This window comes from Phaseolus vulgaris, chromosome 8 (assembly GCF_051622355.1).
Source record: "Phaseolus vulgaris cultivar YP4 chromosome 8, ASM5162235v1, whole genome shotgun sequence".
Classification (NCBI taxonomy): Eukaryota; Viridiplantae; Streptophyta; class Magnoliopsida; order Fabales; family Fabaceae; genus Phaseolus; species Phaseolus vulgaris.
Window position 1 is genome coordinate 57,939,083 of NC_143505.1, and position 144,179 is coordinate 58,083,261.

Here is a 144,179-nt window from a genome sequence, read left to right on the forward strand (position 1 = left end):
CTTAAAAATCTCCACCAAGTTCATTACAAAAAAATTATTAAAAAATAACTAATTTTAAAAAAAAATTAATCATTATTTGATTAAATTATATATTATTTTATAAACTAAAAGATAATATTCCTCCTAATAAAAACATGTGACAATTACTTTTAAAGATAATTTTTTACCTTTTAAGGATAAAATTGTGACGAGTTCCCAGTTTCAAAACAAACAATACTTCAAATGTGGTGATTGACTATAACAATATCAATATATCAACTAATTATTTTTTATTTTTAAAAATAATTTTCATTTAATATTTTTTATAGTAATTTCGGAGACAAATTCTCATTCCTCTTAAATCTCTCGATTTTAGGACTTGTTTTGATACGTCTAACAATTTCACATCGTCTAGATTTTTTATAAAAAATATTTTAAAACAAAGTAATTAAATATTCGTTAAACAATTTATTTGAACTTCAGTTAAAATTTATATTAAAATTTCTTTGAATCATGAGATAAAAACATTAAAAAATGTAAATATAAAATATTTTAAAAAACTGATAAAATATACAAGAGTAAGAGTTGAAATTTGTGTATTAATTATTTTTTATAGATGGTGAGAATAGCCTTACATAAGTCATCCAAATAAAGATGATTATTTTTAAACTTCACATAATCATATGAGTAATGTTGTTATATTAAAATTTAATAAATAAGTCTTGAAGATTAATAAATGCTACAAAGTAAATGCAATAAATAAATAAAAATAGGACATTAAATACTATACAATAAAACTATAAATTAATTACTATGTAATAAATACTGCAATAAATATATTTCTTAGTTTCTGCATAAGAAACTTAAAATGAAAAAAAATTAGTTTAATAACAATATATGTTGCAGGTGAACCTATGTAGCACATGTTGAAGATGGTTGCTGCCCCTTCAAGATTGTGTTTGATGAAGACTTATATGTACATTTCATTTGTATTTTGCTTTGCTTTAAGTATGTCTTAAGTAGTGGTTAGAGGTTGTCTAAGAGTGGGCTTTTTGCTGAGTAACTCACCTCATAACCTTGGCCATGTGATAAGAACAAGCATAAGTTTTCTTAAACTGTTTTTCACATGTTTTACAAAAAAACACGTTTACTGCATAAAAATAGATATGTTCTTTTCTAAATAAACAGATTCTTTTTTTACACTGATGCCTTGGCTAAGTCTTGTAAAAATTAGATTTGTTTGTAATAATGTCTGAGTTTAATGTGCTTTTTGCTGAGGGTTCTGCTGTTAATAGACCACCTATGTTCAATGGAATGAATTATGCATTTTGGAAAGTTAGAATGAGAATTTTCATGGAATCCATTGATGCATTAATTTGGGAAGCTGTGGTCAATGGACCTTATGTGCCAATGCAGGTTGTCAAGGATGAAGAAAAGGTAAAGCCAAGATCAGAATGGAATGAGACCGAAAGGAGGAAGGCTCAACATGATCTTGTGGCCAAGAACATCATAACCTCTGCATTGACAATGGATGAGTTCTTCAGGATATCTCAATGTAAGTCAGCTAAGGAGATGTGGGAAGTCTTAGAAGTGACTCATGAAGGTACTGAAGATGTGAAGAGGTCAAGGAAACATGCTCTCATCCAAGAATATGAACTGTTCAGAATGCAACCCGAGGAGAGCATTGCTGATGTGCAGAAAAGATTCACCCATATTGTGAATCACCTCACTGGCTTGGGAAAAGAATTTGACAGAGAGGAACTCAACATAAAGATATTGAAGTGCCTCGACAGAAGCTGGCAACCAAAGGTGACAGCTATCTCTGAAAGCCGTGATCTGTCAAAGTTGGGAACTGCTGCACTGTTTGGAAAGCTGATGGAGCATGAGCTAGAGCTTAAAAGACTTAAAGAGCAGGAAACAACAGAGAGAAAACCCAAAGGTCTTGCACTGAAAGCAACTGAACTAAATGAGATCAAGGAAGAAAAAGAAGATGCTGAAGATGATGATACAATCAGCCTTCTTACAAAAAGATTCAGCAAATTCCTGAGAAAGAAAAGCAAAAATAGGAACCAACAGAAAAGAAGGTATCTTAAACCCAATGATTCAAATTCCTCTAAATATACTTGCTTTGGATGTGGCAAAACATGGCATATCAAAACAGATTGTCCAGACAATCAAACAAAGGACAAATCTGCCAGTAAGAAATTTGAAAGGAACAAGGGAAGAAGAGCCTACATCTCATGGGAGGAAAATGAAGCATCCTCAACCAGCAGTTCTTCAACAGAAGATGAGGAGAACAATTTGTGCTTCATGATGAAGGATGAGGAGTCAAGCTCTGATTCAGTAAGTAATTTTTCTGCTGATTCTGATAACTATGATGATTTGCTTGCTGCCTTCAAGGAAACACATGATGAAGCCAATAGGCTAGCTGTAATATGCAATAAGCTGCAAAAGGTAAATAATGTGCTTGCACCTAAAGTAAAAACACTTGAGGAAGAATTGCATAAAGCCAAAACAGATTTGGTAAGCCTTGAACTAACTTGCTTGCATGCCTCTATTAAATCCTGTGAAAATTGCAAAAAATTGGAAAAACAAGTGGAGTATTTGCTGAAAACCCTTTCCAATTTCACCAAGGGAAGAGAAAACCTTGAGTCTCTCCTTGGATCACAGAATGCTGTTTTCAATAAGAATGGACTTGGTTATACCCCTGGAAATGTAACCAATGTCAAAAAGCTTTCAAGTTTTTTTGTTCCAGCAAAATCAGTTTTTTCAGCTTTTAACAGTGGCAAAAAGGCATCTCATGTAACCTGTTTTTACTGCATGAAGTCTGGTCATACATCTAGATCTTGCATTGCTAAAAAGCATCTTGTGCCTAAGAACTTAGCAAAATGGCTGCCAAAGAGAAGGTTTTAATCTGTGCTGGACCCTATACTGAAAAGGGTACCATTTGTATCATTTTTATTCTATTTTGCATATTGGCAGCAAGAAAAATTAGTGGTACTTGGACAGTGGCTGTTCCAAGCATATGACTGGAGATCTTACAAAGTTTACCAGCTTGAAGCTCAAAGCAGAAGGACATGTAACCTATGGTGATAATAACCGAGGGAGGATTTTGGGCAGAGGAACTGTTGGAACAGGGAATTCAACAACCATTGAGAACGTGCTGTATGTAGAAGGACTCAAGCATAGTCTTCTCAGCATAAGTCAGCTTTGTGACAAAGGATACAAAGTGAATTTTGAGTCAACTGGCTGCACAATCTCAAGTAATTCATCTAGTAAGGTACTGTTTACTGGTAAGAGAGTGAATAACATTTATCTGTTGAATATCATGGAAACTAACTCTTCAAATGAGTGCTTGCTGTCCAGAAGTGATGAGTCTTGGTTGTGGCACATGAGGTTAGCTCACATACACACAAATCACTTGAATAAATTGAAATCTAAAGATTTAGTTTCTGGTTTGCCTAACATTAAATTTCAGAACAATAGGCTTTGTGATGCTTGTGTTAAAGGTAAACAAATCAAATCCTCTTTCAAGTTAAAGGATATTGTCTCTACAAAAAATCCATTGGATGTGTTACATATGGACTTATTTGGTCCATCTAGAGTTGCTAGCTTGGCTAGAAATTTGTATGCTTTAGTTGTTGTGGATGATTACTCTAGATTTACATGGACTTTATTTCTTGCACATAAACATGATGCTTACACTGCCTTTAAGAAATTAGCAAAAATTCTGCAAAATGAAAATGATTGCTGCATTAAATCAATTCGAAGTGATCATGGGGGAGAGTTTCAAAATGCTAAGTTTGAGAGGTTCTGTGAGAAGCATGGGATAGCACATACCTTTTCAGCCCCTAGGACACCCCAACAAAATGGTGTAGTTGAAAGGAAAAATAGATCATTAGAGGAACTAGCTAGAACTATGTTAAATGAATCTAAGCTTCCTAAGTATTTTTGGGCTGATGCTGTTTATACTGCAAGTTATGTCTTAAATAGGACCTTAATAAGACCAATTCTTAAGAAAACCCCATATGAATTGTATAAGGGCAGAAAACCTAGTGTGAGCCACCTTAGAGTATTTGGGTGTAAATGCTTTGTATTGAATAATGGCAAAGAAAATCTTGGTAAGTTGATGCTAAATCTGATGAAGGTGTGCACATTGGTTATGCTTTGAATGGTCATGCATATAGAGTCTTCAATAAAAGGTTGCTTATAGTAGAAGAATCAATGCATGTTGTTTTTGATGAAACTGATCATAGTATATCTAAAACTGCTGATGACCTTGACAGTAATGAATTTAAATCTGTTTTAAATCAAAATGAATCGATTCATTTTGATACTGCTGATACACATGCTATACAAGAATCTACTGCAGCTGCAGGTTTGCCAAAAGAGTGGAAAACCCCAAGAGATTTAACACTTGATAATGTCATTGGGAACATTGAGAAAGGAGTGTCAACTAGAAAATCCTTGAACAATTTCTGTGAAGCAATGACCTTTGTACCTCAAGTTGAACCCAAGAATTTGAATGAAGCTCTCAAGGACAGCAACTGGATTTTAGCTATGCAAGAGGAACTAAATCAGTTTGCTCTTAATGAGGTATGGACTCTTGTTCCTAGAATACCTGAGATGAATGTAATTGGAACAAAATGGGTATTTAGAAACAAGATGGATGAGCATGGAGTGATCACCAGAAACAAGGCTAGGCTTGTAGCTAAAGGGTACAATCAAGAAGAAGGAATAGACTATGATGAGACATATGCACCAGTGGCTCGATTAGAAGCTGTTAGACTGCTGCTTGCCTTGTCCTGCATCAAAGGGTTCAAGCTATTTCAAATGGATGTGAAAAGTGCCTTTCTAAATGGCTATATAAATGAAGAGGTATTTGTATCACAACCACCAGGTTTTGAAGACCATCAACATCCAGAACATATGTTCAAACTCCAAAAGGCTCTCTATGGACTCAATCAAGCTCCTAGGCAATGGTATGAGAGGCTAAGTGATTTTCTCACCTCACAAGGCTATGACAGAGGCACATCAGATAAGACCTTGTTCATTAAGAAGAAAGGAGATGACTCAATTCTAGTCCAAGTATATGTGGATGACATCATTTTTGGATTAAATAATGGAGAATTGTGTGAAGCTTTCGTGAAAGTCATGAAGAGTGAGTTTGAAATGTCAATGATGGGTGAGTTGAACTATTTTCTAGGCTTGCAGGTCAAACAACTCAAGGATGGCATTTTCCTAAGTCAAGCTAAGTATTGCAAGGATTTTCTGAAGAAATTTGAAATGGACAAGTGTAAACCAATCAGCACACCCTTCTCAACAAGCTATCATTTGGATCATGATGAAGCTGGAATTTCTGTTGATGAAACCAAATACAGAGGACTCATAGGATCACTACTGTATCTCACTGCCAGCAAGCCAGATATAATGTTTGCAGTGTGCATGTGTGCAAGGTTTCAATCTGCTCCTAAAGAATCACACTACAATGCTGTCAAAAGGATTTTGAAGTATTTGCAAGGAACTAAAGAAGTTGGCTTGTGGTATCCAGATAATATTTCATTAAGCTTAACTGGTTATTCTGATTCAGATTTTGCAGGTTGCAAAATTGACAGGAAGAGCACAAGTGGAACCTGTCATTTGCTTGGATCAAGCTTGATCTCATGGCAATGCAAAAAGCAGGCTTGTGTAGCTCTTTCCACTGCTGAAGCAGAATACATTGCAGCAGGGAGTTGCTGTGCTCAAACTATATGGCTAAGACAACAATTGAACGATTTTGGTATCTTACTTAACCATATACCTCTGCTGTGTGATAATACAAGTGCAATCAACTTAACCAAAAATCCTGTCATGCATTCAATAACCAAACACATTGAAATTAGACATCATTTTCTAAGGGAACACATATCTAATGGAACATGTGATATTAAGTTCATTGGTACTGATTTACAACTTGCTGATTTGTTCACAAAACCATTAGCCAAAGATAGGTTTAATTTTCTGCTTAATGAATTGGGTATTATAAATGTCAATTGTGCCTAGCAGTGAAAAATTAAATCTGTTTATTCGCAATTGAATGTGTTTATTTTCTGCACTGATATGCATTGATGACTAGGAAAGAGAAATTTTGATCTTTGACTGCTTGACTGACCTAGTGGGCATTAACCTCTGTACCTTTGATAGTTTTGGTCATGGTTATGTAACCGATTTGATGGTTTGGGTGCTCAATAAAGGCACGAGTATATGCATCGTGACCCTAAATATTTGTTGCACATTTTCAAAGATTCTCTGCACAAATTCATAGCATAAAATCTTCATGCATATCCACTCATAACTGCCATATCAACCCATTCATTTCTATATAAATCTGTGTGAATACTTGCTACCCACATTGGCTATTCGTTTTCTGTTCTCACCATTTGAAACCAAGAAAAGAATTCAGGTTCAACCATGGCTTCTTCTTCCAAGAAACAGAAAAATAAGGGGAAGCAAACCATCTTTCAAGGTGTGTTAGAAGGATGGTTCGCTGGAAATGAAGAAGGCATCAATGCCTACATTCATGAGACAAGCAGGAAGCAGATCAACATACCCAAAGTGCTGGATTTCAACTGGCTGAAATCTGAAAAACTGGTAGAAACAAGGACTGTGTTGAAGCACCAGAAACTGAAAAAGCTGCTAGAATTAACGGGTAATGTATATCCTGACTTGGTAAAGGTGTTTTACACTAACCTCACATTGGATGGGAAGAATGTTGTCTCTTATGTGAAAGGAATTAAGATGAAGATCACAAGTGAGGTGTGAAATTCTGTGGCTGGAATAAAATACGCTGGATTGAAAGTAGGAAAGGGAAATACCAGTGGAATTTCAGAATTCAACAAGCTGCAATATTATAAGAGTTGCATGAGGAATCCTACAGAGAGTATAAACAGGTTCCATGCAAGGCATTTGAACCTCACTCCACGCCTAGTTGCATACATCATAGCATGGCAACTAATTCCAAGAGGGACAAACCATGCTGTCTTACATGAAGAGGATCTCATTCTCCTATATTGCATCATGAACCAGATTAAGGTAAACTGGGTGTTCACTGTCAATGAACACATGCTCAAGTCAAAAAGGTTGGTCGATTACCGCTTTCCCTATGCTATTCTTGTTTCCAAATTAATTGACTACTTTGGTGTTGATGTTACAAATGAGAGAAACGACCCTATTAAAGCTGTAAGTGAAATTGATAATTCAACTCTCACCAAAATGGGTTTTCACAAAATTGAGGACAAGTGGGTGGTTCTCAAGGAGAAGGACCCTCAAGCAAAACATGAGGATGAGGATGAAGCTATTCCTATGGATGATGACTCACCTGCTACCCAATCTGTACATGAGGAAGTTGCTGCAAATGCCATAGTTGCCTATCAAGCTCCAGAATACCGAGGAGAACCAATGTCTATGTTTGAAAGGAAAGTGTTGTATCATCTTGATGTAATGTCTGCAGAACAAAGGGCATACTTTGAGACTACTCATGCAAGGTTTCAACACCTTGATGATCAGATTGAAGGGGTTCAGACACAGCTTGCAGAGCTTTACTACAAGGATCAGTAGTCTTCTGTTTTTAATGCTGTTTTTATCATTTTTCAAATGTCTGTAATGCTGAACAATATGGTTTTATTTTTTTGGACTATTATGGTTATGGTTTCTGTTTCATATTTGTTTTCCCTATGCTTATATGCTGTTTGATGAATCCAAAGGGGAAGAAAAATAGTTGCTGAAAACTGAAACAGGGAGTTAATTCTGCACCTTAAAACCATGTCTTATGCTATGCAATACTGCTGTTTTTTTCTGGTTTAAAATCTGGTGCAGTGCAGGTGCTTAAAGCAACAAAGCTATGAGGTTAGCTATGGGGATTTGTCTCCATCAAACAGGGGGAGATTGTTGAAGATGGTTGTTGCCCCTTCAAGATTGTGTTTGATGAAGACTTATATGTACATTTCATTTGTATTTTGCTTTGCTTTAAGTATGTCTTAAGTAGTGCTTAGAGGTTGTCTAAGAGTGGGCTTTTTGCTGAGTAACTCACCTCATAACCACTGGCCATGTGATAAGAACAAGCATAAGTTTTCTTAAACTGTTTTTCACATGCTTTACAAAAAAACACGTTTACTGCATAAAAATAAATTTGTTCTTTTCTAAATAAACAGATTCTTTTTTACACTGATGCCTTGGCTAAGTCTTGTAAAAATTAGATTTTGTGCATCATGTATTTTGACTAAGTCTTCTACCTTTCAAAACGACTGAGTTTTAAATAGTTAAACTTTCTCTGTTTTCGTTTTGAAAAATAAATCTGTTCATCTGTAAATGAATAGATTCTTTTTGTCTCTGGTGCCATGTCAAGCTTAAACGTTTTTCAGTTTTATCTCTGCACCAGAATGGTTGACTAAGTCTCCTCACTTAACAAATTCTCTAACTGTTTTTTGAAAATAAATCTGTTCATTTTCTTTTCAATCTGTTCATTTTATAACAGCTTTAACTGTTTTTCAAAAATCTGTTATAAGTTGGTTTTCTATAAAATGAAAACTTGTTTTCTGAGTTTAATAACCGTTCATACATTTGCAAAAACAAGTTTTGACAGCAGAGAATCAAAAGTTTACAAAGGATTAGCATTTGTTCTTCAAAGATTTCGAAAATCACAAAGTGCTTGTTCTTGGTTTGGTTCCAAAAGCTTGGTGTGAGGTGCTGCTACTGTTCTAGCAATCTTGCCTACTGGTTTAAGGCAGATCTTTGTATCCTCAATCAGGTGTAGTCGTTTCACTTCTCATTTCTTGTAATAGTTTGGTTGAACACTCTTCTTGATAGGTGTTCTTGAAGAGTGGGTGTGTGTGTGTGCTGAAATAGGTTTTTTCAGCAAGAGTACCTAAGTTCTTGTAGGTTTCAAGAACAGTGGGAATTGTACTTGGTTGTACTGTGGTTTAGTGATTTCCACCTGGTTTTGGTGAAGACTGGATGTAGCTCAGTTGAGTGAACCAGTATAACTGCTTGTGTTCATTCTCTCTCACTCTCTGCAATTTCGTTTCTGCATAATTGATAAAACAGCAAAGAAATAAATTTGTTCAATTGAAAATAAATCTGTTCTTTCTGGGCACTGTGCATACTGTTCTTAATTTCTGAAAAAGTTGTTTGAATCTGATAAGAACATATATAATCTGCTAAAAGCCACTGGAATAGATTAACTGTGATAGGTTGCTCAAGAAATTGTCAAAGCTATTAATTGAACCTTAAACAATTGCTTAGAGTTGAAGCTTGCTGTTCTGTAATTCATTGTTCTTAATTTCTAGAAAATTGCTTGACATCAAGAAGAACACTCATAGTTTGTTAAAAGCCACTGGAACAGGTTGTTTGTAAAGGTTACTCAATTAATTGGCATGCTATCAATTGAACCTTAATCACTTGCTTGAAATTGAAGTTTGCTGTTTTGTATTTCACTGTTTTTCAATCTGATATCTGTGTGTGTGCATCTGGAAAATCTATCTGCATAATCTTGTGATTAACCTTGCTGTATTAAAAGCTTTTCAAACAAAAACAGTGCTGAAATAAATCTGTTCATTTTCACATAAATCGATTTATTTTCTGCAAAACTGTGTTAAACACTGTTTCTGCGAGAAAGTTTTAAAAGGTCAATTCACCCCCCCTCTTGAACTTTGGCACTATTAAACCCAACAGCACAGACACTAACACTAACACTGACACTGATACGACACGAACACGGATACGGAGATACGTAAAATCTTTAAAATGTAGGACATGAGGACACAAATCTATATATTATATAATTATGAATTATGAATTATATAAATTGACAATAAATATTTATGTACACAAGTATGTTCCAGATTATTTTTTGGAGCAAAAAGATGTTTTTCATGACTGGTTCACAAAGATTTGTTTCTTATTTTTATAATCATAATAACAATTTATACAATAAAGTTTGAATTTTGAGAAAATTAATGTATTTTTCCTTTTTAAAATTGTGTTAGAACCGTATTAGAATTGTCCGAAATCTAACAAATACTTTTTGAATTAGACACTTCACGGATACGTGTCCTACAAGTGTCATACGAGTGTCAGTGTCCGATACGAGTGTTGTATCTGCCATCGACACACCATTTAAGAAAAGTGTCTGAACTTCATAGCTGTAAACCAATTAAACATCATGCTCATCTTACTCTTACATTTTAATTAATTTATTTTTTTGTGTTAATATATTTCACTATCAATTTTAAAATACATTAATTATTTGTAAAGTATTTTTTTAACATTTCTAGTCACCTATATATATAGAAAGAGAGAGTTGAGATGGTAGAGTTGAGAAAAGGATGATGAATATGTTGTTCTTTATCTTATAATTGGGTATTAGTCATATTAGCTATAATGTTGATGCTATTCAAGATACATTCAAGAAAGATTTGGAGTTGGAGACAAAACCAAACCTCACACATAAGTCTCCAATCAAGACTATTCATGTATGTCATAATTCTTATATTTTTTCATATACTTTTTCTTTTTCTTTTATTGAAATTGATATATATCACACAAATGGATTACTGATTTTTTGTTTGTTTGGATTTTACAGACCAAATTTGGAGACATTGTTGATTGCATTGACATTTATAAACAACCAGCTTTCGACCATCCTTTATTAAAAGATCATAAATTGCAGGTATATAATAAAATATCTAATTATATAGAATAAGTAAACTTTAAAACCTTTCAATGTTTCAATATTTATTTGATTATATTTTTTTCTCTAAACTTTAATTTTTTGGTTATTTATTTACAGATAAAACCCAACTTTCAGATTGAAAAAACAAGTATGAATAATTCACCAATTGAATCCGTGTTTGGGTTTGATAAAGATATATGTCCACCAGGAACGATTCCTATCCAGAGAACAACAAATGTTGAAGAAAAATCATTATTAAATGATCATATATTCCTTGAAGATATACCCGGTGTTCATGTAAGATATGTTATACAATATTGATTCTTTATTCCTATAAATTATATCACATTTAATTTTTGAAGAGCATTAGTTATTTGAATATATTGAATTTTGTAGGTTGCAGAAGTATCTCTTCGAAAACATTTTGGTCCTTTTTATAAAGTTAGCGGGATAACTAGCGTTTATAATCCTCGAATTGAAAGGAAGGGTCAAATCACTCTGTCTCATGTATGGGTTGAAAATGGACAATTTTCTGTCAACAAAATCTCGGTTGGATGGCATGTGAGTTATAATTATTGTATTTATGATTTTCCTAAACAAAAATCAAGTCATTTAATTTATGTCTTAAATCTGAAAAAAAAATTGAGTATTGTTAACGGTTGTTTTTTCAGTTAAAAATATTTCTTTTTATAAAGTATTTTTTTTTTCTAATTATTTGATTTTTTTTCTATCTAATCTTCTATTCTCCAACTTACCAATTAACTTATTTTTTTCTCCAATCTCCTTCAACTTTTTCTTTTCCTTTTTAGAATTAATTAACTGAGAAGTTTTAAAGAAAATGACTAAAAGTATAAGCAAGTTAATTGACGAGTTAGAGATAAAAACAAAATTAACTTGGATTATTTCATTGACAACAAAATCAAACGGAAGAAAAGAAAATGAAACATAAAAAAATTCTAATTAATTTCACTTTTTTATTTCAGGTGCATCCACACTTATATGGTGACAATGAAACCCATTTTTATTCAACATGGACGGTAAGAAGAAATATCATTGCATTTTATTTAATCTTAATTTATACAAATGAAACATGGAGAAAATATACTCTAAAAACTTTTTAGAGTATATATTTCTCTTAGTATGGTATATCACAATTTGCATGCTATATGCATTTTATATATATAAAAAACGGAATGTACATGCAAACCTTTTTCATAACTACTAGAAATTTATTACATAATAACTAAATTTAGAAATTAAAAATAATTAGTCAATATATTAATTAAATTATATACTATATACTATTTTACAGACTTAAAAAATTATTTATATTTTATTATTAATAAAAATTTATAAAATATTTTTTAAATTGATATTTAAATTAGTTATCAAAGATTTTAGTTACTAAAATTTTAGATTCTAAATCGGTCTCAATAAAATATTAGTAGCTAAAACTTTGATAAATAATGATTAAATATCAATTTAAAAATTATTTTATAAATTTTTATTAATAATAAAAACTGTTTTAGATATCAATAATTTTTTTAGTCTCTAAAATAATTTATATAATTTAATTCAATAATAACTAATTATTTTAATCTTTAAAATTAGTTACAAAATTTGATGTCTCATCCATTTCAAATTGATGGCGAAACATTTTCAACCTCAACCACAAGAAATTTTCATGCTTTCGTTTTCTTCTCTCACATTTTCACAACTCCCATCCATATATCATTATTTAATTTTTTTTATGCTACACACTCCATTATTATTTAAAGTTCAACTTATTAAATGTTAAAAAAAATTACAGTCAGATAATTTCTCAAGAAAACAGGATGCTACAATGCTCGATGTCCAGGTTTTGTTCATATTGACAGACGTAATTTCCTTGGTGGACGTTTCCCCCACAAGTCTATCTATGGTGGACCAACTTATGAGATTAAAATTTCTATTAATCAGGTAAATAATTATCCTATTAAATTTCACTTTAATAAGAACTAAATATGACTCTTAAATATAAATTTTTAAATACAGCATGTAGATATAATATATTATTAACAAAAGTTGAGATCGATGTGTTTTCAGGATCCAGTAACAAAAAATTGGTGGGTACGTTTGCAAAATATAAACATTGGTTATTTTCCAGCAGCATTGTTCTCCGACTTGAAATCAGCAGATATAGTAGGGTGGGGTGGGAGAACAAGAACAAGTGCTGGTAACCCTAGTCCTCAAATGGGTTATGGGTATTTTCCTGATGGAAACAGTGTTCATGCATGCTATTTTAGATATACATTGATTCAAGATGAATCAAGAAAAACTTATGCACCCAGTTTTTATCAAATCACATCCTTCACTGATAAACCTAAATGTTTTGGAGTTAAATCCTATGGATATCAAGGAGTGTCTGTTGGAAATTTTCTCCAATTTGGAGGACCTGGAGGTAATTGTGATAAATAATTTTCTTTATGATTATGTTAAGTTAATAAATAATCATCTTTATTTGGAGGACCTCTATGTAAGGCTGTTCTAGCCATCTATAAAAAATAATTAATGCACATTTCAACTCTTACTTCTTTTATATTTTATATTTACGTCTCTTTTACTTGTTTTACATATCATTTCGTTAATTATGTCAATCAAAGAAATTCTAAACTAAATTTTATGTTAAAGTTAAAATAATTTTTTCAACAAATATTTTATTGCTTTATTTCAAAATAAATTTTACGAAGAATCAATAACAAATATGAAAATAAATTATGTGTTAGAAGTTAAAATAGATTGTTCAATAAATATTTAATTATTTTGTTTCAAAATAATATCTTTAGAAAAAAATCAATGACAAATTTTAAAATAAATATGTTGACATTAAAAAAAATTGTATAAAAATGTTATCCATCAAAGAGAGTTGCTTCCTCAGTTGACCTCAGAATATCAGTTCTTATACTATAAACTTAAAAAAAATTATTAAATAAAAATTAATTTTAGAGATAAAAATAGTTAATTATTATATTAACTGAATTAATTACTATTTTAAAAACTAAAAAAATTATTAATATCTAAATTAATTTCTAATAAATAATTTCTAAATTATATCTAATTAATTATTAAAGTTATAAATACTCACTTTGAAAAAAGATAATAATAATTTTTCATAAATTAATAAATGCTACAATGAAAGTAATAAATGCTACACAATAAAACAATGAATGCTATAAATAAATAAAAATAGGACATTAAATACTATACGACAAAACTATAAAATAGTTACTATGTAATAAGTACCATACAATAAATATATTTCTTAGTTTTTGCATACGAAACTTAAAATGAAAAAAATGAGTTTAATAACAATATATGTAACGGGTTTCAGACTGTGAACCAATTAAACATCATTCCTCACCTTACTCTTACATTTTAATTAATTTATTATTTTTATGTAAATATATTTCACTATCGATTTTAAAATACATATTATACATTAATTATTTGTAAACTATTTTTTTATAACATTTCTAGTCACCTCTTATATATAGATAGAGTTAGATGGTAGAGTTGAGAAAAGGATGATGAATATATTGTTCTTTATCTTGTATGTGGGGATTAGTCATATTACCCATAATGTTGATGGTATTCAAGTTACATTCACCAAAAATTTGGAGTTGGAGAAAAAACCAAACCTCACAGATAAGTCTCTAGTCAAGACTATTTATGTATGTCATAAATCTTATATTTTTTTTCATATATTTTTTTCTTTTATTAAAATTGATATCACACAAATGGATTACTAATTTTATTCTTATTTTAAATATTATAGACAAAATTTGGAGACATGGTTGATTGCATTGATATCGACCATCCTTTATTAAAAGCAGGTATATAAAAAAATTCTTTAATTATATAAAATAAGTTTAAGTTTAAAATCTTTTAATGTTATGGTTTTAATTTTTAAGTTTTCTTTGATTATATTTTTCTTTTTTATTTTATTTTTTTATTGTATTTTTTTCTAAATTTAAATTTTTTGGATCTTCATTTACAGATGAAACCCAACTTTCAAATTGAAACAACAACTCTAAATAACTCGCGAAGTGAATTCATATTTGGACTAGGTAAGGATAAATGTCCGGTAGGAACGGTTCCTATTCAAAGAACAACAAAAGATGATCTGATGGAAGAAAATTCATTATTAAATGATTCTATACTGTTTTCAGACAATCCTGGTGTTCATGTAAGATATGTTATACAATGTTGATTGTTTATTCCTATAAATTATATGACATTTAATTTTTGAAGTTGATTGGTTATTTAAATATATTGAATTTTGTAGCTTGCAGAAATATCTCTACAACCAAGTTATGGTCCTTATTATCAAATTAGCGGAACAAATAGCATTTATAATCCACGAGTTGATACGAGTAAGAGTCAAATCTCTATGTCTCATATATGGGTTCAAAACGGACCAATTCAATCTTCCAACAAAATCTCTGTTGGATGGCATGTGAGTTATAATTAATGCTTGTATTTATGATTTTTTTTTCAAAACAAAATCAAGTTATCTAATTTGTGCATTAAATATGAACAAATATTTGAGTATTTTAACTATTTTTCTACTAATTTTTTTCATAGAATATTTATAATATTTGTTATTTTTGTTTAAGTATATTGTTATTTGATTTTTTTCTCAATAAAAAGATGTAAATGTAATTTTTATTTTTTAACTTATTATTTTCCAATTCAAAAATGAGTTGACCGTCAAATTTAAAAAAAAAACTAAAAATATATAAACAAGTTAATTAATAAATTAAAGATAAAAGTAACTATTATATTATTTCATTGACAACAGAATCAAACAAATAAATAATAAATGAAAAATATAAGAAGGTTTTTTTAATTAACTTCACTTTTGATTTTCAGGTGCTTCCAAACTTTTATGGTGATACTCAAACCCATTTTTATGCATCATGGACGGTAAGAAAATATATCATTACATTTTATTTAATCTTAATTTATAGAAACAAAACACGAATTGAAAATACTCTAAGAAGTCTTAGGTTTTGGTGGTGGTTATGCTCTTTAAATTTTCTCTTTTTTCTATTAGCTTTTCTCATTTTTTTTTCTATAAGGAGAATGGATGTTTTGCCTTTGCATTAATGCTTGATTAAAGATTATAATTAAACATACTAAAGAGAATTTAATTTTATTTATTTATTTATTTATTACAGATCTTATTCAATTTTTTTATGCTACACATTCCATTATTTTTTAAAACTTTAAATGATGAATGTTAAAAAAATAGTCAGATAATTTCAAGAAGACAGGATGCTACAATGTTCGATGTCCAGGTTTTGTTCATACTGATAGAAACACTTTCCTTGGTGCACGTTTTCCCCATACATCTGTCTATGGTGGACCAACTTATGAGACTGACATTTCTATTACTCAGGTAAATAATTATTCTATTAAATTTCACTTTAATTAGAATTTAAAATGACTTTTAAATACATGATTAATATTCATTTTAAACTTCTGAATAGAGCATGTAGATATAATATATATTATTAAGAAAAGTTTAGATGTGTGTTTTCAGGATCCAGTGACAAAAAATTGGTGGGTAGGTTTACAAAAGAAAAATATTGGTTATTTTCCAGCAGCATTGTTCTCGAACATGAAATCAGGAGATATAGTAGGGTGGGGTGGGAGAACAAGAACAAATGTTGGTAGCCCTAGTCCTGAAATGGGATCTGGGTATTTTCCTGATGGAAACAGTGCTCATTCATGCTATTTTAGATCTGGATTGATTCAAGATGCATCAAGAAAAGTTTATGGACCTAAACCTTATCAACTCACAGCTTTCACTGATAAACCTACTTGTTTTGGTGTTAAATCCTATGGAGATCAAGGAGGGATTTTTGGATATGTTATGCAGTTTGGAGGACCTGGAGGTAATTGTGGAAATTAATTTATGATTATGTGAAGTTTAAAAATAATCATCTTTATTTGGATGACTTATGTAAGGCTATTCTCACCATCTATAAAAAATAATTAATACACAAATTTCAACTCTTACTCTTGTATATTTTATCAGTTTTTTAAAATATTTTATATTTACATTTTTTAATGTTTTTATCTCATGATTCAAAGAAATTTTAATATAAATTTTAACTGAAGTTCAAATAAATTGTTTAACGAATATTTAATTACTTTGTTTTAAAATATTTTTTATAAAAAATCTAGACGATGTGAAATTGTTAGACGTATCAAAACAAGTCCTAAAATCGAGAGATTTAAGAGGAATGAGAATTTGTCTCCGAAATTACTATAAAAAATATTAAATGAAAATTATTTTTAAAAATAAAAAATAATTAGTTGATATATTGATATTGTTATAGTCAATCACCACATTTGAAGTATTGTTTGTTTTGAAACTGGGAACTCGTCACAATTTTATCCTTAAAAGGTAAAAAATTATCTTTAAAAGTAATTGTCACATGTTTTTATTAGGAGGAATATTATCTTTTAGTTTATAAAATAATATATAATTTAATCAAATAATGATTAATTTTTTTTTAAAATTAGTTATTTTTTAATAATTTTTTTGTAATGAACTTGGTGGAGATTTTTAAGAATTTAAGTATAAGATGAATGATGAAAAGATAAAATTGTGTAACATAAAAGAAAGAATGGAAGACCTAGAGATAACTTTAATGTTTTTGAATTAGATATAATCACCGTAAGAAAAACATTAAATATAAAAATTAATTTTAAAACAAAACTTTAATTTTATTAGCTTTTGTTTAAATTGGATTAATATTTAAAATAATTAATCACACATTTGATCTTTATTAAGAGGAAGATTGACTTTAACATACAATTAATTGAGTCTTTTACCTTTGTTTTGTGTTTTGTAAAATTAAAATCTTTATTACTTCTCTTCAAGATTAATTCCATATTAACTTTAATTTTTCCTTAATAAACAACCATTCTTATAATTTTTTTTAGTAAGAATTACTTTTTACTCATGAATATCACTTAAATTATTATTTTATATAATTTTAATCGTGGTCTTTATAATTTTTTACTTTTAATTTATATATCCCATTAGAGATTACGATAAAACATACAACTTAATATGATGACTTTATAAAATGAGAAGATAGCATACAACATTCATTGATAAATTAAGAATTAAAATATTACTAATGTATTAAAAAAATAAATCATAATAAAAATATTATAAGGTACAAAGCAAAAATTAATAATTAATTAGATTTTATTAGTTTTTAATATAACAATAATGATTAACAATAACGAATCATTAATATTATAATTTTTTTATTTTGAATTAAAAATAATTTTAATTATATTTTAAGCTATAACGTAATAATAATTTAGATTTATATGTATTGTTTTATTCAAGTATCTTTTGCTCCTACTCTTACTAAAGCAAAACTTAATGATCTTTTGTTGTGTTTGAGCTAAAAACCATTCTCATTCTCCTTGGAAGGTAAAAATACAATCTGTGAAAGAAGTTATCCATGTAGGGATGGAGAAATGGTGAAGAATTATATATATATAGGATTAGAAATGCAGAAGTGGTGGGTTTAAGGGCACTTGGGTCGTCCTTCCTTGGTCTTCCAGGTGTTGTAGCAAGGGCAGAGTTGCTTGTTTCCATAGGTACCAGGAGGCACGCATAGGCATTTTGCGCAACACTTCTGACAGAAAAACATGCATGGCTTCTTGTGTGAAGTTGCTGAGCAACGGTACGTACACCTCCCTTTACAATCTGTTCAATCCCAACCATTCATTCATCATCATCATCATCATTCAAATTAACTCAACCCCTTCAAACCCATAACTATACATAACATGCTTTTTACCTGAAGCCCGAAGTGTTCCACTGCGCGTATAAGCCTGTTCAAACATCACAAATACACTTGTATTGTTAGAGAATCATTATGCTTTTCATCAAGTCTTCTTCTTGTTGTTGTTTTTCTAACGTACCTGAGCTACATCAGAGAATGAGACCAAAAGAAGCAAAGAGAGGGCAAGCATGATGGGGCTGTAGGAACGTCCTGCCATGGCTGTCAGAATACAAGCTTTTGTTATTCCTTTTTAGGCATTGGAAGGATATTTATACAAGAGAGGGTCCGAAGCTAACAGTGAAAAGTAAGATGAAGAAGAAAAATAAATTAGCAATAGAATTCCGTTGTTTAAGGCGTTGAAAAGGGTGGTAGGAAAATTGATTGGAAAAGTTGCATGAAAAAGTGAGCGATAACAGCGCCATATCTTCTGTAATGTTTGTTTTTATTCCTTTTTGTCAACTCACTAACATGCTCTCACTGTTTATTTCACATCTTCCCTCCATTGTATGCAATCATTTTTGTTCACAATCACTTGTTTGAAATGTAATGAATATATAGAAATTTAACTCGGGATCAATGCTGAAAGAAGCACACGAGAGTTTTGTAGTATGATTTTTGTGGGCCACGCATTCCTTTATATTATTTTCTACTACCATTCCCTCACATGCACACTTCACTGTAGAATATGCAACTCAGTCTTTATTTTAATATCAAGAGTTAATGGATGAGACAGAGTGATGTTACTCACGTGTTAATTAATTTTTAAGAAATTAACATGATAGAAACTTATTTCTACAAAAAAAAATGTTTGGAGGTTTCAGTAGGAATACGGGGTGCCAATAGTAATTCTCTTCAGAAGGTCCTTTATTCCATCTTGACCTAAAACGTGAAAGACCTTATTGGTTCATTTTATTTGAAAACAAATGTGAATTAATACAGGGAAATAAAATCGGGCTTTTAGATCCAATCTCTAAGAATAAAACAAAAAATAAGGGGAATAAAATACATAAATAAGTAATTAATAAATAACAGGAAATGATAGGAATTACGAACCTATAAATATGGATTTTATAAGTGCAAGGCCGAAAACGTGAATCTCATAATAGTAACCCTATCCATAAGGCTTTCTTCCTCCTTGGCCTTCCTTAAGTACTTTATCACTCTTTTTTTGTATGTTGTATGTTCCTATATGCTCTATAAGTATATGGTATTTTCCTAAATGTTCATGTTAAATTAATAAATTAATTTCACTTCTAAATCTTAAATCAATTTACTTTTAGTCTTTTAGTTTTTAATTTTACTTGTGAATTTGGAGAAATCACGCCACACGAATACAGGTGTTCTCAAACAGAAAAAAGTACCAATAACTAACCCCAAACCACAATGCTATCTAATAGATTGCACTAGGAAAAAAAATGCTCTATAGAATGTTTAACCCAATAGTAAGATTGGGTGATTTTGAATATTTTTAGGAAGTGAAATGACCCTGCCATTGGGATATCATATGTATAAGATATACATTATTATTTACTTAGATTTTTTTTAAAAAAGAAACTGCATATTGAACCACTTTTTTTTATAATTGCTGATCGAAACACTAATCTAAAGAAAGATAATAAATAGCAGCATGAAATATAACAAACTAAAGTCAGAATAAATGAGAATTAAAATATTTCAAAATTAACATTCAAGCACAGCTTAATTTCACCTTCATTTGCATTTCTCTATAGCCATTTGGCACTTTATCTGAAAATCAATATATAACAAGCCACTATAAAATTTCTTAATAAAAAATTTTCAACTTGACCTAAATTTGAGAACACACATTAACACCTATATAAATGGCCAGCACAAGCTTCCATGGTTTTGTTCCTATTTTTGTTTGATTTCACTAAGTTGAAGACTAAAATAAATTAAATATTCCTCACACCTCACACTATTGGCTTAAGTGATTCACGCTGGGAATAAGCACCGACTAAGCCACAGGATACTCTGGCAACCTAGGAGAGGTTCAACATTTCTGTCAGTTTATTATAATCCCATAGATTCATGTTCTGGCACATGTAAACGGCACCAACAGCAAGTATAACAGAAAAAACTGCCATGCTCTTCATGCACCCATGGCCTTGCGACAATCGTCCCAAAATGACCTTGCAGTACTTGTCTGCATCCTTTAATAATGCATGGCTAGAACCATCATCCACATTAGCAAACGCCTCCTCATTCTACAAAAGACAGATTGAGTGAGATGGCATAAGATTAACAAATATAGTTAAATTAGGTTCAAGATAAGGTGCATTCTCTACATTGATTCTGGAACAATGTGTCACCTAAGATAACTACGTTATTTAGTTTCTAATCTCACTGCTCTCGCCTAAGGATTTTGAAAACGTGTTAAGAAACATTTGGATATGCTGCAAGAGATTAAACAGCCTAAATATACTGTTGCCAAATTAATAAACCCATTTTGGGAGCCTTTGGAAGAAACTTTTACAGAGCTTTTTGGGCTTATATTATTCAAGTACTTATGTGGAAAAATTTTAAGGTGTTGGGTTAAGCATATGAAAGTGGCTAATGACCCCCTTGTGTAAGCTTCTTTTAATGAGTTATTATGTTGGGAAAGTAGATCAAGGTCAGCCACAAGCTGACCAAAAACCTTTGCTAGTATGTCAAAGGAAAAATAGAAGACAGTGGTGGGCAAAATAACAGTAGACTGTTGAATCAGTTACGACGGCTAGAAAGGAAGGGTATAGATAGAGCACTTAAGGGTTTGTGGGGATAGGTAAAGATTACATTGTTGTGAGAAGGATAAGTCCTTGTCCAAAAGGGGAGCAGCTTCCTTTGTAGAGCCTCTGTACTTGTGATTCAATCAATAAAAGTTTTTAAAAATTGGTCCAACCTGCCGGATTCGAAAGAAAACAATGGACAAACGTGAAACCAGGTTATCGACTTGAAATCAATGGTAAAAGTGTTGAAGACAACCAACGATCAAGGGGTACACATCGAAATAAAGAAAAGCAAGAGGCATTGATGGGATCAAAGATTTGCTTAAAGACTGGAAGTAAAGGCAAGGCATCACTCATATTGGAGAACAAAGTGGCCATGAAACAGCAGTGGAAAGTGAAATGCTCGAAGCAGAGGGAGATGATGTTCGCCAGTGGAAGGTGGAATTACCCATGTTTGAGGGAAACAACCCTTTGGGTTAGTTTGCAAAATGAAATTCGCTTTTATTAGCATGGAGGAAAACACTGTTCATTTGTTCCATAATTGGAACAATTACTAGTGATTCGACAAGAAGAAAGAATGAGTTGTTAGTGGTACAAGCATCTTTGACCTCAGATGATCAGTTGTTAGGGTATTTCTTAGCGGGTTTGTAACAGTATTAGACCCAATATTCACCCTCATGATCCCAAGGAATTGGTTAGAGCTGAGGAATTAGCTTATGACTTGGAATAAGCAAAGATTTTTGGGGAGACTCAAAAGCATAACACAGTAGCGAATTCGAGATACTATGGTTGATGAACGAGTGATAGCTCGTCCAAGTGGGATGGAACCAAGGTCCAGACTTGACTTATTAAAGTAATTTTGGCAAAGGATGAGCATGTTAATGAAGAAGTTGAAATTACAAAATTAACTAGTGACGATGAAGAAGAAGAGGGTTTGGAAGCTTTATGCCAATGGATCTTTCCTTGCGTTTGGCAGGGAGGTTGACTTAACCCTGAATTACGAAATTGGAAGGAAGACTACAAGGAAAAAAGGTGTTGATTCTAGTTGACAGTGGCGTGCGTGAGTCACAATTCTATTTCTTCTAGATTAGTACAATGCTTGGAATTGAGCGTGGAACCAACTCAGTACTATGGAGTGCGGCTAGGAGATGGGAATAGAAAAAGAGCACAAGGTTGTCGCAAACATATTGCAGTAATAATAAGAGAGTACGAATTGATGGAAATTTTCTTGTTTGAGATGGCAGGGTTGGACTTGATTTTAGGAATAGCATGGTTAGCAACTATCGGGTAAGTTAAGGTGAACTGGAAAACTTTAGCTATGGCGTTTGTAAATCAGGGACATGTAAGGCTTCTCCTCAAGCATTAATGAAGGTAAGAGAGGTGGACGTAACGCCATTATTGTGGGTGGTGGACATTGAGGATGACGTAAATTCAAATAAAGCGTGACAGATTGAAACTAAAGAGCAAAAACAACTACAACAAATATTAAGATCAATATCAACATGTTTTTGCTGAACCTCAAGATTTGCCACCAAGTAGAGAAATCGACCATAAAATTCTCATGAAGACAAGGGTTGATCCAGTGAATGTTTGACCCTACATATATTCTTACATTAAAAAGAATGAGATTGAAAAACATGTTAAAGAAACGTTGGTCTCGTGTATTCGGCCCGGCAATAGTCCCTATTCAAGATCAGTCATTCTAATTAAAAAGACAGGGGCAATTAGCATTTTTGCATTGATTATAGAGTTCTCAACAAAGTGAATACACCAAATAAGTTTCATACTCCTGTTATTGAGGAGTCTTGAGTTACAAGACGGGTTAAATGGGCCAAATATTTTTGTCAAGATTCCAACTTCTATAGTAAGTGATAGATATTTTGTGTTTCTTTGTCTTTTTTGGAAGGAACTCTTTAGAAGACAAGGCACTACATTAAGGATGAGTACATCTTATCATCCAGAATATGATGGACAAACCAAGGTACTGAATAGAACACTGGAAACATATTTATGATGTTTCACTTCTGGACAGCCGAAGGCTAGGGTGGAGTTCATGGGAAAAATATTGTAAAATACAAGTTACCAAGGGGCAAAAGTGTACACGATTCAAGGTGGTATATGGAAGGGCTCCTCCTTCAGTAGCCAGATTTATTCCAGCAGACATTTTGGTAGAAGCAGTAGCACCATGCCTAGTGGAGAGGGATGAAGCTTTAAAACAGTTGAAATATCAGTTAAGGGCTCAGGATCACATGACAAGATATGCTAATGCTCATTGAGTAACATCTAAAATAAAGGTGGGAGATTGGATATATTTCACAATTTGTCATCAAGACCAAGTAATGCCTACAAGACTGTATCCAAAACTGGCAACCAGATACTATGAGCCCTATAAAGTGATCAAGCAAATAGGAGTAGTTGCTTTACAGTTACAGATTCAAGTGTAGGGCAGAATTCACCCAATTTTTCATGTTTCTCAACCCAAGTTGGCAGTAGGAGATCATCCAGTCGAAGTTACAGGACCATTCCACCGGATTACAACCATATCAAGTGTTAGGAACTAGGATGGTAAAGCAAAGGGAAGAATCGGTACATCAATTGTTGATTCAATAGCAAGATAAATCACCAGAGGAGGCAACATAGGAAGATAAAACTAATATACAACAACAATCTCTGAAATTCAACCTTGAGGACAAAGTTCTGTTTTGAGGGAGAGGTATTGTTAGGAAAAATGATCAAGATCAGCAACAAGCTAACCCAAAACCTTTGTTAGTATATCAAAGGAAAAACAGAAGACAGTAGTCGGCAAAATAACAGAAGGTGGTTTGTGATTCTCTTGGTAACAAGCTCTTACTTAATAACCACTCAATTAAGTTATTTATCCAAAATCACCCTTGATCATACAAGAACAAATTGTAAAATATACAGAGGCTTCAATGTGCATACCAATGTGTTCATTAATATAAAATGCAGCAGTACAGTTAGAAAGGTTGAGTGTCTCAAGCTGTGTGCAACTGCATTTACTAAAAATGAAAATAGTTTACCTTTTTACAAAAGCTCTTAAGAGTTTCCCTCAAAGGATCAAGATTAGTATGTTTGGCAAAGTATTCCTTCCATTCACCAGAAAGTCTTCTCAATACAACAATACTTGCTTCAAGGTTATCCATATAAAGCAAATCCTGTTTCCCAGTATAAAACACATGTTTGTGTTAGTAAGTACGAAAGGAGTCCCAAGGGAAAAAGTGTAGGAAATGAATGAAAATAAATTTTGAAATAGCATTCCCTTGTACTTACCCATTGCTTGTAACACTCAGGATTCTGAGTCAAGCACCAAATAAAGATGTCACTTGCCTCCTTTGATAGGTCAGGATTAGCTGTAAAAGACTCAAGCATTTAAGTTTTCAAACAAAAGTAAAACACCAACACTTTCATCTTTTAGTAATAAATACTTAAATACTCGAGAGACCGCACAAAAAGCAAATAACTAGTAAATTGTAACATATAGATAGTGTTTGGTCTGAAATAGGGGTGTTTGTTTGCTTTGAAACAATCAATTATAGGATATTTCAGAGGTTCCGAAATAACAAATTATTTCTGCAAATAACATTATTTCAAAAAGTTGTTTGTAGTGAGTTCACTATAATAATTAATTATTTCAAGAAATAATCGATTAATACTGCTCCATATTTTAGATTCCTTTATGTAATAATTGATTATTTAAACCAAAACAGTGGTTTTGATGAGTGTTAGAAGTTTAATTAATTATTTTAAAACTTAATAGATTAAAAACGTGTCCAGACCAGAAAATTGAAGGGAAACTAATTTCTCTTAGTATTTTAAAGGATTTAGTGTTTTTCGGGTTCAAAGTTATCAAATATGAGAAGAGGAAGGAGAAGAGCTTTGTGTGTGAAGGGAACTGAAGAGCACTCACATTTTTCTCCATTGAAGAGGTGACTAAAATCTCAAGTCCTTACTCTTCCATCTCATGTTTTGGCGGGTTTGGGGTTTGAGGTTCTTCTTATTTGGGTTTAAAGTAAGAAATTGAGAGGTTTGTGAATTATTCTTGTGAAATCTAACACGGGGGAATTTGGTGATTTTTCAGAAGTGCTAAATTAAACCCTATTATTTTCATTTATGAATTCATGAGTGATTTTGGGCGTTGGTTATTCATTAATTGACTAATAGTGTAATTGTTAATTGTGGTATTGGTTCTAGAGTGACTTGCTATGAATTAATTGTCAATTGATTGTGTGATTTCCAATTGTGGATACGCGGATAAATCACAATTTTGTTATATTGTATGCAAGTGAGAACAGTTATCTCCAAAAATGGCCAAGTACACTTTTCCATCAAAAAGGGAAAAGTAATACCCTCTTTTTTTGGTAAAGGGAATAAAGCATTACCAGCTCAGACCATGGGTAGCATATGAAACTATCATCGTCTAGGATGACATGAGAAACTCCTTTCCTTTGGGATTGGAGAATATGAGAGCTACCACCATCTTGGATGAGGTAGCATACACTTGTCTTATAAGATGAAGCAAATTAAGCATTATAGGTGCCAAGGTCGGCCAACTCTCAGCTCACATAAGTTAATTCACCACAAGTTGAGCTAAAATTGAGTTGACTCAACTCGTTCACTTTATGGTAAGCCAAAAAACTTTCAACCTGGCTCAAACCACTACGGATTGATACATTAAAGGAACTAAATTTAAAGAAACAAAAAAGAACAATTATTTTTTTATTAATAGTATTTTATATGTGTGTGCATGTGTATAATAGCATTGAATATTTAAATATCTAACCAATGTCAAGAGTTCTTCGAATATCTTCAAATTGCATTTCTTTTTCTGAAATTGAAATTGGTCAACTCACTTAAAACTCAACTGGAACATGTTTGGCTCACGGGTTAACTGAGCTAGATTGATTTTGACCCACAATAAAAGAATTCTTTTAACTTTTTCAACCCAATAAGATGATGAGTCAGGCTGACTCACGAATTGCAACTCACTTTGACATAGCACTACCACCTTCAGAAACAAGGGTAGCAAAATGTCTTTGGGGATAGAGAGGGCAATGGGACATCCTTGCCTAAGTGGTTGTAATGGGGGCTTGTCAAATAAAAGTCAGATTGTTTAACATGATTACTATGATCTTTCGTATTCTTATATGCAAAGATATATTATTATACCATTTATATATATATATATGTGTGTGTGTGTGTGTAATATTATGGAATGTTTTAGAAGAATGTGGGTATCATGGATGCTTTGTTTTTCTGGTTTGTCGCACAGGCTGAAAACAATGCTTTTGTGAAATCTTTAAATGTGTCTTATGCTCACTAAGATTATAAATTTCTTTTGTTTAGATGCCCAGTTTTGGAACCATGTCAAGTTTCTGCACATTTTTTTTTTATTCTTTTTGCTTTCTTTTATAGGATTTTTTACACACAAAAGAGTTGAATTGAATGGGATTAATATACGTTTATATTGTAAATAAATATTAAGTTTATGGATAACGTTATCTTTGATGTATGGTTGTCCCCGTGTAACAGCACTACATAAATTACATCTGCAAAGGAAAAAATTGACGGCAATCAACATTAACTAGAAATTACCTTCTCCCGCAGCTTTAATTGCTAAAATTAGTATCTGCTGCGCAAGATGCTTTAGTGCTTTACTTCCAGGGGAACCAGAAAGGGCAACTTCTTTTATTGTTGGATAAACAGCTTCAAAACTTTCAGTGGCCTAAATAAAATATACAAAATACCAGATGAGTATCTCAGCTAAACCAATGATTGCAATGCAAGTGCTTAGAAGATACAAAGGATTATTTTAAAATTCTACCTTGACCCGAGCTGAAGGAAGAGGGAACGTAACTCTCAATAGCGAATCAAGTGCCCACGGGGGCACAACACGCTCCCCCTTTCTGACAGCCCCATTTAGTAAAATAGAACGAGCTTTAGGAAATGTGATAATTCTGTTAAAAAAGAAAGAATGGATGAAGATAAATTGTTAAAGGAAAGAATGAGCATCTAGGAATTCTGCACTAGTTACAATCAATAAATCAGGGGAAGTTAGTGAGGAATCACAAAGGTTCCTAACCTCTCAACCAACTGTAATATCAAGTCTCTTGACTGTGGATTGCAGCCAGACTTCGCACTCAGCATGGGCAAGAGAAGAGATACCCACAAGTACAACCCCATAACTAGATCTCCTTGAGAAGCCTACAACAAATCCAAATCCAGTTACAAATCCATATAACAAATTTGTGTTTAGGGTGGGGGCACTATATCATGTTGAAAGAAGTCACCTGAGTTATCACCCAAACAAACACAGGGAGTTTATCCTGTCCTTGGTATTTTTTACTCTCCTTCATTATTGGCAATAAACTAATCATGACATCAGGTTTTCGTCGAAGCACCATTGCTAAAACCACAAATATGGCAACCTGTAGTTCAAGTGATATACAATATTCACACCAAATATTCAATGAATTATAGTTATAGCTCATATGTAAACATGTTACAGAATTAAAATAACATTATAAGATTTGACTGATATTTCAACAAGTTTATAAATATTCAAATAAATTTGGATGCCATATTGCAATCATCAATAAGTAGAAAAAATAAAAAATACACAAATTACATTGAAAAAGTGACATCAGCCAAGTTGATCCTGGAACACCAAGAAGTTTATTGAAAGGGCCACCTTTACAAAATCTCCTTATTAATATGGATATCTGGCTACATTTACAGAAAATCAGATGCACAACCATTCAAAGCTGAGAATCAGACTGTAATATATCACTGTCTGAGAAGGTAAACCCCACATCCAAACTTGTCCCCCTTAGCTTATGCCGTACATCCTTGTCATCCTTAAATCTTAATGCATTTCAGACTCATAGGACACATTAAATAATTAACCAATATTTGTGTTGTTTGAAAAGCTAGTCATTCACTAGTGCCAACAAAGCTAAGGAACCATAAGAAAAATATCAAATCTAATACGGCTTGAGAAATGGTCATTTTATTTTGAATATTTCTATATTTCATATTAAATAGGAAACAACTTGGTAAAGAAACTAAGAAAAAGTCAAAGTTGCAATACAGTCATCTATAAAATTTGATGGTAATTAAAACAAAAAGTTATGAAATTAACATCAACATTCAGAAAAGGTTATCATTGACATCCAAAAAGGTTAGAACAACAATATCCAACCAAGCATTAAGTCACTAGATGGTGCCAGCAATCCAGATACCATCTCTCACAGATACATATACTTGCTCATATGGAGACACAAATCAACAAAGACGCAAAGTTTATTTCTGTACTATTAAAAACGCCAAAAAAATATAGTAATGTCCTCATCAACACAAAAATTTAAGAAATGCAACACCGTTACAGAACCACGACAAATTGTCATAACCGTCATGGTGTGATTTCAAAGGGTACCTGAGATTTCGATGATGATTGTTGGACCACCTTCTTAGATCCCTTAACAGTTCCCTGATGACTTGTAATGTCTGCAAGAATGCTGTCTAACGACCATATCACAAAGGAACCAAGGGCTTCATATGATCGATGACTGATCCAATCAGTTGATATTTTGTAAATATCCTCAGAAATATGCAAAAGAGGGATCTGTTGAGAAAGGCAAAAATGATAAGAAAGACTAACAATTACCACCGACCAAGGACCACAAAGCATCCAAACCATCAAAAACAACAAAGACTATAAAAAGAGTGATGCATTAGGATGATCATCACAGAAAGTCAACACACATAATTCAGCGACATTTTCACAAAAGACTCAAAAACAACAATGATCAGATCAGAGCTCACTCATGCAATTAAAAATTCTATACATACTACCATATATCGCGCATCACAAAACCATACAACTTAGTTTCCAAATTTTTAATCCGAATTACAAAATAAAAAGGAACAGAAACAACTCACATCAACAATCTTCGCAATGGTGGATTCTTTGAACGTCTTCAACCACGGAAATTGAGCTCCACTCACCGACGAGAACGCGCGACCGAAGTAATCAGCAAATCGCATCATCATAATATCTTGTTGCGATTCATACGAAGCCTGCGCAAACAGGATTCATCTTATCTATCACATACAATGAACAAAAACGAATCGCAATTACAGCAGATCAGTAGCGAAATCGAAACACTCACGGTAATTTCAGCAAGAAACGTGTCGAGTTCATCGGCGCTGATTCTGGAAGCAGCTTCGGCCACAGTCACCTTCGGTTTCTTCGGCTTCTTCTGCTTTGCCTTCTTCACTTCGGAAGAACCGTTCTGGATGGCGCCGGCTTCCGGCTCCGCATCGCCGTCGTCTTCGTCGTCGGAAAGCTGCTTCGATCTGCTCGGAGTGGCGCCCGCCGCCTCAGCAGCGGCAGATATCTGAGACTCGAGGAGGCGGCGGCGGCGCTCCTCGGAATGCCGCTCGACGGAGCTGAAGACATCGGAGGACTGATCGGCGGTGAAATTGTCGTTGGCTAGGGGCTGCTTGGAGGAGGACTTCTTGTTGTTACGGTTTCGCTTCTGATAGGACACAGTTTGCCATTCGTTAGTGTTGTTTTTAGCGGCGGTGTTTTGCGTGGTGCGGGTTCTTCTTCTGTGAGCTTCTTCTTCTTCCTCTTGCTCCCTGAGAATGGCTTCAATGAGAGCTGAAGTCTCATCCATGGCGCTCTGTTACGAGGCAGAGGAAGAAGATCGAGACGGCGTCGTTGGAGATAGATCGGAGGCAGAGAGAGACAAATAGAGAGAGAGAGAGGGTAATTAAGTAGAAGATGATGACAGAGAACACATACAGATGGACTCTCATGTGTGATAAAAAAACACACGTGGGTGTTTCCTTCTGCTTTTTAAGTTTGACATCACTCAATTACGACACTGTATTTGCATTATCCCTTGCGTTTTGTCACTTTTTTGGTAAACGTTGAAAAACAAAAATATAACAGATAACACAAAAGAGTTTAATTTTTACCTAACTGTAAAATGTTTTATATAATTAATATCGTAATAAATACTCATAACTCTATGAAAAATTAATAAATTTATATATATTGGTCACAGTAAGTTAAGAACAAATTTATAAAAATACGATTAAATAATTTAGAATATGATAGTTAAGAATTTTTTAAATTTAATTGTTTAGAAAATTTAGTGTGTGCTTATCTTTTATCATTAATTGTATTTATATATTTGGTATTTTTTATAACACGCCATCAAGTTTAATCTATTACTTTTATTTCATCTTTAAATCACTTTTATTTCCATCTTTAAAAAGTAAGTGATAATTGAATATTTCTAAAATATGATAATGAAAATACTTTATTTTTAATCTTAAATATTTGATTGAGTATTTAGATTTTTTATATATTTTTAAGTAATTGTTAAATATTCTCATTAGACCCTCCTCCACTATATTAAATTATCATTCTCAATCATTATTTCTATTCTTTTAAAAAACAGACCACCACTTTTATCTATTCACTTTTATTTATGTATCTCTAAATCCATTTAAAATTAGATTTACATATAATCTCATAATTCAATTTAAAAAATTATTAAAATAAACAGTTTATAAATTTCATGAAAAAAAAAATCACTTTTATTAGTTTAACTTGTGTTTTAGTTTCAAGGAGTTTTATTATAAAATAATTTAAAAGATTCCACTGTGTAATAAATATAGATTATATTAAATATATATTGTCTTACATTACTTTTAACTTATACGAATATATAATATCATTTTTAATACATCCTTTTTTATTTTTTAGCGAGATCAAGTTGATATTAAACTTGTTTTTTTAATTTTATAAATATTTTTTAGTTATGATTTCTAATTATAAATAAAAATATATTTAATTAACTCTGAAGGATAAATTTCAATCAAAATAACATAATTAAATATTTTTCAAAATATTTTATTATTTAAAAACTAACAAGTCTTTTTTTTAAATAAATTATTAAACTAAATATGTGATTTCAGTAAAATCTGATATAATTGAAATCGTCAATACCAAATATAATTTCAATTTAACTTTACACTGAAGTCATACTTATTATATACGACTTCAATTATCAGTTAATATTAATTAAAATTGTATGCACCAAATACAATTTCAGTACGAATGTTATCGGAATATGATTTAACTTATAGTCGTATTTTGCATGTACAATTTTTTGAAAATATTTTGTATATACAATTTTTTTGAAAAAAAAAATATGTTTTTCAGATATCGTGAGCATAAATGACAATTTTTGTTAAATAATTTTATACTCTATAATACTTGTACAATTCTAAAAAAAAAAATTCAAAATAACAAATCGAATTACAACGTGTAGGAAAAACACCAAGACTTTTACTACATATAAGAATTTTGTCTTTCATATGTCCAATTGTAAAATATTTTATTATAGATATTGAAAAAAAGTTTTTATTATTATATGACGTTGATATTCTTGTGAAAGGTTAATTTTGCTTTTTATTGTTATTATTATTATGTTCATTTGTATCTTTTGTTTGTTGACTTCTGCTTTGCACGTAACAAAGTAAATTCAAGCCAAACTTACGCGTCTCAAGAGTAATGTATAGTATTTTTTCCTTTTAGACGCGAGATACTATTTTGAATATGAATCCATGTTATCTTCACGTAAAATAAACACTGATCTTTAGAAAATTATTTCGTTTTTTTTTTTAAATAGAAGCATATTGGAAAAAAAAAAACTATATGTAAATTTGTTTGACATCCTAATTGATATATCCATTTATAATATACTCATCCTATGAAAGTGAAAAGTTAACCTTCTTTAAGTAGAAAAAATACTGCAATAAAAATGTTCTCATTATTATCGTTGGATTATATAATATTCTAAATAATTAAATTTTATAAAAAAAAATGCAAATGTCTTTCATTTTCAAGAATTGTGATTTTCAACCCATATAGAAAAAACTTTAAACATGCCTTTAGAACACGTAACACTTTAAGAAAAATACTTAAATTATAAAATAATGGTTTATTTTTGTTATTATTTACAAAAGCAGTATTTTTTTTACTTATGGATGATAAATAATAATTATGTATTATTATTATTATTAATATTGTGATCATTATTAATGATGACAATAATAATCATAACGAAAGTTATAATTTTAATTAGGGTAATAGGATCAGTCAGAGTAATAGTATAAGTGACAAAATAGTATCATTTAATGATAATAACACTCACAAGAGCGTTGATGATAATAATCATTGTTTTGTTATCATATTATTATTGTTACCATCACAAGTCCAAAGTGATAGCAATAATTACAGTAAAAATGGTAAAGAGAAAGATAATGATAATAATCATGGTACAAAGTGATTTTAATAATTATTTTTATTCAAGATTGAATGTAATCATAATCAAATTTATGTAAATACTATTTAAATTTTTGAAGATTTATTTTCAATTTTCAATAATGACGATATTTTTTCTTACACAGCTTTTATTTATTTAGAATCTTTCTGTAGTTACTATTTTTCAGTTTGTTTCTGTTAACTCAAATTTTCAGCCCAACGATATCGAACCCGTATGATTAAATTTTTGTATTGTTATTATTTATGCGTGGAAATATCTTCATCTTCAGGCTTTTGCATTTTGTTTCCAACACACTGGTGCCTACTACACGTAGGGGTCGTATTCTGCACCCATATATTGTATTTCTGCACCCCTATATTTTATTCCTGCACCCCGTACAACAACTTTTTTCTTTTAGAAATAAATGGTGAGATGTTGGTAGTAGTGTGTTTCTTTGGAGAATTTATAGTGTGTGTGTGGTGGCTGTCATTGGTTGGAGGCAGTGCTTGTTGTCTTTGGTAACTATGGATGGTGGTTAGTAGTGGTGTTGGTTGAGTTACGCGGTGATTCTTATAAACAATTTTGGTGAGTGTTTCGTCAAGTTGGATTTGTGTATTTTCTAACGTAAAATCTGAAATACAATATGTATTAATATATATATATATATATATATATATATATATATATATATATTGTACGGGTAGAGTTTGTATGATTGAGATCATGTTTCCGACCTGGTTATTACACTTTTAAACATGACTCAGCTTCCTAATCTGACCCAATAAGAATGGTCCATCAAAATAATATAAATAGTATAAATTTCAAGAATCAGATACGTCATTACACAGTACTCAAAATACCGAGTATCGAATACTAAATCTAACTTGAGCGAAGTGCCTTCTGTTGGTACCTTTAGCATGTTTAAGGAAGGAGAACATAGATGCAATACATATAAAAAAAAAAGAATTATTGGTTATGATTCTTGAAAGCACAAAAAGTTGAAAGTAGGAAGAATCTATTCCTATTGATGAAAAAAAACAAAAACAAAAAATCATCATGAAAAGTTAGAAAGAAAATGATGATTAGATAATATATGTGTTCTCTATAATTGAACTGTAGGTATGTTTTTCTTCTTTAAGATGTGCATTTTGTTATCTGAACAACCAATATGTTTTGGAAGCCTAACCTCATTACAATCCTGGAAAAGACCTCAAGATTCATGTTTCTAATATGTTGTGATTTGAAGATGAGATGAAAAGCAAATGTGATTTGTTATGATTCAATAAAAATAGAGAGAAACACTTACCTGTGAGCATATGAGAAGAAATTCCTTAATGAATTGTCATTCATTTGTTTTGAGTTGATCCTGGAAGTTGATTATGTCTACATATTTTACATAAGGTGTTTTGATATTTAAATTCAAATATATTCATTTATTTTGCTTGAGAACAAACAAGATTCTAAGTTGGGGAGAGTGATAAGTGTATAATTTCAGTAATATTTTATATTAAAATATAGGCACTTGTGAGTATTAATTGTTAAAATACATATAAAATAATATCTAATTTATGAATTTATATTTTTTTACATTTTTTTATTATCTTTATTGAATAAGAACATCTTATTTCAAAATTTAGTGTTAATTTCAGATTTCTAGGAAAAAATAAGATTTGAAAAAAAAATATCTATGATAAAACGTTCAGATATTTTAATCAATTTTCCATGGGATGAATCCACAATTAAAATTAAACCTAAGAGGAATTAAAAGTTTAAGATTTGATCATTATGTAACTCCACGATACCACAAATTACCTATCAGGTGACAATATTAGTGCAAGTAATTGCAAAAACAAATGTGGGATATAAGCTGTGAGTTTTGGAGGTAATAGAACCAAGAGAGTCGTAACCTCTTAACCTTCCAACACTTTAATAATTTCTTTATGTTAAAATCTCAGATATTTTTTATACATGGACTTTTCGGATGAAAAGTGTTGAAATCTGCCCCTATAAAGACACAAAAAAAATTAAAGTCATTATTTTGAACCATAACATTAAAATCACTGTAATGAATAAGAACAAATACCAATACTTTTCATTTATACATAAATAATATTCATATAATAAAATGTAGATCTATTTTTTACATTAAAATTACTGGACAAAAAGTATTAAATTTTCATTACGTAGTTGAATTAAGTCAGATTCATCAAATTTGAAATTTATGAATCTTTTATCAAATAAAATTATGATTGGTGCTAAAAAACACTTAACCTAACCTACGAAATTGAATTGAATAAATTTGTGAAATAGGGACAACTTACTTATTATTCACATAAGTTTAATGCAAGGTTCTATATTTTGAGATCTTATACTACTTCTTTTTAATAATGGATTCTATTGTGTCATATAATACAAAATCTTTTTATTAAATTTTTGTTTATCTCACAATTTAATTTAATTTTTGATGGTACGAAGGTATACAAAAGTACTTTTCTTGAGATCTTGAGAATTCTTCTAAAAAACTCTTGTTTTTTTCCTCTATAGTGTAGGTCTTGAACGATGTAGATGCTGAATGTTGCTTGAATAGGAAATCTTGTGAAAACGAAATCTCAAGTGAAGATCTTGCATTAAATGCACTCTAACATCTCAATCAAATTTATTATCTCATTAATACACATACAAAATAAATAATGAATATATTGATAAAAGACAAAAAAAATAATGAATATTTATATATAAAAGACAATAGTTCACTGGCTTTATGAAAACCCAATCATCCATTTTTTTTAAATGAGTAGTATTCAAATTTTCATTTAAAATAAAAATTTAAAAATAGGTCAGGAAAAAATGCAACCAAGAAAAGTAAAGAAAATAAGCAACATAAGAGTTGTGTGTGGAGAATGAACGCAAGGGTTAAAATGAATTGGAGTTGTAAAAAACCGAAAATGTTTGTCTTGAGTTAATGTGTGAGTAGATAGTTGTGATGGAAGTGGCATATATCTCTCTCTCCTGAGATTTATTGTTGGGTAGCACAGCATTAAAAGAAAACAAAAACGTTAGCCCTATCAAACTGACATTGATATATTCTCCAACTCCAGATCCTACAGAGCTCCTTCGACTGTACCAGGCATGCTGTCCCCACACTTAGCATTCACATCAATTAATGTTAGCGGCTGATCCAATGATGCCAAAACAAAGTCTATATAACGGATCAAGGGAATATTTAAGTGCACTTATTGCTCAAATTCAATGCTAAAACGATTATGATTAAGCCCAAGGAACTAACTCACTCTCTCTCTCTCATCATCATAAATGATACTATTGCTATTAGTACATTGTTGATTGGCCTAATCCACCCCTATTATCAACGAGAATCACAAACACAGGGAACGTGAGAGCACGCGCGTGAAGCAGAGCGTGCTTGAAGGATTGAAATAGAGCCGTAATGTGAGCATATACTGTGTTATCTCCATCAGCCAGCATCTTTTGTTCTTGGCATTGCGGTGCTGTCACGGCTCTTCTATATGTCTAAACCAAAGCTTCATTTCTAGCACACACGTATCATCACATTATGCCATTATTCGCACACACACCGCCCAAAAGTAACAATACTTAAGATCTAATTGTTTTGCGTAAGGGGAAGCCAAGAAAAAAACAGCATCAGCTACAGTTTCTCTGTTTTTTTTAAGCTCGCTCAGAGAGATGAAGAGGGAAGGGATGGAAGACGCCAATGCAGTGAAAGGTGAATGTTCAAGCAGTGGGAAGGGGAAGGTGGTGTTTGAGGAAGAAGAAAATGAAGACAGGTTGTTGGCAGGTGTAGGATACAAAGTGTGTTCCTCAAACATGGTTGACGTGGCACACAAGCTCGACCAATTGGAGATGGTAATGGAGGGAGATGGAATGTCCCATCTCGCCAACAACACCGTGCATTACGACCCAACCGATCTCTACGGCTGGGTCCAGAACATTCTCAACAATGCGCCCAATCACATCACCGCAACCAACAACAACAACGCTGTCATTCCATCGCCGTTAATCACCGTCCCCGAGAACGATCTAAGAGCGATTCCATTACCATACATTGAAGCGTATCCCCAACTAGAAAATCAGAATTGCCACAAGCAATTTAAGAGCTCCTCGTCTCTGTTTTCGCCCGCGATATCATCGGACAACGTGCTTCCGGTGGTTCTGATGGAGGAGGCCGGCGTGCATCTCGTCCACTCGCTCATGGCCTGCGCGGAGGCCGTTCAATTCGGAAACGCGAGCCTTGCGGAAGGCCTCGTGAAGCATGCAGGAAACCTTGCTGCGTCGCAAGGAGGTTCAATGGGGAAAGTCGCGTCGTTCTTCGCTCAAGCTCTCGCTAGAAGAATCTACGGCTTCTACCCTCACGAGACTCTAGACTCTTCCTACTCCGACATGCTGCACACACATTTCTACGAATCGAGCCCGTACCTCAAATTCGCGCACTTCACGGCAAACCACGCCATCCTCGAAGCCTTCGCCGCTGCGGACACGGTGCATGTTATCGATTTTGGCCTGAAGCAGGGGTTGCAATGGCCGGCGTTCATGCAAGCGCTCGCGGTCCGTCCGGGAGGTCCGCCAGTGTTCCGTCTCAGTGGAATAGGACCGCCGCGGCTCGACGACCCCGATTCCGACACGCTTAGTCAGGTTGGTTTGAAACTGGCGGAACTCGCTCGAAAAGTTAGGATTCAATTCGAGTTCCGCGGATTTGTGTGTAACAGTTTAGCGGATCTAGATCCGTCCATGCTCGAGATCCGAGCCGGAGAATTCGTCGCGGTTAACTCTATCTTCGAGCTTCACCGCCTACTGGCGCGACCGGTTGACATTGAAAAGGTGTTAGAAACGATTAAGAGGATTAAGCCGGAGATTGTTACCGTGGTGGAGCAAGAAGCGAATCACAACAGTCCGGTTTTTCTGGAGCGGTTCACGGAGGCTTTGTACTATTACTCGAGTTTGTTTGACTCGTTGGAGGGATCAGTGGCAGCGTCTAGTGAAGAGGCGTTGGTGATGGCGGAGATGTACTTGGGGAGGCAGATATGTAACGTTGTGGCATGTGAGGGGGATGAACGCGTGGAGAGGCACGAAACGCTGGGTCAGTGGAGGGGGCGGTTCGGTTTGGGAGGGTTCGAAGCGGTTCGTTTGGGTTCGAACGCGTTCAGACAAGCGAGGATGTTGCTGGGCCTATACGCCGAGGGGGGAAAAGGGTATAGAGTGGAAGAAAACAATGGGTGCCTCTTGCTTGGGTGGCACACCAGGCCACTCGTTGCCTCCACCGCGTGGAGACTCGCGCCCAATGGCTTGCGCTGAGTTAGGTATCAGGATGACATGAACCGATATTTCCAGATACTGTTCAGTCAAAGTAGAGTGACTCAATCGTGACCTAGTTCCAGAGACAGAGAGAAAGGGTAAATATAAAGGTAAAAACCAACTAAAGATCTTAATTATAATTACCCTTCTAGTATTTTTCTTTTACCTCTTAAGTTAATGAAAGAGTTAGTTGCGTTTCCTTTTTATTTTTTTAATTCAACTCCTTTTTCCAACCTCAAAGAATAATAGATATAATAAAAATTTCTTTCATGTAATAAATTTTGATATTTATCTTAAATAGCTTATCGATGTCGATATAATACTCGTATCACATATATAGGTATCGATAGAACACGTATCCGTAAAATTTTTAATTAAAAAGTATTTGTTATCTCTTAAGTTAATGAAAGGATTACTTGCATTTCCTTTTTATTTTTTTTAATTCAAACTCTTTTTTAATTTCAACCACAATGGATAATAGATATAATAAAGATCTCTTTCATGGCTTTAAGAATTTTAATAAACTAATTCTTTCAAGATTTTTTTCTTTACCTTACTGCATTTTGGAAATATAATTTATTTAAGGATAAATCAAGAATTAAAACAAAATCTATTAAAATCCAAAAAATCAATCATTTAAATATTTTAAAAGAGTTAAAAATTGGCTATTTTTGAAAGAATAATGATACATTTTTTTTATCAGAAAAAATAATGATACATTGAGAATCTCAATTTTTTATATAATTATATTATTACTTTTAATATTATTATTTTAATATTTTTATATCATTTAATTATAATGTATTTTTTATTATATATATATTTATTTTTAAATTTATCACTGTATAAAAATAATAAACTATCATTTTGCATTTTGAAATTCAAAATGTTCTTGCATGTTGGCGTACAAAATCCTAGTGTGTAACTTTTAAAGGAGATTATTTACCTGCCCTCCAAGTCACGGGTTGAAAAAGGGTACTTGTGGCTTTTGCATTTGGTCAGAGTAATTTGGTAAGAGAAAATTTTGGTCAGACCATGACCGTAGCTTGGTGAGTTTTGCGTTTTCCACTGAAATTGTAACATTTAGTCAAAATGGTAATTTTTTGTTTATATACAATATTTTTATTCTTAAATCAATCCAATCACATTATATAATAAATAAATTACTGATATGCCTCTAGTAATATTTTATTAATGATGAGTATACAATAAATTTAAATAATTGTTAGTAACGAAGTGAATTGTTTAAAACAATTTTTTTCTAAAATTACTTTAATTGATTTTATTATATATGCGTGTGTATTTATAAGTAAAGAAATAATGAATTTGAGCATATTTTGAAAAAAAATTATTGGTTATAAAATAGTTTAAAAAATTGTAAAAGGTGAAATGTTAATTAGAATTTAAATTTAAATATTTATTTATAAAAGACTAATATGTGAATGAAAATAATGTAGTACAACCCAAAATTAGTTGAACATGTTGTCTTCAACTTTATTTATCTTTGAGATGTGTTATTAAATCATAGTTGGATTTCTTACAACTATTTTGATTTCTCAACATGAACTCAATATTTTGATTTTATCTTTATTTATTTTTTGATTTTATTCTTATTTTTTTTCTTCAACGCTTCAGTGACTATATCTTTGATGCTAGTATATTGAAATTTGTGTAGAAGACTTTGACGAGGTCATTATATATAGTAATGATCTTTCTATGACAAATTCTTTTTATGTTCTAAAATGTTTAAGTGTGGAGGAAACTCAAATCCAAACAAAAAATAAATAAAATCCATGACCATGAACAATAGTTCTTTTCTCAAAATCGCCATAATGTTTCTTTATCTATTTTCTATTTGTAAAGTATCGTGTGTGGTGTATATATGATTATAAATAAATTATACCAATAAATAAAATAAAAATATTATATTATATTTAGAAATAGCAATATTAAAATATCTAATTTGTTAAACATAGTTTACATAGGTATATTATATTATATAAATTAAATTAATAATAAGTTTAAAGCTGCATGGGAAAATATGAGGCATACAAGAAAAATAGTTAAATTACAATTGTTTCTTCTATGACCATATATTTACAACTCTATTTAATAATAAAATATTAAATTATAATTACAATATAAATTAAATTATTTAATAATAATTAACAAATTTACACAATAAAAAATAGTAAATATATCATAAACATATCATATTACTTTAGCATTGTATTCAAAAGAATTTGTTTTCTAATTAAAATCTAACGAACATTTCAAACTAACAATATCAAAATTTTAAATTAAATTTCTAACCTCACAAATAAAGAGTATGGAAGACAATATGAGAATCTCATTTTATTCAAAATGATAACATAACCACATAATCGATTATGCAGTCAGGTGTAGTTGATTTTGTTATCACTTTGAACAAAATCATATTTTTAGGATCATGAATTAAGTTGACATAACTACAAACAAGGGTCAACAAAATGACGCATGTAGAAATGCATGTAACATATTATTGTTTTTATAATGAAGTAAAAAATACAACACAAAATGTTCCTCCAAATGTCTAAGTAGTTCTCTTACTTGTGCAATGAAGGTGATGTAAAGTCCAACTTCCTACACAACCGATTCGCAATGAAGTTGTGTATCTTTCAAAACACTAGTACAAAATATCATTACCACGCCCTATACAAAAACGATTATCAAAAAAAGTCGTTAAAAAAATATCAAGGGCAGTTTCGTAATTATTCAACCTTTTTAACGACAGTTCTATGCCCAATCGTCGTGAAAGATGCTAGGGGTAATAATGGCGGCTCTCTCTCCAACCGTCGTTAAAAACCCTATTTATTTTTCCCCATCCGCACCTTCACACTTCACTCTCGACTCTCGTGCTCTCTCTCCCATATTTCAGTATCTCTTTCTCTTTTACTCTCGCACTCTCTCATTTCACTCATGCAACTTCGTCATTGCTCCCCGCTCGTGTCGCACCGAACCGCGTCGTTACCTATGAATTGAAAACTTTGCAACATTTCGTTTTGTTTTTTTTTATTTAAAAGTGATTGTAGTTTCAAGTGCAATGGGTGCATGGATTATGGAAGAAAGTGGATATCCGAATGAGGTTATTTAGAACATAGTATACAACTTCGTACATGAATATTCAGAATGAGTGAATATCCACACTTGTTTTGCCATAAGAAATATGTAACCAAAGGAACATCAAACTCACATTTCTTCTCAAGGAGTGGGTCTCTAAAGAACCCCCACCTAAAAGCACTCTAAATTGTCGCATAATCACCACAAAACCATCATGGCACACTTCAGAAAACACGCATGAATGCTACCAACCACTCAAAACGTCAAATGGTTCGCCAAGACTCGCCCACCTCGTCAATCGTCAACCACCGTCAGCCAAACTTGTCGTTGCACACTGTTGTTGTTGTCGCACACAAGCTGCCACACAAGCTGTCAAAGAAGTTGCTAAAGATGCAAACCCTAAATTCAAATTCATTAATAGCAAATTGGTAAAATCAATTTATTTGTTGGGTGCAGGTTCAACTTGATATAGTGTATGAAAAATTTGTCTTAAAAGTGTTTGTGTACAACCTTTTTTCAAGTCTAGGTCCATTCATTAGGTTTCTCCCGTCGCTCCATAATCAAACTTGAAAAGGTCGACGTCTCCATTGATAAAGAGGAGAACAACCTCTCTTCGATCGGTAAGTTTCTTACTATACTTTTTTATGGACTTTTTTGTTCAAAACTGAAACAACTCTGTTTTGACTTGCTTCGATTGCAACAAAACAAAACTATACCGTTTTGACAAGACGATAAATTCCAATTTTAACACATAATAATTTTATATATTTTGATTTAAATAATTTACTTTTACATATTTATTTTCAGTTTTAATATCAAATTAAAATAGAAAATATGAAGTAATTAAAAAACGTACTATGGTGAGATTAGTAATTTATCTATCAATTTTTAAAATACTAATAACAACTAAATATATGAGAAGCATTTAAATTTAAAAATTCTTTGTAAGTTATTTATCTATCCATATTTTCATGCAGAAGGTCAAGAGCATATTATTTTGATACAAAATTTCATGTTAACGGTGAAAAAAAAATGTTGAGAATCTACCATTTTTTAATACTATAATAAACAAAACATTTGAAAAAGTGTGTGAAGACATGATAATCATGGTTGCTACTATGTGAGTGGTTTATAATAATATTTAAAAAAAACAAATATGTATAAATTTATAATAAAAATAAAAAATACAAAAATACTACAACAATAATTATGTTTCCACTAATATTAAAAATATTGATAATAACAATACCGATAATAATAATATTAATATCAATATTAATAATATTAATAATCATAACATTAATAATAATATTATTATTAATATGAATAATAATTATTATTAATAATTTTCTTATTATTAATATTAATAGTATTATTATTATTATTATTAATTATTAATATTATATTTAATAATATTATTAATTATTATTTTTATTAATATGACTATAATCCGTATGTAAAATTAATAGATAACGCATTACTTTATTTACTTACTGATACACTTAATGATAATATCTTTCAAAAGAAATTTATTCTTAAACTTCAAAATTCTGTATAATATTATTTATAAATTATTATTGTTAAATTATTTCACTGTTGTATATGAAAAAAATTATAAATAATTTGATTTTACGTATTGATAGATAATTATCAGTAATTAATAGCACATCTTATAATATCACTAAACATATTTTATTTATGGTTACATCTTTTATTTGTCACCAAATGTGATATTTATTGTTATATTCTATTTAAAAGTTTATATATATGCTCCATATTATATAATAAATGTGATGTTGGAAGAAAAATATGATAATTTGTGAGGTGAAGATTTCTTGATATTGTTAATGACGTTGTTTAAAAAAAACTAAGAGAAATATGTTTTTAAAATGTTACTAATTTTCAATTATAAGTAATTATATAATAAATGAGTTTAGATATAAATGGATCCTTAATTCATTTCTTTAGATATAATCCGTTCCTGTCAAATATCTCAGAGAAAACTTATAGACAAACAAATGAATTTTCGAACAGCGTGTAAGTTATTATCTGATAATAATTCTCGTTTAAAATTGTGAACTTGTCATTCTTTTTTGTAATTCAAGATAAAGGGAATTGAGCAAACAGATACTTTGATGACATATAACATATAGTCTCATAACTCAATAATTAGATGAGAGTAATTTATAAAAACATCACAACGTTAAACCAAGTTATAACAGGAAGTGAATCTAGCTACCACCACTGGAAGATGAAATTGTGTGACATCGAAAACACGACACAAACCAATCCCATAAAGGGTGCAAAAAAACAACAACCATAACGATAAAAATAGTAATAAAAGCATAAGATTGAATCTGAAGTGGATTTGGCCATTGATGAGCCCAAGTTTAAATTCGAAATTGTGTGACAAAGCAGATCAATTACAGACATTACCATTTTATGTCACCCTGACAGTTAAGAAGAGTCACGCGCACTAGGCTAGCGGTCAAACCATGCCATGCCAGCCTATTTCCCCCCTCAGGGAAACAACAACGACTTCACACCACACTGGAGACGTCTTATCAACACAGACATGGGAATATAGATTGTGTCGTACGAGGTTCTCCATAGGTTGGTGTCCAGATATCAAACATACAGTCAAATCTATTACATCATCACTATTACCTTCTCCTTTTTCTATCTCTAGGGCCACCACCACAACTTACCCTCTCATTTCCCATCGTTAAAATGTTCAGAGGGATCATCAAATTTTAGAATCATACACATAAACCTACTTCACAAGAATATCTATCATAAACTCATTGCATTATATATTTATAGTTCTGATATTACTTTTTATTGAAGTTTTTATTACCATTTTGGGCTAACCATAAACATTTTCCATTAAAATTCTGCTTTGATTCACCACCAGGGATAATTGACTACAATAAACAATGGCCCCTTTTTTTTTTTCCTTTCTCCATTATGGTTTCCAAGATAGAACATGACAAACATAAGATAAGAATTAGCAAGTCCCTGTTCTCTTTGATAATTAGAAAGGAAAACAAACAAGAAAGCCTCGCAGTAAGTCAGCTACCACTACATAATTTTACAACCAGATGACATCAACAACACAGGATCTAACATCACACCCACCACTTATACAGTGTAGGAACACTACATTTGCCACCCAAATAAAAGAAACAATTCTATGTCTCAACACTCACTTCTGTCAACTGAGGCTTCACCTTAGGAGGCCTACCCCTGGGCCTTCCGCTGGATACGGCGGCCGTCGACACCGTGGCCGCTCCCGGAGATCGAGGAATCTTCTTTGGCCTGCCTCTTGGCCTGCCACTTCCAGGGGTGGCTTTAGGCTTTGGGGACTTTGGAGGGGCGTTAGGGTCCTTTGGGGGACGACCCCTTGGCCTTGGAGGGGAGACCACGGTGCTTGGTGAGACAGGGGCCTTTGGCTTTGGTGGTCTTCCACGGCCCCTCTTTGGTGGAGCACTTGGGTCGGGCTTCATGAAGTTGTTCTTACTGAACACAAGCTCTCCACTGTCTTTCATCTTGTTCAGTTGATTCCCCAAAACAGTTGAGTCCGGCAACTCACCATAGGTCGATTCTATGTACTTTGATATTGCTGATTTGCTGGATCCACCTGGTTCATTCAGAGCTTCTAGTGCTTTCAGTATCAGCTGCATCAACACCACCCAAAGTCAACAAAACACAACTCTCATCAAAAACCAACTCTCTATCTCAAAACCATAACCCGCTTCGTGACTTTCTTAAGTTACAGGCCAAATTAATTAAAACCCTTTTTACTGATTTCTCAAGTTCCTAAAAGAATCTTAATTTCTTTTCGAAAAGTGGTAAAAGTCGAGCAGGGGTAGACAAAAGAAGAAACCCAAGTCAGTGAAAATGCATAGATCAGTTAGATCAGTGTGAAATCCACCAGATTTACAAGGAAATTTGTTGGAAAAAAAATAATTTTGGTAAGAAAAACCTGAAAATTGGGATCTGAATTTCGGTGTAAATTACCTCGGGGTACGGAGGAAGTGATTGAGGTTTATTAACCTCTTCAGTGGCCATTGATGCTGCAGGTTGTGAAAAATGTTGAAAAGCTTGTACAGTACCCTCAACCAACCCCACCAAAAATCTGCAACTTTAACAGAGGAAGTTTAAAAAAAATTTAAGGAAAGTGGAGAGTATGATATGGATGACTCTTGCAAAGATCTGAGGATTGAATTTAAAGGAAGATAAATAAATTAAAAATTGGAAAGAAATTTAATTAAAAAGATAAAGGAAAAAATTTCATGCCTCTTTTACAACTCTCCTTTGTTCATCTTTTTGAGAAAATGGACGGTTAAGAATAACGCAAAAGATGAATATCCGACGGCTGAAAATATATTACGCGGAAGGTCACTCGGATCGATGACGTGGCAGGAATGTGCTAGTTCACAGAAATATTTGAAGGTACCTGTTGTCTTTTGCTTCATTCTTTCTCACGGATTAGGTTTTCTGACGGAGACCATCCCAATTTTTAACTCTTTTTTCATTTTTTTATTTAAATTTTAGGAGAGTTCAGAATTGAAAGTCTACCAGAATTTTTTTGTCTGTTTACAATATTTATCATTTTAAATTTAATATTTTACTTCCGTTACATATATTTATATTAATTTTCACTAACAGATTATAAGTGTTTTTAGAGAGTTAACGTATAACCTAATGAATAAATATACAAATATATAATTATACAAATTCTATTATATAAATAAAATTTGTGTTCTTTTCTAAATTATTATATATTATAATAGATTATTAAAAAATAACCACATTTTTATTAACTCTTTTAATGTTATTAATTTTTAAAAAATATATATTTTCTTATTTAAAAATTCATTTTACTTAAATTAATTAATTAAATAAGTATTAAATATTTTTTAATTTGAATTACATAAAAAAATAAAAGTAACATAGCAAATATTAAAAACAGTCTAATTATTAAAATAAACATTCAATGTTTTAAATGTTAAAACTCCTGTCCATCATTCTATCCGTAACGTCCAATACAGTTTATTTAAATATATTTTTAAAAATGTAAGAAACATATTAAAATATAAAAAATATTAATGAAATAAAATTAAATAAATTTTTTGATGTAGTATAATTATTTTTTACTTTAATATATTTAAAATATAAGTTGTAAAATAAAATTAAGAAAAATATTTTAGAATGATTTAATTTATTTTTTAATAAAAATTTTATATTAAGCATCATAAATCTCTGAATTAGTCTAACACCCCAACTTTCAACAATCATATATTATCACACAAAACAAAGAAAATATACACAAAAAAAAGAGTATGAGAGGACTAAGTCAAAAAACATATAAAGAAGGTGACACTTTCGAATACTACTAGGTGAAACATATCAAGCTTGCACCTATTATGAAAAAAATACAAGAAAATACAAGAAGGTAAACTACTATACCAAGTAAAATTACTTTTATGAGTCAATCCCAAAGAAGTAAGCTTATCCGCTCAATGATTTCTTTCTTTAAAAATATGAGAAACTTTAAAACTAATCACTCTACGGTACGAAAGACATTTCATCAGTATGTTTTGAAGTGTCTAAGAAACTTGAGTTCTGAAGAAAAAATCTCACAAACCAAAGTAGACATTCAAGTCAAAGATGAGAATAACTAGTTTTTGTGCTTCCTCAAGAGCAATAATAGCCCCCATAAACTCAACCAGCATGGAAGAACAAACCTCAAGAAAGGTCGAAAATCCATTAACATACTCCCCCACTACCATTAAAGATCCCAACGGAAGAAATAAGACTAGGAGACACTTTAGGTTGGAAAATCCCAAACCACACAAAAAGGCTGGAGAGTTTTACCAAGCTTAGAGCTTATACCAAAAATTTAATCATAGAAAGATTAGAAATATCCTTTTTCCTATTCTTATTAAAAGCATTTCCAAATAACCTGATAAAATCCTTTATGGTATGAATCGTCATCCCCATATTAATGTGTTCCTAAAATCTATGGTGATTTCTCATTCTCCATAACATCCAAATTGAGAAAGTAATAACAACCAATCTAATGTTTAATTAAAGGACTACCAATATATTTTAAGAAGGAAATAAAATCACCTAAAGAGGTAAAAGAAGTCTAAGGAAAACTTTGCTAAATCCAAACCCAAATAGAACATTACAAATAGGTGCAAATCCAAACCCAAAACATTTGGACATTCAAATAAAAGATGTTGTATATATTCAACATTAGCATTACACATAGAACATAGAGAAATACCTCTACACTACAACTCACAACCTATAAGCAATCTACAATGAAGAATTTTCCATAAGACAAGTGATTTAGCAAGAGAAATAGAAGAATTAGATAAATTGAGATGATACTTTTACATATTAAATTATTCAAAAATTGAATTTTAATTTATAATTATTTATAATTTACATATAATTTATATTATAATGTTAATTATATATTTACCCAAAAAAATTATTTTTTTAATTATTTTTTTAAAATTTAAAAAAAAGCTTGCATATCAAGATAGATAATTAGCAAGTTAAAAATAATAATTTGTTCCACTAAATTAATGATAAGCTAACTAGTCGTTAGGGATGACAATGCGCGTTGGTTCGCATTGGCTCGTCCCGCATAGAAAATGCGTGTTTATTTTTTTGGTCGTCTTGCATAAGAGTTGACCCACATACTTCCGAGTCACCTCGCATAAAAAATATTTATAAAAAAAATTAATGAAAAATATTTTTTTTAAAAGAAATTTTAAATAATTTTTCTATTAAATTAATTATTTTTCTTATTTAGATGAATTAGGTAAGTTGTCTCTCAATATTTTTTCTCACGACACTTGCGTGATAAGATATGGGTAAAAAAATTATTATGATGTTTTGATTTTCAATGAAATTTTGATTTTAATTGTACTAATAAATTGACTAATAAATATTTTATTAAATACATACATTTTTTAATGTAATATATTAGACACGTGATTACTATTCTAATTGAAAAATAATATAAAATAATCTTTATAATATAATATTATATTTAAATTTTATTATGTAAATGACTCGGGTTCGACTACTACATTGGATATGAGTATTGAAATCTAAAAAATCTATGTATTTAGAAAAAAATAAAACATACTATAATATTTACGAAAAAACTATCATTAGTACAAATTGTTAATACTATGACACCATACAAAGTCGGTTATAATAACACCATCATTAAAAAAGGTGCAATGACAATGTGGTAATTATATAGTGGTTGTAACGACAGTTCCCTAGCGAACCGTCTTTATATTGACAAAAATTAAAGAACAACAATAGTTCCCTATATGAACTGTCGTTGTATATGCATTCAAGTCAAAAGTTACGACGGTAAGCGTGTGAACCATCTTTATTTTGGTGTTTTATATTTCCCACGCGCACACACTTTCTTCACTCTTCACTGTCGCACTACTACTTCCTTCTTCGTCTTCACTCTTTTCTGCACTGTCACCTACTTCCAACCAAAGGTCCCCTGCCCTCGCCACCGGTTCACCAAACTGAACCCGCATTGCACCGCCTTCCGTGCGCCACTACACTGCCGCCAACTTCTTTCGCGTGTTACTGCACTCCAGTTAGTGCCCTTCGTACGCCCTAAGTTCTTCACTTGCACCTCACTGCTAGGGTTCTTCCATTGTGTTGCAGTCCACTTTCAGGTTAGTGTGTCTTTATTTATTATTTAATAATATATTAAATTTGACTATATATATTTATATATATATGTATATTGATCGTGTGTTTATTATGAGTTTAGGGTATTTGACCTTCGATAATTTTGATTTAGTTTTTAATGATTAGATATTGCTTTTACATATAGAATGTCCTGATTCTGAGTCCGGAGGTGTCCGACCTTCAACAATTTTGATTTAGTTTTGATTTAGTCTGACTTTCGACCATGGGATGCCAATGTTTTTGGAAGGCATAGTGATGTACCATTGTACTTTCACATGTCTGATTTGTTGGACCTTGCATCCGGAAATCAGGAGATTAACATAACAGTTCTGTAATTATGGATCATGTAAGTTCAATTATTAAAATCTTTATACTTTTGATTTATTATATATATTAGTAATAACTTATTCAAATTTAGGTATATTTGTGGATTATGTTTCAATGAGGGGAAACAAGATACATATGGGTTTTTAGACCCTCAACTCATTCAATCACTGGAAAACAAAAAGTCATAAACACAAATGTACATCACCACTACCTTAAAGAAGGGAGGAAAACAAATTTATTTTGCTCCATATATTCATGAGTAAGTCCATATTTATTAAATAAGTTATATTAAATTATTGAAATAAGATAAACTAACTGATTTGTTATATAGGCGTTATTGACAACTATTGATGATATATGTTCAAGATCATACCGCTGCATGATTTTGCTCCTTGCATAAGAAATCTCCTAACTATTTTAAACACATTATATATAGATGTGATAATTTAATTTAACGTTTATTATTACTTACATAATGTTATGTGTTCTAACATGAAATTATTATTTCAGTGTTTATTCTTGATATAACATGTTGAGTGGGAGGGGAAGTGCAAACGCAAAAAACTCACTTGGATGCACCTTAAGGTATTTAAAGTATTTGTTAAGTCACTTTAATGTTTTTCATTCATTCATTTAATAACATTTATCTTGACTTGCAATGCAATAGGCAATCTGAAAGTTATGAGTGCGGTTATTATGTTATGCAGTGAATGTCGACTATTGTGCGGGATGAAATTAATAGAGGTTGGGATCAGGTAATACCTCAATACAAAAAACACTTTAAAATTTGAGGTTTATTATTCATGCACTAATTCAAAAAAAATTCAAATGTCACAGTTTTTCAATGACCCATAGTCATTAGATTCAGAAGCATTTAAGTATGTAACGACATAATGGTCAAAATATTTTGTAATCAGGTATAACACCTTAAGATAGATAAATGACTAGAATGACATATAACTTTTTCATATATTTACATAACTTTTTGTAAAATGTTATATGTATTTAATTTGTTGTATGTATTTTTAAGATTTAAATTATGATATTAAATGCTTTTATTTTTTGAAAATTTGATGTTTTATGCAGGGTTTAAGGTGTATATATATAAAAAATAAACATTTTTAAAAAAAAAAGACATATAACGACGGTTCCATCTGAAACCGTCTTAAAAAAAATAGTAAACCAAGAAACCTACTTATAACGACAGTTCCAAAAGGAAACGTCTTTAATTTTTTTTTTGTTATTTACTTGGTAAAAAACGACAGTTCACTACACGTGTCATTATTATTCTTTTATAACGACGGTTCCTGAATCCTTGTTATAAATAACTTATTTATAACGACACCCACAATAATGACGGTTCATGAACTGTCTTTATATTGCATTTTTAACCGTCGTTAATGTGTTTTTTTGTACTAGTGTATCGAACCTTACCAAATTTCATGAAGGTGTTATGAATTAGGGATTGAGGGAATTTTCTTCCTCCACTCCATACTTTTAAAAATACTCAAATTATCCTATGACATTTTTCATTTAACTTTTTTCTTGAATTCCAAAATATGGAATCCAGAGACTTCCCAAGTTATAAAATCTAGAAGTTAAAATTTATGTTTTGGATTGTACAATTCAAAATACAAATTTTGTATTTTAGATTATACAGTCAAGAATACAAATTTGTATTTTAAATTGTAGAATCTAGAATGGATATTTTCCAAATTTTATAGAGTAGGAAGATGCAAGAAGAAATTATGGGGATACAATTTTTTTTCTAGAATTTTAATATCCCACCCCGCTCTTGATCCATGCGAATTACGGATTATGTGGGACGATTTTAAGCAAACCAACAAGTTAAAATAGATATAACATGACCTGTGTTTTTTCTTACCGGACCACGACCCGATCCACACGGCTCACCCCACGTTCTCATCCTTACTAGCCATCCATTAAACCCATAAATTTTTCCAACCCTATTTTAGATTCAATAGAAGTTTTTAAAATAGTCAAAGATTTCAAAAAAAAACTTAAGAACTTTTCTTAAGAAAAGAATGTGAGGAGAAAAAAAAAAACTACCAACAAATATTGTTGATAAAGCCTTTTAGTTAGGTCTCCTTAGTCAAGTTATTTTCCGTAAAATATAATTTAATTGAAGTTTTTATATTTATTTTATTCTTCAGTTCAACTATATATAATATTTAATAATAAAATTGATATATCTAATTGTGATTTACTTAAATGATATGAATGTGAATAGTACATGATATTTTAAATTAAGATGAAATTGGAGATGAGTATCTACATATCTATTCCATTTCTCTTTTAAAGTATTTACGTTATTAGTTTATTAGATAACTTAAATACACTTATTTTGACTATACTATGTTATTTAGTTTTTTTTCTTCATTTTATTTGAAGAACCATTCTTTTGTTATATAATTTTTTTGTTGTCTTTCAATTTTTTTGGCTCATTCAATATATACGAAGTTCATTCAAATCTCTAAAATATTTTATCTCTCATCATAACCTCAAATTCAAAAAAGAAAAAATGTCCTTTGTTTAAATTTACATTGAATTAAATTGTGAAAAACATGATTTATGATGTAATCTTAATTTTTTTTCGTCTTTGGTTCTTAAGTTTGTCAACATTTGCAAATATAAATATAATAAATGTTGTAAGTTGTTATGACATTTCAATTATGTGTAATTATTATTTAATAACATGATTTTTTAATTTTAAAACCAATTTAATTAATAGTTGGAACAATAGGTATGGACGTAAATATGAATATACCTGCAACCTAACGAGGACGAGGATAAGGATGCAACACAAATTTTGTACCTAAGGATGAAAAAACGAATGACTATGAATTATAATTTAAAGTATAATCAAACTTTAAACCTTAAATTCTAAATACTAATTTTGACTTACTCATATCAACCAAAAGGAATACCTATCATACTATTTTAAACTACACGAATAGAGATACTAACCTAGAATGTTCTCTTTTTTTCTCTATCATTCATTTTTTTTAATATCAATTAATTGAACCATAACTGAAAGGAGAGGTGTAAAATAAATACTGTTAGTTGTAACCTCAACTGGTACTAGATGTCACTAAAATTAGCTAGTGTGTTGATGGTGTCAATTAGAAAAAAAGTTGAACCCTCACTTTCACACCGTCCCTTTTATTTTTCTATCTTATCATTCTTCACTTCACAATCGATGGCAAAATTTGAGAGCAAATTATTCTTTTAGTAGTATGACTTATCTGAAAGAATATGAAACATGACAACAAATGTACAACAAAAAAAACATAGACAAGATAAGAAATAGATACAGATTATACATCATGATGGACACATGATTTTGCATTGAAGTTTACAAGCCCATACTTTTAACACCCCATTTTTCACCTACAACTTCACTATTTTCCTTCTCCCACCTAATAAACCTAACATAGGGTAAGGAAATGAAAGAAAAACAAAATATGCAGATGTGATGTATTGAGAAATAGGACCAAGTTGATGAGACCAAATGATGTTCTCCTTAGTCCTGCAAAATTTTGGGCCACACAATTTTTTGCAGATAGCCCATAAAGCTGACACCTTAGACATGGACAGACTTCAACTCTCTTCTTACCAAATTAACAAGCCATCACTTGATACCAGAAATCCCTCCCTCCATTGGAGAAATTTTCTGACTTTTTGCAACAAAATTTGGTTAAGGTAGCTCTACACAGTGCAGGGTGAGCAATGGCTTCTCACAAATCCTAAATGTGGACATTCATCATGAAGCAACATCTGCATTGACCAAGGAGTGAAACATTTCAGCATTTTGCTACATTTATGGTTGGCAACTAGCATGATTTTTTTAATAAGTGCATACCTTATGCCTACATGTTTTGGTTGGTGAATGCATAGTTCACTATAGTGGATCATTTCCCAAAGTCTTGAGGCGGAGTTCCACATCCTTAAGATCACGAAGATGCTGTAAGATTTCTTGAAGCAAATCCACTCCTTTCTCTCCACCATTTTGTATGGAACCCATGCAGTGTTGTAGAAACTCCTTATCTGTTTCAAGAGCTTGTAACCTCTCATAAACGAGATCAACCTCCTCTTCAATGGATGTCTTCATGCTATCCATTTCAAGTATAGTAACTGAGTTCTGCATATCAGATGATTCAGATTCCAATTGTCTCTCAAGTGTGTATGCTTCCTCAGTCTCATTTTCAGCTGCATCTAAATATGGAAGTAGCTTCTTTGCCAAGGAACTTATTGGAGAGTGTTTATCATCTGAAAACCCATTAAAATATCCATTCTCATTCAAGTCTTTGTCACCGCCATACATTGATGATTGCTCAATCAATTTGATCTCATCAAGGAGTTCCTCGTTATCTCCCAATGAAATAATTTTTTCCTCTAATGCTTTGAGCTGTTCTAGAATGGAAGCCCTCTCTTCCTCAAACTCTGCCAATGTGTCATCAAGTGCACTCACATGCTTTACACAGTCTAGTGCCATCTCCTCCAAATTAGAAACTGTATCTTCAGATGCATTGTTCTGGCTGCTTTCCTCATGGTTGAATAAAACATTATCTTCGTCGCGCACCTCGCGGTTAAGATCAATGGATAGATCATCACTGTAGTTCATATTGCTGCAAGAAGAAGAGGAGTCTCTACTTCTTACACTTCCATCTTTCATTCTTCTCAGCACCCTCAGTTTCTCTTTTGCTTCATATTCCATTACCTTCTGTCTGTACTCTTCCAACTCCTTCTCAAGTCCCTGCTTCTCTTTCTCCCTTTTCATCATCAACTCATTTAAAAGCTGTAAAGCTTCCTGATCATACTCGGATTGTTCTTCCATCATCCTCTGGTACTGCAATGCTTCCATCTGCATTGCTGCCTTTTCTTCCTGCAGCCTTGTAATCATTGCCATTGTCTGATTGGCTGCTATTGCTGATGCACTTCTCTCTTCTTCTAGTTCTTGATATATAGCTGTTAGGGCCATTCTTTCAGATTTTATAACCGTTTTTAGCCGATCAATTGTTGATACTGGATCGCCACTTTCTACCTCACTTGCAACACTACCATCCATAGAATCATCTGCTACTGGTTCTCTTTTAAGCAGGTACTGCAGGCCATCTACAGATCTAGGAGTCTCAGGAAGTTTATCTTCTTCTACTTCATATGGCTCTGAGCATTTGGAAGATTCATTGCTTGTTTCTTCATGATTTTTCTCAACTGCTTCTGTTTTCTCAATCATCTTAGAACACTCGTTATCATTTACACGCTTTTTATCTGGACCTACAATGTCATAGTTCAATTAGAGTTTAAAGATATTGAATTGAAAAAGGAAATCTTTGCATTTCTTTTAGAATTAAATGTTTCACAATTAGAGAAGGTAAAAAGAAAACTGTTTTGCTGACCATTGCTCACCAAAGAATCAATAACTAGAAAGTTCTTTTGTTGGCAAAAGATAGCAAAACTGAAATCATCACCACCATAATTATATTAATAATAAACGAGGTTCTGGATGTAAAACTTACAGACATTATTCTGGGCAATGAAATCATCAAAGGCATTTGGAGCTTCAGTGTCATCCTCACTTGTGGTAGATTGATCTTCTGGTACGCTTTGAGATGAGCTAGCTGGTTCTTCAGATGGAGGATGATCATCTGTGAGAGCAAATACTGAAAACATGAATGTTTAGGACATTGTCTCTCAAGTATGCTAAACTAATTCCCTTTTTATTCCCACTGCATACGGGGTTATAATTAACGAACTAGCCAACTAGGAGACAAAACAGATTCGTTCATGCACTTCTTTGTACCTCGTGTATTTTCTGGTTCTTTCATATCAGCTTCTATACTTTTATAATCATTGGATAAACTTTGAGACTGAACTAGATGATTCTGAGCAATAAATGCATCAAAGGCGTTTTGAACTTCAGCATCATCATCACTTGATGAAGAAGATTCGTCTTCTGATATGCATTGAACAGAGCAGGCTGGTTCTTGAGACGGAGGGAGATTAACTGTGTGAGAAAATGTTGAAGTTACAAAGATTTATTATGATTGAGTATGCTAAGCTTTGTTTCTTCTAAATATGCTATCATTATTAATGAACAAGCCAACTATGAGACAAGAAGCAAAACAATTGCAAAGGGACAAATGTTTGATCTTTAAAATTCATGTACTGCCTTGTACCTCCTGGTGGACTTTCTGGTCCTTGCATAGCTGCTTCCACACTGTTGTCATCATTAGATAAACTTTGAGTCTCACTAAGATGATTCTGAGAAATGAATTCAGCAAAGGCATTTTGAACTTCAGCATCATCTTCACTTGATGAAGATTCATCTTCTTGTGCGCAGTCACTAGAGCAGACTGGTTCTTGAGATCGAGGCAGATCGACTGCATGACAAAAAAATTGTTAACAGAAGCATACTATGCCTTTTGTTTTCTAGGACTGACTTTAATAATAAGAAAAAGAAGAAATAGGAAACGTGAACAACACTAGTGTTAATAAGTAAAGAAGCAGAAATTCTACAAATCATGCACTTCCTTGTACCTTGTGTATCATCTAGTTCTTCAGTAGCCGCTTCAACACTGTTGTCATCATTCAGCGAAGTCTGAACTTCCCTAGAGGTAATCTCTGAATTCGGTTTCAACCCTTCAAATTCCAAATTTATAGAATTTTCCGAGCTTTCAACTGCTCTCATACTTTTTTTCTCTGCATTCTCATCCAATGTGAGTAATCCTTCCCTTTCTAAGATACTTGATTGTGCTTCAATTGGTGACTCGTCAACAAAGGTCTGAGTCTGAGTCTTTTGTTCCCCCAAATCCTCACCCAGTTTGCATGTTTCAAAATTCAAAGAGGTAACATGGTCTATTAACTTGACAGGCACCAAGCGGCGGCTATCACAAGCCATATAATTCTCAAAATGCAGATTGATGACTTCAAGTGATCTATCTTCCCAGAGTAAACCCTGCATAGTGGAAGTGAATTGACAAGGAAAATTGTCATCAGCACTTGGATCCAGCTCAGTAATGGTAAGATCATCTTCCTTCTCATCTTTTCCCCCATCCTTTTCATCTGAGTGCAAGTTTGAAACACTTGAACGATCCTCAGCAACCTCTCTGAGGATAAAACTCTCAATATCAGAAAGTATCTGATGCTCATCTGCCACCCCTTCATCATCATGACCTTCCTCGTTGTTGCTCTCAAACTCGAGGTCTTTATCACTTTTTTCATCATCTATTGCCTCTTCAACAATCAGGGACCCTTTGCTCGTGTAATTCTCGTCGTGCCATGAAGGTTTCAATAGCAAATAAGGAGGGTAAAGCTGGCTGCTCAAGCTCTCATTGCAGCAAGAGCACCTTCTAATCAAGCTATCTCCACTTTCATGTTTGCCATGACTACTCACCCACGAAATGAAAGCGATCCTGTGCCTCATTCCAAAGGAATTTTCATGATGGTTTGGCCGAGAGGCCAAACAATCCTCACACATGCTGTGCGTTTCCGCCAGTCTTTGATGATTTGAGCAGTAACCGAGCTTGGAAATCTCAGCTGCATGAGCCTCACACACGAGATCCTTGTGCACATGCGCGTCATTTTCTTGCTGCAGCACGTGATCAACCCTTGAACACCAAACACACGGTGGTTGAAGGCCAACCCATTTGGCAAACTTCGTGATGAGATAACTGAACAAAGAGTTAAGAAGAAGGAGTGCAATCAAGACCCATTCAAGCACTGCATAAACTAGAATCACCACCATCTTGTTGGTGTTTCTATGAAGCATGGTTGCAAACTTGTTGGTAGCCATAGATGTTTCCACTTTCAAACCTTTGTTTTTCTCGTGACTTGTGTGACACTGAGAGATTCAGATATTGGAAATGAAAAGTACAAACTAGAAGCGAAAAAATATTGAGAAGAGAAGTGTGTGTTTCTGAGGTTTGGAGAAGAACAAGGAATGAGTAATTGGCAAGAGAAACAGACTCTGAGAAACGTGCAAGTGGTGGATTGATTCTGTCACACTGTACAGTAATATGCACCGTTAAAGTGGATGTTCGCAGTGACTTTGATTGTAATATTATATTTTATTATCTGAGGTTGTTTCAGGGGCAACCCGACATGATATAATAACCTGTTAATATTATTGCATATATAAAAAAAAATACTCTTTTTCATCTCTCGCACCATATTCTATTATGCTCATTTATCCATCCAAAGTTAATGCAAGCTTTCAAATTGCAGAAATTGCAGAATATGATGTGAGTTTACAGCAATCACGCGTATTTCCACAATAACTATACACTTTATATTTAATGCAAATGTTAATTAGTGTTTCCCAAGAATTTAAGAAAATTGTTGGAACAGATAAAACCATATTTTTATGTTCTTCGTGATTTTTTTAAATGCCCTTTTATATAATAATAAAAAAGTCTCCTTCTTTAACAATATCCTGGTTTTATAAATAAATGAAACGATTAAAAAATAACTTAACAACGATTAATGTAGTTTTTTTGTGTTGAAAATGTATTTGGTTGTATCTGATCATCAAACGTTGGAAGTGAGACTTAGGTGAATGTTTTGGTTGTCCACGCACTCTTTTAAGACAGGACTAATTACAGCAAAAAGCAAAAGACAGTCCTTGTTGTTGGATGAAATTGGGTTGGGCCACACCACGCGCAAGTGGTCCCCACCACCATCCATGAAAATGGATGGTAGGTCATACACATTGGCCACAACCATTGCTACTCATAAAACATACGCTCTTAGCAACGGCATAAACTTTTACAATTCATTATTCAAGATGATTTTCTGAACAAAATATGTGCTGTTTTCACCTTAATGCATCATCCTTTTCATATTGCTATCATTGCTCTAATGAGGTTTCAGTTTAGGCTCTCTACATACTCATTCAACTTTTAACTTTTAATTCAAATTATTAAGGTAGGATAAACAAATAGTTGGTTCGAGTATAAGCAAAGTCTTAAAAAGTCTTTATATTTGGAAAAGACATGGTTAGAAGGTAGAGTTGCACTAAAAGTTATTAGTCATTCACAAACTTGATACATAAAAATTGTAAGCATTTTGTTTTGTTTTTCAGGATAATATACACAATACTCTCTGTACTGAGAAAAAGAAAACATCATAAGGAATGGTGGGTAACTTGGGATTCTTCTATTGAAAATTTTAAAGTGAAGGGCAGAAATGATGGAAGAAGGGTGCAACAGTGGTTGGCATGATAAAAAGGCTAAAATGAAAAGAAAAGGTGAGTTGAAAGGAGGGGAGGGATTGAATCAAATTGGGGGGCTATGACAGTGATTTAAGGTCTTTTGTATGAATAAAGATTGGAAATAATGTAATGTGGGATCACGGTCTTGCCTCACCCAGCTTTTGCTTTTTAGGTCCGGGTTTTCTTTAGCTTTTGAAAAGTTCATTCCTGGATTTAAGATGCAAAGAGATTGTTAATGAAATAATCAAATCATATCTCACCAACTGATACCTTAAATGAAATTAAAGAATGGTGAAGACAACTTAAGGCCACGTTTACTAGCCGGGAACCATTATTAGGATACTGCCCCACATGAACCCAAAGCAACTCATTCCGGGGTGAGATGAATGAAGCTTCTCTAAAGATACACAATCAAATAATAATGACAGACTGTGTAATTTTGTGGTCAACTGTTCATGTTGTCTTTCAACTAATAGTAAAAAGAGCATACTACTGGTGTTATTCACAATCTTTTTAGAAACTATTCTTTTTAGGATGCAGAATTTTGTTGAAGAGATTCTAAAAAACCTGATATCATTGTTACCCTATCAGCCGAAGTGGCAGGTTATGATTTATCAGCAACGGTGGCAGGGTAATGGTTATTTATGATCAACAACTATCTTGGGAAATATGTTCAAATATTCTTGTTTTGGTTCTTTACCGTGCCAAGATGATATCAAAACATCCCAAGTCAATAAAAAAAATGTTCAGGCACATAGTGAAGGGATAAAACAAAACCCCATTTCTTGGTAGACGTTTATTTCAAGAATGAGTGATTGCCCCAAGCATCAATCATTTGTCTAATAATGTTCAAATAGTCTAACATCAAGGGAAGAAATTGCTCTGCAATGCTCAAACAACCTTGGCAATGTTGTACTACTACAAACAAAACCCCACTATGCAGCGTTTAAGGTGCCTCCATCATATATATTATGACAATGAACGGCCCAACTCCAGTGCTGTAGCAGATGAAAGAGCAACTGAGCAATATGTGTACGAAACGCTCCTTCAAACAAACAAGTATAATCACAAATGTGCATCTATGCTCAAGCTCTGCATTCTGTGATGCACATACCCAACATTCAGCAATTTACACTGGCAATAGTTTTGTTTCTAGTGATTACGTGGGTTAATCCTATACTAGTTAGTATATTAGGGAGGCAACTATGCTGTACAGTGCAGTGTTTCAATTATTTCTCATTTGTTATCTTCTTTTTTATCAGATTCTCTGCTTCCTTTTTCTTCCGTGGCGTTTTCATCCATCATAAACCTCCAGCTATCGCCTTCATCTATTTCCCATTGTTTTTTCAGTTCATAAATGGCTTTGGATGCTGCAGCAGCAATGGCTGGGTTGCTATCTTCTGCCAGTCTCTGCAATACAAACCAAAGGGAAAAAAATGAAGCCATATTGCCTGTGAAAAGTACTTTTGTTGTAATGAAATTATAATCACTTACCTGTAGGGCCCCCATCCCTGCATTTCCAAGAGTCCACATGGATGGTGCGGCTGCCAGTGCATTGGCTAAAGCTCGCCTAGAAAATGCACATGGCACACATGCACATATTCAACAAGCCAACAGAAAATGAAAATAAACAAGGAAAAGCATAATAAGGCATTGATTAAGGTTGCATTCTTGCATTTTTTTATTTGGTAGTTTTACTTTTGCAAGTGAATGTTATTACCATGTATTTCTTTAGAAGTAGAGAGAATTCACGAGAAGCTTTGCATCATATATTCACCTTTTTTTACCACTATACATCTTATCTAAATCCAATATTGCATAACTTAAAGTCAAGGAAATTTTAATTCAATATTTGAGAATGTTTGCAGCTAAGAAAGAACGGTGAAAATATGCTAAATATGAAGAATACAAAATCAATCATGAAGCCAACCATATATCATCATGGCGTATGGAACTACTAACAAAATAACCTTCCTATTAGTTATATATATTGCCAGAAATTTTAAAGAAGAAAGTAAAATGAAGAAGTAGAAAGAGAAATGATTTTGTATGTTGATTAGTAGGATAGAAAGAAAGTCAAATATATATGTAAATTGGAATAAACATCCCTAATAAAAGATTATAATGTGTAAAGATAAGGATAAATTGATCTTTTAATTACAAAAGTTGTTTTGCCTTCCAATTTCAAAGGATTGAATATATAGGTGGGTCCCACAACATTTTTTCATCATTATTACCCTTTTAAGTACTACCAAACAATGGAAGAAAAGAAAAATTAGTTATTTCCCTCCCATCCCTTTTCTTTTCTTCCACTTTCATGCCTTCCAAACATACCATAAAAACAAAGAGTTTGACACAGAAAGACATGGCTTTTCACTCTGCACATTAAAGAATACAATCCATTTCCTTGAAAGATTGTAATTTCACGTGAAGCTTACCTAGTGCTGACATCAGGGGAACTGGAGCACTCTACCAACAAAGATACACTTTGTTTACCATCCATTGCATCCAGATCTATAAGAGTTCTGATCAACAACTCAAGCTGCTCCCAGTACAAAAGAGTATGTAATTACTTAAATAATATTGAGATCAGAAAAACAATTTAATGGACAATCAAACCTCTTCAGGATCAGTGTAATCGATTCCATCTGCTTCAGAAAGTGCTGATGCCATACTCCAGTATGCCTCCTGCATGCCTTAAAATTTTAGAATATGATTGATGCATTTTTCCTGATTCAATTGATGTAGGTGGAGCGGGCTATATACAAACAGAACTAGAACAAAATGGAAAAGACGAAAGACCTGAAGAGCAGCAATCCTTTCTGTGGTCACATCCCCAGGAAAGGAATTTGTGGTTTTTCCATTCTTTTCAAGCATTATTCGCCCTCTTGCATTGTTTTCTGAAAGTGATCCTTTATCTCTGCGAAGTGGACTACATGCCAACATCATATGAAACATTTTAGACCTTATTATGCATATAAACATGCATTTGAAGTTTCTTGACTTACAAGTTATACATCTTGCTCACCATCCTGTTATGGATGTTTTTGATAAGCTGCAGAATTTACAAAAATAGAAAGTAGAGTTATTCCTTTGGAGCTTAAAAATATGAGCATGGCATTTAGAAATAAGTTAAGAATTATAATGTTTATTAACTACTACATCATACGCAGAATAATGCTTGCTAGCAGGGATCACAAACTCTGAAGTGAAAAAATTAAACACTAGAAAGTTCAATAGAAAACATTTGAAGACCATAAAATATCACCTCCAAGGACATCAAGGCATCTTCCATTGCACGTTGCTTAGCACGGAAGTCAGCAAGACGTAAATCAGCCTGACAGTTCAAAAGTTATGTCAATAGGAGTCTTGTATTTCCTGGCTATTCATATGTATTTTATGTAATCCAACACTCTTGAATTTTCATTATGTAAACTTGCAAAAGAATCCAGCAATCCATACAATAGGAAGCAAACCAAACTTAGTTTCTATATTAAGCAGCTTTTTAGATTCAGTTAAAAAAGATAAAAGCATAGTTTTATTTGGTCTATGGTTTGATTTGAAGGGTCAAAGTGAAACATATGGCATTACGCATATAGTACTGTAGATATTTCATAGAATTGGGATCAGAAGATAATGATATAAAATTTAAGATACATTCCCCTCTAAAGGCCTGTTTGTTTTACCTCCCACTGTGGCACTAAAAACTACGATTGAGATCAAAATTAATTCCCATAAAAAAATTGCACACATATCTCAATTACATTCAATATTTTAAAATTACACCAATAAAAAAATTCTAGTCAACTTTAAAACAATCCGGCCTTAAAATCTCCTCAAAAATTTATTTTGGTCAATCCTACAAGCACTAACAGTAATTCCGTGTAGATAATGCATAGATAAGCTAAAATAAAAAATATGTTAGAGATCAAATGGTTTGCCGTTCCTCTTTTCAAAAACTGCATTGTGTGATGCAAAATATTTTGAAATATAAGAAATTTGAGAGCATGGAAACAGGTTATAGTTGCCTGAGTTATTATAACTGCTATGGTTAAATTTTATTTCTTAATAAATTATGCAAAATATCAACATATTTGATTAAAATTTAATTTAACTTAATAAATAATTGCTTGGGAATATTGAACTTCAAGTTTTACCTTGTCAATTTGTCTTAAATGTGCTAAAAATGAATTTTATAGGTGTTCCAGAAAATATGTTTAAGTGATCATGAGTTAAGATTTAATTGCAGAGTAAGACCGAAATATGAGATTTAAATGTGGGCTTTTTTACAGGGTCTTGAGTTCTCCAACTAAAATGAATAGCTTTTGTGGTGTGGTTCTCCTTGGGTGCTTATCATCATGCTACTCCCAAGGTGTGCACATGCCAAACCTTACAAATCATATAGCAAAAGACCTTGTCTTACATTTATCACTTGTGTCCATAAATGAATTTAGTTCTTTGTTAAATAAAGATACTGATGTCCAACGGAAGAGAAAAACAGGTATATGTTTAAGATATTTTTAGCAAAAAATATTTCAAGAATAATGCTAAATGATAACCAACAGAAATGATAGTGCAAAAGAAAACATTGACAATCACAAACCCTATGCGTGCTTCAAAAACAACAACCATGATAGTGCCAGGGAAAACAATAACAATGGAGTGAGCTACAATACATAGATCACACAATACCAAAATGTTCTTTTTTTTATCAACACCAAAATATTCTATTGAAAATCATGACATGCAGATTTACAGGTCTTCCCTAAACATACTTCAACCATTTTTTTCTACAATAGGTGCTATCTAACTTTTTCTTTGATGCCTTTATTCTTAATCCTATCTTGTATAGTACAAACAAAATAATAGAAAAGAAAATATCAAATTATGCAATTTTTACCATTAATGATTTTATACCAAACTAATCACAAATAGGATCTTATAGATGAAAACTAAGCGATTAAATGAACAAAGTTACCTCTAAAGCCCCATCACTCCAATGCTCATCAGCAGCATTTTTCAATCTGGACTGAGCTTTATCCTTCAATAACTGCAGAACAAATATTATAAATAAAAAGAAAAAAATTTATCACCAGTCTGTACTCTCATCTTCAACCAGAAAATTTAAAGATCTAGATGATACAGACAGTAGCAATACGACTAAGCCAGCTAGCTTTTTCCTTCACATCACGGTCAATTTTTTCAGTATCCTCTCTAGCCCGAGCTGTGCATCAAAATAAAAGTAAATTTAGTGGACCCTATAATGAGTACATGTGAATAAATTATATACAAAGTTGCATCGGTTGAACCTTTCCCTTAAGAAAAATAAATCATTGGAAAGAGAGGTTCAACACATATCCAGTGAAAGGAGAATGACAATAAGTAATCACCATTCACTATGATAGAATTATATACTTGAACTACAGATGCTGGTTTGATAAACTTCCTATATCGTTTGACTTCTTTGTCCCTTCCTTTCTTTTTGTTGGAAAGATGGCAAGGGCTGGGAGGATATTACTGTCGTTGTGTATGAAATGCAATGACTTGTAGTGCAGATATTTGGAAAATTATCATTACTAACAAAGAAAATTGTTTCATTGGATGAAATAAGTGAAATAAAAAGTTGAAGTACAATAATACATTATTTAGGTAGAGAGCTAACCATCCAGTTTGAGAAATTCAGTTCCAAGAAAAGCAACATCTTGGCGGGCACGAGCATCAAGCCTCATTATGCCTCTGAGGAAACAAGTATTTAACAGTTATATTTTGCATCAAGACAAATTAATGTTTACTGTTATGTCTTGAATTTCTTGAAAGAGAACTAGTTAATGTTGTAAATTATACAACTATATGAACCGACATTGACATGACAGCCCATATTTAAGTCCGCTAAACATTCCATGTTACAATTCTTCATGTCTTGATTACTAAAATATTTAGACCAGTTAAAACAAGGTTTGTTAAGTAATTGAATGTATGGTGATGGTTCATAAAAAACGGAGTCATGAAAAGTAGTGGAAGCAAATTTCAAAATATTTATCGTATAAGATCAAAAACAGGTTAGTAGCAGTACCGTGAGAGAAACTTTGCATCGTTGCAAACAAATCTACATGCTTCAGCCAAGCCATGGACAACAAGAGTGTGATCATTTTTCTCGCCTTTGGTATGTGCCCTGTACACATGACAGGATCTCTAATATGTAAATTGGAGTCTCAGATATCTTATTGTGATAAAATTAGAAGTCATCGTCAAAAGGGTATGAAAGATATATTCTAGTTTGGCATACAATAAAATTGGCAACTGAAAGACATTAATTAAGGGGTACAGGTTCAGAATTAGTAAACAGCAGAAAAAATTGCAACAGATGTACCATCTTTATTTAATTCTCTTACCTAGTTAAATCAGTAATGTCATCATAAGTTTTAATACATTCTTTCTCTTCAGTATTATTTGCTCCTGTTGATTTACATGAGATAGAAGATTTCTTGGAGATCAAACCAACTGGTTTTCCATTAATGAACCAAAACCAGCCATTGAATACGGTTGATCTCTCTGTGTGGAGACATCTATGGTTCAGATGTCCATGTTCCAGTCTATGCCTTGAAAACTGTATTCTATTAATCCTTGTTGACGAGGAAAGATAATGTTTTTCATGTGATTTACAGAGAGCTGTTCTTTTAGTGACCATAGGACTGCTTGAAACATTGTTTGCAGTAAGTGCCATTAGAAAGATCAAGAGAAGAATGAGATAGGCCTGGCGGTCATTTCACTCGAAATATTTCAATTCTGTAGCAAACATTGAGAGAAAGAAGTCAGAATTTACATAGAAGTAGTGGATTTTACCATGAGTACTTATCTTACCAAAATTTTCACTCTGCAGCAGCCAAGTAAAAAAAAGGAAAACATGTATGATTTGTCTTCTAAAAAATGCAATTGAGGATTGATTAATAAAAAGGACAAAATAATCAGAAGTCCTTCAGTGTTAATCATGACTGGAACATCATCATCAAATCAAGAATGGTATAAATGAAAAAGTTTCATTTCATAGTACTTAAGAGTATGTTGTACAGGTTAAAGTATTGGTGAAGTCTATACCACTTCTTAGTGGATTACTTACAGAAATAATAATGCAATAAACTTTGAATGTTCAAGTTTCAGAAAGAGTAGTCAAGACTAAGCATGCTTCTAAGGTTGTTCTAATGAATTCTGCCTATCCATCTGTGGTATGAGTTATTTCAAATATCTGATGATATAAGCATTCGTGCAACAATCTGCACCCTATACTCTCATAAACAACATCTGTTCAATAAAGTGGCACGGCTTAATTAACTGTCAAATCTCAAAATTTTCATTAATCAACCATCTTATTTCAAAGCAACATATTGATAGAGTTTTGGTTCTGATCACAAATTCCATTATTTAAAGATACTTAAAGTAGGAAAGATAACTAAAAGGTTTGAAATACAAGGACCAAAACAATTGGATGAGTGCAATTTCTATTTTTTATATAAAACTTGAAGTCAATTGACAACCAAAACCCTGCAGCAGATGAAAATGTTGTTCGTCCCTTTTTCAATATCCGGAAGTAAATATTGATAAATGAACAACATCAACACTATTGTGATTATAAAGACTTCAGGTTTGAAGTTCAAAACTACAGATGCAGGTTTGAAGTAAATATATTACCATTTTTCATAAATACAAATTCCACACTCTTCAATGAAATTAGCCCAAAATTGACATGCCCAACAACAATTTTCATCATCGCAAGAGGAACCTCAACATTTCAACATTGAAAAATCAGACAGATCACCAAAAAAAGGGAAATTTCCGACATCATCGCACTCGTTCCCCTGTGATGCCGTAAGTTTCCAAAACACAAAAAAAGCACTCACTGTTGAGCACAACCCAAATAAACAGGGTAAATGAGAATGCCCAATTGATAAAAATGGTGAAATGCGTGGAAAGGTAGCAACTTACTTGTGTGAGAAAGACAAAGGGGGAACAGGAATGAAGAATTATAGTGGGTGAAGGTGCACTATCATCATATATGTATCATATCAGAGTGAGTGATGGAGACTGGGGGTTGAAGGAAGGGAGAAAAGCCATATAAAAAATAGAGGAGGAATGAGAACCACAAAGTGAGGGTGTGGTCCTTTAAATGCCAACAACGAAGTAACAAACAAAAACTGAGAATGGCGTAATAGAGACCATAAGGGATGGAGCAGAGAGTGTGAGAGAAAGAAAGAGAGAGAGAAGGGAAATGAAGCTCCACGTCATTTGGGGTTCAGACATGTTTAATAATTGCCCTGTTTCTTTGGACAACAACCCAACAACCTTATCTATGACAGATGAGTGGCATGTTTAGAATCTAGACTTGGAAAGAAGGGAAGAAATGAAGGTAAAACAGCAAAATTTTACCTTTTCTAAGAACTATCATTGACATCAAAATGAGTTCATCATAGCAATTTTTGTTGAATTTCAATTGCAAGAACTAAATTTGACTTTAAATAAGGTAAAACTGATAGGTTGGTTTCACACGTTACACCATCCGAGGAAAAAATCATGTAACAACAAATCCCTGTTTCATTCATGGTAAAAATAATCAAGAACAAATTTGTGTTTGATTCAGGTCATATGTTAAAATTTGTTTGATAAGTAACTTCTTATTATCATGTAACCCTGAAGTTAGTGCGTAAATCAATAAATTAAAAAAAAAAGTATGTAATACCACAAAAAAAACGAATTGCATACGGTTCATTATATACATATTTACAAATATATATTATGTAAAATATTTTTTTATTTTAGTAGACTTATATAATTTATTTATTTTGGTTAAAATAAAGAAAATCATAGAAAATAATTATAATTTTAAATTGAGTTCAACCTATTACGTTAATGAAAATAATCGTTAAACTTTAACCAAATCAAGTTTGAATAAAAAAAATCAACGTCGAAATTTAATTAAATTTGAATCAGTTTTTATTTTTATTTAGTCAAGCTTATAATGGTTGAACTCATTCTTGACCCTGAATTATTTTCTTTGGATATTATTGGTATAGTGAGCGCGGAAAGTCAAAAACATTTTGGACCAATTTTGTTTTTATTCCTAAGTCTAAGTTCTTATCCAACAACACAACAAATAATTTTACTGTACGGATCGTTAAAAAAATTTATCTTCTAATTTATAATACTAATAATAATAAATTAATTTTTATGTTGTAATAAACCTTTTTGTTCTTAATATAAAAAAAAGCATTCATCTCCTCATTTATAACCATAATAACAATAAATTGTTCTTTATGTTATACTAGATTTGTTATCTAATTATCAACTCCTCATTTATCATAAAAAAATTATCTAATTATGATATATAAAATACATCAATTTACTCAAATTTGTTAATATTTTCTTACTCAAAATTTCAAATATGAATAAACACATACATGCATCATCCCAACAACTTTGGTATCTGCATAAGTTTTATAGCACTTCTGCATATAGTCATGATTGTACATCTGAATTTTAATATTAAAAAATGTCTCAGATGTATTTCTAGAGACTGGTTTCCAAAAAAAAAATCAAAAATTATGTGACGGAACACAAGTTAATTGTATTTTGGAATGTCAAAAACAATTTCAAAAACTTGTTTGAAAAATAGGCAATAATTATAAAAAATTAAACATCAATGAGACACTCTTTCCTTTCATAATTATAGAATAAGATAAATTATTTTTTATTTTATTAATGTATACATCTTTGAGATATATGTTCTATAAAGAAATATTTAATAAAAATACCTTAAAATTACCATATGCAATTTTGATTATTTCAATATATATCATTATCTACAGGTATATTTTTTTTAATATACTCATATGGATTCCTACTTACATTTTATTTTTGTAAAGCTAAAAAAAACATTAAAAATAAGTATATATAATTTATTTGTAGAATGTCATCAGTAAGGCATACAATGGGAAGTGTAGTAACAATAGGTAATACAAGATCAAGATTAAAGGATGACGAAAAGAGAGTGCTTAAGGATGAGCCCACAAGAAAGGAAGAAAATGATGGAAAATGATCTTTGTAAAAAGTAATATTTTGTGAAACAACAAAGGTACGAATATGAATGTTATAAGCAAGGTAGTCTTTAGTATGAGAAAGAAAATGGAGAAAAATACAAGGATAGGCTCGTGGATTGAGTTTGGTACAATAAAAAGTGGTGGTGGTGATATAACAAAGACAACCAAAAACTCTAAACAGATTATGATCATTCACTTGATCATGCAATTTCTAAAAAGGAGAAAGATTGTACAAAAAGGTGTAGGAATGTAATTAATGATATAAGTTGCATGTAATAAAGCAAAAATTGTGAAAACAGTGTGACAGATTAGAATGGAAAAGAATAGCACAAGTGACATTAAGCAAATATTGATGTTTATGCTCTACAACCCTATTTTGTTATGGAGTTTCAATACAAGATGTGATGAATGATTCTTTTGAATGAAAAAAGTCATGCATGAAAATTTCTTTTCCATTATTGGTATGTCTAATTTTAATTTGGGTATCAAATTGGTTTTCAATGAGATTGATAAAATTAGTAATATGAGTACAAAATTCACTTTTATTCTGCATCAAGTAAAACCAAGTGTAGTGTATGGCGATGATGAGAAAAAAAACTATGTGCATGCATGTAAGGGTTGGAGCATGATCCCCATATGTCTATGTGAAGAAGAGAAGGGGTGTACGGTTTGAGAATAACTGATAGGAATAGGCAACTTGCACTTCTTAGTATGACAAGTATTGCATACAAAAATTCTATTGTTCTTTAAACATGGATATTGTTGTTGCATAATATGAATTTGTTCAACAGAGAGGTGCCCAAGACGAAAATGCCACAAATAAACAGGAATCGCATTATATGTGGGATGCATGATCGTGGAATTAATATTGTGAAGAGAGAAGCTATCAAGAAAATGTTGATATAATTCATCTATCACATCAACTGAACCAATTGTCATTTGGGTTGTTGCATCTTGAATAAGACAATGAACAACATTGAGTATGAGTTGGTAAGATGTAGAGGAGACAAACTTTGAAATAGAGATTAAATTGAAATTAAAAGAAAGAATGTAAACAACATTGTTAAGTTGAAAAAGAGATGAAAATTTAATAACCTTGAGTAAGTGGCAGTCACATGTTGTCCAGTGGGTAATTTAACAATTATAGGATTAATTTTATAAAAAGAATGAAACAAACTGAGAGAAGAAGAAACATGATCGACTGCTCCCGAATCAAGAATCGAAGTGTTCAGTTTGTGTTATGTGTAATGCATATAAGGTGATCTCTGTTACCTGACATATCCTTGGGGAGAAGAAGAAATGGAACTTATATGAGCAACATTTGATCCTGTGCCAATATTGGGTGGTTGTTGGATTAGAACTAATAAAGTTTGATATTACTAAGGAGAGAAGCAATTTTATTTGGTCTCATTGGTATTATTTTGTTGTTCAATTTCAAATTCCTTCCTGACACTGGTTATGACAACACTGGCACATGTAGATTTGAATTGCTAATGTCTGGGAGGAAATTCATGTTTCTATAACAAACATCTACTGTGTGACCATTCCTACCATATTGAGTGCATTGTTTCCTTTTCACATAGTTTTGCTTAGTGTTTTTGTCATGTACAACAGGAAAACCATGTTTCCAATAACATGCGGTCTTGGTATGTCCAAGTTTATTTAACATCAACTTTATTTAACATTTCATCCACATAAAAATAAAAGATGAGTGCAACAAAACTCTGCAAAAAGAACTCTCACAAAAACAGAAGTACAGAAAAAAAATGAAAGAGATAGAACAGCAAAAATTGTAGCACAACAGAAAAAGGCGTAACAGGTGTACTGGAATCGTAGCACAAAAATAATTAATGAGATATCAAAATCTTTGTTAAGAATGAGACGGGAATTATCTTAAGACTGTTTCATCTAACACTTCAATGTAATTTAAGCGTATGCCCCATTCACAAGCGAACCCGATGTTTTCCCCCTTCTCTCCCTTTTCTATGATATACCCCGAATAAACAAAAACAAAGCAAACGACTCACATTCCTTCGTAAACAAACATACATATTATAATGAAGTGGACAAAAATGAATCGCGAACTCTCTATGATGTCGTTTCACCGAACAACATTCATGTTAAGATAGATCTTTAGTACTTCTCTCATTATTGCCATTGGTCATTTCGGGGATTTCTTCACATTTGAAAGTCCAGCCAACAAAATCAGTCTCTGAAAACAAAGAGGAAGGACTTGCTTTGTAGAATGCTAAGGGAACCTGCTTTACTCTCCGCCTTATCTGCAATAATGCAAGGTTACACATACAAGACAATGAGCAATAGGTACATTCTCTTCTTCCTCTTCTCAAATAATATAAGCACGTCATGCGAAGCAAAGAAAAAATAGAGCAATAATATCACCTCTGCTCCAAGGATTGTTGCATATGAACCGGCACTAAAATCACCGACATTAACTTCACTTGTTTTGGCTCTCACTGTCAAATCATTCCCAAGAGACAAAGCAAACCTAAGAGCACACGCAAACATTTAAGGTTAGTATGTCAAGATCCAGATACGACAGTCGAAATAAAAGTGAGAAAAAGGAAAAGAACAACTATTAATAAAGTAACAAGTTCAAAACACTTGCCTTGAGACAGGAGGACAGTAGTGGTGAAGAATAGTGTCAATTTCCCAGAGAGAACTCCCTGCTCCAACAGATCTCATCAACCAAACAAATATAGAAAACCAGGAAATATCATGTAACTCTTACCAAGAAAGTAGTTGACTACTTGACTTCATTTTCTTAAATACTTATTAGAACTATGGGATCTAATGCAGAATATCATGTGGCCAGTACAATTGATCCACCCCGTGATGCCCAAAACTCAGACCTACGGCCGTCCAAATTTTTAAATTTAGACTAATAAAAGTAAGATATAAATGTAGAAATTTATAAAGGTCATGAAGTTTACTAACCAGAATTTTTCCTGGTCAACCAAATATAAAATTATGGCAATAGAATTTTTATAAGTACCACATCAGCCTCTGCTGACAATTCAAACTTGGCATACCTTTTAGTTGGGAGTGAAATGGAGGGAAGAGGGGAAAGGAGGGTTTTTTTTTAATTTTCTTGTTTGGTTCAATTTAAGGGAAGCAAGAGGAAGAGAGAAAAATATCTCTTCATCAATTATCGTTCTCCTCTAATATTGGGGGATTTGGAGTAAAGGAAATGAGATTTAAGCCATTTCAAATATTTTGTCCAATAACTCAATTAAAATTATTATTATTGTAATGATATAAAATTTAATTTTTAAAATCTCCCTCCACTCCTTGTGAACCAAACAAGATATATAACCAAAATCCCCCTTCCCCCTCCCCTCCTTTAATCAAACAATCCATAAAAGTTGTGTACACTCACGCTAATAGGAACCAGGCAGGGGGGACTATTTTGAAATCTGGATATATCAACCCAATGATGCAGAAAATTTAATCTGTGGTCCATAATGTCATGCTTAATTTGTTTTTGTGTGGTGTGTGTGATGTACAATACAATAAAATAATCACGCAGTTTTCCAGCTTTTGCAAGGTCTGATTTGAAGCGGAGAATAGACTGAAGTTAGATTGGAAAATAGATGACAAAGATACTTACTCATAGCAGCTGACTTCTTGGGATCAGTTTCAATACTGTTAAAATGGTCAATGCCTGGTTTCTGGCAGGGTATGGCACTAGTCTTGACATTATCCGAGTTGGCAGTTGATCCTTCATCTGTTCTATGGTCACTTTTCCCTTCGTCAACACCATCTTCCTGCTCATATATCAGAAATTATGAATCATACTACAATAGAAAGAAAGAAATATTTTTCGACACATTAACAGACATATCCTAACCATCTTACAAGAGGAAGATATTTTGAAATTTGACATGAAAAACACAACCTAAGAACAAACTTATAAAAAAAAAAGATGAAAGTAAGGTTCCTAAACTAACTAATTTCTTGACATGTACAATTCCACTTTGCAAATTCCATTCTAGATGGACACTAAGCAAAGCAGCTAGTGAATATTTTAAAGGTCCAGTCCCCTACGGAAACCCAGTGCCAAAATTATGACAGCTGGAGTGAAAGTAAATCCAAAGCATTTATACCGTCACACATTTCCTTCATTGATATATTGAAAGAGATCAGGCAGTACTACTTGTTATAAAGTCTCTTTTCGTTCCTAATCCTCTATATTTGTCTTATAATGTTCCATATAAGACCAACTCCAGATTCAATCACCTAGCCTTGCCCGACCATTCTTAACCAAGAATCCAGAGTCCTAGCTACCCGTAAAAGGAAAAAAAATTGAGCAAACAAAAAGACAGTGGCAATCATCTACTCTATATACAACCAATCTGGAAAATAAAGCTCATCAAAAAATTTCAAAGCTGGAGCAGTATGATCATGTGTTATAGGCCACAGCTAACATTTTTTCTCACATATCAGCGATTGCATGGTTAAGCAACAATCCAATCCACAAAGCCAACATATAAGACAACGGTTGAACAACCTCATTGAATGCAATAATAACTTAAAACAAACAGAAAAGTCAGTTCAGAACATGACATATAGTCTTTTACTGTCTTTCAAATGGAGTCGCGGCCATATAATGAGCCAACAGACTGTACTTTAAATGCTAAGAAACTATAAATTATGTTTTATTTTAATTTAGTGTTAAGAATCATCAAGTCTTAAATAAGTGTCTTCAGCTGTTCAATGACCAATTTGCTTTTAGAAAAATTGTCTCTAACACTGAGGATGCAATCAAGAAACCAAAAATTAAAGCATTAGGCAACAAATTCAAATGAAAGGAAACTTATTTACCCGGTGCACCAAACAGTTTACTGAAGGATGTCTCCGCAAAATATTGTGAATCAGAGCCGTAATAACTAATGCCCCTGAAGGAGGAACTGAAAGCAACAACCTACTCAGTTTCTTTGCAAAGGAAGCAGCCAGGTAAGCTGGAAGAAGAGGTGACTTGAGGCAAGAATCAAGAAGCTGCAGTAGGAAGTTGTATATTGTTAGCAAGCAGCTAGTGCATAGGATTTGCATGACAAAACCTTTCTAATCATTCACTTAATCTCTACAAATTTGGCTTGCCAACTGACTTAACTTCCATCATCCAGATTTGAAAGCTCAAAAAAATTATAGTTAAAATATAACATTTCATAGAACATTAATGTCCTTCATACACCTGAACAGAGCATTTTTTATTCAAAATTCTACTTTTCTCTATTTTTACCTGTCATAAATAAGTGAAAAAAATAATTAACAAAGATTTACCTGGAAAAACCTTGCTCGATGTTTTGCCATGAAGGTAGATGGAACTAAGAGGGCATATAGTTTTTCATAGAAATTTGGGTATTCCAAACCATACTGGGTCATTAGAACAAAAAGGCTGCTAAGAGCCATCACACTGACTACACCACCAACATCATATGATCTTGTTAAGAAATCACTGCACACAATAAAAAGTAACATGATACTAGATTCAACTTCTTGTTATAATAAATTGCTAACTTTGTAGAGCAATTGATACTTACCATAACATGATGGGATTAGAGAGATGAGGAATAACAGCCTGGTGAAGATTAACAAGAACCTGAAATAAATAAAAATAATATGCACATATTAATGATATAGAAAGGATTAGAGACAAAACAAGTCACAGAAGACAGTAGTGCTCTAGTACCATGTTAAGGAGGGAGAAATTAAAAAGGAATATAATGAATTTTGTATGTTGGGTACACACATAAGTATTCCTATTTATAATGCGGAAGAAATTCAATAATAATGAATAAAATCAATATATAAATATTTCCGTATCAAATCATGTCATATCTCCCTTTTAATGTGATCAAATCATATCTCTAACATAATCAACTCATATCTCTAACTCTCCTTCTCAAGCTGGAGCATATGCGTCATATGAGGAAAGTTTGTGCAAATGTTATTAACATTGGACCTCTTCAGAGACTTCGTAAACATGCCAACCAGTTGGTTGTCGAAGCTCACAAAGTAGAAAAATGACAACACTAATAGATATTTTCCAGACAAGACTTTCAAATCATGTTTTTAAAATAATCAATTCGTATCTCTGACAAATCTTATTGTGCACATAAGCAAGCAGGTACATGCGTAGACGGCATAAGAACATACACAGGTGCTCATGCAAGGTCCTGAAATATTTATGGACAATTAAAAATGGACTACACCTAATTATTCCTACAAACTAGCTCAAAGGAGCAGAATTACCTGAGTTCTATACAGAGTATCCTTGGGACATCATAACACAATCCTATCACGCTCAAGACTGAATATCTATAGTGTGAAATTTGTAAGATTGGACATTGTAGTTGAGCCAATATCATATCGAGATAGGCCTTAATACCATATTAGAAATGGACCGGTCCCAAGTCACTTTCAAAATCAAGCTCAAAAGAGGAGGATTACAAAAGTCTTAATAAGAGTATTTTAGTCACATTCTTAGTCAACGTGAGACATCTTAATACAACCACCTCATGCCCAAGACTAGACTTCTAACTTCAACGAAGTGAAATTTAGAAGACTAAACATTCAACACAAGTGACAAGATATGAAAACTAGATAGGCTATAATACCATATAAGAAAGGACAAGGCCTATCTCAAAAGCTAGATGAAAGGAGAGTCTTATAAGGAGTATTCTTACCATATTCCAAGCCAATTTGGGACATATTAACGTCAAATAATCAAAATTACACCCAAATAACAGTATTCTACTAAAATCAAGTTTATTCCTTCTACTATATGCTCCTTGTGCCCATCCCAAATACAAAGAAGTATTGAAGTAGTTTACCTTCAATAAACTTGAAGACCTGTGTTTTGAGTATTGGGATAACAAAGACAAGATATGATCAAGCCAATGCATGATTACAATTTAATTGAGTAGTTCATTTAACATTACCTAAAACATATAGTTGATTTAAGAATCTTATTGCAACTAAGGTGTTTGTGACCATAAGAAGAATGTTTAAGATCCGTAGATTAATAAAGGTTCAGAATGAAAAAAAAAAATGCACAAACTGAATTAATCTGTTCCCCTGCAGAAAACAGCAAAAAAATGTATGAATGAACTAATGACTAGGACATTGATAGAAAGTTGGTATCGTTACTAGAAAGACCATAATTTCCTCACAAATAACAAGTTTTCCTCTTTCTTAACCCTCCTTATTTATAGGCAACATGCGTCATTTATTTGATTAACTAACCTAAAATGTTGTAACTGCCCAACTAATGTGTATCTATCAGCCTTCTAGCTAGCAATGATTCAATATCATGATTACTGTAGTAAAATTGGAGGGTATTAGGAATAAGGAAACAGAGTACATATAGAAACCATCTTAACTCCAGAAAAACAACAAATATCCAGAACCACAGCTCTATTGGTTAAAGAAACTTACTGGCGAACCTATCAATAAAGTAAGGTCCCAGTATTTATATGGAAGGGAAACCCAAATTTTCGTTGTACCACACCATTGTATTTATGAATATTATGTTAATTGCTGTTAAAACTGTAATGTTACATGTAGGAACATAGGAGCCAACGACTTTAAACCCATTTTGGTTCTCATTGCAAGATTATCAGGTAAACATGCAAAATCAAGGGATCGGCAATTCTCAGTTTTAGATCCATTGACACAAAGATCCAGTTTTACAAACCAGCACAGAATGGTTTCTTTTATAAAACAAAGCATCATTTTGCCCTAATCATTCATCTCTGCATGTGAAACAGCATCCACATGCAGCTCTCCTCCTTTTCTAAATTGTCTCCCCGGAAAATTATTGGAGAATGGAACAGAAAATGTAAATTAGAATTCTCTCCCAGGAATTCCCCTTCAAAAAGGATCTCTCCTTTCACTAACACAAACTATCAAATTCGTGGAATGCCCCCATCAATCCAATTTCCCCTGTTTATAACCAAACTCTTTTAACGAGTCCAACTAAGAGTTTTCCTTTTTCAACTCACATTATAACAATGGAGACCATATGGACAGTGATGATGACTACTGTCATTATTTAAATGATTTAAGTGCAGGTTGTGATTTAAAGAAAGTTTTTCACACATTTCGTATCTCTACTAGGATCATACAATGCATGTCACAATCCCACCATTTGTGTTTCTTCCCCCCTTCTGCCCGTACATTGAATCGCACGACAGCCTTGAGATATCTTAAACACGGAATTTATACCATGTTTCAGCTATATTCCAATTTCAAAAGCATAACTATTAGATTACCTCTTTGTAAACATCAAGTGGAAGTGGCAATCTAAGAAATGCAATCCAAGCTTTTGTAAATTTTAACTTCATCTTCTTGGCAATTTTGGCGGCTGACAATACCTATAGGTGTAATATGAAAAAAGACAGTAAAAAAACTAGACAAAAATGACGAGAGGTTAAATGAGAAGGTTCTACAATATATAAAATCATTAAAATAAAGATAACAAGACCAATAGGAAATTGGAGGATACGTGATGCTCAATAATGAAAAAAAAAGGGGGAGTAAATAACTTAGCAAAGAGTATGGAATAATAACTGACATTTTTGTTAGGCTTCTTGGACTTCAGCAACTTATCATCAACACTCACATCTCCAGAAAGCTGCTTATGGTCACTTTCTGATGGCGGACTTTCTATGGACAAAAAACCCAAATTAAAAATACAGGTACACTTCTATAGTTCCTTAGTCTAGAAAGAAATAGCATTAACTACACAGTATTAAAGGAGGAGGGTGCAAGAAAGCATAGAATATTATGATACATAGCCTTTTAAAAAACCAAATGTCTAACAAGTAAATGAGAACTCACCTGAGCTGCTCCACATTTCCAAATCAGATGTATTATTTGAGCCTTGAAGAGGGGGAACGTGCGATATAGTATAATACATATTGTGGATGAAACACTCCATGCTGAAAATAGTACGTTTTCAACTTATCATCAGAACAAGTATTTAAAGTAAATTATTCATCTCCTAGTTTCATAACTTGGACCTGTATTGTCTGGCAGAATTCAGATAATTACAACTTTCAACTTGAACCATACAGCATTGAGTTGCAAAATTAAATACATTGCCTATAGGCTATAGCATGTTGTAAGCATGGTTTATGAACAAAGAAAAAGGAAATAATTAATTTACACTAATAATAGGCTACCAAAAACAATGATCTACAAACATATATTGACAAAGGAAGGAAATAGAAAACCATAGAAGTAGCTTCAAAGCAATGGTCATAGATCTTACTAACTTTGAGCTCAATTGACTTTCATTGGGGCCATCTGCACTTGCAATTTTATCATCTGACAAGGATAAGCAAACAAATTATCCAATGGACTAATATTCAAAATGGTGAGAAATTGAAAATATAATACACAAGTCTCCTGTTTGCAATTTCACATATTAAAATCTGGACGACTAAGACAAAAGACAGGCTAGAAAAGCACCTGAGGCATCTTTGCCTTCCAAAGTAGTAGCCAGCTTTTTTAGACTTATATATGTAAAATAGCTGCACCAAGTAACTTGATACATCAGCAAACAAACGAAACTCCATGGCCAACATGAGTTATTCACTAAACACTCCCGCAGATAAAAATAAACAGGAATATCGTGTCGGTGAATCAAGGACTAACAAATTCATCCCCATAACACAAGCTACATAAATTAGCCTTCCGTAACAGGGGCTAAGAGTGAAACAATATATTCCATAAATAATAATAATAATAATAATAATAGCAAAGAGCCATGCTAAAAAAATTGAAATGAACGAATAGTTAGTACAGAAAAACAAGGTCAACATAACAACCATACCGAACATCAATATACTTGAAATACTTTGACTCCAGTAGATCCACAAAAAACGTAGCGGGACTAGTGGAGCGAACCTGATAGCACAAACCCAAAACCAACAAAATCAGATCGAAATAACAACAACAACAACAGTTATCAACAAAATTGGCATAACGTACAATGCTAAGGAGAAGTTTGTGGTACAAAGCAGAGTGGAAGGCGCCGCCATTGGCCACCTTCACGAACTCCATGAGCGTGTCCAGCACGAGTTCCTTGAGCGTCTCGTCGGACTGTGGCGAGGCAAGAATGTCGAGGAGGGACTTGAGGAACTCATCGAATTTGGAACGGAGCCAGGTGAGGTAGATGAACTCGGACTGGTCAGCGGCGGAGGGAGCGGCGGCGGAGGAGGAGGAAGGGAGCTTGGGTAGAAGAGGGAGGAAGAAGGAGTGGAGAGAAAGGAGGGATTCGAGGACGTGGTGCGGAGGAGAAGAAGGGGAAAGGAATGTGAGGAGAAGAGGGAGGTTGTTGATGTGCGAGGCAGAGGAGAGAAGCTGGTTCCCTAGGGTTTTCAGCTCTGCGACGCCGTATCGTCCTTTCTTCTTCTTCCTTGGAGGATCCACGCACGCCATGGTTCGGCACAGAAGAGGAACCGCAGCAGCACAAGGTTTAGTAGAATTGAGGGTTTGGGTTTTAGACAGAGGGAGTTAATTAGTTTAATTGAATTTGCGTTTTACTTTTGCTCTGTGCTAACTGTCCCACGCTGCTTTGGGTCAATAGGTTTTGCTCTCGGTCGATACCAGGTCCACTTCAACGTAATAGGTCTATGAACAAGTAAATCTAAAAAAAATAATCAATCAATGAATATAAAAATATATAGACTTAAATAAGATTCACTTCCTAATTTTTTTCTGAAATTAGATATATAATAAGATATTTTTAAATTTCAGAAAAATAATATATTAAACATACAAAATAAAATTAGATAAATATATTGAAACATAGTACTTAAGTGTGTGTATATATATATATATATATATTTTGTTTGTTAATAAAAAGAAGTTTTCACACGTATCGACTTTAGAATAATTTTAAAGAAAATAATTTATCTTTTAACTATGTTTTTAAACTAAACTAATATTTTAATAATATTTGAAGTATTATAACAAATTACAGTTTTTTAATGCATTCATTAATCAATTAGTTTATATGTAAAATATGCCGAAATATATGAGAAAAAATTGGGTGGTAAAATTGATATATACAAATAAAGATGATATAACAAACAAGTTGTTACGCATTAATATTATAATATATTTTTTAAGTGTAAAAGAAAATAATTTACCTTTTGACTGTTTTTTTGACAAGGAAATAATATTAAATTATTGAAATCGATTAATTTATATGTAAAATGTGCCGAAATATATGACAAAAATTTGGGTGGTAAAATCGATATATACAAATAAAGATGATAAAAAAAACAAGTCCTTAGGCATTAATATTAATTTACCTTTTTTTTATTAATATTAGTCCTTAGGCATTGATATACTTTTTAAAATGTAAAAGAAAATAATTTACCTTTTAACTACTTTTTGACATGGAAATAATATTTAAATTATTAAAAACAAATTATATATTCTTATTATACTTTGTTACTTATTAACTTGTTTGTAGAATGCACCGAGATGTGAAAAACACTTGGATGATAAAATAGACAAAAATGATAATAATTAAATAATAAAATGTGTAATAAATATTTTATTTTAAACTTAACTAGTATTTTGAAAATAAGTTACTGTGTTCTATTGTAACTCAAATTGATATTTCAATTACTTGTTAATACTCCATATCAATGAAGTAATAAAAAAATAGTATTTTAATTTATTGTTAAAATAATTTTGTTATAATTTTATTTATTTTATTTCTTATCTCCAACCATTTTAGGTTGTTGCTATAATAATTTTAGTAAATATATTTATTTTTTATGATTTTAATTCATTCTTTATTAATGTTAAAAAATAACTCAGACATTTATATAAAATCTTATTAATGTTTACATTAAGGTGAAATTATACTTTTTCAACTTCTTATTATATAATTAATATATATATATATATATTATTTTATCTTTTATAACATTATACATTTATCGACTCGTTTATTTTAAAAAGTTGACTATTTTAAAATAAGAAACACTTAAAGAATAATAAAATATAATATTAATTAAAACTGAACATATCCTTAATTTTTATTCGTACAAAGTAATTGTCAGTATATGTGTGTTAAAATATAAAAAAAAAATATTATCAATTTATTTTCATTATATCCATATAGATGTATATTATATTTATCATTTATCTTAATAATAATAAACTGTGTATATGATTTTCTAAGGAATAAAACCACACAAAATAAAAGTCTTAGAAGTGTATCAGAACTATCATTTTGTACAAGTGTGATAACATATTCTGATGGGAGAAGTGCATCTTTGACTTATATTTCTTTTTCTTCTTTTAAGGAATGAGATATTTCTGGGTGGAGGACACAATTTTGAAGACTTGTAAATTGATATAACAATGATAAAATTCCACAAGTGAAATATATCTTTTATTCTCATCTTATACTTCAATAAAAGACAAAGAAAAACAATTTATAAAATTCCATAAGTGGAATATCTCTCTTATTCTCATGCTACTTCAACAAAAGATAAAGAAAAACAATTTAATAGATTTCAAAAATATTTTTAAAAGATTGTAAATTAATAATTTTTTTAAGACCTTAGAACAAATACTCACACCAGCATAATTTAAGAATGAGTTGTTATTCAAGAAAATGAGACTCATAAAGGAAAAAATTATTGAGTTGAAGGTCGATTGTAGTGTTATCATTCAAAAGTCTTTGCCTATAAAATCTTATCATGTAGACAGTTTTATTATCCAATGACCATAAGTGTTTTTCCTATGAGAAAGACTTTATTAGATTTGGAGGTTGGCATCAACTTAATGTCTTTTGTTATGATGAGGAGGGTATGTGACTTAGAGGTTAGACATGCCATGGTGACATTACAATGGGTTGAAAAATAAATTAAGTATCATCATGGTGTTGTTGAAGGTGTCTTTGTCAAGGTGAAGAAATTTATGTTCCTTATGGACATTGTTCTGATGGATACAAAAGAGGATATGCAAGATTCCTTAATACTTGACAGACATTTCATAAAAATTGCTAAAGTTATAATTGGTGTTGATGAAGAGAAGCTCAGAGTGAGATCTCAAGATCATGAGGTGATTTTTAATGCTTTTGAGGTTTTACTACATCCCAATGACAAAAAAGATTGTTCAATGTTAGATGCATCAAATGAAACCTTTTTTAAGCTCTCCACGTTGTAGATAGAAGAGGAAGTCAAGGTTCACCCTGACATGGTTATAATGAAAAATAAACTCAAACTTTACAACCAATTATGTTATAGCTCCAAGATTAAACTCCTCCCTAGAATATTAAAGTTGAAATGGAAGTTTGAGTTGTCAAGGAAATCAAAGTTGATGGTACTATATAAATTGAAAGTTCATATTACAAAAGAACCAAAATTGTCATAAGTAAAAGGTCAAAACCATATTTGGGTGGTGAAGTAGAAAAAACCACTCATCCATCATGATTAAAACATGTGTCAAGTTGGTGATGTTAAACAAACACTTTTTGGGAGGCAACCTGTATCTAAATTGTTCTTATTTAATTTTAGTGTGTTACAATTAAGTGTTATTTTTTATGCTTGTTTATAACATGATAATATACTTTTTTTTTTAATTGTGTTTGTCATAGTTATTTTGTTCTCGATGTTTGTGCATAAGTTGTATAGTGCAAGGATTGCAAGGTTGAGAGAGTGAAGTAATTTTTCGATTCTATAGACTTTGAATGTATATGAAATAGTAAAAATAAAGGTTAATTGGGCTAAAAAAAGCATATAATCAAACTTAAGCACCTCAGTCATTTTAAAAAAACTGTCTCTAGAAGACTCAAACAATGTGTGAACAACCCAATGCCCAACCTAATTCTCAAATTTTGGCCATTGGAAGCTTCACGCTCAACCTATGTAACACCATGTCAAACACAATTTCACTTTGTATTCTCTAGGAGTACAATGCCCAACCCTAACTATCTTGAGCTCAATAACAACACCAATGATGATCGCTTCAAGTTATAGAATATTTTGTGCTCAACGCGATCTCTTAAGGGTTTAATGTCACGTCAATTCGATTCAAAAGTTGAATTGGAGAGTTCGTAGTACGATATCCAATGGTATACGTGGCGTCAAACATTGATGCCCACATGGGTTGAACATGACATTTTTCTTTTTGGGCTCGTTAGGTAATTTTTTACACGGCGTCCAACACCATTTTTAAACAGGAAATGAAAGGAAAGCAAACATCTCTTCTCTCCCTTCTAAACCCTAACTTATCTTCTCCCTAAAATAGTCAATTTCTCAAATTATCAAATCCATAAACTTGGCTCCGTGAGACAATCACTCTTTCATTCGCTTAAGAACCTTTTTCACTCTCCACACCTCCATTTCGCTCGAGTAAACTTTCTTTATTTTTTATTCTCCTTTATTTGTGTTTGTGATGTTTTTTTGGTTGTGTTTCATGCAATGATGTTATGCCCTTTTTTGGCCTGACTGTCTTATTATTTAGTTGTTTTATTTTCTTATGCCTTTTGTTTTCTTTTTGGATTTAATTATGACCTCAAAATGTGATTTCTCATGCACAAATATAACATGTGGTGTCTAACAATTTTGTTTTATATTTATTAGCGCCTAAGGAGATGAGTGTAGTTGATGCATTAGAATTTTATTAATAGTGTTTCTCTTAATTTTCTATAATATCTTTATCTATATTTCTCTTTGTCGTTATTGCATACTTTCTCTCTTTCTTTTAATTGATTAAATTTGTTCTTACATACATTTTTTTTTCTTCATCACACACACATATATATATATATATAGGTAATTTTATTTTATTTTTATTTAATTTAAATGTTTTATAATTATTGAAATGGGGATTTTTAATCTCTAGTTTATCTTCATCTTATTGTTTTTTTTAAATAATAATATTTTTTTTTAGTTGATGCTATAATATTTTAGAAAAATAAAAAAATATAAACTATCCATAAATAATTTATTTTAATTGAAAAATATTGTATTGTGAATTTTGAGGTGTTACGTTTCCTCCTAACTTACAAAAATTTCGTAAATTTTATTATTGAATTTTTTATTGAATAAAACATATAAAGATATTTTTCTTTAATTTTTTCTGTTAAGGTAACATCTCCAATGACTTTCCAAATGACTTTCACAAGTGGAAATTTTCTATCTTTTAAATGTTTAATCTTCATGTTCAAAATATGTACAAACATTGCTTTAAGTGTAAGATTATCATTTAATTGTGTTGTATAAGATATTATTATATAAGAAGAGTCAAAAATGTATTTTTTTAATTAAGACACATAAAACACGTTGTGAATACTAGAAAGAAAAGGAGGTAAAGAAACTTGATAAACTGTTGGATCATTTTTTACGATAATTTGATAAGGACTAATGAATTAGATAGTGAATTTCTTCCATCTACCAATATCACTTATTGGTGTGGCTTTCAAGAGCACATGATCACCTTTTTGGAATTCAAGGGGTTGTTTTTTCTTATCAGCATAACTTTTCTATCTAATTTGAGTTTCTTTCAAATTTGTCCTAATCATCTTGATTTTCTACGTAGTTTGTTGAACCATGTCAAGACCTAATATTAAATCTTCTCTAACCTCAAATGCTATAATGAAAATTGTTGTTGTAAGTGAATTCAATCAACAATGGATGTCAATTCCAACTACAAGAGTCCTTTTACACAAGATTTCAACAAATCTTCCAAGGATTAGATGATCCTTTATGAGTATCCATTTGTTTCGGGATGACAAATTGAGCCAATATGAAGCTTAGTCCATAGGCCTCGATGTAAACTCTCCATAATTTAGAAATAAACTTATGGTCATTGTCAGATACTATACTGGATGGAACTCCGTGCAACCTTACAATATCTTTTATGTACAATTAAGTAAATTTCTCCAATGAATATCTAATGTTGATAGGTAAGAAGTGAGTTGATTTTATTAGGCTATCTAAGATAACCTACATGGAATCAAATTTTTTAATTGTTCGTGGTAAGCCAATTACAAAATCCATCATTGTGGTATCCCATTTCCACTCAAGTATATTTAAGGATTTTAACATTCTTGCTAGCTTTTAAGGTTTTATTTTAATTTTTTGGCAAATTAAATTGTTGTTATATATTGTGTTACTTCCTTTTTTCATTTTGGGCCACCAAAACATTTTCTTGAAATTTTGAAACATTTTTGTTACACCTAGATATTGTTACTCTCTATATCATGAAATACACACATTAAATATCAAAAACCTCTTTCCCATTTTTACCTAATTTTCTCCATTATTTTGTCCTATCAACCTCTTTTTTTTCTTTTGAATAAATTCAATCACTTACTTAGGCCACATGTATTTGTTTGTGTAGGTCACTATTACACGAGTTTAACCATGTTCTCTTTACCTCAACTTTCTCTTAATTTTTTTTAGTCTCTTTACCTCAATTTTGTTTTTCACTCACTCTTGTATACTTTATCTCCTTAGCTCACTCTGACAAATTTTTCCTTTTTATACACTCCTTCCCTTTATTACATATATTACACATTTTTCTTTTTCATTTATTTTAAATGTTTTGTAACGATAGAAAAAAAAGATTTTTAATCACTAGCTTATTTATTCTTGTACAAGTATACAAGCTCATTTTATCACTTATTTTTTTTAGTTGGTGTTATAATATTTCAAAAAAATAATAAAAAAAAGTATATAATTTAATGCATTATATTTAAAAAACATTGTATTATACATTTTGAGATGTTACATTAGACGCATACGACAAAGTTGAGGTTGAAACAATTGATGATGCAGTTGAAGAAGCAGATGACCACACCATGACATTTAGGACATGTTTGTTTTGAAAGAATGCTACTTATTTGAATCCATAGTTTTGCATAAAAGAGAAGGAGATGATATACTAGTGAACATTAAATATTATCTCCCCTTCTTAAAATTAAGAGAGGCTCATGGAAAGTCAACTTACCATTGTGGTTTTTTTCAATTTTGCCTTTTTTTTTTTATGTGGACACAGTGTTTATTTTCATAGGACCATGCATGATTTCATATTCTCTTTGATGCATTTTCACACTTTTTTTACATTTTTTATTAATAAAAATTATACTTCATTACAAATATTAGTTATTACATAAATTTAACTAACACAAATATTTTAATAAAATGAAATAATAATAATAATTAATAAAAGTAATGATAAAATAATTTTTTAATAAAAAATATGTAGTTATTTATAATAAACAAATCATATAATAATTATTATTATAAATATAATAATATTATTTACATTTAATACAAAATTATTTTCTAATTATAATTTAATTTATATATATATATATATATATATATCCATAAATTTACATGTAATTTTTTTTAAGTAACTCATATTTTTTTTTTTGAAATTAATTATTCAACTATATCATAAATAATTTATATAATTTCAATTCACTCAAATTTAAACAAAAAAAACCTAATATTTTATTATTTTAATATTTTATTATTTTATTATTTTTTTTTAAAGACAACTATAAATTTGTAATCTTACATTTGACACCTTTAAAAAAATCAAAATACCATCACAGTCCCAATCCAAACTTTATTTACATTTTTCTTTCAAATTTTCCCACATTCACTCTCTCAAATCCTCACACTTCCACTCGTCAATCCAAATACAACCTTAAAATTTGATGGAAATTCACACTATTGAATGCCTTTTTTATTTTGAGAAGATAATCACATTTTGCATTTCTATTTTTTAGTTTAAAATTGTGTGAGTTGGTTAGCTTGATAAATATGATGATATCATTGATTTAATGATTTATGCTTTGTTTGGATTGGGGAGTGGAGAGTTGAGCGTGTGGAGGAGTGAAAATGTGAAGTTTTGAGAATAAAGTGTAAAGAAAGTTGATGGTGTTTACATTGGAGTATGTTAAAGTGAAAATATGAAAAAAATTTATTTAAATATGTGAGTGATGTGATAGTCATAAGAATATTCTGATTTATTTTGAATTATGTAAATTATAAGATTACAAATTTACCTTTGTATATAAAAAAATAAAATAAATGATAATTAATTTTGTACACATTTTAGTTAATTAAAATAATTTAAAATTTCAATCATAAATAAAAGAATAAAATAATGTAGAATTAAAATAAATAAATAAATAAATAACTAAATTTAAAATTTAAATACAATTATATTATTTTTCATTTTATTAATTTAAATTAATTTTGTTACTTAAATTAATGTATTTAGATAATTTTAATATTATTTATGATTCTTTAAATTATATATATTAATTTTGTAGTATAATTAATTTCTCTTATAAATAAATATATATATATATATATAATATTTTGATTTTATTATAATTGTATTTATATTTTTTATAATTTTAGTTATATTTTTTTATGTTTTATTATATCTGCTGTGAATAATTTTAAAAAATATATAAATGTGGAATGTGATTAATTTATAGTAATTCTTTGAGAAGCTTTCAGCCCCCTCTCACTTACTTCTTTGTTGTCCCACCATCTTCCATTTGCAGATTCAAAGAGGCCATGAGTTCTGCAAGTAATTGATGATAATCTTTTCTGCTGGTTTGTGATTGAAATTTTATCATGAGTCTATTTAGTAAAGTCAATAAACTAGCTACTAACTTATAATCTAGTTTGACATCCCTAAAATAATTTATTTTAACATGTTTTAACTTATACATTAAAAGCTATTTAACTACCTTTTAACTTATTTTATTCTTTTATACTAGTATCCGTTATATTTTAATACATTTCTTTATTATTCTTAATTTCCTTTTACCTATTATTTGCATTATAAATTGAAGTGATTGATATTTGCTTATATGGTACTAGTTGAAAATTACACATAACGAAAATTCTAAAAGAAAAAGTCTGTAATAGTAGTTTAAATTAAGCACTAAAAGTTTAAAATTTATAGAAAAATCAAATTATAATTACATAATAATTTATATTTTTCTATAAAATAAAAGTTTTATTTATATAATAGGAGTTGTGCAATTACGTCATTTATATCAATTGGTTAATCACTTAGTTTACTAAATATTTTTAATTCAATATTAACTACTAACTTGTTTTTTTGTCATTAGCTTTTGAGCTACTAACTAGCTCAATTGGTAATTAACTTATTAGTTTTTGTTTTGTTTGAGTTAGTTTTATCAAATTATACATTTTAGCAACATGCCAACATTCTTTTTCATCCTCTTTGAAATCATGGCATTAGAAAGATCATTTCGTCTCACTTATTAAGATTTTCCTTTTATAAAAGAGTTTTGTATCTTTGCTCTTTCTCGGACAAAAATCCTTAATAACATTTTAACACAACAACAAAACCTAATTAATAATATTTTTGTCCTTTTTCAACATAAATGATTATATACTTGTTAAGAGTTGAAGTAAGTTACTATCCTTAATCACTTGATGTACTAATTAAAAAAAATTTGCGATGAAACTATCATTTTAAATTAAATAATAACTTAGATGTGATAATGGAATATAATGATATTATTTTAGTAGATTTAATGTTTGATCATTGAAATCCTTTATAAAAATGGATAAGAAGTTAAACAATTTAACCATAATTTCTCTTAATCCTTAACTAAATTATTTGTTCTTATTCGTCTAATATGATTTAGAATGTTTAGAAATTAAGACTAAAAAATAATTTATATACATATTCCACCTTTCAAAAAATTAATTTATATACATATTTCACCTTAAAAAAAACACGTATTTTAAAAATATAATTGATGAAATTATTGAGTTCCCAAATACACAATATCTTATATACAATAATTAATTATGATAGTATTATTTTAATATTTTTGATGTTGATATATCCAACATAATTGAAGTTGATTTATTTTAATTTATTGGAAAAAAGGGATTGCAACTTTATAAATATATATATATATATATATATATAAATGTTTTAAACTCAATTCAAACATATATTACAATTTTTTTTATGGAATTTTATTGATTGTTAGCTATATTGAAGGGGTTTGATTTCTCATAGTATGATTATATAATGTTTATTGAAGAATAATTTTTTACGTTAAAAAATATCGAATTTGCAAGAACTTCAATTTTTACTGAAGAAACTGATGAAAATTAAAGTGTATGTTTTTTTTTTTTAATAAAAATGGAAAATATTAAATTAAAATAATTAAGATTGTAAACACACACAAAAATTGTCGTAGACTTTAAATTTTAAACTATCCAAAAATTTAAATATAAAAATGAAAAAGAGTTAAAAATAGGGATAATCTCCCTTAGAAAACCTCTTCCGAAAGAAGAAGGAAGCAAAAGACAACAGGTACCTTCAAATATTTCTACGAACTAGCACATTCCTGCCACGTCATCGATCCGAGTGACTTTCCGAATAATATATCTTCAGCCGTCAGATAACAGTCTTTTACGTTATTCCTAGCCGTCCATTTCCTCGAAAAGATGAACAAAGGATAGTTGTAAAAGAGGCATGAAATTTTTTCCTTTATCTTTTTAATTAAATTTCTTTCCAATTTTTAATTTATTTATCTTCCTTTAAATTCAATCCTCAGATCTTTGCTGGAGTCATCCGTATCATACTCTTCACTTTCCTTAAAGTTTGCAGATTTTTGGTGGGGTTGGTTAAGGGTACTGTGCAAGCTTTTCAACATCTTCACAACCTGAAACATCAATGGCCACTGAGGAGGTTAGCAAACCTCAGTCACTTCCTCCATACCCCGAGGTAATTTACTTCCAAAATTCAGATTCCAATTTTGAGTTTTTTTCGAACAAATTTACTAGCAAAGCTGCTAGATTTCTCACTGATCTATACATTTTTTGGGAAAGAAATTAAGATTTTTGAGGAACATAAGGAATCAGTAAAAGGGTTTTGAGATAGAGAGTTGGATTTTGATGAGAGTTGTGTTTTATTGACTTTGGGTGGTGTTGATGCAGCTGATACTGAAAGCACTAGAAGCTCTGAACGAACCAGGTGGATCCAGCAAATCAGCAATATCAAAGTACATAGAATCGACCTATGGTGAGTTGCCGGACTCAACTGTTTTGGATAATCATCTGAACAAGATGAAAGACAGTGGAGAGCTTGTGTTCAGCAAGAACAACTTCATGAAGCCTGACCCAAGTGCTCCACCAAAGAGGGGCCGTGGAAGGCCACCAAAGCCAAAGGCCCCTGTCTCACCAGGCACCGTGGTCTCCCCTCCAAGGCCAAGGGGTCGTCCCCCAAAGGACCCTAATGCCCCTCCAAAGTCCCCAAAGCCTAAAGCCACCCCTGGAAGTGGCAGGCCAAGAGGCAGACCAAAGAAGATTCCTCGATCTCCGACAGCGGCGTATCCGGCCGCCGTATCGAGCGGAAGGCCGAGGGGTAGGCCTCCTAAGGTGAAGCCTCAGTTGACAGAAGTGAGTGTTGAGTCATAGAATTGTTTCTTTATTTGGGTGCCGAATGTAGTGTTCCTACTCTTTAAAGTGGTGGGTGTGATGTTAGACTCTGTGTTGATGTAATTTGGTTGTAAAATTATGTAGTAGTAGCTGACTTACTACGAGAATTTCTTGTTTGTTTTCCTCTATCTATCAAAAGAGAACAGTAACTTGGGCTAACTGTTGTCTTGTGTTGTCATGTTCTAACTTGTAATCCCACGATGCGGAAGGAAGGCAGAAAAAAAAGGTTATTAATTTGGACATTAATGTCGTTAGTTATCCTAAACTGAGTCCCCATCCGTTAGGACACTCCCTGACGTGATATGACATGGCAATTTTTATTTTTTTTTAATGAATTGTGGGGCTCACAATTAACTTCAAATTTTGGAGGTTGCGTTTCAATTTTCGTAATTTTTATTTTTTTTCTACTCGTGATTATCATTGTTCTTGCCATTTTTGGTCATGTTCTCGTGACTTTCATTAGCGTCGGGTGTCTTGTTCTTGGTGATGGTGTCACTTGATGGTGGAGGTTTGTTTTCTTCTGTTTTATGGTTTCTCGGGCATTGTTGTGGCAATATGGTAGTGACATTAAGTGTGTGGGGGGGGGGGGTGTTTAAGTATTTTTTGATAGATTGGGTGGGGTTTGGGGGGGTGTTTAAGTATTTTTTGATAGATTGGGTGGGGTTTATCTTCGAAGAAAGGTAAGATTTTTGGGTTAGGGTTTTGGTGGTTTGTGTTTGATTTTTTTTTTTTAAGAATGATAATAGGTAATGAAATGAAAATTCACATTTTATGGTCATATATACTTATTCACTCTTATTTTTTGTTGATTTTTAAAAGAAAAAGGACAGAGATACTGATTTGATGAAGATTTGGAATGACGCCAAAAGGAGAGAAGAAGTGGAAGATAAAACAATGTCCACGTAGAAGAGGAAGTGCAAAGAAACCTCTTCTGGTATTCACATTCTCATGATTTATTTCTACCATGCTATCTCTTGTATTTAGGATTAGGCTTGTATGATTATGGTTTTTCTTGCTTACCCTCTTCAGGTTTTGTGATTTTCAATTGATTTTTTTTGAATCTTTGTGCAATATGTGCATGCTACATTTTGGTTGTGATGATAATATTTGCAGAGGAATAAATTCTTTTGGGACTTTGTATTAGAAGTAATGAAATATATAAAGTCACAAGGGAAATGTGAAGTTTCATAGGATTGATTATATGCATCCTTAAAAATTGAAATTCCCTACATAATTGAACAACAGAACAAGTATTGGATATTTAGAATAGAATGTTTCATTTACTTCGTTGTGTTTATTTATTTTTGTTTCTTTTCTTGATTCTTTCAGTTGTGGAAATTAAGGATGGGGCTGTCTCAGTAGCTTCTGCGTTGTTGGTCACTATGAAGGTAATTCTTTTGCAGTTTAGATTTCTGGTTGGCGATTTGACTCTTTTAGTTATCCATGAATGACTTTCATTAATGCATTTACTTTTAATGCCTCACATTTTCTGATATTTTTCGTGGTCAGTTTTATATTTATTTCAAATTTCAGAGTCCTATGCATGTATTATGATTTCATCAAAAGAAAGAAACTTGGAGTCATTATTCATATGGGCAAACATTAGACTTGAAAACAAATTATATATTATATATCTAATCTTTCAAAGCCTGTTTATGCAAATCAATATGTGATTTTTTTAAGAAAATGAAAAGCATTAGTTAGAGTTTTTGTTTTGCTTGCTTGATATTTTGTACTAGTCTCTTAGTGCTTTTCTTTTGTTGTGGTCGTTGCTTAGTAACGAAAGCTGTTGAAGAAGCATATAATGGGGTAGATTGTAAAGACGGAGGCCCGTAGTTATAGTTAGGTTAACTATCCCTCTCCTTGTGACTTTTATTTAAAAAAAAAAAAAACCAAAGAGGAGCTTGGGAGCGTTTTGAGTGGAGATGGTAGTGGTGTAGTAATTTGTTGTGGTGGTGGAGGCCACAATATTGCTACTAGGTGCAGTGGAGTTGCCTTTTCATGTGATGGTTGTAGCTGCAAATGGTTCAAAGCTGTTACTTGATGTTAGGATTCAGAGAGTGACCTGCGGATGCAAATATTCGAAAGTATGTAGTGTATATTTGGAATTTTCGCAATTGATGTTTGAAAAGTATTCTTGTGTTCAAATAAGATTGTGTGTTCAAATAAGATTGTGGATACTCATATTTAGAAAGCACATCTCAGTTATGAATTTGTATATTCAGAATTGTCTTATTTATAGTGTAAACATAGATATTCAGAAGATTAAGGATAAAATAGACATGTACAGATAATAATTGATCTGAAACCAGAAGAATTAGCCTATACTAGTTGCCACAACAACATGATTGTGAGAAGCACATACCTATATGCATATGTTACAAGGCTATGCACGCTTTAGGGTACTAATGTCCGTTTAAATTTTAGTAAGTAGACTATGTCTTACGTGAAAATGTTGTTACATTGTGAAGAATTTAAATGTATATTTGAAAATGCAATTAGATTTAATACCTCACTTTTAGAACAACATATTTATGATTAGACAATTTGTTGGTTGACGTGGCTCTATTTAGGTTTTGGATAGGGTGGTTAAGGCTTTAACTTCCAAACAACTGAAATGTGATCGAGTTATTCTCAAAACAATTGAAATGTGATTTAGTTACTATGCGCGCCTTGTTTTTTTTTTTTTTTATACTTTATATGTAAGAAACATTATGGAATGAATAATAAACAAAAACTAACAAATGCAATGTTTTAATTTCACAAGCATTTAAGAACCTTAACAAAATAGAACTTTTAGACTACCATAATGGTGTTGGAAGAAGAGCGATGGAAGAAAGGACTTTCTACGGTGAAAAAAAAAAAATTATAAAATTCAATCCATAATTATTTAAATTCATATTAGTTTTAATCAATTTTAATGGATTTATCTCAAATCCAATCCATTAAATTGGATGCATATTAGAAATAGATTGAATACATTTTTTGATTATTCAAATTGTATTTTGGGTTTGATTTTGACTTCGCCGGATCCAGGTTGAGCCAAGATAATGTCAAGCTGAGCGGACCTGGACCGATGTCGAACTGAGCAGTCTCGGATCCATGTCGAGCCGAGCGGGCCTGGGTCGATGTCGAGCCAAGCAATCCCGAGTCGATGTCAACTGAATCGGCCCAGGCAGATGTCGATCCGAGCAAGTCTGGGTTGATGTTGAGTTGTCTAGGCTCGTGTCAATGTCGAGTTGAGCGGGCCAATGTCGATATTGAGTCGAGCAGGCCCGAGCCTATATCGATTCGAGCGGGCGATATCGAGTCGAGCAGGCCTGAGCCAATGTCGAGCCAAGGGGTCCTGAGTCAATGTCGAGCAGGCCTGGGCCAATGTCGAGCCAAGCGAGTACGGGCCGATGTCGAGCTGAGTGGGCCCAAGCCGATGTCGAGTTGAGTGGGCCCGGGCTGATGTCAAGCTGAACAGGTCGAGCCTATGTCAAGCCGAGCCGGCTTGGGCCTACGTCAAGCTGAGCCGGCCTAGGTCGATGTCGAGTCGTCCGAGTCCTGATCGATGTCGAGCCAAGCGAACCTGAATCAATGTCGAGTCAAGCGAACCCAAGCCAATATCGAGCCGAATTGGTCCGCATTCAGGTTGAGTGGCTTAGGTCTAATTCGAGCCAAGTTAGTTTGTTTCCATATCAAAGGGATATAATGTAATTGACAAAGTAGATTTAATCTAATTAACAAAATGAGTTTTAATCTAGATTTAATTCACTTAAAATGAATTTTAAAAAAATTCATATAAATTTGATCTAATTAAAATATATATGAATTTTAAATTCAATTCATTTATTTAGATTGGATTTTGAAAATTCATGACCACCTCTACTTTCGTAGAGTCATTAGTTGTAATTAGGATTTTTATTATTTTTATTTATTTATTTATGTCTTTATGTATTTTTGTAATAATATTATGTTAAGTTTAATGAAAATGGTAATACATTGCGATCCTTAGCAAAATACCAATGTTCTAGCTCTTTCTCTCTCTTGATTTTCAAAAACGTTTTAAAAAAATTTCAAAATATAATTTATTAAATGGAAAGACGAAAATACCCTTCATTACACCTTCTATCCATTCCACGTTAAGTTGTCAAAAGTGAGAATTATTAATAATGGGGTGTCAAATAAAAGTTTTCGTTTTAAATTACATTTAAAATAAGGAAATGGGACAACTTACCATGTCCCTAGAGATACGAAAAGGAGTAACTTATTGTTTAATGGAGGAAGTGGATCATTATTAATATATTGCTCTTCACATTATTATTATTATGTTGGTCATTAAAACTTTGCAAAAATGAGATGACGTATTCTTATTTCTTTCTCTTATTAACCACATTAGAAACATCACAAACACACGTAATTGTGCAAGTGCATATTACATCTATCAACTAATCGTAAAGTATTTGGAACTCAGTGAAATAATTCGTCACTATAAGGTCTTCTTAGTTCGTGACAAATATTCTGTGTTTCAGACATGAAATTCTCATCAAGTGACCTTGTCAAAATCGTGGTTTCAAATCTTTCTAAATATCTGTAGCACTGTGCATCCACAAAATATTTTGTCCTTTCTTTGATTTATTCACCGAAAAATTTAATTTTATCTTCAATGTGAGTGCTGTTTTCATAGAATGACTCCAAATGTTGTAATTTCTACCATCAAGCAGTGCCAAAACAAAAACGAGTGAAATCGAATGAAGATGATATAAACTACTTTCATTGTCACGAAAAAAAATGAAGAGAAAACATTTGATGAAAATTGGTTAAGAAATAAAGAATAAAAAACAACATGGACACAACATAGCTCTAAAAAATAGCTTTATACCCTATCTAAATTAGGAATAGAAACATGATAAACAAGAATTTGAGATGACAGAAATAGTTTTCACAACAAAATATTTAAAACTAAGTTTAAAATTTCGCCAAATGAAATATATATATATATATATATATATATTGTTGAAAAGAATAAATTGATTTGTTATTGTTGAAATATTACTACACGAATACAAAAGAGTTTTGGATACTCTGAACCAAATATGAGTTATGACAATCTCTCTCTTCTTCACTTTTTCTTAAACAGTAATAACAAAGGCAAAATAATATCTTTCTATTATACTTCTACAACTTTATTCAATTTTTAAAAAAATTAGGGTTTATAAGTTGAGTCTGCAGTGGAACTTTCTCAAATAAGATTTAAAACCTTTTACAGTGTGTTACGGAATTTCAATTTTTGTGGTTTTAGTTAAATCAAACTAATAATTTAATACAATTCGAAAATGCTTTTTGTCATAAAAGTAAGTATTTATGTGATGTGTAATTCAATGTTTAAATCTAGACATATTTGGGACCAAAATACTTAGATGGTTGAAAAGCACACGTTTTGACCAAAAAAGAACAATTTGAGGAAGATTGTAAGAACAAATAAATTGATAAAGAAAATAAACATTTAACAAAAAATAAGGATGGGAAGAAAATAAATTGATAAAAATATAATTTTGCTATAAACAAAATGGATAGATAATTATTTTGGCGGAAAGATTGTAGGAAAATTGATAGTGTAGAAATGTAAGAAAAAATAATGTGTAAATAAAAATTTATTTGCCTTTGTTAAATAGTAGGATAGTGAAAGAATGAGAAACACTTTGTTGGGGAGAGTAAGGTGTATTTTGTTTCACTCTAAATTGAATAGAGAGTTATTAAGCTAAATTCTCAGCTATAATATGTTTCTTAGTGAATCTTGTTCGTTTACAACTAATAGTTTAAGATTTTGTTTGAAGTAAGAACTATTTTACTGTGAGGGTGTTTGGATGTTTAGTCCTTTATCACCTAGACAATGGTAAAAAAAACATCAAGCACTAAAATTCTGCTTCCTACACAAACATCTATTTAGAGAAAAAAAAGCTTTGACTAAACCAATTACTTAATTTAACATTTAAGCAAAACGTTCACACAATGACTTAAACAAATAGAAATTGCTACTTGGAGCAGAAGAAATTGGCCTTAAAGTGAATGGCGTGCGATTTACACAAAAAAACCAAACTAATAAGGGTTTCCAAAACTTTTGAGTCAATCTACAAACAACAATTATAGATATATTTATAAATTCATAAACAATTGTACGAGGTAAAATAAAGTTGTCAAATGAAGTTCTCTTCCGACAGCCAAGTGCATAAAAACATAGTACAATCACGCAACGTTGGTGTGCTTCGGAAACGAAAACTATAGGGGCGGTATTAGCGACATCCAACGGTGAACAGCTGTCCAGAAGAAAAATTAGAAGCCCGAACCAGCAGCCTTTGCTCCATTCCGCCTCCTTCTTGGCTTTGTTCCAATAGAGTATAAAGCAAAGCAGTGGGTTCGTAGACATTACTAGATTTAAATTCTGATGCATGATACATTGCTACTCCAATGCATTTCTCCTTTCTCCTTTTCCTACTTTTTCTTTCAGCTTTATAAATAACAAATCTTTCTCATTCTACATTTTTCACAAGAGAGAACGCTTCTCATTCACAAGAAGAATCCCTTCCATGAAGTCGTCACCGCCGCCATCACCCTCAGAGATGTCTGCGCCTCTGTGCTCTGAGAACTTAGTTCAGCTGGATAACAACCACCACCGCTCCTGGGCGATTCTGGTGATAGTAGCGGCGTTGGTGTTATCCTGTATCGTGATATTGGTGGCCATCCTTAATGTGCTGCTTAAGTCGTATGCACGCCAGCCACCGGCAGCAGCAGCGGCACCAGCAGCAGCGGCGGCAGTGGAATTGGTTGATGAGGGTCCTTCCCGGTCGACTTCTACTTCTCCTTCAGACGTGGCTGTATCTGTCGAAGGACGATGAGGAGCCACACTATGTGGACAACCGGTAATACCCTCCAAATCCTGACGTGGCAGGGATTGGTGATGTGGCAAAGGTAATAACTTATTTATCGAATTTCTGGATAAAAATCATACAATCTTTATGATCATGAAAGTTTCTGCAATATTTTTATATATAATTGTATAAAGTTTATAGAAGTAAAAGATTATTCACATTATATACCTACATATATGCACACCATACCTTTTTGCAATTTCTTTTGATGTTTTTTAAGTATATACTTTTATTCCTTAATCTACAAAATATAACTAATGCTGCAAATCCCAATTCAGATGTGAAAACCTGAGCAAAATTCAACCTACATCTATGAATTTGTCCAACTGAACACGTGGGTCCTACAAGATCTTTATGATCATGAAATTTTCTGCAATATTTTTATATATAATTGTATAAAGTTTATAAGTAAGAAATTATTCACATTATATGCATATATATACGCCATACCTTTTTTAAATTTCTTTTGATGTTTTTTAAGTATATACTTTTATTCTTTAATCAACAAAATATAACTTTTGATTTAATAAAATAAGTATTCATCAGCTTCTCTATTATCTAAAATAACTAAATACTTTTCTATTAAAAATAAGTATTACATGTTTTATTTTAATATCATTTATATATATATGTGTGGATTTTTTTAATTTTTTTTATCGATAAATTGTTTGAATTATAAAAAATAGAGATTTTTTTATGAAAGAAACGAGTAAGAAAAGTTATATAAAAATTTATAATAGATTTGATTGATGTGATAAAATAAATTTGGTTGTATATTAATATATTTTTAGAATAATTTATAAAATAAAATTTTCAAAAATAATTCAGTGTAAAAGATTCTTTTTTTAAAATGTAAATTAAAGTTAAAATTGAAATACAAAATTACCTTAAAATTTTAATAAATAAAAAATCATATTTCATAATAAAAATATATTAAAACAAATTATCAAAATTTAAATAAATAAATTTTATTTATTATTTTAATTATTCAATTACTAACCACACCTTACTCAAATTACTAAGCACATCCTACTCTAGCTATTCTTCTATTTGACACCCCTAAAGTGAGTGCAATTTATTTTGGATAAACTTGTCTTATGAAAAGACTAGAAGAAATAACAACTGATATTCTATATTCTGATCCATGTTTGGTTTTTTTTCTACTGAGACTTTTTTGAGGTTTGGTGGGGTCTGACCTTGTATGTTGAGATGATTGGTCTAGTTGTGAATTGTTTGTTGTGTCTTTGATCATCTGCTTGTCGAGTTGGGTTGTATGACATAAAGAATTTTTTGTATTGCATAACTATTTATTTAGAATTGAATTTTGATTTTTTAATTATATTTCGAATTTTGATTTCTAGAACACAATAATCTGTTTTAGATCTATTTTTCTAGAATGTATTGTTTCTAATTTTAGATTTTCATTTTCAAAATGAAAGAAATTTTTGAAATTTAAAAGTGTGTAGGATGCATGTTAAAAAAAAGTTGAATGTAAGAAGATAAAGCCCCAAATAAATACATTGTGCTTAATTATCCAGGTTTCCTGGATTTTTCGTACAATCTATGATGCTATAATACGAGCACAAATGAAAAAAAGAGAGTACATTATTATTAATAATAGTAATAATATTATTATTATTACTTTTTATATATTTCTCTCAAATTAGCCTTTTTAAGAAAAAAGTTATACGATGCTAATATATTACTTAATTAGGTCTATATCTCAAATTTTAATTTGATTTTGAAGATTTTTCTCATAAGGTTTTTCTAATATTTTATTTCCAAAACTAAACCTTACTAGCTATATTTCATGTAAATAATTTTTTATTTAATGATGTTACAATATCGAATGCAACAAATAAAAAACAAATACATTTAATTTATTTATAAATGAATTTAGATTATGGAGAAAATAGTGGAGTAAATTCAGCTTCAATATAAAGCCTAAATTCCTTTCAAATATTTGTTTTTGTTTTGATTTAAAGAATAAACTTGGATAGGTAAATTTTACCTACAAATTTTTATCCATAGGTAAAACTAAATTATCTAAGAATATTGATATTATTATTTTTATTCATATTCTAAATTTTAATGTTATTATTATCATTATTAATCTTATTATTGTAACTATTTTCATTTATTATTATTATTATTAATATTAATGTTATTATTATCATTATTAATGTTATTATTGTAACTAATTTTATTATTTATTATTAATATGATTATTAATACTATTAATAACATTATTATAATTGTTATCAATACTATTCTTAATAATATTAATATTATTATTCACATTACACTACAAACTAAAAAAAAAAATAGAAATTAAATTTGAAGATTAAAAAATTTATGTGGTTTTTATTATTAATAAAACTTACTTTTTTTTATAATTGGTATTTCATTAGCCACCCAAATTTTAGGTACCATCTAATTTAGATTATAAAGTTGGTGACTAAAACCTTAACAGCTAACTTGATATCAATTTAAAAAATTATTTATTAATAATAGAAACTATTTTAGATACTAATAATTTTATAGTTTTTAAAATAATATTTAATTTAGTCAATATAGTAATTAATTTATTTTTAAATTAGTTTTTATTTAGTAATTTTCTTATAATGTTAAAAATATTAATAATAATAATAATAATATTAATAACAGTAAGAATAATATTAATATTAATATTTTTACTATTATTATTAATAATAATAACAGTAATACCAATATTAATATTATTACTATTATTATTAAAATGATTAATATTATTAATAAATTAATAATAATATTATTAATATTATTAAAAGTGTTGTTAATATTACTATTAATAATTTTAATATTATTAATAGTATTAATTTTATTACTATTGTTAACACCCTCTACCATAACAGTGAATGTATAACACTTATTTGTAATTAATAATAATAATAAGAACAATATTAATATTATTACTATTATTATTAAAATTATAATAATAATATTATTAATATTATGGATAATTTTATTAATATTATTAATGATTATTAAAATTATTGTTAATAGTGTTATTAATGTTATTAATAGTGTTAGCAATATTATAAAACTGTTGTTAATATTACTATTAATAATTATAATTTTAATAATTGTGTATCCATATTTTCCTTTTTTACTCAATTTTCATAATGATAGAAATTTAAGATACATACAGAAATAATTTTGGATGAGTTGAAATTGAAAAACAAAAAATGGAGTGTAGAGTGATTGAAAATGGAGGTTATTTTATTTGATATGTGATATTTGGTGTGAAAATGTCTAAGAGTATGGTCTTTCTTTCTTCTTATTGTTGTCTTAAAGTAAGGAATTAAGTAAAAGTGAGGGAGTTATATAAAAATTATACATTAATATTAATTTATTTATTTTTTTAATTTTTTAAGTAATTCATATGAAATGACAAAATACTCAATTGTATTAATAAAATGAGATATATTAAATAAGGATAGAATTGGAAAAAAATTGTGTAAAAAAAAAGTTATAATGGAAAATGAAGAATTCTCTGGTATATATTATTAGCACCCTCTGCAATAACAATGAATATATAACACTTATTGATATTAAGTAATATTATTTAAAACATAATAACTAATTATAACTCCTATCTTTATAACAAAAATAAATGTATTTAGCAATAAATATAATAATTATAACTGTATTAATTATTAAATATAAATTAATTTTAAAGATAAAAAATAATTAATCATCCTATTACTAAATTATATATTATTTTATAGTCTAAATATATTATTGGTAGTTAAAATATTTTTTCTAATATTAATAAATAATTTATAAAATTTATTTTTAATTAACTATTAAAATTTAGCTATTAACTAATCAGATTCAAAAATTGATAATTAAAATTTTGATAGCTAAATAATAATTTAAAAATTAGTTATTGAAAATAAAAATTAATTTAGATATATCAATAATTATTTTGATCTTTCATATAATATATAATTTAATTAACATAATAATTATTTATTTTTTATTTCTAAAAACAATCTCTTTTGACTGCGAATTTATATAATCTATTTACCCTTCAATCATTTAATTCCTTGTTGACTGCAAAAAATAGCTATAAAAGAGGCAATTCCATAAGGTGATCAAATAAGCACTCATTTTATTTGATAGATAGAAGAGTCCCGCACCAGAAATGATCAAGATATTCTTCTTTGTCTTTTGCTTGTTAAAAAGCTATGATAGTCATGGAGTTCATGCTATTCAAAAAGATGATTTGGAGCTGGAAAGAGAATTAAAACTCATTAACAAGCCTCCTATCAAGAGTATTCAAGTACATATTCTTCTTCTTCTTCTATTTCATTGTATTTTTTTTTCTTCAATTTGATATTTCTTCTTCTATTTCATTGTGTTTTTTTTTCTTCAATTTGATATCACCAAGTGGTTTCATTAATTCTTTTATATATTTTGTATGTTAATTTCAACAGACAAAATTTGGATATATTGTTGATTGCATTAATATTTACGAACAACCAGCATTTGATCATCCTTTACTAAAGGACTACAAATTACAGGTACACTTTTTTGTTTTAAATCTTTAAATGTGATAATTTCTAGTCATTTTTTTACAATACTTGTTTTATTTATTTCTAGAGAAAACCTAGCTTTCAAAATTCATATGAAAAAATAAGTATGAAGAATTCATCGAATGTACTCATATTTGGGCTTGGAAAAGAGAAATGTCCAAAGGGAACTGTTCCCATTCGAAGAACAACAAAGAATGATCTTATTCAAGGAAGATCGTTATTATATAGTCAAAGCATGGTTCAAGGTTATCCTGGTTTTCATGTAAGTTTTTTATTGTATGATAGAGTTTAAAATTTTGAAATTTTATTTCTATAAAATGAATTCATCACAACTAATATTTTGATTTGAATCATTATTTAAATCTATTTAATTTTGTAGAATGCAGAATTATATCTTATACCAAATTTTGGTCCTTATTACAAAGTTAGTGGAAGAAATAGCATTTATAATCCGAGAGTCCTAAGGAATGATCAAACATCCATTTCTAATACATGGGTTCAAAATGGACACAAAGAAGGCACTAACAAAATTTCTTTCGGATGGCATGTAAGTTTTAATTTGATACACTTATTCTTAATAAAAGAATTGTGTACGCATTTACATATACTCATCATGTGGGTTTTAATTCATACTCATCATTTAATTTGTGTCAAAGGTGGCTCCACGATTACATGGTGGTGATACAGCAACTTATTTGTACGCAGCATGGACAGTAAGCAAACACTTATTTACTTGTTTTGTAATCTTTACTTATCTAGTTTTTCTAGTAAAAATCCTTACTAACATTATCAAATGAGATATTATACTATATGATAACTTTATTTACATAATTATATAATATTCATAAATGTTACAGTCAGATAATTTTAAGAAGACAGGATGCTACAATGTCCATTGTTCTGGTTTTGTCCAAATTCATCAAGGAACCTTCCTAGGTGGACGCATATCCAATTCATCTCTCTACGGCGGAACATCGATTGAGTTTCTAATTCAGATTACTCAGGTCATGTTGATGCCTATACTACTAGTATGAATTAAATATAACTTTCACTATGTAATATTAATAATGATATTATATAACTGATAGAAAACTATATATATATTTTCAGGACCCAAACTCTAAAAATTGGTGGTTAAATATTCAGGGGGAAGATATTGGATATTTTCCAGCAAAATTGTTCTCGAACATGGCTTCGGCTGATCAAGTGGGATGGGGTGGGAGAACAGTTACTCCTCCTAATACTCCAAGTCCTCAAATGGGATCGGGATACTTCCCAGATAAAAACTTTTCCCATGCTTGTTATTTTAGGTTTATCTCATTTCAAAATGATTCAAGAACAGATTATGGACCTCCTCTATACTTAATGAATACATTTGTCGACAAATCTAATTGTTTTAATGCTAAATATTATGGAGATCTAGGAGGAACAGTTGGATATTCTCTCCAATTTGGAGGACCCGGTGGCGATTGTGGCAATTGATGATAAGAAAATACAACAACTTTATAAGAGTTGAAAATGTCAATAAACATTTGTTTTCCATCCATGATTAAACATTGTGCTTTTAAACCTTAATTTATTTTCTTTTTCTTTTTTCTCTCTTTAGCTCTTAAATTTCGTCCATATTTTAGATTTTTCATAAAAAATAGTTAAAATACAATTAGTGTTTTTATTAGTTATGAAACTCTTAATTATGATTATATACTAAGTTAACTAAATACTTTTTTTCTGTTTAAGATAGTTTTATAGTTATATATAAGTCAAGTACTACTCGTGCACGATCACCATCAATTATATTAAATAAGAAACTAGTAATCTATTCCTTATATATAACCATGATGCTTTGCTATTCTGATTACTTCTGTGACTAGTTGTAGTAAAATTAAATTTTCTGATAAAATAGTCATAAATAAAGGTTTTACATCAAAAGAGTTGTATAATATTAAAAATGAAAATCTAATTCTAATTAAAGAACAACACAAATACTCCTATGAAACCAATGTAACTTTTGTCCGTTAGGAACTGTTCTCCTGTTTCGAATATATGTTTGGTTTCAACATAAAAAACGATTGCTTCTTTATGTAGGTTTAACCTCTTGCAAACGAGACCCAAACATGCTAATAATTGGTAATCAATTGTTGAGTGTAAAACTACTTTAATGTTTTATTTTCATTTAATAATATCAATTTGTTTTTACTCATGATGTTATGAATAAAAGGAAATTATGAGGATCTCACGTATGTCTTGATAAACATGATACATACCAAGATTGATGGTTTAATGGAGAAGATTTTAACCATGAACTGCAGTTGAAACGACTTGTGAGAGAAGAAAGAAGAGTGTTTAGAGAAACAAAATATTAACGTATAATTGTATTATACTTAAATAATCATACACTTAAGTACTAATTTGGTCTTGTTCTTCTTGTGCATAGCTCAGTGTTGCCGGAGCAGGCAGGTGAATACTCGTACCAAACCATCCAAATGGCATCTATTAACATTGGGCAATTGCTTCCTTCACCCCCTTCAATTTAAGAGTGCAGGAAGAAACTGCCGTCTTTAAAACTAGATAATGGAAAACAAATTACCAAAAAAACACTCTACTACCAATTTCTTAGACAAATAGTCTTGAATTTTGGGACACTTTCAAATGGTGAATACATTTTATTTGGGAAGCATTCATAAAGAAAAGCTTTCCACCCCTCCGCTCCCATATAAGGAAAACACTAGCATTCCATTTTCCAGACAAAATAAAGTTGCTGACTTCATTATATTAAAATTTGAAACGATAAAAAATGTAAAAGACCAACTAATTGGTTGACGGCACATAAGATGTCGCATGGAAGATTTGACCCGGTTTGATCACTATACAAACAAACTTGAGCTACAACTAATTAACGAAAATATATTCTACCACGAAGGAATTTCCTCAACACCTTGCATCTTTGACCAAAAATGAAATACTGCTCAAACCAAAGATCATTTTGCAGTTCTTGAGTGTTTGATGAGCCAGTCAATGACCACATCTATGTTTACAGAGTCCTTGCATGAAATCATATAGCAGCAGACCTCTCTCTCTTTCATTGACTCAAGTCCTCTGCAATCACCCATGCAGAAAATGCAATGTTCAATTAGTTACACAATGAATCAAGACAAATTTCAACATATATATATGACAACGTTGGTTTCTAGAACTCACAGCTGATCTACCAATGCTTGCTTAGAAAGAGCTTCTGACTTGTCAATTTTGTTTCCAAGAACAAGCAAAGGAATCCCACCCAAAGAAGGTTTTGTCAATAGCTCATGTAACTCACTTCGAGAAATCGGAACACTGTCTCTATCAGCAGCATCTACAACATACCTGTCTTTGCATCCATTAATGAAACGAACAGAAGAGTAAAAGCACCGAGAATGGAAACTTCAATAACTTGAAAGGGCTATATTATATATAATAATAACACTCCACAAGATGAAACATGCATGACCATCTTCCATTAGATAATTGGAAACAACACATTTGGACAAAACCAAGTATTAAGTTTTCCATTCTTTGTGTTGGAACAGGAAAGAAGACAACATTACACAAAATGCTTTTGGGGTCAGTATCCTCTATTCTTGGTTGTTAGAGATCTAAGCAATATAAATGACAATATCCCCGAGCCTTTCCTAATGCATAATACTTCCAGGATGATTGAACATCATATTGAATTAGAGCCTCTTCCATGAGGAAACCAGGAGTTCAGTTCTTAATAGTACCATCTCATATCAAATTATGCTTCAGCAAATGTAGTGGTGAAATAAAATTTGTCCACACTTAAATCCCAAAGTCTACTTGTTTGAGGGGACATATTAGAGATCCAAATAAAAACTGTTCCCAAGTCTTTTCCCTGATAGCTTAAATAAACTTAAAGAATAGTATAGGTAATCATTATAAGAGTAGGCTTCAATAAAATTTTCCTTTTCTCCTAAAAGATCTTTAGAGGAGGTCTTTGTGTTTCACGGTATATAACATTTAAAAAAAATATGCTTATGATTGTTTAGCCAACATTTAACATTTCTGGGAATGTTTTGAAAAATTCAAAGGTTGGGAGGAAGGATGTGGTAGAAGTGGAAATGTCGTAGTGGTTGGAAGACAAGATAGCTTAGGAATGGGAGAGCTGCATATCCATCCCTCATTATGGGAATAAAAGAAGTAAAACAAGAGTTGGAAATGTCTCACTGGCCAGGGAATTAATACTGCTAAGGAATTATTTTTAAAATTTATAACAGACATGAAAACAACATATTCCAAAAAATAACTAGCTATGCCTAGAAACAAATGCACCCTTAGGGGAAGGACAAGGGTGTCATTTACATTGTTGATTCTTTGTAAACTCCTCCAAGGAACCAGAAAAAACCCTCTAACCATATGAGGTAACTTAAGTAAAATGGGATGAAATGGCAGTTTCTTGAGAACTTTGGAGGAGGAGGAGGAGGAGGGGGGAATCATTACCGTTAAAACTATGTACTCAAAATATCCAGTTAGTCTAACACTATAGAAAACTTGTGATCCAATGCCAAAAGAAACAGAATGAAAGACATGCAAGTATATGAATGAAGATATGCTCTTGCACGCATTAATATATATCTGAAAGAGAGAGCATTGAGAGAGAAAGTACACAATGGCAGAGACACCGCGACAGTATCTTTCCCACATGGTTCGGAACCTCCTCTGCCCACCAAGGTCCCAAAGCTTTATCGTGACATTTCCCTTGGTCACTTTTCTCATGTTGAATCCAACCTGGGTTTAATAATAGCAAGAATTACATTCCAATGCAAAGGAAAACATGCTCACAATCTTCAAACATATAATAATCGAAGATGCAAAAATAAAACGAAGATACACACAGTTGGAATCATGTCCTCACTGTAGCCCCCAGTCTGCAGGCAAACAAAACCAAACATCAATGCAATGTGAAAACAAGGCCACGAGAGCAAAACTCGGTAACGAAATTGAATTTGAGGGCAGTAAATTAAGCAAATTGCAATGAAGCAAGCAAGTAACTCACAGCAATTGAATTGACAAGAGAAGTCTTGCCAGCATTCTGAAGGCCAACGAGGGAAAGTTCCATCTCCTGTTTGAAAAACAAGCTGACCCAACACACAGAAACCCATAATCATTGAAGGACTTATCTCAAAAGGAAGCCTTGAATCAATTAACCTAAGCTCAAGTTTTAATAAGGCGGCTATCTGAATCAGAAATCCTCAACCAATATGACATGAAATTGTAAAGAATATGAATTGTAGAAACGAGGTTTTACCTGCGGAGCCAATTGAGGAAGGAATCCCAAAGACCCATTGTGTCTGAATAGAAGAAAGCGAAAAGAGAAATTGAAAGAAAGAGAAAGAAAGAGAAAGAGAAAGAGAAAGAAAGAGAAAGAGGTAGTTGGAGGAAACAAGAAACTTCGCGGACCAAAGAAGAAAAGGTAGATACGATAATGGAATGTGAAGAATAGAAATGGAATCTAAAATAGGAATACCACACACATAATATACATGTCTTCTCCTTGTCCCTCTCTTTTCTCTTTCTAGTACCTTGTTTTCTCATTCAAAAATAACAATACTACCTTATTTTCTCATTCTACTCTACACACTGCCCATTCACCTTTCACTTCTACAATTAATATCATTTTATTTATCACTTCAAATTTAATATTTTTCAGCTCCATGCATACTTTTAAAATTATTTTAGAACAACATTTTAGTTATCCAAACAAAAATCCATCCTAAATATAATTAATTATAGTAATTATCAATTATATATAGTGGACTATTAAGATATTTTTAATCGTCAAGTAATTAATTAGGTTTATTATTTCTAGGAAGATTTATAAGATGAAATTGATAAATACCACTAAAAAACCCACGGGTGACATATCTAATACATACAGTAGATATGGGATAAGGAATCAAAGACGGCTTTTTTCTACCTCCATTCCTTCGTACCTTCTTACTTAACTTCTATAAATTTTTGTATTTTAAAAATATATTTTTTAAAAATGTTAAAGTGTAGTTTATATTTTAGATTATATAATTAATTTTTTTTTAATTCGTAATTAGTTTTTGAATTATTTAATTCATAAATTTTTTTTCTAAATTACATCATTTATAATTATTTTTTAAATATGAGAGTAGCTTTTAAATTATGTAATTAATTTTTTTTTTAAATTACTTCTAAATTCTATAAATCTGGAAAGCATTTTCGGATTTGAAGATATCAGAATATAAAATATGTGAAATTTAAAGTTAATTTATTTTTTTACAGATTAACAAAAAGTATTTTTACATTTAATATGGGTTGTTAGGAAGAAGCAACCCGTATCAAATACAGAGTTTACTCTCTTTTTTCAACTTATTTTAAACAAGTTTGGAGACTAACTTAACAAAAAGGTTGGTGAGAATAACAAAAGCCTTGAACTTTCGGCCTTTTCTTGGAGGGAAATTACTTTCTGCACCATATAACTGCCCCAATTTCAGTTTTAAAGAACGAAAATGTCCTTAAATAAAATGGAGATACAAATCAAAATACATTTTGGATCCCTTTTTCAGAATATATTTTCAGATTTTTATTTTTCTAAAACGAAATTTTTGTATTACAAAAATATATTTTGGGTTGAATTTTTATTTTTTGGAACACAATAATCTTTTCCAGATCTATTTTTTCATAATGTATTATTTCTAATTTTGAGTTTTTATTTCCAGAATGAAAGGCATTTTCGAAATTTAAAAGTGTGTAGGGTGCAAGTTGAAAAACGTTAGATGGGAAGAATATCTTCTTGGAGTTGTCTGAAGCTCCAATGTATTATAAATACATTGGGCTTAATTATCTAGGTTTTCTGGATTTTTTGTACGATTTATGATGTATAATACAAATGAAAAAAAAATATTATTATTATTATTATCACTTTTATATTTCACTCAAATATAAAAAATATTAATATATTCCTTAATTAGCTTTATATCTCAAATTTTAATTTGATTTTAAAGACTATTCTTATAAGGTTTTTCTAATATTTTATTTCCAAAACTAAACCTTACTAGCTATATTTCATGTAGATAATTTTCTTATTTAATGATGTTACAAGATTGCAACAAATAAAAAATAAATACATTAATTTATTGATAAATGAATATAGATAATGGAGAAAATTCAGTTTCTAAGTGGAAAAAATATCTCCCACTTTGCATAAAATCCTCTCAAGTATTTGCTTATGTTTTTTTATTTAAAGAATAAACCTGAACTTTTATATATTTGGTTAATTCATAAAAGATAAACACTTTCTTCATATGTTTATTCTAAAAACACAAAATTAACATAAATAATATTTAAAATTTAAATAAATTTAATTATATGAATCTTAATTAAAATAATAAATTTATTTATTATTATATTTCAATTATATATGATTAAAATTATTAAATGTGAATTGTTCTTCTCCCATCCAAAATCAGTTTCTTATCCAGTGAAACTTTCATTTTCACTCCCTTTCCCAATCTCATATACTTGTCTTATTGTCAATGTTTGTTGCAATGAGTTATTGTATAATCTGTTATACTTATATTTAAAGGATGAATCTCTCACTCATATTTTTTAAAAAAATCACAACCTAACCATACCCAACCGTTCTAGTTACGTTTTTACATCACTAACTCCTTAGTTGATCTTAACATGTTATCTTCCCTAAGTAGCTCATGTGTACAAAATCCATACAATCTCTTTTTCACTACTCTTTTTAAACTGTATTTTGATTACCACTATAAGAAAATTTGTTATTACCAATTTGAGTTATTTTGTTATTTCACTATTACGCACAAAAAAAAATCATAAATAACATGTGAATTTTAACTACGAATTATTATTCATAGGTAAAATTAAATTATTTAAGAATATTGATATTATTATTCTATGAGGGTGGTGGCGACTCCATGGAAAGCATGAGGTATTACAGTCAATGAATATGAGTATTTCTTGCTTGACGTGGTGATTAATGGAGCGCACGTAATCGCAATAGAGAAAGAATTTAGGGTTTAAGGTTGAGTAAAAGTGAGGAGAATATTACAAAAGAAAATTTAATTTATAAGAAATATTAGATAAGGATAAAAGGATATCCCCAATGTCATAAAACTCAAACCTAGTAATCATCTAGGTCAAGTATGATGAATATCCTACTTTTTTGCAAGTAAAGTATAATATACAACATTTCATTAGACATCTTATTAACATATTATTGACCAGTTATTCCCTCTATCCTTCTTCCACTGCTGGTTCCGGTGTCGTTGTCGTTGCCCGTCGTCGATTGCGTGCACACTCCTTTAACTTAACCACCATACAATAAATGAACATCGAGAGTACGAGACAACACGTGAACACGATCTGCAGGTGGTCGTAATCAGGGTCAATGAAGATTTCCGAGTTTAACAACGTCTGTGAGGGTGGTGGCGACTCCATGGAAAGCATGAGGTATTACAGTCAATAAAGATGAGTATTCCTTGCTTGACGTAGTAATTAATGGAGCGCACGTAATCGCAATGAAGAAAGAATTTAGGGTTCTCCTCGCTTTTACTAGTGACACCTTCCAGTGTCACTAGTAAAAGTGTGGAGAACATCACAAAAGAAAATTTAATTGATGGGAAATATTAAATAAGGAGAAGAGGATATCTCCAATGTCATAAAACTCAAACCTAGTAATCATCTAGGTCAAGTAAGATGAATATCCTACTTTTTGAAAGTAAAGTATAATACACAACATTTCATTAGACATCTTATTAACATATTATTGACTAATCTCTTATTCCCTCTATCCTTCTTCCACTGCCGGTGTCGTTGCCGGTATCGGTGCCGGTGCCATATCCGCTGCTGGTGCCATTGCCAGTACTGGTATCGATTCCGATGTCATTGTCGCTGTCCGTCGTTGACGATTGTGTGCACACTCCTTTAACTTAACCACCATACAATAGGTGAACACCGAGAGTATGAGACATCACATGAACACAATCTGCAGGTGGTTGTAATCTGGGTCAATGAAGGTTTTTGGGTTCAGCAACGTCGGTAAGGGTGGTGATGACTCCATGGAAAGCATGAGGTATTACCGTCAATGAAGACGAGTATTCCTTGCTTGATGTGATGATTAATGAAATGCACGTAATCGCAATGGAGAAAGAGTTTAAGATTCTCTGACATAATCAATCATGTTTCTTCAAAAAAATTAATTATGTTTTCATATTATTATTGCTGAAAAAAAAAATTGATTATATTATTGAGTAATGTAACCGTGAATAGAGAAGAGATGGGTATGTATTACACAACTTTACATGGTTATAACAGATACTCTTAACACTAAATTTTCTTTTCATCTTTGCACATCTTCTGTTTCCTAATCAATTTCTCCTCAAATCTTTCGCTATAAATGCTGGACCAACACCGAACTTGCATGCACATTTCTCCTCAAATCTTTCGCTACAAAAGCTGGACAAACACCCAACCTGCATGCACCTGCACTGCAAAATTTAGCTTTCAACCTGCATTGACAAGATTGTTCCCAGTCACCACATGGAGTCGCCACCACCCTCACACAAGTTGTTGGACCGGGAAACCATAGTTGATACTCATTTCGACCGCATGCAGATCGTCTTCGTGTGCTAACCACTGATTGTGGATGTATCCTTTTTCTTAAATTTAATGGTGGAAAAGTTAATTTAAAAATAAACCTTTACATTTACATAACATAATATCTTTCCCAAAAATATGAAATTAATAAATTTATATGAATATATATTTATATATATGTGTAAACATATAATTGTCTATAATTAATTATATATCATTAAATCAATTAAAATATTTAATATCATTTTAATTAATTATAAAATATTTAGGAGTAATGGTTTTTAAATTAATAAAATAATTATTCCTCCTAAACAATAAATTATTCTAAATTTAATACTAAAAAATATGCAGTAAAATATATAAATTTTACTTATTTCTTATTCTTAATAAAATATAATTTTTTAAATTAAAAAAATACATATTAATGCAATATATATATATATATATATATAAATTGTGCAATAATATTAAATATTACAATTAAATTAAATTATAATATTATACTGGAAGATTAAATTTTCATATTAATAAAAATATTAGAAAATATAAACTATTACTAAGTCAATAAAAATATATCTTTTCATATTTTTACTACTAATTTATTATTATTATTATTATTATTTTATGAATTTGACTGTGTAAGTTTATTTTTTATTTATTCATTTTATCGTTATCTTAACACTAATTCGTTAAAAAAAATTTAGTGGTGCAAAAAGAAATCTTCTAGAAAAATAATACCCAACAGACAAAAGGCCGATTAAATGAGTCCAAAAGCCCACGCTTTCACGTTCTGTGTGTTGTTTTCCTGAGAGGGGAAAAATTATCTGTATATTGCTAATTTGCTTTTTCAGCAGTCATTAATTTTTATTGAAATAAAACACAAAAAACTCGAATTTTATTGAATTATTATGCACCCTGCACACTAAAAACTGGATATATCAAACTTAGAGACACACGGAACCAATAACTAATAATATAATAAACATAAAAAACTTTAATATTATTTTAAAAAGTAAAATTTAAACTTAATTCAATCTCACAACAAATTTTATGAGATTAAATTAATCTTAAATAACTTTTCATATAAATATTGTTTTATTTAAATTTAAAACCGTGAAATAAATTTACATAATTTGATATTTTTTTATTGAATGGTCATTATTAATTCATATATTGGTATGTAGGTTTTTGTGGACTTTGGCTATAGTCGTCTATCTTCTTCTTCTTCTTTGCTGTTTAGTCAGTGATAACAATGAAATGACAAATACATGCACACAAGTATTTTTCACCAAACTTGAAAGCCATGGCTGAGATTTTTTTTATGAGTTGCTTTCAAGCAGCCCTAAAATATGATCTATGCATTATTTCCTTCCTTGGTAGACTTTTCTCAAAATCTTTGTACTCAAATTAGATTGTTACCATATCTCTTCAATTGCGTCTGCGATATGCTAAATTCTTTCTTCAAAACTAATTTCAATATACATATATATATATGATCTGAATGCAACGTTTCTAACACATTCACACAGCAATAATTGAAAGCTTAGTATACGTTTTTTTTTTGTTCAGCAATAAAAGCTTAGTATACGTATAAATGCATGATCCAAAGTCCATGAAATTTCTACGAGAAAACGAATCAAAGGAGAAGAAAAAACATCACCCTTGGACAAAAATGAAAATCTCACGTATTTATTTTACTAATTGGAAAAATTTGTGGATTTGAGAGAAGCACCTAACATTTGAGTTGACCGTGAAGTCAGCAACGTCAATTTGTAATGTTCTTGAGGGAAAAATGGTGATGTAAGCATGAAGTGTATTGAATAGAGAAATGAAATGAAATGAAATTGTTATATTATATATAAACAGAAAGGAAAATAAGAATATAATATAGTATTAAGCACCTAATGACTATAATTGAGCGAATCAGAATTGAGATTTTTGATTTGTTGAGAGCTCTACACGCATGCACTTGGTTGTCTAAAGGTGTGATTAAGTAGTGGAAAAAAGAAAGTTGAAAAAGCACGTTGTGATGCATAGTTTCTTGATTCTTCTCCACATAGTTGTGTACTTGGATAATTATTTTCATTAATACTCCATTAGACATGATGATAAAGGTTTCCAATTAAGCACAACATATTTTGAACCCTAGCTTCGAAATTGTTGCTCCTTGCTTATAGTCAAGAATTAATTTATTTTGTTGGAAGATTTTGAAAATCATTGTCCTCGTGACTTTGAAACTGAAACACTTTTTAACGTAATAACACAGGCATCATTCCTCACTCTGGTTGTGCAGGACAATTCTGTCTCTCACTTACATGTGAAACCCCAAAAGAACATCAGTGGTTGCACACACCACCCTCACGTTAGAATGACGTCAAATTGTAACAAAGTGATTAAAAAAAGCCAAAAGCTTAAACCCAGTTTTATATAATCACTTATTAGGTGCCACTAAGCAGTTAAGTCCAACATGAGTAGTTGTTGTACGTCAAAGATTGCTACTCTACTCACAAAAAATAATACAATATTTACACACTATCAACCAAAAACTATAAGCTTCATTTTTAAGTATAATTCCAATATAAACACAAAATTAATAAAAAACTTTTACTAAATTATTTAGTTACGTATTTAGCAAATTAATCATAAGTAGCAGTTAGAAGAAGCAGGTCTTGATTAATTTTTGGGACCTGGATGCATGGTAGAGAACTGAATCACTGGTGTTTGGAAAAAATATAAAATTAAAAGCAATGTATACATTGCAGGGAACTCAACAAATAATAACAAAAGAAGTTGTTAGTTAATAGAAGATTGAATTCAACTATAAAAAAAAAAGCTAATGTTTGCCAAGTCACTAGTGATCTTGATAGAAATATTTTGTAAACTTTTTTTACTCAATCTAACCTAATACACTTATGATCGAGTTTAGTAAATTTTGGTTACAAATTTAAAATATAATTTCGTTAAAGCTTGTAACTTTTAAATATTGTTTTTAAAAAAATTAAATACAAATTGAAAATACAAATTAAATATATAAAAAATTAAACAAATAACTAAATTGTTAAATAAATAAAAAATAGAATAACTAAATTGTCTAATTATATATATATATATATATATATATATATATATATATATATATATATATCAGATTTTACCTACATACCTCATTACCCAATATAAAATTTTGAATCGGTTTAAACAAGGTTAAATTTGACTTAATCATGTAAAAAAATTAAACTTAATATATTTAGATTGAATTAAATCCTCAAATTATCCAATCTAATAATTGTTCACCGTTATTTTGACATATGCTTAAACAACTTTATTATATACATTAAAAAAAATCTAACATAATTTAAAAATTAAAAATTAGAAATATTTTAAATACCTCTTTTTTAACTCATCGATGAAGACAAATTTAGCAGGTGAAAATTATATGTTGCATGGTTTTCGAGACATTTTTTTTAATCGGCTTGGTTTTTGAGACATATTCAGTAACGCTGATAGTTTCTTGCCGTGATCAAACGTGGTTTTTATTCGATGATATTTGTTTAGTGTTTTAAGAAATTAATTCTCAACTCATGAATGTGAATATGATTTTTTTAAAGTCACGTTACCCTCTATAAAATGTAAATTAGCCCTTTTTTATTATAAAAAATTAATTCTCAACACATAGATTTCTATTTTTATTATAAAAAAATCAGCCCTTTTTTTTTTTGCTCTTTCCATTCAAAAGATTATAAAGGCATTTAAAGTTTTGCGAAGGAATCTGAAATCTCTATATAGTTTTTCAACTTTCTAAGCTAAAAATTCTGCCCTATTCACTTTCCATTGTTACGTGTTTTTCATTTTTTTTTGGGATAATCAAAGAATGTACTACAATGAGTTAATATGTTGAATTTTAGGTTGATTATTATTAATTTTGAGTGAAAACTATAAACTAAAGTTTACTTAATTTCTTATAAAATTAGTTTAATGTTAGATGAAACTTTAAGATACTAATAAACCATATCCACAAAAGAAAGAATATTTTTTGGATAAGGTTATATACGAAGATGGTACATGACGTATATATCTTTGAACCTACCATGATCACATTAAAATAGTGAAGTTAGCTTTCTGAATGATTTACGAATATGTGGGATATATTTAAGCAGACAAAACATCACTCTTGTTTCGCCAGTGAAGCAACAATTTGGATAAAACAATCACAGTTAAGTCCATTCACCATGTAACTATATAGGACGATGCTATTCTCATTGCACAATAGTCAACACAAACAATAGTGTGCAAATGTCAAATTCAAACGCTCTACACTGTTTACTAGGTTGTTGCTGTTTCATTTTCTGCCTACGTACCTAGGAAATATAACTCACCAAAAACACAAACACAAAAAAAAAATATTATTATTATTATTTTTAAATTTATTTGTCCAATCTTCGTGTCTCACAATGATCTTAACTCAAACTTTGTCCAATTTAGGATGAATACGTCCTCCGGTTCGATTTGATTAATGAAGTGTGGAATACAAGTTGGGTGGGGGTCGTGGAAAAAATATGGAATCACAAAAATTCTATTATTTTCAACAGGAGTGTGACTGACGCGTCTGAAGTTTGTACCCGGATGCATGCAAATGTTTGGTCTTGGATTTCTGCAAAATCTCGCACTACTTCGGTTTCCTTTTCTAATTGGTGTTTGGAACCTTTTGGAATGTATGCATTTGATTATTTGATGTTTTTAAGGTTTTTAGATTCTTAGAATGGATTGTGTTTTTGTCTTTTTGGTTTAGAGGGTACGGTTAGAAGTTGAATTATGTATTTATTGTATAAGAGTTGAACCATAAATAAATAAATAAAATTAATTTAAAAATTATTTTATAAATTTTTATTAATAATTGAAAACTACTTTTAAATACCATTAATTTTTAATCTTTAAAATTAATTTTTATTTAATAATTTTCTTCTTAAAATTGATATTCACTGTCAATTAATAAAAAAGAAACTATTATGACAAATATAAAAGTGATTTTTAAGGTAATAGTTACAAAGATAATAAATTTAGTACATTCATATATACAGATGAACAAAGTGGAAAAAAAACTCTAATTTTTTGTGTGCAAATAATTATTCACAAAATTAATATTCCATTTATTAGTTAAGAGGTCTCTTCAACGCAGCATTTAAAATCGGAGTGTATTCATAAATTTAATTTAGTTTGACATTTTTTTACGAGAGCCCTCTTAAACAGTATTTAGAATTCGTAACACTTCTTCATTTCGCCATTTTTTCAACTTGATAAGGTTTGACCTAGCTTGGTTTTGTAACATTCGCAAGATGGCAGAAGTTATGCTATGAAGTCAGAGTATTATATTTATATTGATGATAGACGTTAATTATAAATTAATTAACATAATAGACTGTGAAATATAAAAGCTTTATCTGAGTGTTAACCATGCTTATTATATCTGAAGTCAGATTTAAAAAAATATAAAAGTTATTATCATGTTTATTTATTTTCTTTATATTAGTTTTATTTTAAAATAGAAAAAATATTTGCTACCTACCTTCATTTCATGGCAGAAAAGCAAATTTCAAAATTGCATAAAAAAAATCGGGATATGTATTTCATATTTATTTTATCAATCATTTTATCATGAAAACCAAAGTTAACGATATTGACTAAAACACATCAAAAACATGTTTTGGTTCAATTTGATGGCAACATTTTTTTTTTCTTAGGCTAAACTATATTTTTCCCATCTTCGAAATGAAGATTGACATATTGTCACATCAAATTTCCAACATTGGATGTAAATACAAGCTTCGTTGAGTGTGAGCATATAATAACATTTGGATTAAATTTAATATAACACATTCTTCCATCTACATGGTTGTTGTTTTAATCTTCGCGAAAGGTGGATACAACAATAGTTGCATTCATAATTATCTTCATATGTACTAATTTTTTTAGGTACTGGTTATATAAGTTTAATGTAATACAAATATCAATTTTTTATTACTATAATATATTATTTGTTTGAAGTAAATAAGGAACTTCTAGCATCATTCGGTGATATAATAATAGGATATAACAAATAACTGTCAATAATTGTCAATAATATTCGTATTGAAAATTAATTATTGCAAGAATTTTAAACAATTTATAGTTTATTTATTAAAAATGTATTTATTCAGGGATTATAGAGAGCAAAATAAATATTTTCCCCTGTCATCAAGTAGTTAGTAATCTATGTTTGTGTTTTAAATTTTTTTGTTGTCCAATAAGTAAATAAGTTGAAGATATAAAAATTCATACACCTTAGGTTTTCCTTCATCCACTAATAATTCAAGCATATACATTGTTTGTCTAATGGAATCTCTAAAACATCAAGAATGTCTATATATAAGACATCATTATTTTTGTAAAAAAATAGTGGTGTTCCATGACATTGCAAAAATTGTTCCTGTATCCACAATAATCTTTGTAGAGTTTATACCATCTTCATACATATATGTTTCTAAAAGAAATAAAAAAATTCAATATCACAAATTATATCATCCAATTAATTGTTTATTAATTGTTTATGGTGAAATCAACAACCTTCTCGATTTGTTAAGTACTTGATAAATCTAACAACTCTTCATGTCATATTCATATTGTATAATTTCTAAAAAAATCATCATATTAAAGAAAATCATTAATTTATTTACCATGTAATCATCTTCCATTTAAACTGTTTATACAAAGACAAATAAATTTCCTATCATTATCATTACTAACAACATTATATTACGTAGATTGTAGACAAAATTTCACTCCTCTTTCACACTGATTAGTTGTGCATGTTGAATAAATTCAACTTTGATTTATATACATTTAAATTTGTCATATGCATGTAAATTTTTTATTTTTTTTATTAAAGGTGTAACCTTATCCAATTTAGGAAGATTTATTTTTATAGTAATTAGTACATAAATTTACTTTTTAATTAAAGGTGTAACCTAATCAATTTAGGAAGATTTATTTTTTTATAGTAATTACTACATAAATTTTAATGAATATTTCTTATATTTCACAAAATTTTGAAACCATTTACATTGATATTTAGGTGACTGAAAATGAAAGTGATGACATCAAAGTACAAAAAGCTCACGTTTAGTTGTGTGAAAAGGTAATAGTTTGAATATTTTATTTAACAATGTTTTATTTTCTTTTTCTAGTTAGGGAATAGATCTGAATCCGAATATTCAAAGTTGTGTTTAATGAGTTGATGTTTTTATTGAGGCAAAGTAGTAGTTAAAACAAATGATCCATTTTTGTTTCTTGCGATCTCTTGGCACCGCTTTCACACATTGGAAGTAGTTAGCAGAAATGAAAAAAAGTGGAAGAAAAATGATGAGAGAAGAGTTTTGGTGTGTATATCACTTGCGGTATTGTCTTACTTTTACTTAATACTCTTACCATCCTCAAGAGGTTTGAGTCAGTGAGTGGAGTATCTCACGCTTCCATCTCAAGCAAAGTTGGTCGATGAGGTGGCGCTTTCTGATCGAGACTCGGCACGTGCCTCATCCCTCATGCACACGTGTTCATTTTGAACAAAACTTGTGACAACAATTCAAGCAAGAAGTAACAGAGAAAGAAATTGATTTGAATAATCCACACAATTTTGTTCATCAATAAATAAAAGATAAATTGAGATAGTGGGGTTTGAGGACTTTTGGCAACTTTGGAGTTTAGAGTGGTTGATTTGTGTATATAAATAAGTAGGTGGTGGTGTTCTTTCCTAACTTAACTCCCTTAAACTCTCTCTCTCTCTCTCTCTCTCAACTAGTGACACTCTCAATTTGCACCTCAGGTGTTTGGGAATTGTTTTTCATATCTTGGCTTTGTAGCATTTCCCTTTTGGTATAAAATGGGAAGACAGCCATGTTGTGATAAAGTTGGGTTGAAGAAGGGGCCATGGACTGCAGAGGAGGATAAGAAGCTCATCTGCTTCATCCTCACCAATGGCCAATACTGCTGGAGAGCTGTCCCTAAGCTTGCAGGTCTCCTCTCATTGTTCCTATTGGTTAGAGCATTTCTTAAATAGTGACATGGGGATTTAGTCCTTAATTTGCAGCCCTTCAATTCCTTAATGAATATCTTTTAAGTGGGAAGCTGAAATCTAAGTTTTTCATGCCTCTGCTCTTTTGTTTTTAAATGGGTTCATCAATGTTTTTGCATTATGGTCAATTGGTTTTTGGTCTTTCTTCCTTGTTCCTCTGTTCACTCAAAATTGGCATATTCATTTCACCCTCCAGAACTACTCTTCAAAACATGTTTAGGCTTTTTAACTGCAAGAATACATTAAATGTTTGAATTTGAATGTGTTTCTTGTGCTGTTTCATTTGGGGAGAGGAGGGTCATACATTTTTCCCTCGTGTTCATGTTAGTTTTGTAATTTGGAACACAAATGGTAGGCAGAAAGAATCACTTTGCTGAAATTAAGACTAACAATTGGGGTGTGACTCCATGCAGGACTGTTAAGGTGTGGGAAGAGTTGCAGACTGAGGTGGACAAATTACCTTAGACCAGACTTAAAGAGAGGTCTTCTTTCAGAATACGAAGAGAAAATGGTGATTGATCTTCATGCTCAACTTGGCAATAGGTTATTTCCTCTCCCACCATTTTCCTCTGTTTACCTTTTCTGCATGTATATTTTTTTTCTTACTAATGATTAAACAAAATGATTGCTAAGCTCATCTGAAATATTAGAGTATGGTTATCCAGGGAAATGATTAAAAGCATCCAAAGATATCTTAAGTATCACCAAACGCACCAACCAAATTGAATTTATTATTCTATAGCACATACACCTCAAGTTGTAATTTCTTTATTCATCTTAGGCAAAAGACGTGGCCCCATAATGGGTCGCACCAGCTAGGGGAAGGAGGCGTACAAAAATTGTAGACCAAGCTCTATCCTTTTTCTTTTTTTCAGGATTGAAAAAGTAAAAAGGAACTGCTCATGATTGCAGTTAAAATTGACTAAAACTGGGTCTGATTGACGTAGAAAAGTAAATAGGGCGAAATTTGTCCTGTGGGAAAAAATTTCTGATTTCGTAACTTGCATGGCATTTGGAACATTTTAGTGGCCATAAAGTCATTCTTCCTTTCAAGTGATCTCAGTGTGGACCTTATGTTAATGATGGAATCTTTCTTTCGCGTGTTTTCTTTTATCATAAGAACACATATTTATATATACTATTTTATTAATTTGTCATTTTTTCTTTTCAGATGGTCCAAGATTGCTTCTCATCTCCCTGGAAGAACTGATAATGAGATTAAAAACCATTGGAACACCCACATAAAGAAAAAACTCAAGAAAATGGGCATTGATCCCATCACACACAAACCACTCCCTAATGCAACTGAACAAACCCAAAATCAACCCAATCAACAACAACTACACCAACCACTAGAAGAAGAGCAAAACCAACAACCTCTGCAAGTTGACTTTGACCCCAAGGTTGACCCTAGTAAGGAGCCAGAGATTTTACTGGAGTCATCAACCACCAGTACTGAAGCCAGAGGGGAAGACCAAATCATAGCAACACCCCAATTTGACACAATGGAGCTTAACCAGCTAGTGAATAATGGGTTCTGCACAGATGAAGTTCCAATAATTGAACCTAATGAGATTCTAATGCCTTGTGCTCCTTCCTCTTCATCCACCTCTTCATCTTCTTCTTCAAATTCAACCAACATCCTTCAAGACCTGCAGCTACCTGATTTTGAATGGTGTTGTGATTACAGTGATAGTAGTCTTATTATTAACAATAACAACCATGAAGATAAGAACAGCAACAATAGCGCTATGGCCTTGTGGGATGATGATGACTTCATTTCCAAACTTAATTGGCTGATTAACGAAGATGATGATTCTGATGGAAACCAAGTGTTTGATGGTTCTCTCACTCAGTTCTCAAGAATGGTCACGGATTCAGAATCTTGGGCATTTGGCTTGTTTTGATTTAAAACTTTCTACCCTTTCCTTTTGCCTTGTTTTCAATCTCATTCTAAGTTTTTAATTAAGAAGAATAAACAGATAACCATTAGGAAGAACACACCTCTTGTTAGCATTACCAACTTCCCCTGACTTCTCACTTTTTCATGTACAAATACATATATCCATGTGCAATATGATAATGGAAATAAGTTCCTTTATTTTATTTTTTTTAATTTAATGAAAGTGCACTGAGTTAAAACTGTTTTACAATGTTATTAATTATAAATTATTCTGGTTTTGCTTTTCTGAAGTAAAAATGATGTATTATTGTTTATAATGTAAAGAGTTTTGCACTTTTTCTTACATGTATTATTTATTCTTGTCTTTTTATTAGCAGCACTTTCTGTTTATTTCTTTTATAATAAGACACAAATCTGGAATATGAAAATTCTTGCCACTCATCCTTGTGGCATGGGTGGAAGCACGTTGATTTGTTGTTCTGTTCGGTCGCACTCACTTTTAATTTTATTTTTTTAGTACAACTGATGTTGATGTGGCCTTATATATACTGCAACTTCCAAATTCCTTGTCTTTCCATAAATTATATATATATATATAAAATGTATTACCTACACCATTTGGAGACACCCTATTAAATATCTTATATATTTAAAAATAATTATTTATTTTGTTATAAGAGACAAAACTAAAAAACTAGCCGATTTTACTTTCAATATTGTTATATTATATAATCCCGGTAAGATATAGAACTTAATGGTTCAACTCTTTATAGTATATTATTATGTTATGAAAAATTAATATAATCTAATATGATAAAAATATCAATAATTAAACGATATTATCATAATTCATATCAATAATTTTATTTATTTTGTATTTATTATTTTTGTTTATTTACTTACAGATTTGGACGTCAAAAAGGTATTATTTGTAAATGAATTTCTATTCAATTTATATTAAATCTTCATTTCAATAAACACATTAGCTCAAACTTAAAAGAATTAGAGATAATCTATTATAAAGAACTTAACCCAAATTATTCAATCCCCAATTAGAGTATTTAGTGTTCAGAGGAGGATTTAACAAAATTTTCTTTACCATCACTCAAAAATCAACATGCTAGAAATCATCTTATCAATCACCTATGAATATTGTAATTATGAATTTTTTTCTTTTATTTTTTGTCGATTGATTAATATATATTGGACTATAATAGGTTATAATTGTTATCTCATATAATATTATAATAACACTAATATTATCAATATATTCCATTAATTTATCAATATGTAATATTTTATGCATGATAATGATTAATTGATACTTTGACTTCATTAAATTTTATCATAACATTTTTAGAATATGCAACTTGAATCAATGTGCATCCTTCTTAGAATAACTTACCATTTTACTAGATTCGACGTAACTTGATAAATGTGAGAAATTACTTAAAATTTGATAATTATATCTTAATTATTGTACTTTTATGTTGTCAAGTCATAGATGAGTTTCAGCTTTTTCATTATTTATTAAAATTGTATATTTTAGGAAGAATTATTCTTTTTATCTATGTATTTACTATGAGAATAATTACAAATATACAATATAATATTATTTTATTTTATCTTTTGTTGTGGTGCTCTAAATATATTCATTTTAAAATCATATATTTAATATGAGTAAACTGGTTACCACCGTAGCTTTATATTTTTCTTATGAATATTATAAGTGTAAAATTAATGGGTTTGAGAAAGATATGAAATATGGTTCACCCATTATTTTTCTGGGTAAAGAACGTAGCTATCACCTTTCATTTCGCGTCACGTTTAAATATCGTAACGAGACAGTATTTGACTTTAGGAAAGAAATTGGAAATTTCAGATCACACAAAAGCTATAAAAAAAAGTGAAAAACTTAAAATATCTAATATTCTCTCTTAAATTCTCATCCAATCAAATAATCCATTTTATACCTATATATTTACGCAATATACATTATGGGTAATTTTTATAACAAAATATAGCTTCATGTTTTACACGTTTAATTTTGTCCGGAGTTCAATATTTGTTAGAATTTAATTTAATATAATATAATAAATAGATCAAAAGTGTTTTCACATATAAAATGTAGTATTTCTGATTTCTATACTTGACATTTTTTAAATTTAGTTTTTATCACTATAAATAATTGTTGTCACCATAAAAATGTCCTGTATTATTAAACAAAAAAATGTTGTGTGTTACAATTGTTTTCATATATATCTAATATGTTAGTATAGACATTAATAATATAATGCCTGAAGTTAATATTTATGTATTAATAATATGCCAATGTTAATTTTTATCAATAGCTTGTTCTTGAATAGGGAATAAAAACACAACTAAAATCCTCATGGAAAAACAACAAAAGTAGTTGTCAAGTAACAATGAAACTTAAGAAAAAAAACATCTATTGAAATTATTTGTATGGACAGAATGAAGTTGACGATCGAAGACTTATATAGTTTTTCTTTCTGAGTAAGATTTTAGACCTTATACAATACCACATAATTTGAGTGACTAAGTTATGGCAGCCACAATTTTGAATTATATTTGGCATGAATAATATTCCTAAAACCATATAGTTATTTTCTTATAAGTTTGATCCTCCAAGTTCTGATGAGGTTGATGATACAACCAAGGTAGTGGAATAGAGAAAAGGACACCTACTGTTACTATCCATGAGTTAGCTTCCACACCCACTTTATTTGTCTGTTACTTCAATATAATATATATTTAGCATAGATTCAAAATAGAGGATATTAATCTTTTTAAATTAGGAACTATGGGTTAAATTGATTTTTAATTAAAAAATTAATTGTATTCTTTTCGTTTTCTATAGCATACATAATTTTGTGGATTTTATCCTAATGTTTGTGTACTATTTATTGTTATTGACTGACTTTATTTTGATAATATTGGTTTAAATTATTAAATATATTTTTTATAAGTAATAAAAAATGAATAAATATGAACCACTTTAGGGGTGATTCAACCTTATACATGAACTCAACTATAACTCTTCCTCACTAGACTTACTTCCATGTTTGCCTATACAAAATTCTCATAGCTAACCCAGATGAAGATATCTGAGGAAAACAATCATACAACTTAAATGAATACATAATGAGATTATCCTCGTATAAACAAACGGATCTATGCACCAATCAGAAAAGGAAAAATTTGCGGACTGTAACTTAGATGTAATCTATGACCAAACCTTTAATTGAACCAAAGTAAAAGCTTTAAGTACATCTACTACTCCCCTTTAAAGATTATCTTGTTTTTATGCTTCCATCTTTAGATATTTTACCCCTATAGTGAAATTAAGCTTTTGAAAACTGTTAATAAGAACCCTTAATATCTTTCTATTATGTACAATCATCAAATTCACTAATTCCTTACTAATTTTGTTTAGTCTGTATAATTCTATTTGTTGATTGAATTTAACGTAATTAAAATATTAAAAATAGAATGATACATTTTTTATGAATACAAATTTATCAATAATTGGTAATGTTCTTAAAAAATTATATGTAGTAAATATTTATAAATTGATTTTCTCTTTTTTCTATTTAATTGCTTCTGACCTTATTTAATATTGGAGAAACGATATAGATAATGTAATTTGAAGTTATCTATATTCTCCAATCAAAATAGATAAAAAAAATATCTGATGACTTTCCAATATTTATTATTTTTAGTTAATTTTAATTAATTAAAAACATTTAAAAAATGAAAATACAACAGATAATTAGAAAATAATCTTATAAAAACCAACAAACAAATTCCTGTTATAAGATGGTATAATACAATATTTATTTCATGTTGGTCAATTATTTGAGATGTAACACAAACTATTGAGTTGTCTTCATTAAACTTTTCCTATAGTGAGGTTCATGACAATAGTTTCTCTTTTAAAAAAAGTGAGACAATAATGTAAGGAAACCAAATTACAAAAGAAAGACAAGGTAGCGACGAGGACATTGTACCAAACAATGACAGATGAAAAATAAACTAATTAAGATTAAAACCAAAAAATATTATAATCACACATTACATACCAACTGTGACTTCAAAGCCACCATTACTCTCTCACCCAGCTTAGTTCAAAGTAATTTTAATTTGAAGTTAACTGTCAACGATAAATTTTAATAAAAAATAATAATATATATATATATATAATATAGTGAATATTATATTTGAGATTTTAAAACTATTTCGATATTTTTTTTTACGGACAATTTATCGATATACTTATCATATAGTATGACATTTTGTTTGTTATTCTCTTAAGTAGGAAGAGTTGTACCATTATAAACTATAATTTTTGTGATCCAACTAATCCAACTTATATCCATATTTTCATTATGTGTGTTATAAGATTAGAATTAAGTGTACTCACAATTAATGCATATAAAATTTAATTTTTAAAATTAAAAGTGTGATCATATCTCATTTAGGAATATTCACCTTTTTATAGTTAATATGTAAATATTAATAAACACTCCTATATTTCACAAAAAATTTGGCAACATTTTATGTTAATCTTTAAATGACACAAAATGAAAATATAACATGAAATCAACCATAATCAAATATGTACTAAAAGATAAAAAAAAATTCATGAAATATTCAAATACATATCGAAATATACATACTAACAAAAAAATTATGAATTGTGTCTAACTCAACAAATATTATTACAATTATTTCAATAGTACCTCTTCTTGATTTTATATAATATAAAACAAATCACACTCTCACTAATATTTCACAGTACAAAATTAACATATAATTCTAATTTGCTTATGGTAAATATACAGTTGCAAATAATCCTGCCAAAATAATAGAATTAACCCTAAAATAATTTCAAATAGAAAGACTTAAAAAGTAAACTATTGAAGACAACTTTTAGAAGTTATTGTTATATTGTAAAATGTTCAATGAGAATTGGAATTATTATTTCCATTCATACACCCTAATGTTTTGTAGACCCATTTTCTTACAAACTAAACTGCTAATATTTTCTATACATTCTTCTTACTGAATACATCACATCACATGTTTTCTACATCCATTATTATTACATTTCACTCCTATAGTCACTTATTAATTCTCTAATAATAACATCAACAATTATAATAAACTTTTTTAGAACTCACTAATATCAACAATTCTATAAACTAATTTTCAACCAAACCAATATTAATTCAATCACACTTAATAATAGATCAAAACAATATTCAATCACATCAATAATCAGTAAAACCAATTTTTTTTTTTGTTTAACCAACTTACCTTCTACGTTAGAAGAAAGAATATGAAACACAAACAGTTGGATGACAGAGAACTAAGTTGCAAAAAGTGGGGTACTGAAATAGAGAACACCAACAAAGAACAAAACAAGGATAACAAATACATCATAAATGTATATTTTTATACTTATTATATATATACATATTTATTTTAATAATAGTTATATATATATTGTACCGCCCTGGTAGTCGGAAGTGATGACGTGACATCAAGCTACAGTATAGGCGTGTTGACAAGGCGCCAGATTCGCAGAAGGGAAGGAAGTCGAGGGGGGGCTCATGAAGTCGCCAGTTATGAAGCTGGCGTGCTCCGATCTCTGGCATACCAGAACCGGCGATCACCCAGTTGAAGATGAAGTCGCCAGATGTAAACTCGGGCGACCAAGCGGTTGGAGATCGCCAGAGCAAGCACATTGCCGAAGATAAAGGTGGTGCAGGTTATGAAGGCGGCCGGCGAGACCACAGGGAAGGTGTACGAAGGCACCCTAACTCGCCAATTCCAGTAGAGATCGCGCTCCCAAGTTAGCTATGCACTGGGCAGTACCATGCATAAGTAACTTAGCCAAAGGAGAGTCAGAAGCAGCGCCCAGGTCAAGGAGGCTCCAGATGATGGCACGTGTACGACCGGATGCGAGCCACGTGTCCAGGTCTGTAACTGCCAGAAGAGAGAAAGTGACCAAGTATTTAAGGGTTTCTCAACGAACTTTCGAGGTACGCAAGTTCAGATTATACTCTTTACGCTTGCGAGTTCTTGAGCATACTGTGAGAGAGAACATTGCACGGCTCCTTAAGAGTTCTTGAGTGTTTTTGCTCTTAATATTTGGTGGTTCGGTCACTGACTTGGGCGTTGGAGTGCGATCGGCCGCAGCGGCGCCGCTCTGTTCTTTTGCAGGTTCTTGAGGTAGATCTTGAAGAAGGATGGAGGTTTGAGGCGGTGCACACGTCGATCCAAGTTTGATGAGGCAAGTTCCAACGTTCCGGTCAACAGGCAGGATCATCAGGTGCCCACCGTGGGGCCGTGTAAAACTTGTTCCCATCCGCAGCGTGAACTCTTGGAGGTTTTCGTAGTTTTCTGTGTGGTTGTGTGCTGGTGCAACCGTAGTTCGCTGTTCATCTAGTTTTGTTCGGTGTTTTCACATTCTCCACCGTTCGTTTGAGGTTTTGTTCGGTGAGGTGAAGTTCTCTGCGGACCGCGCGAGTTTTTGTTCGGTGAAGATTTGAGTTCTTTGGTTCGTTTGGTTTTCCGTGGAAGAAGCGGTGGTTTCTGGTGGAGTTGCAGGTTTCTGTGGAGGTTTTTTGTGTTTCTGAGTTTCTTGAGGAGTTTCGCGCAGGACTGACCGATTGATCGCTGAGTTGATCGTCGCTGAAGGAAGTGTTGACCGTTGCACTCTGTGATTCGTCAAATTTCATGAGAAAAATGAGAAGCAATCGTTCAAGTCCAGTTGCGCCCGTCGCTGCTGAAGGCGCCGCCGCCATGACCATGGCGCAGATGGTAGAGATCATGCGCTCGTTGCAGGCAACTGTGGAAGCCTCGCACATAGAACAGACGAGAATGCATGAGGACCTGGCCGCCTCTCGGGCCAGGAATGATGAGCTTAGCAAGGTGACTGAGGAGCTGCGTCAAGCTCTTCAGGAGCAGCAAGGGCGTCCTGTTGCTGAAGAGGTCGCGCTGTCAACGCCGCCTCGTGTTTTCCCCATGCCTTTCGTTCAGGCGATTACTGACACGCATATTCCTACGAGTGGTACCTGTTAAGGCTGTTTTTACCGGCGTGGAGGATCCTGAGGCTCATCTCACCACGTTCCATACGCAGATGATGCTGTCAGGGGGATCGGACGCCGTATACTGCAAGATGTTCGTGAGCACACTCCAGGGAACGGCGTTGGAGTGGTTTGTGAGCCTGCCTAACGGTCACATAACCAATTTTCAACAGTTCTCGAAGATTTTCGTTGAGCAGTACATCGTGAATAAGGCACCGCCCAGGGTGTCTTACGATTTGTTTGATATAAGGCAGTACCAGGGAGAGTCCCTCAGGGACTACTTGAATCGCTTTGGGGCGCAGATGGTCAGATCGCCGGCTAAAGATGAAGAAATGCTGGTCTATGCATTTAAGAAGGGCGTGCTGCCGGGACCATTCTGCGAGGCATTGATCAGGGCTCACCCCGCCACGTTCGCTGAGGTTAGGCGACTTGTGGTGGCCCACATCGCCGACGAGAGCGAAGTCGCCGAGAAGAGAGGAAGCGTGGCTCCCACTAGGCCACGCGCCCAGACCAGGATCCAGCCACAGAGGGTGCTGGAGACAGCGGCGGCCAGGAGGGATCAGAGGACTCGCCATCCTTATGATCCAAGGAAGAACAAGGGCAGGAGCCAAGGACGCCAGCAGCCAGCACGTCGGGAATACAATCGCCCGCCTAAATACAAGTTTGTCATGGGATTGACGGACCTGATCGCCATTCCCAATATATCTGCTAGGTTGAAAGCGCCGGAAAAGGTGGGCGACAAGGTGCTGGGACCAAAGCCAGACGCCTGGTGTGAGTCTCACCAGGGCTTTGGCCATACAGTTGATTCGTGCTTAGCTTTAGGATACCAGCTCGACGATCTGGTTAAGAGCGGGTTCCTAAATGACTATCTGCTGAATAGGAGGACGGGGGGAGCGTCGAGCTCCCAGCCTGCAGGTGCTGAGGCTCAGCAGCACGAGATGCCCACGCACGGGGAAATTCACACCATTGCAGGGGGTTTCTCAGGAGGTGGATGCACCGCATCACAGAGGAAGAGGTACGCGAGGTCTGTGATGACGGTGGATATGTTCGAAGACCACTCGTCGAAAGTGGATATTACATTCACCAAGCAAGATCTTCGGGATGTTGTGCCTCATGACAACGATCACATAGTGATTTCGTTAATCACAGCAGGAAGAAAGGTCCACAGGGTGCTGGTGGACCAGGAAGCTCGGCAGACGTGATGTTTTGGCCGACTTTCACGCAGTTGGAGCTACCCCTTGACCAGCTGAGGCCCTATGGAGGGTGTTTGTATGGTTTCGCCGGTGACCAGGTGGAGGTCAGGGGGTACATAGAATTGAGGACAACGTTTACCGATGTGGCAGGTTCAAGAACGGAGAAAATCAAATACCTTGTTGTAAACGCTCCTTCAGCATACAACATCCTGTTGGGAAGACCCACGCTCAACAGGATAGGTGCCATACCGTCAACCCGGCACATGAAGGTGAAGTTGCCGTCTATGGAGGGGGTGGTGATCACCATCAAATCCGATCAGAAAGAAGCGAAAAAGTGCTATGAGAATAGCCTGAAAAACAAGAGATCGGTGAGTTACGTGACGACCACCCCACCTCCCGGTGTGAAGCCCAGATCGACGGTAACAGAAGAGACCGCCGGAAGGGACGTGGAGATGGTGGACGCTGAGCTGGAGGGGGAAGAGGCAAGGAATCGCCCTGAGGAAGCGAGAGAGCTGGGAATTGCCAGGGCGGTGATCGCCAGAGAAACCAGACCAAAACCCGTCGAGCAGTGGCTCGAGAGAGAAATCGGGGGAAAGATCTTCAAGCTGGGAAGATCTCTGGAGGTCGAGCTCCAGGACCAGATTGCTGAGGTGATAGAACGGCATCTGGATGCCTTTGCATGGTCCGCTTCGGACATGCTCGGGATCGATCTCGACTTCTTGTGCCATCATCTGGCGATGGACAACTTAGTGAGACCAATGCGACAAAGAAGAAGAAAGTTCAACGAGGAGAGGAGGCAGGCGATAAGGGACGAAACACAAAAACTCCTCGCTGCAGGCCACATCAGGGAAGTTCAGTACCCTGAATGGCTGGCAAATGTCGTACTGATAAAGAAGAGCAATGGGAAATGGCGCATGTGCGTCGATTTCACCGATCTAAACAAGGCTTGCCCAAAGGATTCATATCCTTTACCAAGCATAGACGCCCTGGTAGATAGTGCTGCAGGGTGTAAGTTGTTGAGCTTCCTGGATGCCTTCTCGGGGTATAATCAGATCAAGATGCATCCCATGGACGAAGAGAAGACAGCCTTCATGACGGAGAGATCGTGCTACTGCTACAAGGAGATGCCGTTTGGGCTGAAGAACGCGGGGGCCACGTACCAAAGGTTGATGGATCAAGTACTTGCACCAATGCTGGGAAGGAACGTGCAAGCGTACGTCGATGACATGGTCGTGACCTCGCCGGAAAAAAGCAAGCACGTTGCAGACTTGGAGGAATTGTTCACGATGATCGCCAAGTTCAGACTGAAGCTGAATCCAGAGAAATGCATCTTTGGCGTGGAGGCTGGAAAATTCCTGGGATTTCTCTTGACTGAAAGGGGAATAGAAGCCAATCCAGATAAGTGTGCCGCCATCTTGGCGATGAGGAGCCCCGCTACGGTGAAGGAGGTTCAACAGTTAACAGGTCGGATGGCAGCCCTGTCTCGTTTCGTGTCAGCTAGCGGAGAGAAGGGACATCCCTATTTTCAGTGCTTGAGGCGCAATAACAAGTTTCCTTGGACGAAGGAGTGCGAGGAAGCCTTCGTCAAGCTGAAGGAGTATCTGGCGAGCCTGCCGGTTTTGTGTAAACCGCTGTTGGAACCCCTCTTAGGTTGTATTTTGCTGTAACTGAGAGGGAGGTGAGTGCGGTGCTAGCCCAGGATCAAGATCAGGTTCAAAAGCCTGTTTATTTTGTTAGTAAGGTGTTGCAGGGCCCCGAAACGAGATATCAGGCCCTGGAAAAGGTTGCGCTGGCTGTGGTATTTTCGGCGAGGAGGTTGCGCCACTATTTCCATAGTTTCACCATACTGGTGATGACTGACCTGCCCATCCAGAAAGTTTTGAAGAAGCCCGACGTTGCGGGAAGGATGGTGAAATGGGCAGTGGAGCTGTCAGAGTTTGACATTAAGTATGAGCCCCGAGGCCCGATCAATGGGCAAATCTTTGCAGATTTCGTGGTCGAGCTCTCATCTGAGGCGACACGAGTGGAAGGGGACGACTTCTGTTGGGTACTCTCGGTGGATGGATCGTCGAACCAACAGGGTAGCAGTGCTGGGGTCATTTTGGAAGGACCCAACGGCGTGCTGATCGAACAATCTTTGAGATTTGCCTTCAAAGCCAATAACAATCAAGCAGAATATGAGGCGCTGATCGCCGGGATTTTGCTGGCCAAAGAGATGGGAGCGAGAGTGTTGATGGCTAAGAGTGACTCGCTGCTAGTCACAGGGCAAGTAACAGGCGAGTTCCAGGCTAAAGATCCACAAATGGCGGCTTACCTGGAGTATGTGCAGGAATTGAAGAGTTCCTTTGCCTCCTTTGAAGTAGTGCATGTGCCCAGAGAGCAGAATGCCCGAGCTGACTTGCTAGCTAAGCTCGCCAACTCAGGCAAGGGGGTAGGCAGAGGACAGTAATTCAAGAAACTCTGAAGACGCCAAGAGCATTTGTAGCAGATCACCTGGTTCTTCAGATAAGCAAGTCGACGGAGAAAGCAACGAGAAGTCATAAGTCCCTGACGCAAGAAACTTTGAGATCGCCGAGAATTAGAGCATGTCGAGGAGAGAAGGTGAGCATGACGCAGGTCTGCGCTATCCATGAGCCAGACACCTGGACAACACAGTACAAGCGGTGCCTGGCAGATGGCCTTCTCCCACTGGATCCGACAAAAGCTAGGAAGGTAAAGAAAAATTCTAGCAAGTACACGATGATCGACGACGAGTTGTACAGGTTTGGGTTCACTCACCCACTCCTGGAATGTGTGTATGATGAGAAATGCACGAGGATTATGACAGAGCTCCATGAAGGTATATGCGGAAGCCACGTCGGGGGTCGAGCTCTGGCCGCAAGGACCCTCCGTGCAGGTTACTACTGGCCAACGATGAGAGAAGACTGCAAAAAGTATGCGCAGTGTTGCAAACAGTACCAGCAGCACGCCGATTGGCACAAGACGCCTCCCGAGGAGTTGAAGTCGATCTACAGTCCTTGGCCGTTTCATACTTGGGGAATCGACATCCTGGGACCATTCCCGCTGGCGATCAGGCAGATGAAGTACTTGGTGGTGGCGATTGAGTATTTCACCAAGTGGATCGAAGCAGAACCCGTGGCCCAGATCACCGCACACAAGATCGAAGGTTTCGTGTGGAAGAACATTGTGTGCCGGTTTGGTGTGCCCAAGCGCCTGGTGTCGGACAACGGGACTCAGTTTGCAAGTCATCTGTTGAAGAAGCTGTGCGATGGGGTGGGAATTCAACAAGTGTTTGCATCCGTCGAGCACCCTCAGACAAATGGCCAAGTAGAGTCAGCTAATCGGGTGTTGCTGAGAGGATTGAAGAGAAGGCTCGAGAAAGCCAAGGGAAGCTGGGCTGAGGAGGTACCCCGTATAGTCTGGGCGTACCACACCACCGAACAGTCAGGAATCCATGAAACCCTGTTCAGCTTGGTGTATGGGTGTGATGCGATGATTCCAGTAGAAATTCAGGAGAACTCGCCGAGATTCCAGAACTTCGTAGAAGAAGACTCGAATGAAGAGAGAAGGCCGAACCTGGATCTCCTGGATGAGGTCAGGGAAGAGGCGAGACTGAAAGCTGAGGCGGTGAAGAGAAGGATTGAACGAAGATACAACTCGAAGGTGATGCCAAGGCAGTTTAGAGAAGGCGACCTGGTGATGAGGAAAGCCCACCAGTACGAGATGGAGAATAAACTGTCGCCCAAGTGGACGGGGCCGTTCAGAATAACCGAGGCGCTCGGGAACGGCGCCTACCGCTTAGAGACACTGGAAGGAGGGGCGATTCCTCGCACTTGGAACGCCACGCACCTGAAGTTGTATTACAGTTAAGAGCTTTGTAAGTAAAAACGAACACGAAGTTATATTACAATGTCTCTGTTAAAACAGTTTGAAGGGGGCACTCTTTTTTCCCTAAGGAGGGTTTTTGATGAGGCCACCCAATAAAAGAAGAGTTTTCAAAGTTCAAAGTTGTTTTAGATTGCGTGTTTGTTGTTTTCAGAAAGTGTTGAAGAAAGACCTTGTCACTTATATGTGATTTAAGGCAAGTAAAGATATATTGCATGCTTTCTAAAAAGTTTTAAAATCCTCATCGTTTTTCGGCGATCGGAGGCATCAGTTAAAGTTTAAAGTCTTCATCGTCTTTCGGCGATCGGAGGCACCAGTTGAAAGACCTCAACGCCCTCGCGCGTCCTGAGGCGAGATAAAGACCTCCTCACCGTCGAGCGAGTGCAGGCGAGGAAGAGTGAAAAGTCCTCAGTGTTTCTGGGGGCGAGAAGATGTAACCCCTGGGGCAATGTAGAGGCACCAGTAAAAAGTCTTCAGTGTTTCTGGGGGGGAGGAGATGTAACCCCTGGGGCAATGTAGAGGCACGATTTAAAGACCTTCTCGCCTATGAGCGAGTTCAGGCAAGATAAAATCCTTCTCGTCTCGAACGAGTTCAGGTATGGTGTAAAGGGTGGAAGAAGTTTGGAAGGTGGCTAAGGTAGGTTCGAAGAGAGCGCCTAGCCACCCGGTCTTTTGTTCTGAAGCTCAGGAAGGTAGAGAAGGATCCGAAAGGCGCCTCTACCCCCAGATAAAAGAACAATGGCCAAGGTATGGAGCCAGATAGAAGCTGATATCGCCAAGAGTCTTTGGCGACCAAGAAACGTTCAAGCAACGACGAGAAAGTTAAAGGCCCGTTTTGATGAAGCAGATCGGGTGAAGCGATGTTTTAAGCCAGTAGTTGAGTTAAAGTTCGTTGCTTGAAGAGTGATTTTGCGCTAAGATTCATTGCCTTAAGATTACGAGTTGTTAAATTGATTATTATTTGAAGTCGAAGTGGTTCGAAGCAGTTAAGTATATGCTCGCGCTTACAAAATCTCTAAGTTAATTTCTTGAAGAAAATTGTGCAAGGAAAGTTAAAGCAGCTAAAAGAGTTATAAGAAAGAATGCCAAGACTTTGTCATTAAAGATAAATGTCAGTTCAGAACATATGCACAAGAAAATATGAAGTTTTTTACAATTTTTATACAAAGAGAAAGCACAAAGGCAGCGGATGGAGGGAATTGATCAGTCTTTAGCGGGAATCACTTTCCCATCCACCACCTCGTTGTCAAGGGACACCATGCTAAGGTCCAAATCGGGGAACAAGCAGGCGAACTGTTCCCGTGCAGCCTCGAATCCAGCAGCCAGAATTTGGGCAGAACTCAGATTAAGTTCTTCAATCTGCTTCTTGAATTCTTCAGTTTGTTCCTTCAGCCCTTTATTCTGCTGCTCCAGCTCTTCAACTTGCTTCTTGAGTTTTTCGTTGGTTTCTTGAGCCTGGAGAAGGTCTTCAGCAACCTTCTTGGATTCTGCTTGCACCTTACCCAGTTCAGCAGCAAGCTCCCCTTTTTCCTTGTTGGCTTCGGCAAGCTCAGCCATGGCGTCATCCCTTGCTTTCTCCACCTTACCAAGGAAGACCTCTCGGTCGGCTGACCTTTGCTCCAATTTCTTCACCTTGGCGGCGTCAGTTTTTATGAGAGCCTTCAGGTCAGCCACCTTGACGCGATAAGGCACAATCTTGCTCTCCAGTTCGATCTTTTCCTGAGCCAGTTGCTGCACCTTATGGCGGAGATCGGTGGCCTCCTTGCGCGCCATCCTGAGCTCGGTGCTCATTGCATCTTCTACTCGGGAGTGTTCAATTTCCGCGAGTGTCAGATTGCAGGACAACTTCTCCGCCTCGATTCTTATAGTGTTGTTTTCAGTTCGAAGGGCGTAGAGGTCGTCCTGGAGCTTCCTGGTGGAGCTCTCCACAGCTCTGGAGATAATGGTGGGGAAGTCTTCTGCCATCATCTTCAACTTGGCAGAGAAAGGCTCCCACATCCTTGTGACCTCAAGAGAGAGGTTTGCTGTTGGAGGCACCGGATGGGTTTGCTGTTGGTTTTTGCCGCCACCCTCTTTAGTTGGTTGTTCAGCAGGCGCTTCTGGGCGTGGTGGCGACGTCGGGGATTCGGTAATCAGGATTGGAGAGTTGTGGGCAACCTCATCCCCGATTGGTGCGACGTTGGCAGTTGAGGCATTTGAAGGAGGACCCCCTCCAGCTGATACAAAAGGCGTGGAGGCGCTTGGGGGGTCCTCCATGAAGTTTGGCTTGGGGGCCTCAACCGCAGGTGGCGCAGTTGCCAGTGGAATGGCTTGGACTGGTGAAGCAGGAGCTTGTGGGGGTGGCGATGATGGAGGAGGAGCAGGTGTAGATGGCGGCGTTGATGTTGGAAGAGGGGGTGGTGCAGGTGGTGAAGAAGGTGTCACCCTCTTCCTCTTCGTGACAAGGCCATCCTCAGTTGCCTCGTCGTCCTCCTCTTCCTCCTCGTGGACTACCTGGGGGGCTTTCCTCTTGGGTCTCCTGAGGACAAGTTTCTTGCGTTGGGCGGCGGTTTGGACATCGGAAGGAGTTGGGCCCCTGGGTGGCGATCTGCCTTGAGCAGCGGCGATCTCCACCACAGAGTTTGGCACTGTTTGAGAGCCTGTTGCCAATCCGTGGGTTCGGGCGAGCGCCCTCAATTCAGCGAGCCTGCCCCGGCCTAACATGTTATCTGCATAGAGCGAAAATGCATGGGTTAGCTCAGAAAGAAAATCAAGGCATAAGGCAAAATGCAACAAAGCAGGCAAATAGTGTAGAAAAATAAAACCAAAGTCTTGCGCACAACGCACAAGACGCCAAGAAACAGTTAACAGAAGCAGTATTAGAATAAGAACTTAAATGTTCTAACCTATTCGAATTTCAAGTTGGTCCTCGAAGAACTCGAAGCAGATCAGGGTGGTAGTGAGGAAGGTGATGTTGGCGTCCGCCACACTCTTCCAAAAGAAACAGAGATCTCTGTCCAAAGCGCCCATGCTATCAGGACTTCTGGGTCTCCTGAAGCAGCTTTTGGACTCTTTGTTCCCCTTGTTTACCCAGTACAAGGGGAGACCGTCGAGCAAGGAAGCGTCCCTGTCGTTGGGGCGCACCTGAACAAACTTTCCCTTCCAGTCTTTATAGGATTGCTGGAAGATGGAGAGGATCGACCTCCCAGCGATCCCATTCAAGCTTACCCACAGGCGATCTCCTGGGTGCTTGGCTTCAAAAAGAAACAGGAAGACATCCACCGATGCTGGCAACCCCAGATGGTCGCACATGACTTGGAACGCCCGCACAAACGCCCAGCTGTTGGGATGGAGCTGGGCGGCGGCAATGTTGAGTTCGGTGAGAAGCTCCCTCTCAAAGCGGGTGAAGGGAAACCTGAGTTTCACCTTCTTGAATAAAGTTGTGTAAACAAAGCAGAAGGGCCCGTCATTATTCACCTTGTCGTCGCGCAAACTGGCAGCTCGGGGGGGCAAGGTAGCACTGTCATCTTCTCGTCGTGCTCCTTGTGGAATGATTGGTGAGGTTCATCCCCCTTCGTCAACCGCAGAACTGCCCCAGCAGTGTTCACAGAAGACGTTTCCCTCAACAGGGTCGAGTTGGCCCAGGGGTACAATTTTTTGAAGTCTGGTGGGGGGACGGAGGTTCCTCCGGTGACAGGTGGAGTAGCCTGGGCCGGGTTGGGGCGGGAAGGTGCAGGCCTCTCAGCCTGAGAAGACGAAGCACCGCGTGCTCGCGGTGGGTTGAGTGCTTGAGAAGAAGGGTTTCGCGACGAAGGAGAAGGATTTGGGGTGATCTTGGAGCGAGTCATCGCTGAAGCTGCAAAGGAAAAAGAAAAGGAGAAATGATCAGGGTTCACAGAGGCTGACTCGATCATAAAAGAAGGGTGAAAGACGAACGAACGTAGGTTCGTTGTGACGCTGACGGAGCCCTAAGTTACGAAGAAGGGGAAATAGCAAAAACAATCCACAACGTATGCACCAGACAGTTAAAGGATGATGCGAATCGGTTAAAATGCAGGAAAAACCAGCAAAAGAAGGAAAGGAAATACCTTTTTATGATCGGAAAGGCGATGAAGGATGTTGGTGATTCAGAAAGTTGAAGAACGCTGAGAGCTTTTTTGCAGAAGAAAGTAGGAGCGTCTGAGAATACGAAGAAAGTGATGGAACAGTGAAGAGAAATGGGTTTAAGGGTTTTTTGAAATGGGTTTAGGAAGCGCAAACGTTAACTGAAGGTAACCGTTGATGAAGCCACGTGTCGAGTGATGGGTGAGGGGTTTGGTGGAGCGTCAAAGAAGCAGAAAGTACAACCGCTTGGAATTCTGCGTCAGTGCCACGTAGGTCGGTGTTGACGTGACTCTTTTAGTCTTTTCGCTGGACAAGTCTTCGCTTAAGACTGGGGGGCTTGTGTACCGCCCTGGTAGTCGGAAGTGATGACGTGGCATCAAGCTACAGTATAGGCGTGTTGACAAGGCGCCAGATTCGCAGAAGGGAAGGAAGTCGAGGGGGGGCTCGTGAAGTCGCCAGTTATGAAGCTGGCGTGCTCCGATCTCTGGCATACCAGAACCGGCGATCACCCAGTTGAAGATGAAGTCGCCAGATGTAAACTCAGGCGACCAAGCGGTTGGAGATCGCCAGAGCAAGCACATCGCCGAAGATAAAGGTGGTGCAGATTATGAAAGCGGCCGGCGAGACCACAGGGAAGGTGTACGAAGGCACCCTAACTCGCCAATTCCAGTAGAGATCGCGCTCCCAAGTTAGCTATGCACTGGGCAGTACCATGCATAAGTAAGTTAGCCAAAGGAGAGTCAGAAGCAGCGCCCAGGTCAAGGAGGCTCCAGATGATGGCACGTGTACGACCGGATGCGAGCCACGTGTCCAGGTCTGTAACTGCCAGGAGAGAGAAAGTGACCAGGTATTTAAGGGTTTCTCAACGAACTTTCGAGGTACGCAAGTTCAGATTATACTCTTTACGCTTGCGAGTTCTTGAGCATACTGTGAGAGAAAACATTGCACGGCTCCTTGAGAGTTCTTGAGTGTTTTTGCTCTTAATATTTGGTGGTTCGGTCACTGACTTGGGCGTTGGAGTGCGATCGGCCGCAGCGGCGCCGCTCTGTTCTTTTGCAGGTTCTTGAGGTAGATCTTGAAGAAGGACGGAGGTTTGAGGCGGTGCACACGTCGATCCAAGTTTGACGAGGCAAGTTCCAACGTTCCGGTCAACAGGCAGGATCATATATAAAAAAAAAACCATTAAATAGTAAGCAAATTTAGAAATAAAAAATAATTAATCACTAAATTAAATACTAATTTAGAAATTAAAAGTTTATTTTTATTTAAAGTGATTTTTATTATTAATAAAAAATTATAAAATAATTTTTAAATTTATATTTAAATTAACTATTTTAAAAATTAATATTTTAGATTATAAATTAGTTTTTAAAAATCTATTAGAGACTAATTTAAAATATAAAATAATAAGTAATTAAAATCTTACTAGCTAATAATTAGATATCAATTTATAAATTATTTTTTAAATTTTTATTAATAATAGAAATTACTTTAGAAACTAATATTTTTTTTAGTTTATAAAATATTTTATAATCTAATTATATAATAATTAATTATTTTAATATTTAAAATTAATTTTTATTTAGTGGTTTTTTTATTATACATATATATTATTGAATTTATATTATTTCTTGTACATTCCTATCTTTTCACCCTCTTTTTTAATATGTTAGGCATTTCACAAAATTAATAAACTATGAATGGTTGTAACAAGAGTAAATGAACGTATAAAAACTGAATAAGAACTCTTATAACGTGACATGCACAACAAACTTATTGTGTGGATTATGATTAGGATATAGTTTAACTATTCACGTCTCTTAGTATATTGAAGTGACATTTTTTAAAATGTAGAAAAAAAAAAGTAAGACAGTATATATAATATAATAATTTATATATATAATATAATAATTTATATATATAATATAATATAATAATTTATATATATAATATAATATAATATTTTAAATATATATATATATATATTTATTGAAGTGACGAATATTCTCTTAAAATATTGAAGTGGCTGTAATAAGAATTTTTTTTTCAATGAGAATAGTTTGTAATAATATATAACAAATATAGGCCACAGAAATAAGAGTCAACTATGAAATTTTTTTAAATCTATTAATATTATTATTATTATCGTCCCACAATCTTTAGCCAGTGTATGAAAAATGCAAATTAAGATTTGGCTATGAAAAATACTGTTATCGCCTAGTCAGCAAAATCTATACATTTTTTTTATATTTATTTATTTAACTTAATTGCATGTCCTATTATTCCCATATTATAGTTTTGATACTCTTCCGTTTATTTTTTATGTGCTTTTAAGGTTATTTTTTATAAATGAAGAAATATAATAATTTTTATTTTAATAAAATAATACAATATTTTATATTTTAGAAAAATAATAAATATGTTATTGAAATTCTAAAGAAACATAAACAATTAGTTATTTTACAAAAGACAAAGAAAATGGAACGGAAGAAGTAAACAATATTATTTATTTTTTTATAATTTTTCATTATCTTTATCAATTATCATATATTTTACTGATCAATTGAATATGTAACATGTTAATATGTCATAAAATATCAAAATTAAAATGATATTTGGACAACGTTATTTAACAAGTTTCCGGGTTTTTTTATCTTATTTGGTCACATATTAGCAAACAATTACACATCTAGTGAATCGATAAAATATATAAAAAATAAAATATAAAATGATAATAATGAAATATTAAAAATAACATACAATTAGTTTGTTTGTTTTAAACTAAACTATACTCAAATTAAATGCAATGTGTCAAAATATCCATTTGTAGGAATAAAATTCATTTACACCAAAGATAAAAGTTAATTAAATTACATAAGTAATAAATTTTATAAAATACAAACTTAATCAATCCAACGTATTAATTTAATGATTCTATCGTAATATTTATACCAAATTTTATATAATTTACATTCATAATAGACATGCCATGTCATCTAATAATAAATACCTACATACTTTCTAAATATCATTTATACGTTAAAATTAATTTTGGTATAATAAACTTCCAAATAATTTTGAAATTATTTAAAATTTAATATATATACATTTTTTGTCTTCGTTATAAAAGTCAACTAGTGTAAAATATTTTTATACAAAAGGATACATATAATCAATTAATTTATGGATACAAAAAAGTATAATAACAGTATAAAGGAGTAATTTAGTTATCTTTTAACATTGTCGCAATCCAAAACAAGAGAATGAGTACATTATCTTGCTATAGTTTTTTTTTCAAATAGTTATAATATAACTTATTTTTAATTTTTCAGATGTTTATTTCAATTTTTTTAAATAAAGCATAAAAAAATGTAAAATATTATTAAAAATAAAATGTTTTTTTTTTAAGTTTTCATGTTAGGCATTATTATGTAACTTGACATCTTCGCTAGGCTGACACCTCAAGTAACAACAATCATCTGATGAAAAAAAATATTATTAAAAAAATTATAGAAATAATTGCTTATTTTAAAAGTTAAATAAAAGTTAACCATGAAAATTTTGTTTTTCTTTCTTTTAAACAATTAGGATATAAAGTTTTCACCCAATAGAAACTTATTTTATAGTTGTGATTGATGTGTGAGGAATTTGTAAGCAGAGATGAATTATTAAGAAGTTGTTAGAAGGGCAATTCATAGATCCTATATTCCAACATTATTGCTAGTCGCATTAATTGCATTCATCCATAATTTGTTAACTATAACGTGTTTGACACAATTCATATATAATATCCCTTACTTACACAATTCTAAGTAATTTCTTTATATTTTTTTTTCACTAAATACATAATTTATTTGGAAGTATTTTAGCTTTTCAAATGATAAATTTTATTTTAATAAATTGAAATTAGTTTTACTATGTTCTTCAATAAGTTTACAAGGAAGAATAATTTAATTTATTAAAAACATTTATTAATTAAAATATTTTAAAGTATAATAATTTTATTGTTTTAATGGATTGAATTAAAACTCAAACTTTTAAATGAGATTTATCTCAATCACTTCTGAAATGGAAATTAAATTCTAGAAGATAGAAAAATACTTTTTGAAGTTACTTTATTAAATCAATAATTTCAATATCATAGATTGACCATAATAATGGATTCGATCTTGACTAGGTTTTCAAAGATGATGCTTGTGAATGGGATTTTATAAATAATGGTATAATAACATCTGGTCTAAGATCTTTGCAATGTTTAATATATTCATTAAAAAAATTACTAAATCAATTTAAGAAAAAACAAAAAATAATTAAATACTAAATTAGATATTATTTTAGAGATTAAAAAAATTATTAATATTTAAAATAATTTCTATTATTTTAAATACCAATAATTTTTTAATCTCTAAAATAATATTAGTTTAATCAATATATTAAATTTATTATTTTTTAAAATTATTTTTTATTTAATAATTTTTTTGTAATAATTATTATGTATATAGCTTCTATTCTTTTCTAGAAAAATATTATAGTAAAACTTGAATATAACTCTTAGTCAACCAATATAAATCTTTAGGTGTCCTCTTCTATTATACATTTTCAATTGATATATTATTTATTATATATTTAATATTTTTGAAATTTAAAGAAGATTACATATTAAATATTTGTAAAACTTTTATTTTACATTCTTAATCAATTCAATTTAAAAAAACTTAATATTTTTTTGAAAAAAATAAATTTGATAGTTAATTCACACATCCCAAACCTCAATCTATTTCTAACATGTTATATTTTTCCTCTCTATCAAAAAAATGAAGAAGTCATGGTTAGAAAGATAAATTACCTGTGAATACCATGTAATGATAATAGAAAGATAAAATGAAAATATATATTAGAGAAACAAAAATGTATTATATAAAAAGTGGTCGAGTCCTTCTCACTTGATTTTGTGGAATCCAAAACAAGCTAAATTATTCCATTTTGAAAATCATTAATAAGGTCCAAATGCTGATAGATTTAAATATAAATATAGTTTTAATATCTTAATTACACTAATTCACTTTATAACCCCATTTTCATTTGAAGTTAGAGTATCCATAAAAGGAAAATATATAAGAAAAATAATGAATAAAGGGCAGGAGCAGAGAGCAATAAATGGAAAAAGCAGCAACAAATGCAGAGGTTCTTTACAAAAGAATGTGCCTAAAGTGTTGTATATAGTAATAATAAACATGTGAAAAGGAAAGTCCATAGTTTCATGTCATCCACAGAAACACAAGTAGATTAGATCAAATAGGAAAATAAAGAGCCATGGAAATAAAAAAAAAAAGGTGGTGATTGATTGGGGAAAGAGGTAGATATGCTTTTCTAAGAACAAAAAGGAATCAGATGAAGTGAAGTTGGTAGCAAATGTTCTTTCTACAAATTCCCAAGAGAAAGGAGATAAGAAAATGAAACATGATTCATAGTATTTCATTATATTGCTACCTCACTCTTCTTATTTTATTTAACTTATTATAAAACCACAACTAATTATTAGATAGGGTTTGAAACAATATGTTTTTCACTCTCTCCATTTGATTATGTCTAAAGAAATAAGTTTCAAAATGGTTGTCATTTTAAATTTTTTTAACATACTATATAATTACAAATTAAATATATTCCAGTAGTTAGATATTGAACCAAGAGAAACATCCTTAAAAAAGAGTATTTTTCGTGTAGGAAATCTCACGTCGAGAAGAGATTAGAGTCTTTTATTGTATATAAGTGGATACAAATCTCACTTCATGAGCCGATCTTATGAAATTGAGTTAGACTTAAAGTACGCTTCTTAATATTATGTGTAAAAAAGAAATAAAAATACTATAATTTATTATGATAAAAATTTAAAGAATATTTATGAAATTGAATGCTAAAAAAAGAATTTATGGGGAGAGTGGGAGAAAAAAGGTGCAGAAGAGAAAAGAAAGAGTAATAAGATGGGGCGGTGGAGTTTGGTCTCCCAGTCCAATCCATTGGTAGATGTAGTGGGATTGTGGGCCCCACCTAATGCTTCCAAAAGCTTTCATAAACAAAACAGTGCCCCTCACACACACCTATACAAAACCCTCCTTTTCTTTCCCTCTCTCAACTTTCATCATGTTTCAAATGAATCAATCTCCCAATGAGTGCTTCTTCTTCACAAGTCAAATTTCAGAGTTTAACTACTTTTAGTAAACAATGCATTACTCAAAAACAAAAATGAAGCTCACTAATTATTGTAAGTTTGGATAAGTTTACTGATAGTGTTAAAATTCTAAAATAAATTCGATGAAAGAAGGTCATAGTATATAAGTAGGTGCAAATCTCATCTTATAAATTGATTTTGGTGCAAATCTCATCTTATAAGTTGATTTTGGTGCAAATCTCACCTTATAAGTTGATTTTGGTACAAATCTCATCTTATAAATTGATTTTATGAGGTTGAGATAAGCTTATAGTCTACTTTTTAATATGATATTAGAGTCATCTTTGTTGGAGATCCCACATCGACTAGAGATAATGACATTTCATTGAATATAAGTGGGTGCAAACCTCAACCTTATGAGCCAGTTTTATGGGGTTGAGTTAACACACCCCCGCCTTAGCGTGAAGGATGTGTTGAAAATCCTACATTAACAGTGATTAAGACATTTTATAATATATAAATAGGTACAAAACATCATCTTATAAGTCGATTTTATAAAATTTAATTAGGTTTAAACTTCAGTTTTTAATCAAATATATTGAAATATTATGG

At 32.1% G+C, this 144,179-nt stretch overlaps 12 protein-coding genes, 1 long non-coding RNA gene and 1 pseudogene across 23 annotated transcripts; 7 read left to right on the forward strand and 7 right to left on the reverse strand.

Annotated features, from left to right (window-relative positions):
* Positions 1–10,340: 10,340 nt before the first annotated feature.
* LOC150025684 (protein neprosin-like) lies at positions 10,341–13,144 on the forward strand (annotated as a pseudogene).
* Positions 13,145–14,250: 1,106 nt separating this feature from the next.
* Positions 14,251–16,643, forward strand: LOC137825409 (protein neprosin). The gene is made up of 7 exons (XM_090294313.1): positions 14,251–14,397; positions 14,502–14,554; positions 14,708–14,912; positions 15,012–15,182; positions 15,599–15,652; positions 15,981–16,127; positions 16,272–16,643. The coding sequence occupies exons 1-7, from the start codon at positions 14,251–14,253 to the stop codon at positions 16,641–16,643; spliced, it is 1,149 nt and encodes a 382-aa protein (XP_090150439.1).
* A 1,500-nt stretch (positions 16,644–18,143) lies between these two features.
* On the reverse strand, positions 18,144–18,842 carry LOC137826460 (protein RSI-1). The gene is made up of 3 exons (XM_068632430.2): positions 18,686–18,842; positions 18,562–18,595; positions 18,144–18,467 (listed from the first exon to the last, which is right to left on the reverse strand). The coding sequence occupies exons 1-3, from the start codon at positions 18,761–18,763 to the stop codon at positions 18,286–18,288; spliced, it is 294 nt and encodes a 97-aa protein (XP_068488531.1). The 5' UTR covers positions 18,764–18,842; the 3' UTR covers positions 18,144–18,285.
* A 1,358-nt stretch (positions 18,843–20,200) lies between these two features.
* LOC137825838 (uncharacterized) lies at positions 20,201–30,164 on the reverse strand. Its single transcript, XM_068631624.2, has 10 exons — positions 29,462–30,164; positions 29,232–29,369; positions 28,726–28,914; positions 27,581–27,718; positions 27,373–27,494; positions 27,115–27,247; positions 26,886–27,015; positions 24,564–24,643; positions 24,314–24,448; positions 20,201–20,771 (listed from the first exon to the last, which is right to left on the reverse strand). Exons 1-10 carry the CDS (start codon positions 29,969–29,971, stop codon positions 20,547–20,549), a joined length of 1,800 nt encoding a protein of 599 aa, XP_068487725.2. The 5' UTR covers positions 29,972–30,164; the 3' UTR covers positions 20,201–20,546.
* A 5,372-nt stretch (positions 30,165–35,536) lies between these two features.
* LOC137826311 (DELLA protein 1) lies at positions 35,537–38,169 on the forward strand. The gene has a single exon (XM_068632239.2). It carries the CDS (start codon positions 36,338–36,340, stop codon positions 37,961–37,963), a length of 1,626 nt encoding a protein of 541 aa, XP_068488340.1. The 5' UTR covers positions 35,537–36,337; the 3' UTR covers positions 37,964–38,169.
* Positions 38,170–44,069: 5,900 nt separating this feature from the next.
* Positions 44,070–45,420, reverse strand: LOC137826160 (HMG-Y-related protein A). The gene is made up of 2 exons (XM_068632028.2): positions 45,083–45,420; positions 44,070–44,739 (listed from the first exon to the last, which is right to left on the reverse strand). Exons 1-2 carry the CDS (start codon positions 45,131–45,133, stop codon positions 44,254–44,256), a joined length of 537 nt encoding a protein of 178 aa, XP_068488129.1. The 5' UTR covers positions 45,134–45,420; the 3' UTR covers positions 44,070–44,253.
* Positions 45,421–52,431: 7,011 nt separating this feature from the next.
* LOC137825683 (myosin-binding protein 3) lies at positions 52,432–57,266 on the reverse strand. Of its 4 annotated transcripts, none has more exons than XM_068631418.2 (6): positions 55,697–57,266; positions 55,336–55,539; positions 54,960–55,163; positions 54,676–54,804; positions 53,019–54,433; positions 52,432–52,933 (listed from the first exon to the last, which is right to left on the reverse strand). In XM_068631418.2, exons 1-5 carry the CDS (start codon positions 56,949–56,951, stop codon positions 53,058–53,060), a joined length of 3,168 nt encoding a protein of 1,055 aa, XP_068487519.2. In that variant the 5' UTR covers positions 56,952–57,266; the 3' UTR covers positions 52,432–52,933; positions 53,019–53,057. The 4 variants fall into 4 exon arrangements, with proteins under 4 accessions (XP_068487519.2, XP_068487521.2, XP_068487520.2 ...); XM_068631420.2 differs by having other exon boundaries at positions 54,960–55,136; positions 55,697–57,234; XM_068631419.2 differs by having other exon boundaries at positions 54,676–54,819; positions 54,960–55,136; positions 55,697–57,234.
* A 1,859-nt stretch (positions 57,267–59,125) lies between these two features.
* On the reverse strand, positions 59,126–66,935 carry LOC137823428 (senescence-associated family protein). Of its 6 annotated transcripts, none has more exons than XM_068628559.1 (14): positions 66,348–66,683; positions 66,054–66,261; positions 64,760–65,153; positions 64,441–64,539; positions 64,030–64,103; positions 63,515–63,591; positions 63,346–63,417; positions 61,636–61,704; positions 61,376–61,422; positions 61,170–61,299; positions 60,987–61,055; positions 60,806–60,909; positions 59,862–59,937; positions 59,126–59,777 (listed from the first exon to the last, which is right to left on the reverse strand). In XM_068628559.1, exons 3-14 carry the CDS (start codon positions 65,089–65,091, stop codon positions 59,604–59,606), a joined length of 1,323 nt encoding a protein of 440 aa, XP_068484660.1. In that variant the 5' UTR covers positions 65,092–65,153; positions 66,054–66,261; positions 66,348–66,683; the 3' UTR covers positions 59,126–59,603. The 6 variants fall into 6 exon arrangements, with proteins under 6 accessions (XP_068484660.1, XP_068484661.1, XP_068484659.1 ...); XM_068628560.1 differs by having other exon boundaries at positions 66,054–66,220; positions 66,348–66,678; XM_068628558.2 differs by lacking the exon at positions 66,054–66,261 and having other exon boundaries at positions 66,348–66,935.
* A 3,353-nt stretch (positions 66,936–70,288) lies between these two features.
* Positions 70,289–79,149, reverse strand: EMB2762 (CCAAT-binding factor). The gene is made up of 14 exons (XM_068629812.2): positions 78,473–79,149; positions 78,315–78,388; positions 77,951–78,012; positions 77,755–77,806; positions 77,318–77,418; positions 77,052–77,143; positions 76,750–76,851; positions 74,017–74,075; positions 73,757–73,931; positions 73,298–73,471; positions 72,084–72,240; positions 71,082–71,139; positions 70,856–70,961; positions 70,289–70,734 (listed from the first exon to the last, which is right to left on the reverse strand). Exons 1-14 carry the CDS (start codon positions 78,920–78,922, stop codon positions 70,576–70,578), a joined length of 1,821 nt encoding a protein of 606 aa, XP_068485913.2. The 5' UTR covers positions 78,923–79,149; the 3' UTR covers positions 70,289–70,575.
* A 9,806-nt stretch (positions 79,150–88,955) lies between these two features.
* On the forward strand, positions 88,956–90,135 carry LOC137826161 (HMG-Y-related protein A). Of its 2 annotated transcripts, XM_068632030.1 has the most exons (3): positions 88,956–89,009; positions 89,094–89,263; positions 89,476–90,135. In XM_068632030.1, the coding sequence occupies exons 2-3, from the start codon at positions 89,213–89,215 to the stop codon at positions 89,953–89,955; spliced, it is 531 nt and encodes a 176-aa protein (XP_068488131.1). In that variant the 5' UTR covers positions 88,956–89,009; positions 89,094–89,212; the 3' UTR covers positions 89,956–90,135. The 2 variants fall into 2 exon arrangements, with proteins under 2 accessions (XP_068488131.1, XP_068488130.1); XM_068632029.2 differs by lacking the exon at positions 88,956–89,009 and having other exon boundaries at positions 89,089–89,263.
* A 281-nt stretch (positions 90,136–90,416) lies between these two features.
* Positions 90,417–93,724, forward strand: LOC137826162 (uncharacterized). 2 transcript variants are annotated; one of them, XR_016514773.1, is made up of 4 exons: positions 90,417–90,484; positions 90,796–90,910; positions 91,306–91,364; positions 93,013–93,724. It is a non-coding gene; the product is annotated as an uncharacterized LOC137826162 (long non-coding RNA). The 2 variants fall into 2 exon arrangements; XR_011083418.2 differs by lacking the exon at positions 93,013–93,724 and adding an exon at positions 91,754–92,173.
* A 7,309-nt stretch (positions 93,725–101,033) lies between these two features.
* LOC137825795 (protein neprosin) lies at positions 101,034–102,974 on the forward strand. The gene is made up of 6 exons (XM_090294325.1): positions 101,034–101,217; positions 101,372–101,732; positions 101,850–102,017; positions 102,127–102,183; positions 102,328–102,474; positions 102,581–102,974. The coding sequence occupies exons 2-6, from the start codon at positions 101,577–101,579 to the stop codon at positions 102,950–102,952; spliced, it is 900 nt and encodes a 299-aa protein (XP_090150451.1). The 5' UTR covers positions 101,034–101,217; positions 101,372–101,576; the 3' UTR covers positions 102,953–102,974.
* A 1,079-nt stretch (positions 102,975–104,053) lies between these two features.
* LOC137825509 (ADP-ribosylation factor-like protein 8c) lies at positions 104,054–107,111 on the reverse strand. Its single transcript, XM_068631192.2, has 6 exons — positions 106,770–107,111; positions 106,518–106,599; positions 106,357–106,389; positions 106,128–106,249; positions 104,669–104,830; positions 104,054–104,566 (listed from the first exon to the last, which is right to left on the reverse strand). The coding sequence occupies exons 1-6, from the start codon at positions 107,054–107,056 to the stop codon at positions 104,449–104,451; spliced, it is 804 nt and encodes a 267-aa protein (XP_068487293.1). The 5' UTR covers positions 107,057–107,111; the 3' UTR covers positions 104,054–104,448.
* Positions 107,112–118,743: 11,632 nt separating this feature from the next.
* On the forward strand, positions 118,744–121,331 carry LOC137826360 (transcription factor MYB20). Its single transcript, XM_068632299.2, has 3 exons — positions 118,744–119,160; positions 119,633–119,762; positions 120,391–121,331. The coding sequence occupies exons 1-3, from the start codon at positions 119,028–119,030 to the stop codon at positions 121,124–121,126; spliced, it is 999 nt and encodes a 332-aa protein (XP_068488400.2). The 5' UTR covers positions 118,744–119,027; the 3' UTR covers positions 121,127–121,331.
* Positions 121,332–144,179: the final 22,848 nt, after the last annotated feature.

Bases quoted from the DNA above. Each gene is read 5' to 3' on its own strand.
- LOC137826161 (XM_068632030.1), top strand. From the start codon at position 89,213: ATGGCCACTGAGGAGGTTAGCAAACCTCAGTCACTTCCTCCATACCCC. The intron at 89,264-89,475 runs GTAATTTACTTC...GTGTTGATGCAG, and splicing joins CACTTCCTCCATACCCCGAG to CTGATACTGAAAGCACTAGA.
- LOC137825409 (XM_090294313.1), top strand. From the start codon at position 14,251: ATGATGAATATATTGTTCTTTATCTTGTATGTGGGGATTAGTCATATT. The intron at 14,913-15,011 runs GTAAGATATGTT...TGAATTTTGTAG, and splicing joins CAGACAATCCTGGTGTTCAT to CTTGCAGAAATATCTCTACA. The intron at 15,653-15,980 runs GTAAGAAAATAT...TTAAAAAAATAG, and splicing joins ATTTTTATGCATCATGGACG to TCAGATAATTTCAAGAAGAC.
- LOC137826311 (XM_068632239.2), top strand. From the start codon at position 36,338: ATGAAGAGGGAAGGGATGGAAGACGCCAATGCAGTGAAAGGTGAATGT.
- LOC137823428 (XM_068628555.2), bottom strand. From the start codon at position 65,091: ATGGCACTTACTGCAAACAATGTTTCAAGCAGTCCTATGGTCACTAAA. The intron at 61,705-63,345 runs GTAACTTTGTTC...TTGAACTGTCAG, and splicing joins GGAGTGATGGGGCTTTAGAG to GCTGATTTACGTCTTGCTGA. The intron at 61,423-61,635 runs GTGATATTTTAT...TAAATTCTGCAG, and splicing joins ATGCCTTGATGTCCTTGGAG to CTTATCAAAAACATCCATAA.
- LOC137825509 (XM_068631192.2), bottom strand. From the start codon at position 107,056: ATGAGAAAACAAGGTACTAGAAAGAGAAAAGAGAGGGACAAGGAGAAG. The intron at 106,390-106,517 runs GTGAGTTACTTG...GTTTGCCTGCAG, and splicing joins CTCTTGTCAATTCAATTGCT to ACTGGGGGCTACAGTGAGGA. The intron at 106,250-106,356 runs GTGTGTATCTTC...TATTAAACCCAG, and splicing joins GTGAGGACATGATTCCAACT to GTTGGATTCAACATGAGAAA.
- LOC137825838 (XM_068631624.2), bottom strand. From the start codon at position 29,971: ATGGATGAGACTTCAGCTCTCATTGAAGCCATTCTCAGGGAGCAAGAG. The intron at 27,248-27,372 runs GTTAGGAACCTT...CTTTTTTAACAG, and splicing joins ATATTACAGTTGGTTGAGAG to AATTATCACATTTCCTAAAG. The intron at 24,449-24,563 runs GTAAGTACAAGG...ACTGGGAAACAG, and splicing joins CTGAGTGTTACAAGCAATGG to GATTTGCTTTATATGGATAA.
- LOC137825795 (XM_090294325.1), top strand. From the start codon at position 101,577: ATGAAGAATTCATCGAATGTACTCATATTTGGGCTTGGAAAAGAGAAA. The intron at 101,733-101,849 runs GTAAGTTTTTTA...TTAATTTTGTAG, and splicing joins AAGGTTATCCTGGTTTTCAT to AATGCAGAATTATATCTTAT. The intron at 102,184-102,327 runs GTAAGCAAACAC...TAAATGTTACAG, and splicing joins ATTTGTACGCAGCATGGACA to TCAGATAATTTTAAGAAGAC.
- LOC137826360 (XM_068632299.2), top strand. From the start codon at position 119,028: ATGGGAAGACAGCCATGTTGTGATAAAGTTGGGTTGAAGAAGGGGCCA. The intron at 119,161-119,632 runs GTCTCCTCTCAT...GACTCCATGCAG, and splicing joins AGCTGTCCCTAAGCTTGCAG to GACTGTTAAGGTGTGGGAAG. The intron at 119,763-120,390 runs GTTATTTCCTCT...TTTTCTTTTCAG, and splicing joins CATGCTCAACTTGGCAATAG to ATGGTCCAAGATTGCTTCTC.
- LOC137826460 (XM_068632430.2), bottom strand. From the start codon at position 18,763: ATGGCAGGACGTTCCTACAGCCCCATCATGCTTGCCCTCTCTTTGCTT. The intron at 18,596-18,685 runs GTACGTTAGAAA...ATGTTTGAACAG, and splicing joins CATTCTCTGATGTAGCTCAG to GCTTATACGCGCAGTGGAAC. The intron at 18,468-18,561 runs GTAAAAAGCATG...GGGATTGAACAG, and splicing joins TGGAACACTTCGGGCTTCAG to ATTGTAAAGGGAGGTGTACG.
- LOC137825683 (XM_068631417.2), bottom strand. From the start codon at position 56,951: ATGGCTACCAACAAGTTTGCAACCATGCTTCATAGAAACACCAACAAG. The intron at 55,540-55,696 runs GTACAAGGAAGT...TTTGTCATGCAG, and splicing joins AGAACTAGATGATACACAAG to TCGATCTGCCTCGATCTCAA. The intron at 54,434-54,675 runs GTAAGTTTTACA...ATGACATTGTAG, and splicing joins CATTGCCCAGAATAATGTCT to GTCCAGATAAAAAGCGTGTA.
- LOC137826160 (XM_068632028.2), bottom strand. From the start codon at position 45,133: ATGGCCACTGAAGAGGTTAATAAACCTCAATCACTTCCTCCGTACCCC. The intron at 44,740-45,082 runs GTAATTTACACC...GTGTTGATGCAG, and splicing joins CACTTCCTCCGTACCCCGAG to CTGATACTGAAAGCACTAGA.
- EMB2762 (XM_068629812.2), bottom strand. From the start codon at position 78,922: ATGGCGTGCGTGGATCCTCCAAGGAAGAAGAAGAAAGGACGATACGGC. The intron at 73,932-74,016 runs GTAAGTATCAAT...TATTGTGTGCAG, and splicing joins TCTAATCCCATCATGTTATG to TGATTTCTTAACAAGATCAT. The intron at 73,472-73,756 runs GTAAATCTTTGT...TTCCTACTGCAG, and splicing joins ATCGAGCAAGGTTTTTCCAG to CTTCTTGATTCTTGCCTCAA.